This window comes from Triturus cristatus, chromosome 5_1 (genome assembly GCF_964204655.1).
Source record: "Triturus cristatus chromosome 5_1, aTriCri1.1, whole genome shotgun sequence".
Classification (NCBI taxonomy): domain Eukaryota; kingdom Metazoa; phylum Chordata; class Amphibia; order Caudata; family Salamandridae; genus Triturus; species Triturus cristatus.
In genome coordinates, this window is record NC_140587.1 from 708264266 (window position 1) to 708408444 (window position 144179).

The following is a 144179-nucleotide window of genomic DNA, read 5'->3' on the forward strand; positions in this document are numbered from 1 at the left end:
ATATTTCTGTTGCATATTGCCCCCGTTTTGACTGGACTTGGGAGCACTCTCTGTCTTTGGTCTTCTGTGGTGGTACATTCTGCACATACACTCCTGCTTGAACCTTATTATAATAAGCTGAGGGAAGCACAAGTACGCTCTATTAAAGTCTCATGGTAAAATGAAAGGAGCTCATATGGTCTTGGGATTCTCTTACGACCCACATTTTTATCTCAGGATCCATTTTGAGCATGGATGATTAGTCATTCTAGGAAACAACATTCAAAGGTATGTCCGACATCCCACAAATGTCCACTACATAACTTCACACCACACCATTCCACAACAAATAATTCCAATCCAACACATCTCTCCCTTGCATTTCCAACAACCCTGGCAACTCTCCTTACACATCCACTACCCCTCTCATCTCTGCCTCACACTGCCACTACACCTCTCATCTCACAATCCCACTGCCCCTTCTCATCCCTCCCACACACTCGCTATCTCCTCTCTATACGTCCTTCTCACACATAATAAGCACAGTGCCTTTTCAAGGTTTCCATCCCTCAAACCCATGCCATGCTCCTCTTCTTAAGGTGTCTCCTGTGTACAGGAGGTCCTCCCTCTTTTTGTGTCTGTAGTCTGCTCTCCCCTTCTTTCTCTCTTTCTCACACACTCTTTCTGCTCCTTTGTCTCTAGTTCATTTACCACTTCCTAAACAAGCTAACTAGCCATCTCTATCTTCCTTTCTATTAATTATGGGCAGCTCCCACCCGTATCTATTCTCTATGCCATATAATTCCACTACACAAATACACTCCACACCAAACAATTTCACCCCACACAATTCCACAACTAACAATTCCAATACAACCCACATAATGCCACTCAACACCACTTACATCCACTACACTCCAAACCAAAACACAGAGGTAAAAGATGTTGTCATTTACAACACCAATAGATCTAACTCTCGCAAATGCAAGACCTATTGCATTGCAAATGCTTGTTGTTATTCTATCTGAGCCTCAATTGTGACACAGTTGGCTGCAAACGTGCATCCGGTTCAGCCCCACCAGATCATCTGAATTCATCAGAGGTGGCTGAAATTACTTTAGGAAGTGGCAGGCTTCGAGTCGTCCATGTTGTCCACAACAGAACCAGAGTCCTAGCGCTCAGCAGTTGTTCCGGTAATACTGCAAAGCTTCGCTGTGGCAAACACTGCCTGCGTGTGTGCTGAGTCATCTTTCAGGGGCCCCATGTTTGACGTGTTCTCAAGCATCTTCATCTAAGCATCTCCTCTGCTTGGTCTCTAATTACGTGTACACATCCTGCATTATAATTGTCCAGCCATTCTGATGCTTGAAGGAGAGCGGCAAAGAAGTGGTCCCTGTTATCCAGCTTAGCATAGTAGATGAATGAGTACTGGAGCCCCAAATGATGCAATGTTTTCTTTACAGACATGTAAGAAACTCTCTTGTTTTGCATCTGAGCAGTGAAATCAGTATTTTGGCATTTTCAACTACAAAGTGTCCCTTGGAGTAAGCTTTGCGGTGGATAAAGTCCCTATCCTGTAGTGTAATAAATGGGCCAACAAAGGAGAAGGCCCCCCAGGTTTTAAAGAGCACTCTGTGTGCTCCCTTCCTCCAGCGCACAAATTTAGAGAGTCTCAGAGGAAACAACTTCTTGTATCCAGTCCTCCAGATCAGTGACATAGAGGAGTCTCAATGTTCTCCTCTGGTCCAATCACCACAATATTGTTCCTCCTAGCACACCCTTCTTAGTCCTCTGCCCTCTTTTCCAACATGTTTATGCTTTCATTGGTTGCCTAACTTGTATTTGTATTATGACTGTGGTGGGGGTGAAGTCAGTCACCATCTTCTCGACCTGCGTTAAATGTTTCGACATCTGTTTATGATAATAGCATAGTAAGCCCAATTCTACAGATGGGTGTCAATTTTATTTTCCAGCAGATCTCTTGTTGCACTAATGGCTGCCAGGATTGCATCTAGCCTGTCCTCAGGCACAGTGCTCCTCATCACGCCATACTGGCCAGTCCCATGGGTGGTTTTACCACTCACAGTTGTGGTCTTCCGAGTTCTCCTCCCTGCTTCTTTACCTTCTGCCCATCTTTACTAGTGTGGGGAGGTGGAAGATAAACAGTGCAAATGGCGTTCTGTGCTCATGGCAGGGGCAACCATACTTCAGAATAATGTGAATGGGGTGCAGTACCCCCTCTCTGTTCACCCTGCATACTAGTACTGGTCAGCAATCCCCTTAGTAAATGTGAAATGGGCAATTCAGCACAGGTTGTTCTAGTAGCACCAAAATCTCCAGTTGCTGTCCCTAAAACCATTGTAGTGCCAGGCATCATTGCTCTTTATTCAACCCCGGCTAAACATCTGGGTTCCAAATAGAATGCACTTTCAAGGATAGCCAGTAACAAATTCCTGTGGACTATCATTCAAAAGCGGGCAAGGTTTCACCATGTCCATGTGTCATGGGACACTGCATTTAGCAGGCACTGTTGCACCCATGCAAAGCTCAACATATTCTCCAGGGAGGGGTGTAGGAAGGCCCCACCTCAGGCCTCTGATTTATTTGAGCCCACGGGCTCTCCCTCAGACCCTCAGGGGCGGATCGCGACACCACAATTAAGCACTCTCTCTACTCATTAGCACTTCAGTCACACACCCCACAAGCCCTCTGCAGAAGCCTGTGTCAGCTCATACAATTTCCAAAACACAAGAGATCACTACACAGGGCAATTCTGCTGCTCACCAACTCACTATACAAGGGTTCACATGCCAGAGCCACGAGTGGGTGCGCAGGTACATCTGCCATGCCCCAGGAGCTTACCATCTCCAACATCCACCCTTGCCCTCTGCTGCAGGGTGACAACCTCATCCCGATTTCGTCACCCAAGCATGGCTGCCATCTTAGACTCTGCTCTGAGATCTGTCAGCAATCTAACCCTAGACCAGTAAGCCCCATAGAGCAGGGCACTCCAATGGCAGCTGTGACATCGTCGCTGCCAGCCACTGTGATCCACCCCAGTAATGACTCTCAGTTGTCATCAATATTGAATGTGCATGGAGCAACCAGAGAGCGTTGCTCAAGTGCACCCTACTTCATTGCTGCCTGGCTCCATCCCCCTCAACTCCCTTGCTCGTAATGGGACATACTCATGGTTGTTTTCCCCCTCGAGCAGCAAAAATGCCAATGTTGGGCCTAGATCTGTGCATAGCAGGGACTCCAAATGTGTAGATTTACAACCATTTATGAATCAGGCCCCAAGAGTGCTGGACTTGGGGCATAGCCTTACGCCAATGGAGTGAGCAGCGTTGCTTGGAGCACTACTTGGGTGACCCGCATCCAGTGTCATCCTGATAAGATGAGACCGGCTTGAGAGTCCTAATTACCCCCTTTGTACTGGTCTGCCACTGGGGGTGTCATAGCCCATGCAGCTGAACCTATTTCTGGGGTGGGATTGCTGTGAAGGAGCGGACGAATTATGCTGGCGAGGCCTCGAGCACAAGATGCTGGCGCCTGCTCAGAACAGCGACATATATATATAGAAATGCTAACAATGGGGAGCTCTGGCTGAAAACGGCGATGCTGCAGTGGAATCAAGCCACCCCGGTACAGTAATCGAATTACCCTGTACCTGACAGAGCTGCTACGACCTGGCCTGCCACCGGAGCAGAGCTCATATGACTGCGGATGTCACACTGCTACAAGAAGGTACATGCAGCCTGCGAGCCTGGTGTAATGTGCCGCGTTGCCCAGCAGAAGTGAGTGGTGTGATGTTGCTCGATAAGGGCGACAGGGCCTTAAAATGCAGCTGCAAATAATGGACACAATCACTCAGCTGCCTGGTCTGGGCCTGTAGTCTCGGGTGACCTCCACCCGTTTATTTATACTCTCTGGCCACATCTGGCCAGAGATTGATACAAAGTGTGCAAGCCCTTCCAGGCTGGGGTCTCAGTTCAATGTAAGAGTGGCAACTAGACCGCTACATCCCATCGCAAGTCAGTGTTCAAACCAAACTAAACGTTAACACATGAAGTCTGTGAGCCTTTGGCTCAGCCTTGGGTTGGGTCTTAGTTAATATCTTGGGTGGCGGCCTCCTCAGCTCACCTGAGGACTGTTAGATATTACGGCGGTGTTGTTGGTCGCGGTGGTTCCGGTCTCGGTGGCCATAGGTGAAGGCGGGTTCATTGCAGCTTGATCTTCCTCTGGGCCAGGTGAGCGGCTCCCCACTGCAGCTCCTCCGCCCTTTACCTGGCTAGGAGATATCCAGTCGGTGCTCATTTCGTGGATTCGCTTGAAACAGGATATGTTCCGGGTGATGGTCTTGTCTCCCCTCTGGACAGTGACGGCGGTCCCATTGGTCTTCAGCACGGTCCACACCCTGGGCTCATAAGCAGTGCAGGACTTCCCTCCGCGGCAAAGGTTCCTTACTAGGACTGTGCACCCTGGCACTATGGTACGGTTCTTGGCCTTTCTCTTCTTGCTGTCCCGCTCATTGGTTGTGGTTCTCCGTGCTTGGGCATCAGCAGGGTCATACGGTTCTGTGGCCCACCCGTCGGCGGCGGGGATTGTATCCCGCCAGGGCCCTGCCAGCATCAGAGACCAGGGTGACCTCTGTGTCGTGCAGTGCGGAGTACTGTGATACTCGCGTAGGAATCGGTGCAGCGCCACTTCTGGGTCAGCCTGCTCAGAGACTGCACTCCGCAGGATTTTGTTAAGGGTCCGCCTGAAGCGCTCTGCTTCTCCGTTGGCTTGCGGCCATTGGGGGATGATCCGGTGGTGGGGGATCCCCAGCGATGCTACCATATTTTTGAACTCGGCTCTCTGAAAGGGGGGTCCCTTGTCAGACTTAATTTATTGGGGTAGTATGAACAGTGAGAATGTCTTCCACAATACTGGTTGAAGGTGAGCAAATGATGTGGACGGAATGACCTCGACTATGGAGTATTTTGTGTAACTGTCGATCAGTACTGCAGTTATCTGGCTATCCGGGAAGCTCCCAAAGTCTACACTTATCCTCGCCCACGGGGCTGTTGCAGGGTCTTCGGTTATCATTGGGGCGGGGTGTTCTTGGCTGCTTGTGAGTTGGCATCGTCAGCAGTTCCTTACCAGGGTGTCTACAGCAGCTTCAAGTCCAGGGAGCCACACCTTCTCTCTCATGCGAGAATTAATTTGCATCGTCCCTTGGTGCCCTTTGTGGGTGAGGGCGGTGGCTTGTTCTTGTAGACTCGCCGGGATGACTATCCGCGAGCCTCTCAGTACCACCCCGTCTGCTGCGGCGCTCAGTTCATCCCACACTCTCCAGAGCTTGTTTACCCGGTCCATTTCAGCCTCATTCCATCCGTTCACTTCATGCAGAAAATCTTCCCAGGACCCTCTTTGGAGTGATTGAAGCACTTTCATCAGTACTGCACCTTTGCAGGTTTCAGCTTTGATTTTGTCCAGGGTGAGGGCTTGCAGGCAGGCCCACTGGGAGACCATGTCTACGTACTCCTCCGTCTTCTGTTCCTGATCGCCTCCGTCTCCAGCTGTTTCCGGCAGGTGTCGCGACATGAAGTCTGCTGGATTTTTCACCCCGGGTTGGTACACTAACTCCATTTGGTATGGTCCAGCTCTCGATTCTCGTGGCAGATGTGCTGCAGTGCCTCTGAACAGCGGGATTAGCGGCTGGTGGTCAGTCACCACCCAAAACGGATGTCCACTGACATATAGGTGGAAGTGATTGCAGGCTCATTTGATGGCCAGTGCTTTCCTCTCGATCTGGGAGTACCGGGATTCTGTTGGCATGAAGGCTTTACTTGCGAAGGCAAGGGGAGCCCATTTCCCGGGTTCCATCTCCTGGGCCAGGAGAGCACCGGGCCCAACGGGGCTGGCGTCTACTAAAAGTTCTGTCATCCGTGTGGTGTCAAAGTACGCCATGGTCGTTTTCCCCAATAGCGCTTCTTTAATTCTCTGGAATGCATCTTCCTCCTCCTGGCCCCACTTCCAGGTTACATCTTTGCCAGAGTGCGCAGTGGTTCCGCTAGCGTGGCCTCCGCAATAGGTGGCCATTCCGAGGAAACTCCTTACTTCTGATGCCGTTGTTGGTGCAGGAGCTTGCTGTATGGCCAGCGATTTCCTTGGGTCTACTCTGAACCCATCTTGGCTGAATATGTAGCCAAAGAACTCGATGGACCTCCGGAAGAATGAACACTTGTCTCTGTGAAGGGTGACTCTGTGCTCGTTGAGCCGTTGGAGCGTGGCCCGGAGATGGCAATGGTCGCGGAGTGTATCAGGATATCATCGCTGACATTTAGCACTCCTTGGAGCCCTGACAGTGTTTCCCAGACAGCGTTCTGGAAAATTTCTGCCGATAGCCTCAATTGGTGGTATCCTGCGTTGAGGTCAAGCTTGGAGCCCATTGAGCCCATTGAGATCTGCCAGAATAACATCTACGGTGGGCGCCAGGTATCTCTCGCACTTGATTGCTTGGTTGGGCAGGCACATGTCGATACTGAGCCGGATCTTACCGGGCTGCTTCGGCTTCTCCGCGATCACCATGGGAAATACCCAGGGTGTTGGCCCGGTGATCTTCTCGATGACGCCCTGCTGTTCCAGTTCTTGTAGTTCCTTCTCCACAAGTGGTGGAATGGAATTCGTCTGTGTCTCAGGGCCACTGGCTTTGCTGCTTTGTCGATGTGCAATTTGATCGGGGCTTTCTTCATGCACCCGAGGCCTTTGAATAGTTGCGGGAATAGGTTTAGGATATCTTCGGTCTGCAGAGTCTTGATAGCATTGGCAACCGTAACTAGGCCAAGGTCTTCGGCCGTGTGGCTTCCCACCAAGATATCTGCTTCCCTGTCGACCACATGGAAAGTGGTTGTAATTTCATGTCCTTCTGCCTTCACTTGGACGGTCATCTTTCCTTTCAGCGGTAGAGGCGTCTGGCTGCCATACATGAGGATCCTGACGTGCGACGGGTCGTGGGTTAAGCCTCTTGTAATGTTGGCACCCCATCACATTCACGGATGCCCCCGTATTGATCAGCGCAGTGACTTTGGACCTGGCAATTTCCATGGCACACGTGGCTTGTGGCCGCCTTTTACGTTTGAGGTCACTTGCGAATGAGATTAGGTAGCACTCGCCCTCTTCGTCATTTGAGGACTGTTCGAGGTAGTGTCTCTGTCAAGTGGGTGTCCGACCTGATCTGGGGTTTTTGGGCTCTTCGAGTGACAAGTGCTTGACTGCTTACGATGGCGGCCGTCGTCCTCGGGCTCCTCGATTCCGTGGGCCTCCTCTACACGCTACTGCAAAGTGGTTGGGTGTGCCACACTTCGAGCATGTTCGCCCTTGTGCCGGGCATTCTTCCTGCGGGTGCTTTTCCCTTCTGCAGTATCCACAGCGCTAGCCTTGTGCGCTTTTTCCAGGCCACTGTCCCCGGGTACCTCTGGTCTGGGAACGAATTGCGTCTGCCCTTTCTGTCTTGATTGCTACAGGTTTCTCCACTTGTTGGGTAATTGCGATGCCCATTGCTGTTGCCCTGGCGTCGGATAGGTCATGTGATCTGGCTATGATGAGGATGTCCTTCAGGGAGATGCCTGGTTGGTGCAGGATGAGGGTCCGGAGGTTCTTGTTCCGGCAGCCTTTGATCTCTTGTGCCCTCACCTCCTTGTTCTGGTCGTCGTCTGGCCAAAGAGTGATACATAGTGTGCAAGCCCTTCCGGGCTGGGGTCTCAGTTCAATGTACGAGTGGCAACTAGACCGCTGCAAGTGGCAGGCGGAGTGATGCTGACTCGGTGGCTGGTATGCCCTTGCTAGAGTGAGTGCGACAGTGCGGTGGCCGCTGCGGCTAGATGCCTCTGGCCCAATTGGGATCTTGTCGGCTGGAGACTGCAGCGGGCATAAGAGGCCTCAGAGACCCCTGCAGTGAGGAAATGAGTCGAGGCCCACATCACGCATCTCAGGCTAGGCGGAAGAGCTACGTCAGGAAAACATGCCTGGCGGAAAATGCAACATGGGAGGTGTCGAAAGTGCCTGCACTAGAGGCCATTAGGGTCCCACGTAGGCGGGGGCACTGTTTTCTCCTATAGGGGCTGTCGGCCCTCGACTGTTAATATTGCGGAGACATCTTGATGCAGCGTAAAAGGAGGCCTTGGAGATTGCCAAGTGCTGCGACCTACCTTTAGGCATGACAGCAACCTATAATGGCGGCTGAGAGGGTAACTTAGACCCTGGCCTGAAGGAGCAGCCGATCTCTGCCCAGCACATCACCGTGCCGGTGACTACCAGAGGAGGCTGTATAGAAGAGGCCCTGCACCAGAGCTGGAAGACGTGAGTGAGAAGAAAGAGACAGGCTCATAATTTAAAAAAACTTCTCTGACAACATCCCTTTGGAAAAGGGGGGACGACAAAGCTTTCCAGAGATCACATTACAGTCAATACTATTAAAGAGACTGCTGAAGGACCTGCTCGGGCAATGGTTAGGAAGTTCTTGCTCTGAATAGGCGATGAGGCCTGTGTCTGAGGGGTCTTTAATCGACACAGTATGTGTTTGGGCACCTGCTGTCCCTGGATAGGACATCATCGCAGTGGGTGCTTTATTGATCCCTGCTTAAAGCTCTTTATGACTCTCCATCTGCACTACTAGCGGAAGGGTGTGAAGAGAGCCTGAAGGATTAAAGGGGCTGTAATTGACCAAGAGCTGAAGCACAGAGAGGATGAGTCAGTTGGCATTGGCTTGATATTGAGAGACATGTGCAAGACTACCTGCAGGTGTGATCAAGATCTTGATAGCACAGCTGACCTGAGGGGACAGAGCTGAGTACACCTCCCAGCCTGTAGAGCCTCCTAGTGATCTCATATTACAGAACATACTTCAAACTATAACAGCTTACACTGGGATACTGGAATTCAAACTAGATACTATTAGCACAGACTTGGGCCTTCTACAAGATGATCATAAACACATTGCAGAGAGAGTAGCCATGAATGAAAGGACTCTGGGGAAACTCCTGTCTGCCATTACTGTGATGAAGGAGCAATTGACGGCAGTGAAAGCTAAAGTTCAGACACTTGAAATATGGGTGGAAGATGCGGGAAATTGCTCCCGTCGTGATAATATCTGGGTGGTGGGCCTACCTGAGAAGGTGGAGGGCACCAGCATAATGGACTATCTTGAGAATTGGTTACGCACAGAGGTTGCGTCTGAGGGCCTCGCTGCCTTCTTTGCACTTGAGCGGGCACACCGAGTCCCTTTCTAGACCTCCTCAGCACGGGGCTCCTCTGAGACCGGTGGTGGCTTGACTATTATACTCCAAAGGCCGAGAAAAGGAGAAGCTCCGAAATGATAATGATGTTGTACGAATTTTCCCTGACTTCTCCAGAGATGTTCAGAGACAAGGTGCATCATTCCAGGATGCTAAGAAAAAAATATGACAGCTGGACTTCAAGTATTCGATGCTGTTTCCTGCGAGGCTGTGGGTGGTGACCTCAGAGAGGGTGCAATTCTTCCATTCCCCACAGGAAGTCTGCGATTGGCTTGACTGCCGAGGACCGAGTTCTGACAGGAGTCATCAACAGCAGCGGGTTTGTCATACCGGTCTTCGACACAAACAATTGCAGCGCAGCTCTGCTGCCCCTTCACAGGCTGGAGGACTAGTATAGCAAAATAACTTGGTTGTCCCTCACATGGGGCACCTGAGATACGTGTTGGGCATTGAACAATGGGCTGAACTTGCAATGCTATTGAAATAAGCTGGATGGGGATTTGATAGCGGGGGTAACTCATTGGCCACCCCCTTCACTCATACATAGCATGGAACGAACTTCCACAACTGGTTTAGATTTCACTGTTTGGATGGGTGGTGTTGCTCTGTTTGTCCTGGGGAGGGGGAGTTGGCACCCTAGTTATTGTTTTAAAAGTTTAGAATTGATGAGTCGTACAACAATGTTTATTGTGCTAATACTGTGCATGCTAGGGCTGTGGGTCGGGAGACTGAAAGAGAAACTCTGTAATTACTTTTTCCCAAATGCCACCCATGGCAGGGTAAATGTAATATAAATTCTTATCGTGGAACATCCGGGGAATGTATACCATGTCAAAACGTTATAAAGTGATATGTTACTTGAACAGGAGAGGTTTCCAAATAGCACTCCTACAGGAGACACATTTGACAGACAAAGAGGGAACTGCTCTACAGCGCCGCTGGAGAGGCCAGGCATACACCACCACATTTTCGGCCTATGCCTGGGGGCTTCCTAATTTGGATTGGAGCCAGAGTGCCCTTAAAACTAGTAGACAAATTGTTAGACCTAGAGGGTAGATTTGTGGTTATAAGTGGGAGACTCGTGGTCCGCGATATGACTATAGTGAATGTGCCCACCCCGAACATAGAGCAGAGCACATTCTTAGAAAACCTCTTGAGACGATTTGCACCATATCTGACTACTTCATCCATAATAGGGGGGGACTTTAATTGTGTGTCCAATACCCAACTGGACCGGTCACACCCTCCACTCCGTGACTCCCAAACCGTTTGCACAGCCAGTGCGTTTAAAGAATGGCAACAGCATTGGGAGCTCTTGACTCATGGAGACGGCTCTACCCAATGGGGCAGGATTACTCTTTCTTTTCTGGGCTCAACGAGGCTCATGTCTGCCTAGATTTGTTTCTCTGTACACAGAGTGTTCATAGTTTGGTACACACTGTGGAGTATATCTCCCGCATCATATCGGATCATAATTCAGTCCTATAACATTTACAATGGGCGCAACCTCGACCTTCAATCCCTACTTGGAGACTTAAACCAGAGTCGCTGGAAGACCAGGTCTTCTGTGAGATGATCAGAACCAAGATAATCCAGTATTTTACTGAAAACACTGCTGTGGCTTCCTCCCCCCAGTAGATTGGGACATTTTCAAGGCGGTTCTCAGGGGATATTTATTGGCCGATCGAAAGTTATCAAACGCACATTATTGGGAGAGGCGTCCAAACTACTGAGAGATTTTTAAGAGAAGTAGAGGCCCGATGACCAAGACATCAAGAGCTATAATCCGAACTCCTGGAAGCTAAAAATGAGGTGGTGGTGCAGGTAGAATGACTTAGATGCTTTCACTACAAATAGTATATGGATAGAATGCATGCTGTGCAACAAAAAACCAGTTCCCTGTTAGGTTGGCTGGCCAACCCAGATAAGCGTAGTTCGACAATAGTGGAACTGGAAGAGAAAGGGGTAACAAAATATACTCGCAGGATGGTATTAATGAAATATTTGCCCGCTATTTCTCAATGCTCTACACTAGCTCCACTTTGCAAGATACAGAGGCGATGCAGGTGTACTTGCCACGACTTGGGGTGGAGGAAGCGAGAGATCTTGGTGGGGACAGTACTCTACAGGAAATAACTTATGCCATTAAGCATATGGCGCGTAATAAGACCCCGGGCACCGATGGTTTTCCGGTGGAATTTTACGCCACATACTCTGCTAAGCTAACACCTAGATTGGTTTATTTATACATGGTGACCAAGGCTGCCGGATCCCTACCAGACACTACTACAGAAGTAGTGATAGTCCCCATCCTAAAACCGGGTAAACCTACCTACGATTAATCAGCCTATGGACCACTATCGATGCTCAACATCAATTACAAAATTCTGAGTAAAATTCTGGCAGCTAGACTCTTACCTTTAATGCCTAAATTGACCCACCCAGATCAAGCAGGATTTATCCCAAGCTGCAATACAGCAGGTAAAATCCAACGACTATTGACCATTCTAGAAGCTGGGGAGGAAAATAAAAGAGGGTGCCATAGTCTTTGCTGTCGATATTGAAAAAGCATTCAATAGCCTCGAATGGCACTATCTGTACAAAATGATGTCCCACATGGGACTGGGCGAGAGCTTCATAACATGGACTTGATTGCTCTATACTAGACCAACTGCTAGAGTGCGCAAGGGGAGAGTCATCTCTGCAGGTTATTTAGTGGGACGGGGAACATGGTAGGGATGCCCCCTGTCTCCCCTGCTGTTCGCTCTTGCTATGGAGCCCCTAGCGGCTTTGGCTAGATCTGAAAGTATGTATAGGGGATTGTGTATAGGAAAGCATCATCACTGAATTGCACTCTATGCAGATTATTTACTCATCTTTTTGAGCAACAGGGGGGAAGAACTGAGAGGAGCGCGATCCACACTAGAGGAGTTTGGTCTATTGTCTGCTTTGAGAGTCAACTGGCAGAAGTCCAGGCTCTTTCCTATAGTGCAGAGCGATGATCCCCCAGGAGGACTGACCCAGCTGCACTGGGAACCCCGATGTTTGGCTTACCTTGGGGTTAAGATTTATCATGACCAGACTGACCTGTTGGAAGGGAACGTGGGGTGATCTATTAGATCCCTGAGGGCTACCATTGATTTCTGGAGGCCGCTACAGCTATCGGTGGCAGGCAGAAGAGCACTCCGGAAAATGGTGGCTCTACTCCACCTCCTCTATTTTTTTAACACACTTTTCTTATGGGTCCTGAAAGCATCCTTTAAGGAGCTGGACTCACTGATCACTACATTTATTTGGGGAACGGGGTACAGGCGAGTGGCGCTAGCAACGATGCAACACTTAACAACGGCGGGGGGGTTGGGGGTCTCTGATTTTGAGATGTATTATATTGCAGCCCAACTACAATGGCTGATCCAGGGATTGGCACAGAGGCGATATCTGTATCAGACCCCAGGCCTCTTTGTGACACCACTGCTTGATCTATTTAAAGTGTTTCTCTGGGTGAAAAGGTCATCATCTATAAATGACTCGCAAGAGCTTAGAGCGTTGGCTAAATGCTGGGATAGAGGTTTACTAAAACTCCTTCTTCCCCAGAACTGCCTCTAGAAATATTAAGGGCACTTCCACATGGCGGCAGCTGGAGGGGCCTTGACCTGCACTGTGCACCCTTGGACACTTGCTAGGAATGGATGTCTAATTGTTAATATCTCATGTCTCCCTACTAGATGTGTTGGTGCACTTCATTGACCATGCTGTTTCCTCTCACTTCTGCAATGCTGAACTGACTCATGGGGGATGGGGGGAGGGAGTAGAATAAGTGTCTATTACTTAGAATTAGAATGATTTTTCTCATTTACTGTAAGTATACAGACCCAAGCAGACAGGTGATAACTGTAACAACTACATTGTTGGATAAATGAAAACCAATCAAATCTGCTTACAAAAATAAAGAGTGATGGACTTATCCATTTTTTAATGAATACAGAAGAACCTATTTCATGCCAATATTCCTATGCCATCTTCAGCTTGCCTCCCTTATTTCTGCCCTCCGATTGAAAGAGCCTATGCATTAACTGCCTCATTTACTTAATCTTTGTCACCCTGGTCTGTTTACTCAATTCACACTTGTGTTTACTGCTATGACTGTGCATCAAAAATAGCAGACATTTGCAGATGTATGTGCTTGTATGTGAAGACTATTATATTGCTCCTAAATGTTTGGGCTTCTTTACTTGTCCCCTGATGTTTCGTGCATTGATCCAATTGGTCTGTCTTTCAGTTCTCAGTATGTTCCTCGAAGATTAAACTTTTGTATGTTGCCTCCACATTTCTCTACTATTGATATTATTATTAGTAGTAGTAGTATTAGTACTATTATTATTATTATTATTATTATTAATATTATTATTATTATTATTATCATTATTATTTCTCTTCCCTCGCTGGACTGGTGCAGTAAAGAAAATCTTTCAAGTACTGATTTCTTTTCAGGTTATTGTTTCCTACCAGCCTCACAGCCATTTAGAACTCTGTGACAAGCCATGTTTGCAACACACACTGGCCAGAGCAAGGAGTAGTGCCTGAACTCAATGATAGCATTACGCTAGTTAAAGCCAGTATGTATATTTAGAGTTGCTGGCATTAGTTGTAGTGAGCATGCAGAATGGTAGCCAGCCATAGTACTGACATAATTCCAAGCAGTAGGTGTTAGCATGGCCATAACTGATACAATATATAGGTTACGAGGAGAAATAAGGTTAGCTAAAATATGAGGTGATGCATGCAGTCTTGTAAATTGATCTATCTTCAATGGGAAGTCAGCGAAGAGAAAACAGTATGGGTGTAATATGATGATTTCTTTTTGCCCCATAAACGAAACGTGCCGCTGAATGGAGGATTGATTTTAGAGGAGAAAGGTGGGTTTTGGGGAGTCCAGCAAGGAGAGAGTTGCAGTAGCTCACTCTGGAGAGAACCAGTGATTGGACAAAAGTTTTTAGGTCTTGCTCAGGAATGAAACACTGAACCCCCCAGAGAAAGCGCAATTGGTAGCATGCATTCTTGGTGATGGTGGTGATATGGGAATGTAGGTTGAGTCTTTTCTCTAGGATGATGCCTAAGGATTTGGCACTGTCCACAATGGTAGGATTGTTGTTAAGTATGCTCAGATTGTCCATGCATGATTGAACAGGAGGAGGAAAGATTGAGGTAGATAGAAGAAGGAATTACATTTTGAAGGGATTCAGGATGCCACACGTCTCACAGGTGGTCGGCGGAGCGCACAGCAAGAGTGTGCATGTTCTGTTTTGGGCTGAAACATTTTGCGACCAGCCCTGAACATGCGCACACTAGGCTGCTCATTAGAAGAGCGAGGGTTGTTCCATGCCGCTCTTCTAATCAGCAGCCTAGTGCGCATGTGCGGGCTGGTCGCAAAAAATTTTAAGCCCTAAACAGAACATGCGCACTACTGCTCAAGCCAATCCTGGCGCTGCTGCTGGAGCAGCATCTGGATTGGCTAAGAGCAGGCAGTACTTGCCAAGGCGCCAACGCGGGAGTTGGACCCCGGCCCTGGAGGACCCGCAGAGGCGGCGCTGATCCGGTAAGTTTAGTTTTCTTTTCTTAATAATGGTGCTTTATTTTAATGATCTCCCCCGTGCCGCGCACGACCCCTAACACTCCCCCCCACGAGAATTGGAGCGCGAGCAGCGACTGTACAGAATATTAATGTGCTGCAGACTGAGATCCTCATCAGCGTTGGTGCTACTACCTGTCGGGGACTGAGATTACGATGTCCCAAGGAGAGGGTGCATCAGGCCCTTCCCTGCTTATGGGGGGAAACAGAGACCCCAGCGCCTTGCTGTAACCACTGTCATCTGCCTATACAGAACCTGTATGCGCCGACTGGCAGCGCGTGGCAGTGCAAATAGTGGCTATGAGTGGGACGACGATGACAGACATGCCTTGGCCCCCAGGGTGAGGCAAGGCCCAGAAATAAGCTCATCATTATGTGGCTGCCACTTGCCATCTACTGCCCTTGTGGGTCAGTGCTCTCCTTTCCATCTACCTGCTCCGTGCCGTGCAGGTCACGGAGTGGGTACAGTGGCTTGGCGAGTGGCGTTACACCATGCATGCCAACTGCTAGTAGTCAACTATAGCAACCTGCCAGGAGGTGAGGAGAGTGCGGTCCGGGCCCAAGTTCGCACCTACGTCTGCTGCATTTGTGTGGGCAGAGATGCCCGTAGCATCAGGGAGTTATCTTATCGATCACTGCACCCTGGAGATAGTGCACGTTAACTTAGCTTTACAGTTTAATTTCTTATTCGGCAAGTAAATGATTGTTTTTGGGGGCAGGGTCTGCTCATTTAGTTGCTGTATAATCTCCTTTTGAAGTGAAGCTAGAAGTGGAGGCAAGGGTAGGCTGCCAGTAAGACGTGTCGCTGAGGGTGCCCCTTCTGTGGCAGTGTTTGGAGTGACTGGCATGTTGCTGGCAGTTGAGTGGAGATATGTTGAGAATACTTCTACATTACCACTCTGATTTTATATTTGATCAGTTGGCCGCAGTTGTAAGGTGTTTATAGAGATATTGGGATGCCTTGGCTGCTGGCCTTGCTTGCGCTGCTAGCTTTATTTTTGAATTGTGCTGCCCAGGTGCGTCACAAAGGTTACCACTGGTTAATTCAGTAATTGCAGGTCAAGTTGGCACTAGTGTTGATCTGGCCCTTGAGGCACTCTTGCACTGTTATAGGGGCAGGTCTGAAAGTGCCAGTGTACGAGATATTTCTTTAATCTCATTATTACGTCAAAAAACGAAAAAAACATTGTCTTTTTCAAGCTGGTCCTTCTAGCAGTGCCAGAGTGCCTGATAGGCCATTCCAATACTACAGGTTAGGCAGATTGTCCTGGTCGCCATAGTAAAGTATAGTATAGTGGGATCGGTATTGTATTGTAATTGCATGGAATATGAACTCTGCAGCCAATTGTAATTGTCCTTTTGCGGGCAGAGTAATGAGTGCTTGGTCTTTTGCTAATCCACTGTAATGCGTTTACTTTTCTTCTTTGTGCTCTATTTAAGGGGCTTCTTGAATGTGGCCCCCGTTCAAGAATGCCCTTCGCATTGATACTTTCATCATTGCTTCGGTACTTGAAATTAAGGGAGGGCTGTTGGGCGCTTCAAAGAATCCCTTTTATTGTGAAAGGAAATGAGTATAAGTGCTGCTTGGAGAATTGTCTGGCCTTTGTGCATGGTTGAAAGGGATGACAGTGCGTGCACCTGCCCTTTTTGTGCCATAAATCACTGGGGAATGTGTGCATGATAATATTCTTGTTTCAGGCACAAACCTTACACCCAATAGTATATTGGTTTCTTTTTGCGCGCCTAGGATGTCAGTGGAACAAGCGATAGACAGTTTTGCCAGTCATTGTCTTTGTTAGAACAGATTCACAATTGCGTTATTAACCTTCCTGCTTTCTCAAATTTGCTTGAAAATGCACTGTTTGCCCACTCTTTTCTCAAAATTTTCTTTGTGGAGAACCCCCAAACCCCCCCCCCGTAGGTGCTTCAGGGTCTCTCGCTACACTCGCCCGCTCCAGTGCTGTACGACAATTGGTTTACGCCACACCACTTTCAAATGTCACCAGCCGCCACTGGCTCTATGAGATTAACCAGAGTTTCAAATTGCAACATTCTCAGTGATTTGAATGAGCATTACAGCAGTCAGCACATCATATACATTTTACGGAGAATAAGCCACTGGAAACAGTATATTGCAGTTCTGACATGTTTCGGCCATGCTACCTGAAACCTTTCTGGCACAAGTGCTTCTGTGCCAACCTCTGTCCAATAACCCAGTAATGTTGGAGGAGGGATCATTTCTGTTGGGCTCTGATGTAAAGAAAGAAATAAACAGGCGGCCAAGACAAATGGCATGTGAACTTTCTCCTAGTATTATATTTCCGCATGACACTGTAGAAGATCTGTCGCACCAAGGCAGGAGGATATTAATTACTACGTCATGTCTCCTCACTTTGTGATAACTCACAAGTCTACAGTTACTTACTGCAAGTTATCTCCTGACTGAAGTCATAGAAAGTTCAATGGATAACAGGGCACATTGTCTGATGTACTTTATCATCTAGGTAGCAAGGGCTCATTCTCTAGAGAGTATCTGACCACTGGGCCCCAAATGAATGAAGGTGACACTGGATGATTTCCATATGTGTTCCAAACATTAACAATAATTTAAAAGTCAGCTGCACAAACCTGTTAAAGTAGATTGGAATAGAAATGTTAATCATTCTCTTTTGCTACTCTCTTATTTTTGATCTCTTGATCCATCTTCCTCTCACCTATTTCACCGACTCTAAAGGATATCTTTCACACACCCTCAGTCTCTCCACCTAATATTTATTTCGTTCCGGTCTCAAAACATGTTTCTCACTACTTCAATTTTATAGTTTCATTCCCTCCCTTTTTCATTCTTACCACGTGCTGCCACCAAACTGTTTCAGTGTATATATTTTATTGATGTTTTAGCCACTGACAACAAAATCCTAAATATCCATTTACCCACATCAGGCCCATCTGCAAAAAAATTTGCTCTTTAATGTACATGTGACAATGTGAATGCATGAGTATAAATACTGATACCTGTTTATTTACAAATATAAACACAAATGTCTCCTGATATAGTCATTATTGCTTTAAGTAACAGATCTGCCAACTTTCAATAATTTCCTTTGAAGCCTTGACAGCCATTGTTAATACAGTGAAAGTATGTAATGTTCTTTCCAGAGAGAACCAGCTCAATGTGTGTACCTTTTCTTATCACTGTTGAAATAGTTTCAGTAGAGCTGTTCTAAGAGATGTATTTCCTACCGCAATATGTCACAATCAGGCATATTCAAAATACTCTTTTAAGCCATCAACAAATGGATGCTTGCTTCTGTGGTAGCTCGCCCTTCTCCAGCCCAAGCTCACATACTCTGAGAGTTAATCTGCCTCACACTGGCTCCTATTGTACTTTTATAAAAACCATGGAATGGGATTTTATAAAGTGCCACAAGGCCATTAAATGACATACTGCTTTAAAGAAAAACAATAATAAAGCTCCATTGTTTACTGCCTAACCCCATCTAATGAACTGGTGCATGGATAATGATTTCAGTATTTAAGGGGTGTTTTGAGGGTCTTTCCGGGTGTGTCAGGTAGGGTATGGCGAATGCTCCTGCAAAAAGGCCCTTTTTCTAAGGCATATGATCTGGAGTATCCATATTGCGCCCCTCAACATCATAGCCTGCCATGCACGGGAATATTAGAACGGATGTACATGCAGGGACCATGTCAGGCGGCTCCCCTTTCGAAATGCAATCATCATTTTTGAAGAGGCGCCAATAAAATAAACTACAGCATGCCTTGACACGTATAATATTGTAACAACTCATTTTTATATTTTCTAGAAGCGGTTATAATCGTACATGTACCACTTATACCAGGCACATGCAATCATTTTTATTACATTATGTGGGCACTCATGGAAATTAATAGATGGTGCTGGGATTTTCGCATTGTTTAAATCAACAAAAAAAAAAGACTATGGAGCTGTATCTTTTTAAATACGAACAAATGCGTTCATTTTGAGTAGGCTGGGAACATTGCAATACTATCGCAATACAGAATTTGAGTTTGCAGTTTTTGAGGTATTGTGTCTGCTTCTTGTATGTTTAACACAGAATTAGTACTTATCGACCCCCTGTATTGATAGCCTAAGAGCCTTCTCACATTGTATAAACCCAGAAAACTTACTCTGGGTTGATAAAGGATCTCTTGATCTGACGACCTCCCCAAAGGTGAAGCCAGATGAAGGAAAAAAGAATGGGACTCATTTATGAGGCCCTTTGCGCCACCAGAACGTACCTTTTTGTGATGTACTGTGGCGCAGGAGCCTGCTCCATATTTACAAGACAGTACTACGCCATTTGTTTGGGCTTAATGCTGCCTCATAAATATGGTTCCCTTTAACACAGTTTTCTGCATGAAAGGGGCGTTCCATGGGTGTTCCTGGGGGCGTTCCCAGCAACATCCATGGCTTTTTGACACAGCCCAGATGTACGAGAAATAGTAAATCTGATGCAGCGCCAAAAACGTATGCCTACCCAGGGTAGTCGTAAGGAAGGCACAACGAGGAGAAATATCTTTATTTCTCCTCGTTTTTCCTTTTTATAGAAAAGGTAAAAAGCTACTTCTGATGGTTTTTGTGCAGGAAGGTTTCCCTTCCTGCACAAAAACAATCATCCCCTCAACGAAGGCACCCTTGCGCCATGGTGCAAAGGTGCCTGTGTTGGCACACGGCAGCCCATTGAGCGCCGGTGCAGGGGAAAAGGACAGGAGTGCACCGTATTTCATAGATATGGCGCATTCCTGCCCTTTTCTTTCACTGTAGGGCAGCGCATCAGAGAGGCCTGCGGCGCTGCCCTGCGGTAAAACCTCATAAATGTGGCCCAATATACTTAGATACAGATATATACGGAACATTTGGTATGCGTTACAACTGGGCAAAGAATAAAACATTGTCTATTGTAGCTCATTTCTAGAACATGACTGGTGCACAGCACATTCATTACCTAGCAGAAATGTTTGTTTACTGGGAGAATATTAATTTAGTGTTTTGTTGGAGCCGTTCGATGAAGGGTCTATGTGTTAAGGAACTACCACTTTAGAAACAGTAGTCCTAACTTTAGGCAACTATTCAGGAAGTAAAATGCTAATGTCCCAAATCGCAAACATTTTGCACTACTCACTGGTACATAAGTGAGAAAAAAAGAACCTGGGAAATTTAAATTCCTTATCTTAATTCACAGAATCAGGATTAATTTAATTTCCCATACATAAGGGCACTTAGTGGCCTTGCTGCATGGGTGGCTGAAGTACCTTCTCAACAGCTGCTGTCATGGTATCCCTTTGACAGTACATGTGCGGCTTTAGCAAGACAAGCTACTATGGGACCATACGCCTACTCCAACTGCAGCACAAAATGCTGAAGAAGAACTCTGGCATTGTTGACACCCCGGCCCCTCATAGTGACAGGACATACCTCCCTCAAATAAGGAGCTTCACTTTCAGAGAGCGGAACAGTGGAGGGAGTGGGCTGGAGATGTTGGTCCTTGGTCTGGAGGTCTGGTCTGGTGAGTACAAGTGAGCGTTTTGTATCCCATCATTGCACCCACTCAGTTTCTTCCAAGCCATTGACTCTGGTGACCTGTTTTGGTAAACTGAACTGAATGTTTCCATTGCCTTAACTGGTGGTCATCTTGTAAGGAAAACATCATAATGGTAATGGGCATCAGACCTCCATTTCCACCCTTCTGAATGGCACCAGGCCACGGGAGAGACTAAGAGGCTCATTAGGATGGCGTAACGATCGCCACCGCTGGGCCGGCAGTGGCAATCGTTACGCCGTCCTCATGTGAAATACCCCCGCCATATTATGATGTTGGTGGGTATCACGGTTGACGCAAAGTCCGTCCGCCGCTTTTCCGCCGGTCGGCAATCGTTACGATTGCCGGCCAGGCGGAGCTGGGCCACTAATATGGTGGAGGTGCCTAGCAGGCACCGCAAGCCATATTAGGATGTGGGTGGTTTAAAGGCCCTTCTATGGCGGCGATGCTGCCATGGAAAGGCTGGCGGGGATTGGCTTTGGTGGCCCGTTGCGGGCCCCCGGGGATGGGGGGTGCACTTGGGCGGTACCCATGGTACCCAACTGCAGTTCCCTGCACCAAGTGGCAGGCACCGCGTGGTGCCTGCCACATGGTGCAAGGACATGCTGTGCATGCCCTTTTACCATTGCAGACGGTGCTGCAGCCAGCAGCACCATCCGCAATGGTAAAAGGCCAGGATGCGCCCACCAGTATGGCGGGCGCATCCTCATTGGGCTAGTGGACCGCCGCACGTCTGGCGGTTGGTCCCATCACTGTTATGATGGCGTGCAGACCGATGTCTGCCCGCCATCATAATGAGCCCCTTAGTGATTAATCTACCAGGGGACCTGTGTGTGCTCCATTACATTGATTGACCTGTCTGCCATGGATATATTGTCTGCTCTGAACAAAGATAGGGGCCAAAACTCTGAACTTGGAGCAGCCATGGACTCAGAGGATGGGCATGACTCACTGTCAGACACTACTCTCATGGACAGATTAAACCCAAATCGGGCATATAGGATGGAGAATAAAGAGTGTCTACCCACCTAGAGAGAAATGCAGGTCATGATTGAAGAGTACCCTTACCACCTCTTAAATTATAAAAATGTTGCTACAAATCTCTGGTCCCTAAACAAGCCCATTATGTTGGATAGCATAGCTGTATCAGGTCACAATCACAAACTCAGATACTAGTATTCACCCTAAATTGGTGCTCCAATGGTTGTATGTGATTTCAAAAAGAACTATTCATAGAATCCATTACTGAGAAGCCATTTCACCTAAACTGTTTAATAGAAACGTGGAGGATGAATGGTATTTACTATATGTCACAGGAACAAATTCATAGAATGTATTTTTATTTGAGATTGTCTTCTGTGTGCTAAGGTGTAAAAGCAACTTTGACTTTTAGAAACATTTTTGTTGAAGATATTTATTTCAGTGCTTCGCCTCAGGAAATATTATTTCGGATTTATGTTTTGTCAACAGTTACTTTGGATGCTTTTAATTAGTTTTAACTGCTCGCCACTCCTAAACATCATCCATCCCTGAACTCTAAAAATCCCTCATCACACCTAAAATACATCCATCCCTGACCCCTAAACTCCACCCAGCCCTGAATCCTATAACTCTTTCCGTCCATACACTCCACCCATCCCTAAAACACTTCACCACCCCTAAAATCCACCAATTTCTGAAATTCAAAAACCGTCACCATCCTTAAACTCCACCCATCTCCGAACCCTAAAATCTGTTTTGACAACCACACTCAACCCATACCTGAATCCTTGAAACCTCTCACCACCCTAAACTTCAACCGTTCTTGAACCCTAAACATTTTCCTGCCCATAACCTCCACCCACCCCTGACCTCTAAAATCCCTCAACACCCCTACTCCACCCACTCTTGAACCCAAAAATCCCTTCACCACCCATAAGCTCTACCCGTCCCGGAACCTTAAAAACCCTCAACAGCCTTAAACTCCACCAATCCATGAACTCTAAAACCCCCTCAACATCCCTGCACTTCACCATCCATAAACCCCCAAACCCCTTTCTATGCCTAAACTCCATCCATACCTACCTATAAAAACCCCCTCATTACCTATTTCTCAACTCAAAAACTATTAAAGTGAACCCCCAACCAAGGTGTTCCATTTTCAATTCTGAGTTTTGTGCTTCTCCAGACCAAGTACTCAAACTATACTGTTGACTACAACACCTTGTATTCCTTTGTCCTATGTAACATTTCCTATAAACTGATTTACACATGTATGATTGATTGTCTCTGGGTAATGTGTGTGATGTAAAGTGCTCTGATAATCTACACTGGTATGTGTGGCGCTATAAGACTAATAAATGCATCTGAGAGAGAGTAGTTTTGGAGATTTGAGGGGCACTGTTAAAGGGTGGTGTTGAGGGAATCTGTGGCAGAGGTGGTCATGGGGGGGTGTCAACAAACATTGTCGCACCTGGTGCCACCAGCACTAAAGCCGGCCCTGAAAGGAAATGAGTGAAGTAACCACATTGATAAACTGTCAGAAAATTCATTATGCAATGCCAAGTTCATTAGTTTCCAACAATGTACAGTCATGCTAGGTAATGGCAAATCATGTAGTTACACAGGATCCTACACCTACAACAACTCAACAGTGGCCCACTAAGTACGAAACAAAAAGAGAAATGGGAATTTTTGCAATTTAATTAATTCCTTTTTCATGCACCCTTGACTTGTGAAACAGTCTAACAATGGGTGTTTCCCGCTGCATATGGAGCACTTTAAAGGCACTGGCATGGAGATCTATAGCAAGCCCCTTCGATAGAGTTCCAACATGCACCCTCTGGAACTGGTACTAAATTATACCTGGCTGATGGGTCCCAGCCAGAGTGAAACTGGTCCTGGGTTGCTGATGTTCTGGTTCAGGGAGGATGATGTTCTGGTTCAGGGAGGACCTGGCCTAGCAGTTCCGGCTGGACCATTCCTATTAGAGCAGGGTCAGGACTGATTTGCATATGACTGGGTCCTGAGGTGGTAGAGTGTGCAAAATAGTGATCGACTGAGATGCAGCCCTGAGTAATTACCATTGGCTGAGATTAATTCAAGCATTCCATCCATCACTTTTCATATACTTTTGTGTGTTGAACTATGTGGAATAGGTATGCCCAGATGTAGGTGCTCTGCACACAGTGTCACTGCAACTAAGCTATACCTGGTTGATGGGCCTTAGATAGGCCAAAAACATCCTGGGTTGCTTGAGTTCTGGCTCAGGGGGGGCTGACCTGGCTGTTTGGGCAGCACTGTTTCCATTGGAACAGGGTCAAGACTGATTTGCATATGGCTGGGTACAATCTGAGGTGGCAGTGTGATGAGATTAATTCAATCATTCCATCCATCACTTTTCACATACTTTTGTGTTTTGCCCTAAGTGGGATGAGTATGCCCAGATGTGGGTCCTGTGCACACTATGCCAATGGAACCAAGCTATATCTGGCTGATGAGCCCTCACTAGGGTGAAAATGGTCTTGGGTTGCTTGTGTTCCAGTTCAAGGAGGACCTGGCCTGACAGTTCGGGCTGGACTGTTACCATTGGAGCAAGGTCAAGACTGATTAGCATATGGCTTGGCTCAAACTGCGGTGGCATGGTGTGCAAAATAACAATGGACTGGGATGTGGCCCCCAACTAATTACCATTGGCTGATATCAATTCAAGCATTACAGTCATCAGTGTTTGTATACTTTAAAGGCTGATCAGCAGCATAAACGAGGATTGCATTTAGACAGGCATAGATCGAATTTAAGCAGAGTAGAGTAATTAGGAGGAAGAATGATAGGGAGGGGGTGGAACCAAGGAAGGAAGATCTATGCTACCAATCTAGAGCAAAAGCAGCTTGTGTTCCCATCGTCTTGAGATCTAGTTCTCCAAGTGCCCAAGATGGTGTTCTGCTTGGGTTTTCGGAACCCGCTCAACAGAGCCTCTCTAACCCAAACCAGAACGTTACCCCCTCCCTAGGGCCTATTTACACCTAAATAACCACATATATATACCACCTAAGGACAGGGAATTCCTATTACATACATGTATACCAAGACCTCACAGCCTCACGGTCCCAAACGGACCCAGGACTTCCTGCCCAGACGGCAGCCACAGCCTCGCGGTCCCAAACGGACCCAGGACTTCCTGCCCAGACGGCAGCCACAGCCTCGCGGTCCCAAACGGGCCCAGGACTTCCTGCCCAGACGGCAGCCACAGCCTCGCGGTCCCAAACGGACCCAGGACTTCCTGCCCAGACGGCAGCCACAGCCTCGCGGTCCCAAACGGACCCAGGACTTCCTGCCCAGACGGCAGCCACAGCCTCGCGGCCCCAAACGGACCCAGGACTTCCTGCCCAGACGGCAGCCACAGCCTCGCGGTCCCAAACGGACCCAGGACTTCCTGCCCAGACGGCAGCCTTTACGAGTTCATCCTATAATTACCACGACATACAACAAGGGAGTTAACAACAAGGGAATCAGTGTTACTATGTATCAGATCACACAAAGACGGCTAGTTGAGCACAACCTGTTCCCCAGTTCGAGGGGCTCCTTTCTCCCTTATTCAGTTACCACCTACCTGATCAGGATTAACATCTGTTCATGTCAAGTCACAGCTGACTGGAAGAATAGGTTACCCTCTTATACAAGAACACGTAGCACATATTGCTTTACTACAAACTGAATACTTTATTTAGTTATTACATGCACGCTCACGGAACATAATACATATCACATAACCTGCAAAGAAAAGTGAAAGATTAAGTTGTACACTCTAATAGTAAGGGGTTGACATCACCTTGGTCGTATGTAGCCTGCACTCAATGGTCATCTAGGTTCCCTTCTCGTCTGCGCCTCGGCTTCGCCTGGAAGTCACACCTCCGCAATCACGGATTTACTCCCGTCTCCCTCTCCGAGTCACTGGGACCTCTTCCTCATCGGCTACTCTCTTCTCTTTGGAATATCTATTTCTCGGTTTGTCTCCACCTTCAAGTTTGTCATCTGTCTTCCCTGGAATAAGTAGTAGCTTTACTGCTAACGGCCAGGTGCCGCCTATGGACTAAAAGCAAGTGCCAGTATCTGCCTCAAACTTTTACTAATATAGATGTGCATTTCCTCATGGAAAATTCCAGCCCGTAACCTGCCGCCCACCAAATTCTTGTACCTCCCCGTGCCAAGGACACGTTCCCAGCCGGCCGGCCTGATGTAGTGTCTTCGGCATGAAGAAAAATACAATCCTTCGATAAGGGCCGGCCTGAACCGGTTCTCTCCAAGCGAATAACACCTCATAACTAAAACATCACCCTCGACCTAAAAACATCCCAAGCTGCCGGAGCAGAAAGAAAGATGGAGTCTCTCCTGATGGAGGCCTACCAGGCCTGAATTCAGCACGGCTCCATGAAATACCCTCACTACAGGACAGGTTACCCCTAATACTAACGAATCTATCCCCTAGGCTATGTGTGCAAGCCCTGATCTATGGGGAAGAACACAGGATCATGTTGAAGTGCCTAGTAAATAGGCTCTATACACTACTCTAACCCTTAAACTTGAATGGAAAGAGACTGAAGTCATATTGGTCCCTCTTTAACACAAGAAAGGCCGGGAAAATCGAGCAGTACATTTCACCCTTGACTTCAGTCTATTATACATTCATTAAATGGAGCTAACATCTGTGGAAGAATAATATGAAACAAAGCTAACTGATCTATGTCTAGTACCAAGTGTGCAGAATTGAAGCAGTGAAGGAATACACTGAATAAAGCAACAGATAGAAATCAAAACAGCAACAGCAATCAAAATACCACCTAATGTTTGGCGTAGCATGTGTATATCAGGTAACCAATTAAAGAGCCAGTCAAACCAGCCCTGGTCAATGTGTTTTCTAACTTCTTCTGTTAAGTCACGCAACTTGTCGATGTGAGCACGAATGGATTGTGTATGGTCAGACAAGTTAAAACAACAGAGACCTTCGAAGTCCGAGCAATCATGTCCATGTTTAAGCAAAAGATAATCAATGGCTGCTCTATTTTGCAAAATGGCCCTACGTTCACCCTAGGCGTCTAATAGCATGTCAGACAAAATTGTAGAAGTATGATTAATAGATTTCACCATCCAGCAGGCCATTTTCCCAATAGATTTGGCATTATAAACCGCCAAAGCAGGAACACCAATAATTGAACCAGCTAAGCTAAGGTATTCAGACTTGGAATATAAATGCAAAGATGGGTCACAATCCTCCTGTAACATTACAGTATCTCGAAGCACACGAGAGTTGGCATTCGGATGTGATGCAAACATCAGCAAACTGAGTCTTGTAATGGCACAAGGGCCTCCGGAAATGTTTGCAGGGACATATGGCCAGGAAGTATTACCACATGAGAAAAGCCATCCGGCAGGTAGTAACATCGTGCGATAGTGACTGGGGGTAACTACCAAACTATTACAAGTCATATTGTTCTGAACTGAAACACATGTGGTCGGTGTCCTTTGAAAGCACAAAGTCCGTTCATGAGTTGTAAATGAAGTGGCGCCTTTTAGTTTTAGGCGCAGACATTCAGAGATCGCACTAGGATTACACGTAAGAAAGAAGCACAAATCACCTTGTGTGATATTATAAGTAAGTATTTGGGACTGGATGGGGGTTTGTTCGTTCGGCAATTCAATACATAGGGGGCAATATACATTGGTAGCAAAATCACCCAGGAGAATATTGGGACGGGCCTTCGAAACATTAAAAATATGAATTAAAGTTTCCAATGAGGCGGGGACAGCAACCAGACAGGTCGCCAGAATGTCATGTACAGATCTCATCGGTGTCAAACAGAAGTGAGGGGCGTCAGTCACCCTCTTTGCTAGTGCTGTCCAAAAGTTCGATGATGAATCCCACGCAGCGAAGGAACGCAACACTCGGGTTCCCAGTTCATCCCGGGTTGATAGGATCCCTCCTTTCTCGTCGTACCAGTCCGAAAACAGTCCGGCTCCGACACATCCTGCAGCAACAATCCAAAGAATGATCTGAAAGAGAACCAAATACAGGCATTAATCATTCTCGTAAATAACATTTATCAGCCGGGACCGCTTCCCAGCTATCTTTCCCTGGTCTCATAACCAAAATGGTATTGTCCTGACCGGTGGCAATGACCTCTGCTTGTTCAGGGGGATTCTTAGGCAACTGCACCCAAACTCTGGCCCCAGGATTGTCCGTGGAGCCAAAACCTTTCTGGCCTCGTACAGTTAGCAACGTTGGAGCAGTGCCTTTCATTAATGTACCACTGAAAACAGGCATTATGAGTAATTGAGCCACTCGGTCAGTGCGATGTATCAGTAAGTCAACCTCACTGCTATTCAGCAGGAGCACCTTAATCTCTCCCTGATAATCACTGTCGATAATTCCTCCAAGCACCTGAATGCCTTTTACAGCCAGCCCCGATCTAGGGGCGATCAATCCGAAATTTCCAGGTGGTATCTGAACACCAACACCTGTCTCTATGATGACTCGATCTCTACTTTTTATAACAATGTCATCCATAGCATGCAAGTCTAAACCTGCCGACCCTGGGGTCGCTCTACATGGAGCCAAAGCTCCGGGAGTAATTTCCCAATACATCACAGTTTCTCTGATTTCATTAGGCATAGCCTCAACATTCGGGGGAAACAAACGCATAAGTGGAGATTCAGCATTTAAAAAAGGACGATTATTCAAAATCAATAGTGCTTGGGGCAAAAAGTCTCGCCAATTTTTATACTTGTCATCCATTAACTTACGCAGCTGGTCCTTTAGCAGGCCATTCAATCTCTCCACCAGGCCCGAGGCCTGTGGGTAGTAGGGTATATGGAATATCCATTCAATATTGTTTTCCGCACAGAATTCCTGTACCAATCTTCCACGAAAATGGGATGCATTATCAGATTGAATTTGGAATGGCACACCATAGTACATCATAATCAATTCTAATGTTTTAATGGTATTCAATTGGGTAGCTTGCTTACAGGGAAGGGCTACCAGCAGGCCACTGTATGTATCAACAATAGTGCAAACATATTGACAATTCCTACTCATGGGAAGTGGACCAATGTAATCAATCTGCCAAATTTGAGCGGGCAGTTTGCCGCGATGTAAATGACCTTTAACAATTTGGGGCACCTTACGCCGTCTGATATGCTGACAAACGGGGCAGTGTAAAATAACATTTTTAATTAAATCTAGGGGAATATAAATTCCTCGATCAGCTGCCCACCTGCTAGTGGCCTTCTCTCCAAAATGTCCTGCCTTCTGGTGTGCCCATTTCGCCAATCCCGCAATATCAGAATCTTGCCTGTCCACCACTGCCTCAGCAATTTTAGACTTCTCATCTGCAATGTTATGAAAAAATTTGTCAAGAGAATCTATCGGGGTGTGAGCATCCACATGGAAGATGGTAACAGTACTCTGTGGGAGCATCTCCCAAATTTCTTGCCATAACTCTTTTCCCCATAATTCTTTGGAATGTAACTTCCAATTATGGGAATGCCAAGTTGGCAACCAAACAGCCAGTCCATTGGCAGTAGACCAAGAATCGGTGAAAATATGACATGTACCAGGTAACTCTTGTTTCAAAACTTGGTAAACAGCGTAAAGTTCGGCAAATTGGCTGCTTTTACCTTCACCAGTTGTGCTCAACAATTTCTGTGTAATCGGATTATAGGACACCGCCTTCCAGTGCCGTGTCATCCCTATAAACCTCGCTGAACCATCAGTGAACCAAACATGGTTTCTTTCCGCTGCGGACAAATCTTCAAAAGGCTTACCCCACTTGACAGGAGACTCCTGTGCTAAAGGTACGGAACATTCACTCTCAGTCTCAGTCGATGGCGCTCGCGCCACCTGCTCATGTAAAGAAGCAACTCCTTTCGGGCCCACACGTGCCCTGTCTTGTATGTACCATTTCCATTTAATCACACTCGCCTCTTGAGCGTGTCCAATTCGGTGAGTTTTCGGCGAACTCAGAACCCACTGCATGATAGGAATTTCCGGACGCAGAACTATATCATGTTCCAAAGTCAATTGCTCGGTATCCACCAGAGCCCAATAACAAGCAAGTAACTGTTTCTCAAAGGGTGTGTAACGCTCACCAGCATCAGGTAACTTTTTGGTCCAAAAACCTAACGGTACTTTACTCCTGCCTTGTTTCTGCCACAAACTCCAATTTGCATAAAGGCCCTGTACAGACACATTCAAATCCACGTCACCATCACGTACAGGCCATAAATCCAGAGCATGTTGAATTGCCTCTTTTGCCAGACTAAACGCATCTTGCTGTGGTTTATCCCATTCAAATGCATTCTTTTTACGCGTGACCCGGTACAAGGGGGCCAATATTTGACTCAAATGAGGAATATGCTGGCGCCAAAAGCCAAACAGACCAATGAAGCTCTGGGCTTCTTTCCTATTTCTAGGAACTGCAAAATCAAGAATCTTCTGTTTAACCTGAGGGATCACTTCACGGTGCCCTTCATGCCAATTAATACCCAAAAATTTTACAGCCTGGGACGGACCTTGCAATTTATCTGGGTTGATTTCCCAACCTTTCTCACGCAGGCACTCAATGACTCTGTCTAATTGGGTCTGAACTTCCTCTTGTGTTTCGCCTTGGATCAAAACATCATCAATATAATGACATATCTGAATTTGGGGATGAACCGGTACCTCAGCCAAATGCTCTGCCACCAGCCGGTGACATATCGTAGGACTATGCACATAGCCCTGGGGAAGACTTCTAAACGTCATCTGACGCCCGTTCCACGTAAAACTGAATTGTTCCTGACACTCTGGGGCAATCGGAATCGAAAAGAAAGCATTAGCAATATCAATGGACGCATACCATGTACCTGGATGCTTTTGGATTCTCTCAATTAGTGTAATAACATCCGGTACTGCAACAGTCAAAGACGGTGTGTGTCTGTTCAATTCTCGATAATCAACGGTCATGCGCCAAGAGTTATCACTCTTACGCACCGGCCAAACAGGATTATTCCAAGCAGAAGTAACTGGGGTTATGACTCCTGCATCCACCAACTCCTGAATAGTGGTACTAATCTCCTCATGACCACCTGGAATACGATACTGCTTCTGACAAACCACTTTTGTCGCCTGGGGAACTTGTATGGGGGGCATTCTTAAACGACCAACCCGTATAGGTCTGGACGATATATAATGCGTTGTTCCAAATTGGTAACATCCGTCATCTAGATGCAAAGTCATTCCTTTCAAAATATCAATCCCAATTATGAATTCTAGGAGTGGCACTACTAGTACAGAATACTCTTTTCTAGGAATTCTACCTATTCTCATTTCAAGCAAAGTTTGAACTGCAGGGGTTTCTTTTCCACCTAATCCGGTAATAGTAAAAGGCTGACCTGTAAACTTCTTCGATTTTCCATGAATAAGAGTGGCCTCCGCTCCTGTATCTACCAATGCTCGGGCCCTTTGGATATTACGATGTCTCCAATAAATGTCAATATCTACATAGGGTCTATTATCTCTGTGAGCCCATCTGTGTACCGGAGCTTGACCTATTTCCTAATCATTCTTACTGCATTCTGTGTACCAGGATAAATCAGGATAAAGACTCTCACGCTTCTTAGGTATCGGCACCTCCTGTTCATATCCATTCCCAGTACGGAACGGATTCGTATCTTCTGCATTGTACTGCGGGTTACGATCGACCAAACTGTGACGATCCTCTCTCCTCCTCAACTCAGGGGATTGATCCCTATCATCTCTACGTCTGCTGTAAACATAGTCAGTTCTCCCCCTTTCTCTTTCCCCCTCTCTCTCCCTGTCTCTCTCTCGACGGGGGGACACATCACGTACAGAACGTCGATCATCACGACGAACAGAGAGCCCACGGCGGTCGTCATCACCGCTACCGTCAGAACCACCACGATCACACTCAGTGGTTCGAACACGCCGGGCACCCTCCTTTCGATCCAAGCCACGTTTGCGAAACAACTCCCACAAACGAGCGGTAGTCTCACCATCAATGTCCTCCCTCCGCACACCATCAGCCAGAAGACCAGAAAAAATATCACGTCTAGTAAGTTTATTTTCACCAGGAGTACGAGTGTCAGGCCGGGACTGACGTTCAGGTTTAAACCACTCACCCAACTCACCGAGTTGGCGCACCGATTCCAAAACCGTAGATAACACGTTACCAGTCTGATTAATCAATAAGGTCATCATGACCTGCTTATAGGCAACAGGGGAAGATCGAATGATACGGTTCCGCACAGAAGATGTCAACAAACCATCAAGCAATCTGTCAGCAGTACCCAGAAAAATCGCCGTTTTCATCACCTCCTCTTTGAGACGTTGAGCAGCATCACGCAAAGTATACCACGGCTTGTCATTCACAGGCCAGTCAGATTCAGTAGGATATTTTTGATTACAACCCTCAGTCGCCAATTGGAGTAAAGAAATCTGACCACCACCATTATAGTTACGAAAATGATCCTGCACAGTAGAATCCAAACTCAAGGAACAGAACTTCAAACAATCGCCAGTATCCAACATAATACCAGCAGCGCCCAGTTCATAAAGGCGCACCATCCATGTGAGCAAGGACTCACCAGCTCGCTGCCGAAATCGCTGCAAAATATCACTAATTTCCTGTTGAGTAAAGTCTTCTAAACAGTCCAAAGAAATACCCTGCGGAGCATTGGGAGACTGCTGCAACTTCCGACGGAAAACTGGATGCGCAGAAACCGCGGGACGAGCATCACAAGGAGCCCGATCAGTACTCGTAGAGGGACAATCAGTGTAAGAGGCATTGATCCCACTCGAAGATGGAGCGTAATCACGGGGTGCACCATCAGAGGTGCGAGAAGCAGACTTACAATCATGGCGGGAGCGAGAAGACTCGCGCTTGGCAGACTCCTCACCCGAGGAACAAGAATCACTCGAATTCCAGATATTACCATCCCATTCATCAGGATTCCAATCCAGTCCGGCTTTCGCCACGACCAGACGCACCTTTCGCGTCGAAACCCGACCGCGCCTGTTCTTGTATTTATAACGAGCAATTCGCACAGCCGCCCGTTCGGCAATAGTTTGGTAAGTCTCAAGTTTATCAGCAAGCAACTTATTTTGACACCGCAACAAAGTATGAGAATTCTGAATCTCAACAAAGTGCGCTTCCACATCTTTAAGAGATATCTGTAACTTCAACAATCTCTCATGTAGAATCCTGTACGCAGACAAAACAATCCAACCTCTGCGCCCCAAAATGGGAATCTCCTCACCCTTCGATACGGGTGCCTTCTGCAAACAAGCAATCACATTAGCCGGCTCTGCCAGCTCCAAAGAAGAATTCCAATTCTCACTCAAACCAGTAGAATCAGCCCACTCACGGGCCAAGGCTTCATAAGGCGTTGAATCCCATCCGGGAATATCAACGGGCAACTTAAAAGTAGATTTAGACCTTCTAGAAAACATCGTGAGAAAGGAAAAAGAAGAAAAGAAGAAGAGAAAAAAAAAGAAAGAAGAAGAAAAAAAAAAAAGAAGAGAAAAAAAACTACACACACAAGTATACAAAAATAAAATGCAAACAAAACCACGCACGCGCCGAAAGCAAACACAGTACAACACAACGCACACAGGTTTCGTAAACGGTTCGTGACGCCAAATGTTCTGCTTGGGTTTTCGGAACCCGCTCAACAGAGCCTCTCTAACCCAAACCAGAACGTTACCCCCTCCCTAGGGCCTATTTACACCTAAATAACCACATATATATACCACCTAAGGACAGGGAATTCCTATTACATACATGTATACCAAGACCTCACAGCCTCACGGTCCCAAACGGACCCAGGACTTCCTGCCCAGACGGCAGCCACAGCCTCGCGGTCCCAAACGGACCCAGGACTTCCTGCCCAGACGGCAGCCACAGCCTCGCGGTCCCAAACGGGCCCAGGACTTCCTGCCCAGACGGCAGCCACAGCCTCGCGGTCCCAAACGGACCCAGGACTTCCTGCCCAGACGGCAGCCACAGCCTCGCGGTCCCAAACGGACCCAGGACTTCCTGCCCAGACGGCAGCCACAGCCTCGCGGCCCCAAACGGACCCAGGACTTCCTGCCCAGACGGCAGCCACAGCCTCGCGGTCCCAAACGGACCCAGGACTTCCTGCCCAGACGGCAGCCTTTACGAGTTCATCCTATAATTACCACGACATACAACAAGGGAGTTAACAACAAGGGAATCAGTGTTACTATGTATCAGATCACACAAAGACGGCTAGTTGAGCACAACCTGTTCCCCAGTTCGAGGGGCTCCTTTCTCCCTTATTCAGTTACCACCTACCTGATCAGGATTAACATCTGTTCATGTCAAGTCACAGCTGACTAGAAGAATAGGTTACCCTCTTATACAAGAACACGTAGCACATATTGCTTTACTCCAAACTGAATACTTTATTTAGTTATTACATGCATGCTCACGGAACATAATACATATCACATAACCTGCAAAGAAAAGTGAAAGATTAAGTTGTACACTCTAATAGTAAGGGGTTGACATCACCTTGGTCGTATGTAGCCTGCACTCAATGGTCATCTAGGTTCCCTTCTCGTCTGCGCCTCGGCTTCGCCTGGAAGTCACACCTCCGCAATCACGGATTTACTCCCGTCTCCCTCTCCGAGTCACTGGGACCTCTTCCTCATCGGCTACTCTCTTCTCTTTGGAATATCTATTTCTCGGTTTGTCTCCACCTTCAAGTTTGTCATCTGTCTTCCCTGGAATAAGTAGTAGCTTTACTGCTAACGGCCAGGTGCTGCCTATGGACTAAAAGCAAGTGCCAGTATCTGCCTCAAACTTTTACTAATATAGATGTGCATTTCCTCATGGAAAATTCCAGCCCGTAACCTGCCGCCCACCAAATTCTTGTACCTCCCCGTGCCAAGGACACGTTCCCAGCCGGCCGGCCTGATGTAGTGTCTTCGGCATGAAGAAAAATACAATCCTTCGATAAGGGCCGGCCTGAACCGGTTCTCTCCAAGCGAATAACACCTCATAACTAAAACATCACCCTCGACCTAAAAACATCCCAAGCTGCCGGAGCAGAAAGAAAGATGGAGTCTCTCCTGATGGAGGCCTACCAGGCCTGAATTCAGCACGGCTCCATGAAATACCCTCACTACAGGACAGGTTACCCCTAATACTAACGAATCTATCCCCTAGGCTATGTGTGCAAGCCCTGATCTATGGGGAAGAACACAGGATCATGTTGAAGTGCCTAGTAAATAGGCTCTATACACTACTCTAACCCTTAAACTTGAATGGAAAGAGACTGAAGTCATATTGGTCCCTCTTTAACACAAGAAAGGCCGGGAAAATCGAGCAGTACAGATGGGTTGCAGCTTTGGCCATGATTTCTCTTCTTCTACCTTCTATTGATTCTACAAATTCCCTTTCTACATTATACAAAAGGCATGTTAGATTGTGTCGGTGTGCATAAGCTGTATCCAAATTTTGTGTAGGCATAAAGAATTATCCCATCATTTCTGCTGTCTTAGTATCAGGCACATGATGTAAATGTTTCCTCACAGGCACTTCAGAAAGTATTAGATCATAGTTAGAATAGTAGTTTTGAAATTGTCCCTTGTCATAAAATTGTTAGCACACTGCAATAAATACCATATGTTGAAAGTAGGTGATGGTAGGTCACTCCCTCAGAAACTGATATAGGCAATTGTAAATACACATAACAATCTCTTTCCTCCATGGTGTCTACATATTCATAGAGTAATTTTGTAAAAACATTTGTTGAAAAATCACCAATAGACTGATCTCCATGCAATAACCTAGCATCTGAAATGCTTAGTCCCCTACCATTTGCTAAATTATTTTCAGGCATAGAACTAGGCTCAAGTATGCCTTTGTAAATATGATGGGGCAAATTCAAAATTATAATCACATTAGGCTACATCACCTCCTAGGAATCAGACTCGGTGACTTTTATAAATCTAGATTAGATGTTAACAGCACAAGTGAGTTTCAGACAGATTGTTCTTCACAAAATGTCAACTACTTTATTTCAAAGGATAGTTTATGCTTTCATTATAGGTTGTGAATGCAGGTTTGTAGTAATTGCAACATTCTCAATTTTTGCAAATTTCTTGGCACAAATGAACTCAGTTCTTTAATTGGAAAATCAATTTCTGGAATTTCAGCGGGAACATAAAGTTTCCTCACGGCGGCTCATGCAAGCTCAGATTGTTGAGGATAAAGGTATGAAATGCTTTTTCCCAGTCATTCACTGCCAAATAAGTCCATTTAGGTGCAGCGTGTCTTTGACTCAGTACTATAGTTCTTTTGGATCTCCTTACTGATGGGCCTTCCTCATTACTGTTACTTTGCTCTGACTGACTAGAGGCTTCTGCGATGGTTCATGGCACTCTACTATTGGTGAGTACGCATCTCAATCAATCTTGTCTTCTGGGCCAACAGTCTCTGGGTGCTACTCACATTTCAGGTGCACTGTTCCCTTCGCTGAGATCAAAATTAGGCCTAGTCAGCTCTTCCTCTTATGACCCTTTGGTACCTGCAAGAGCTGACTCTCTCAGACCTCCTTCAGAACCAGTGCACAGAGTCCCAGTAGCTGGAGCCCTCTCTACAGTTTGGCTAACCTGAGACTATTGTCTCTCTGTAACCACCAGCACATCTGAAACAGGCACTGTATCATCAAGAGGACATGGGACTCTGCAAGTATGGGTGGCAGGCACCCAATCTGGAAGACCACCAAACTTACCAGCAGTTGTGCTTACCCGGATCACCTGAAACGTCCCACGCCAACAAGGCTCCAAACATGACTTGCATAGGTGTTTTTTCATAAGGACACAGTCACCTGGACTTAGGTCGCGGCATTGCTCCTATTGAGGTGAAGTAGCAGCTTCTCCAACCTGCTGAGACACAGAACGTACCAAGTCAGCCTGTCCTTTACAATACTCAAGCACCAAATCATCTGTTATACTAACCAATGCATTCGCTGGAACTTGAGGATGTCTCAGAGCCCTTCCCATAATAATTTCATGAGGAGATAATCATGTTCTTCTATCTGGGGTACTTCTCAAACTCATCAGTACAAGAGGCAATGAATCAGGCCATTTCAAAGAAGTGCAAGTACACACTATTGCCAATCTGGATTTCAGTCTTCCATTTATTTGCTCCACAATTCCAGATGCTTCTGGACGATAAATACAATGAAGCTTCTGGTCAATCTGTAATACTGCACATAACATCTTTAAGAACTCATTGTGAAAGTGTGTCCCTCGGTCTGACTCTAAAGAAGTCAGAAATCCAAAACGTGGTATCAACTTCCTCAGCAAGAGTTTAGCTACAGTTAGACTGTCATTGCATCTTGTTGGGTAAGCCTCTGCCCATCTTGAGAACACACAGACAATCACAAGAATGTATTTCTAGCCATTGCAACAGGCATCTTGACGAAGCCGAGCTGCATCCAATTAAAATGACCTCCCGACCGCCCCACGTGACTCATAGTGACTGGTGTTCTTTTTACCCAAATTTTGTTGTTGACACACTATGCAACGGTGACACTAAGCTTCTGCACCGGATCTGAATTTTGGGTGGAAACATGTCTGACAAAAGAGATACATCATAGCATCCCTTCCAACATGTGCAGGTCCATCATAGTATCGTGCCATAGGAGGCAGCAAACGATCTGGTAATACAGGTTTCCCATCTGTGTATACCCACACTTCATCTTCTTGTCTTATGGTGCATCCTGCTCTGACCCATCCTTGTCTTTCAGTTTCTCGTACCTCATTCTGTACTGCCTTCTCTTCCTCCCAAGTCTCTACAGTGGATAACCACAGTTTGCAATTTGTGACATCAGTGTTCTCTCTCAGAGGATCTTCAAAGAAGGTATAGGAATGTTGGGCGCAATACTGTGCAGTCCCATCTGCAAAGCGGTTTCCGACTGTGACATAATCATTGCCCTACTGATGGTCTGCACACTTCACTCCAGCAATTTGTGCAGGCAATTGTAATGACAACAAGAGGTTTCTCACACTCTCTCCATTCCAGATAGGAGATCCGGACGAAGTGTATAACCTGCGCTGTGACCACAATTGTCCAAAGTCATGTACAATGCCAAATCTGTACTGACTTTCAGTGAAGATGGTAACTCGCAATTTGTCAGAGAAATTACAGGCTTGTGACAGCAAAACCAACTCAGCCACTTTAGCAGAATACACATCTTGAAACCAGGAAGCTTCAATCACACCTGCAACTTTACCTACAGCATAAGCAGGTCTCAAATTTCCTTCATCACACAAACAGGATCCGTCAACAAACAGCACAAGATCTGATTCAGGCAAAGGGGTATCAAGAACATCGGGATGGGGATGTGTACACAACTCACTCACATCCAGGCAATCATGATCAGCCTCATCAATCACAACCTCCTTTCCAGGAAGGGGTATCAATGTTGAAGAATTTAAACTTATGCATCGGATCAAAGTTATGTTTTCAGCTCCCAGGATGATTTGCTCATACCTGGTGAGGTGGCTGTTTGTGAGGTGTTGCATTCGAGTACGGGTAAGCAAGACTTCAATTGAATGAAGCACATACACCTTAAGTGCATGTCCCATCACAATGCTCTCACTTTGTTCCAAACTCACACATGTTGCTACAATTGATTTCAAACGTCCAGGCGATGTGGCGGCAACAGGGTCAAGAGTTGCCGAAAAGTATTCTACAGTACTGCATGCAGTACCATGTATCTGTGCTAATACTGATAAGGCACATCTCTCGCACTCACTACAAAACAGAGTAACGTTTTTGAGGTAGTTGGCCATTCCCAAATTTGGAGCTCAACAAAGACTCTCTCGCAGTTCAGTAAAACAATGCATGCAGTCATCATCCCAAAGAACAGGGATTGGCACATCCTTGTGTGTCAGTCTCTGAAAAGGTTTGGCTGTCAAAGAAAAATTGGGAATCGATTGTCGACAATAACTAACCACTCCTAGAAACATTCAAACTTCTTTCAGAATACTTGGCAGACTGATATTCAGAATCGCAGTGATACTGTGTTGAGACACTTTCCTTGCTCCTTTCTCAATATGGTGTTGGTGTCCAAGGTATATAACGTTCCTTTTGCAAAATTGTAATTTACCTTATGCCCATTTACATCCAAGTGCTTCAGTAAACAACGGTATCACGTGTGCAAGCCTCCTTGTATTTGATGCTATCAGTAAGTTATCTATGTACTAGACAAGGGCAGAATAATTTGGCATCTCCAGGGATTCAAGATTTTTCTTCAAAATCTGATTGAATATGAAGGAGCTTTCCATATACCGTTGTAGGACTTGGCACCATGCCAAAACACGACTGCCGTACCGGAAAGCAAACAAATATCAAATGTCCTCATGTAATGAAATAGAAAAGAAGGTTTGACGCAAATCAATGACTGAAAACCATTCAGCTTCGTATGGAATTTGAAACCAAATCACTGCTGGATTCTGGAACACTGGACAACATGGGACTACAATCTAATTAATCTTGCCCAAATCCTGAACAATACGGTATTTACCGTGGGGTTTCAGCAAACCCATGATAGGAGAGTTACAGGGACTCCCCATAATTTCCTTCAGGTTTCCTTGCTCAATCATTGAATCAATTAAAGGAGTTGTGGAAATGTGGATTTTCCTGGTCAGTTATGTCCCCTATCTTGGACCCCAACGGTTCTATGTGCATGTCACAAGTACATGTATGTTCCCTCCAGTTCCAGTTTTGATGACGCAAACACATGTGCGTCCACCGTCAACATGTCCTCTGTCAGATCCGCCATGAATGGGCTGGATATTCGCTTCCTAAGTATGAAAAGCCACCGACTTTATATGGCTCAGTTACTCCATTTTTACAGTTCAGGCGAGTAGGCCCGATTCTGTCCTCAAAGCCTTTCCCTGCTCTCTATCTCTGACAAGCTTCAGCTTGAGCTCGCATCTGTATCCATGAACTTTGTCCTATTTCCTGTGCAGCTAACGGTGCCTGCCTCGGCCAGTTTCGCCTGCCTGCCAAGAAGCTGTATTTCACCTTCGAATTATCTACTTTGCTCTTCAGCCGATGCATTCCTGTCTAGTAGTTTAGGTAAACATTTCCTTTAGCTCCCAAGCAAAGGGTTTGGCTTCTCTGTTCTCATGCAAGTAATTCATAGCCCTGTTGCCATGGAAAGTTTTCTGCCCCTCGCATCTCATATAGACACTTAGACGCTTGTGCACGCACACACAGTCAGTATAGAATAGATTCTGTCCGAGAGTCCTTCCTTGTGGATAACACAGTTCTTTAAACATAGGATATTAGATATGATTTGGGATTAGGTTGACATAACCCCAGACTTTTGTCTCCACATGTAGAGCTAAATGTCAAGTCCCTTTCTCCCTCTAGTTGCACGTCTATCACACGTCATGCTGCTGCGCGCGCATCTCTGCCAAGTATTTCTGCTGACATTGCGAAATCATTTCCAGGTATCCACCCACACATGACAATTTACCCATTATCATCAAGTGGACGCCCACATGGACGCCCACCTTCACGCCTACTTACACGCCCACATGCTCTTATCTCATTCTCTCTTGCTCTCTTGCTTACGTACAATTGAGAAATGTATATATACTGTACTCTGTGAATAATGTTTTGAGAATATTGAGAATACTTTTCAGCCCCGTCCAGATCCTTTTTGGTGATGGAAATATTCTCCCTTTGACTCGAGTTATTGGAATAAAGCCCTTTATGAATCTGATACCACAGACTCAGCCTCTTGCTTTATGCATGATCTTATTGATAATATAAAAGTCTGAGAGCGTAATATTTTATTTACCACAGAATGGCGCCCGAATAGTTTAATCTCTTTCCCCACACGCCGGAGATGAAGGTCCAGTTTTGCCCCCTTCCATGGCCGTGATGGACTTCAAGCGCGCACGTCGCGGGTTTTCCCGCCAACTCCCTCAGGCCAATGAAGGGGACAGACTGCGACCAGGCATCCATACGAGGCGGTGAGGAACGCAGATTGTCTACCCAGAGCCCACCTGCGAGAGAGCTGTGTCCGAGGTATACAGAGGCCCACCAGGTTTTCGAAGTCCCGATGTCCAGAGGGTCCGATGTCCGCAGTCGTCGAGTCCAGTCCATTCTCCGAGGCCTTCCGTTTCAAGGAGCTACCCGGTGAGTACCATCGCCGGGGAGGCGTGTTGACGCGCACATAGGTTGTGCCGGTCAAGACGGATTTGGGTACACAAATCCGGTCTGCACTGTTTAGCAGTGTATATGTACTGTTTAGCAGTATATCAAGTATTCCGAAGTATCTAGTTATTGTCAAGAATTCTGCTTGGTGATTAGTTATGCAGACTGTCATCATTGTTGGTCATTTTTAAAGGTTAAAATGTTTTATGTTCAATGTTTAATGTGTTAAAATGTCCTGCATATTGTGGTATGAATGATTGTTCATTATTGTGCTTTTTGTATTAAGTGTGTTCAAGACCAGGTGTCAGATCAGTTGTCAATATGCCGCTCTTTTCGAAGTTAAGACAGATTACTACTAGAAAAGGGGTGCTTGAAGAAGCAGTTCCTATTCCTCCTAGGGACACTCCAGGGCACTTTATGTATCACAAGCATGGCTTAGACGCCATATTATTCCTTGATCTATGGGTGGACTACACCAAAGAGTTACCAGAAAGTCAGAGATGGCCCGTAGCTGGGACCTGGGATGCCGAATGTATCATGAAAGTCGAAGAAGAGTTGTGGAAGAGGAAAGCTAGACAGTCACAGAAAGACGCTGTTGAATTATGGCGTAAAGAATAGCATAGACGCACAGAGTAAGCGCTCAGAAAAATAGAGAAAAAGTAGGGAGGATTCAGACAAAGCCCGAGAAAGCGTATTAGTTGAGGAAGGTATCTGAGTAAAAGCAGAACAAGTAGACAGACAACGAAACACTCTTATGAAAGAGAAAATGTAGACCAGCTTGGAAGGATGCCATTGAGTTTTTGGCGCAAGGCGTCACATAGAAGGTCAGAGTAAGTGTTTCACGAAGCAGAGAGAAGTGGACTGGTGTCTGGAAAAGCCAAGGATGAGATGTTACAGGAGGAATTAGAGCTGGTAAAATGAGCGTAGGCTGACAGAAAAAGAAATACTGACGTTGCTGGTATTTATCCCGTCCTTTCAGAGGACCTAGCAAGAGTGGCCCCAGCAGAAAGACCAGTTATAATACATATATTAATTACATAGTAGCACAAAGGTTCTTGAGCCACCCACCAGATGAACAGCGCATAGCTGGTGTTTACATGGTCCAACATTTGACTACGTTGTCAAAAGGAAATTGAGAGGGGTGCAGCTAGAGAAGGAGCAACTCCTGTGATTTGATGACACCCCTAATGTACAAAGTGTTAACGGAAAAATAATTAGTGAAAAGTTTAGCTTGAAAAAAGAATTGTGGGTATTTCGAATTTGCAAATTGTTCATGAATACAGGTTTGTGTTCTTGGTGGTCCAGTGAGCCAATGTGCTGGGTCAAGTCGGTAAGATTATGACCCCCTGAGTGCAAATTGTATGTAAAAATAATTTTTCAATTGAGCGAATTATTGCAGTTTTTATGGAATTGAGTAGTCTTTTTGTCTTTGACAGCTTCAGAGTGAGGAGAAGGTGGGGGCTGTGTAGAGCAGAATGTGATACAGAAATCGGAGACAGATTCTGACCTTGTAGCCAGTGTAGGTGGGGGCCGATGAGAGGAGCAGAACAGGGCACTGCTTAGAAGGCTTCTCTGACATCGCATCTGTGTAATGCCTGCAGCTGGAGAGCCTTGGGGCCAGGAGTAGAAAAAACAAAAAAAAGATGGCTGGCAGCCCAGGCTCAGGCCGCGCTGAGGGGCTATTTTTAACTTCTCTGATAAGACAGGGCAGCTGAGAAATGTAAGTCGAGAAAGATTCCCTTGTTCTATTCTGTGCAAAACAAGTGCCCCGAGGAAATGTCTATGGAGAAGATTTGTTTTATTTTTTAGCAATTGTTATATTGCTTCTGGTCAGAAAGTAAAATGTTGCTCTTGTTTGGAATTTTAAGGGCTATGTGCCTATATAAAAACGATTTTCAAATTCAGACATTTTTGAATTGTGGCCACAAGCTGCCACCAGTTGCATTGGATAAATGATCCAGTGGTTACGGGTCTGTGAGGAAAGATGTGAGATGCATCTTCGACTAGGACATAAGGGTACATTGTGTACAAAGATGCATAGCTCATTTTTATAAAAAAAAAAAAAAAAGAGACAGGTTCGTGTGTTCGTCATTTTTTGATTATTATTGCTGATCCTGTGTGTCAGACTTGACGCGGTCATCATTGGGATGACCCACTGTCAGATGGAGGTGTATAGGGCAGGTAAATCAGTTATTGATTATAAACCTGACAAATTAAGCAGGCCAGAATGTTCGCATCTGAGCTGTAGGTACTGTAATTGCGCATCGCTGCTCATTTATATATGTTAGTGTAATTGTCTATGCTTTCTGTGCCCGGTATACTGATGGCTTGGCATATGTATTTTATATATGTTTTGTTTTTGTGTTGTATTGACCAGTCTGTTTAGCGTTTAATACAAAGTTCTCCTGTGATAGTCGTGACGACGGCGATCTTTGCACAGCGCTTGGCTGGAACTTGTTCACAATTACTAAATTTCGCAGACGTGATATTACCTTTATCATGCTGTCAAAATAGCAGACAACACGTTATCAGTGTATGTCTAATTGGTATTGGAGATGAATAAAAGAAGGAAAAGTTATGCAAGACTAAAATATGTATCACATGACTGCCTTTCTCTTATAGACAGGCAGCCTCGGTCATATGTTTCCAGATTGGACATTAAGGAACAATTATGATCTGTGCACTAGCATCTTAACTCTTGAAAGGCCTGTTTTAAATAAGGACTGCCACCACAGAGTGACAAATGAGGCCCGGTATTTAGGGTAATGAGAAAATATCTGACAGAATTTCCTTTTTAAAGTTTGCTTTAGTAAGCTCATTCTTGTGAGTGGTGGCCCCAAAAGTTGACTTGTTTTTGAATTAGGCTATTTATTGTATAGGTGGAAATTATTGCACAATGACTGATTTCTTTAGCAGATAAATTATTAATTATCAACATTAACAACTGTTCTTAAACTTGGTTTTCCGAATATTTAGGTAATTTAGCATTCCTATTAGGGCCTCCTAGCATTAATATTGACTTCAGGTTGGTGTAGGTTCATGTAATAGGGACATTTGCATATGAGATGTCATGTGGCCAGCTTATGAGCTAACACAATGAGGTTTGTACATTAATTTGAAGGATTTCTCGCCGTTTCACATACGCTGTGTATCTCCTATAATTTTGCTTACGCCCAGTAGCTACACACAGGGATTAATAGTGTTGACAAGACACAGGGTTTGATAGTGTTTGACAGCAGTGAAATCTGTTTCAGATTTCCTCCTGTCAAAAAGGGGGGGGAAGGAGGAGAATATTGGTTTTCTGCTGGCCCCTGAGGAGGTTCGCTTCCCGCTAGCCCCTTAAGAAATTAAGCCCCTTAGAAATTAGCCCCCTTAGAAATTAAGCCAAGGAAATAGGTATGGTGTTTTCCCCTTTTTCTCATGTTTTATTGTGATCTTTCAGGGGAATTAGTTGTGGGCACCGGAACGTATTCAATTGATTTCTGGTTTTTCACAGCCCAAGACACAAAAAGACTAAAGTCCTCAAGAACACACTGTGGCATTTGAAGAAATAAAGAGAGTTTTATGCCAAGCACCAGTTTTAGCAAACCCTGATTACAACAAATCGTTTATGTTTTTGTGACAGAGCGGGATGGAACAGCACTATCTGTCCTAACACAAGATCATGCAGGAAAACACGAGCCCTGTGCTTATCTTTCTAGTACATTAGACCCAGTAGCACAGGCTTTGCCTGCGTGCCTAAATCAGTTGCAGTAACGGCCTTAGCCATAAGACAAAGTGACTCGATAGTGCTGGGCCACCCTCTGACAGTACAAGTACCACACGCAGTAGAGGTTCTCTTGAACCGGACACAAACACAACACCTGACTGTAGCTAGACTGACGGATTATGAGCCAACGTTATTTCAACCACACATAGAGATCAGACGATGCAACATACTGAATCCTGCTACCCTTTTGCCCTCCAGTACAGAAAGCGTTTCACCACACAACTGTGTTGAAGTAATACATACCGTGACTAAACCAAGACAAGACTTGACAGATGTTGCACTCCCAGACCCCGACCTAACACTATATGTTGACGGCTCATGCATGAGGACAGGGGCGGGAGAATTAGTGGCAGCATATGCAGTGACTGCTGATACTGTAATAATAGAGACTAAAAGAATAGACATATTGTCAGCACAAGCAGCAGAGCTCATCGCCCTGACACAAGCGTGCATAAGAGCTAAGCACCTGAGAGTAAACATTTACACCGATTCTCTGGCGAGAAAGAGGTTTCTTGACCTCTCATGGGGCCAAGATACAGCATGGCCCCCATATTCAAGCCCTACTGGAAGCAATACATTTACCAACAGCCATAGCTATCCTAAAATGTAAAGCACATACTAGAGCCACAGATACCATTTCCCAAGGCAATGATCTGGCAGACCGAACTGCTAAACAGACAGCTCAGACCCCACTAGACATGACAAAATCACAGATACTATCACTGTCCAAAGCCATGACAGTTAGGGATCCTTCCAGGGATGTACAAGACATTCAGACACATGCTACTCTAGACGAATTAAAGAAATGGTCGGAACAAGGAGGGGTGCTGACTGATCAGGGTTGGATGAATAAGGGCAAATCCACATAGTTTCTTTCTGATTCAAGGGTACAAGTGATTATAAATACCACACATAGTCCTGCACACTTAGGAGAGAAAGCAATGATAGATAGCTTACAGAATATATGGTTCAACAAGCACCTGCGTGCAGCAGCGAAACAAAAGGTCAGAACATGTATGATCTGTTGCCAATTCAATACAGGTAAAGGCATTCCGATGGAACAAGGTGGATTCCATCCACCTGACCACCCTTTTGAAGTGCTCCAAATGGATTATATCCAAATAAACAGATGTAGAGGTTACAAATATGTCCTGGTACTAATGAAGCAGGTGTCCCTTCTGTTAGGGTATACCTGGAAATTCCATTGTGTGCGACATCCTGAAGCAGCAGGCCTTGTAGAAAGACATAATCAGACATTAAAATTTTGCGCAGACAAAGGTATAGACTGGATGGTAGCCCTGCCGGTTGCCCTCTTTTACATGCGAATGGTAGCTCATTCTAGAACAGGCTTATCTCCCTATGAAGTGGTCTTTGGTAGACCACCAAAATATGTGGGCACTACAATGCCTAAAAGATTACTTATGTTGACAGTAACATGCTGACAGATTACCTGGCTTCCTTGATGTCTGCACTACTCTCTTGTTGTTCGCAGGTTGCTGCCGCCTTGCCTGACAACACCCAGGTCAAAGAATACTCCATCGCTCCTGGATGGAAGGCGCCAAAGTCAGTGCTCTGGACCACGGGGACGGCCGTTAAAGTCAAAAGGCGGAAAGGATGATTGCACCTTCACCACTCTTTTACAAAGGAAAAAAAAACTTTGAACTTGGATTTTGGATTTTGAACAACATTTTCTAGAGGAGAATGCCCAGAAGTTTCCACAAAGCTAAATTGTGATCCAAGAAGTCAGAACCCGTTTGATCAATTAAGTCCACTAGGTGGTGAAGCGGTTGAACATGTATTCTGGCTCGCATAAGATCTTGGACAATAACATAAAGCAAAAATAAGAGAGCTAGATAAGAAGCAAATAGATGTATAGTGACTGTAATTTTTCAATCTCTTATGTGCATCATGATAATATGTATCAGCTTAATACTACATGCTATTTTTCCTCCTATTGCCTCACTCTTATACTCCTCCACTAATGATACCATAAAGCACACATTTAGTGATCTGCCATCCTATGAGCTATCATATCGACTTGCCTTACGCAACAATACCTTTATTCAGATGTTGCACCATTCACATCAGACTAGCAATGCTACAGACTGCTGGGTCTGTGGCCGACTCCCCCCCCCTATCAGAACTATAAGGGAGTTTTGCCCCTCTTTCTCTATCCGTTCACACACAATGGCTCCTGTGGAGCATGGTTTAGTTTGATTAATTCCCTAGATTCGAATTCCGCAGTTTATCAAGACAACTGGGTATGGGGAAACCTGAACTTAGTTTTGCTTAAAGTCTGCTACCCTAACAAGGAGGGACTTTCCAAAAAGAACAGGAACTGATCTAAGAAATGAAGTATATGGATTAGGTAATTTTACACTTAACCTCATGATCCTGAACGTTGAATGTGAAGCTACACCAATCTTGCCCGCCATGTCCGTATTCCCAGTAAAAGGGGAATTATGTATAAGAAAGAATGGCTCCATACACATGGGCCATAGTAAATGCACCACTGTAATAAAATTCAGTGATCAAGGCAAGTCTACATTTAGAGCTTCTCGTCATTCCTACTTTATATGTGGCCAGACCGCATATATACGTTTACCTCTAGATTGGGATGGTACCTGTTACATAGCATTCCTCCTACCACCTGTTTTCCTAGCTCCTCCTGATTATCATAGAAATACTCATTTAGTACACAATAGACAGCAGAGAGATCTCCCAATTGTCGATTACACTGAAGCAGCATGGGAAAAATACACAGATTTCAATAAAGGTTTCTTTCCCTATATAGGTACAGTTACCAATAGTAAGTTGATACGTAGATTAACCAGAACCCTTGAAGCAGTAGTGAACGAAACTATTTCCGCCTTAGGCAATTTAACAGAAGAGCAGTCTGCTATGCGGATTGTTGTGCTTCAAAATAGTCTTGTCCTTGACGTTATCCTGGCCGATAGGGGCGGAGCTTGTAGGGTCATCAAATCAAGCTGTTGCATTTTTCATACCAGAAAATTCGCCATCTGTATATAAAGCCATAACTCGCCTTCATAAGATTGTAAACCAGATACACCAGAACCCAGGCACTTGGACTTGGTCCAGTTGGTTTTGGAGTGTGATATCAGCCTGGGGATGGAGAGTTTTATCCTTCCTAGGTATTGGCCTTCTCATACTATTCAGTTGCTGTCTATGTCTACAATGTGGACCAGCGATCTGTGGTCTGTGTGCCACATCGTGTATTCCACCACCAAGATTTCATTCAAGATCACGGAAGAAGAAAGAAGAACAAATGATGCTATATGAACAGATCAATGGATTGATGAAGATTGATATCTCTTGAAGGGCAAGTAGGGGACAAGGAGGGAATGTGGAAATGTGGATTTTCCTGGTCAGTTATGTCCCCTATCTTGGACCCCAACGGTTCTATGTGCATGTCACAAGTACATGTATGTTCCCTCCAGTTCCAGTTTTGATGACGCAAACACATGTGCGTCCACCGTCAACATGTCCTCTGTCAGATCCGCCATGAATGGGCTGGATATTCGCTTCCTAAGTATGAAAAGCCACCGACTTTATATGGCTCAGTTACTCCATTTTTACAGTTCAGGCGAGTAGGCCCGATTCTGTCCTCAAAGCCTTTCCCTGCTCTCTATCTCTGACAAGCTTCAGCTTGAGCTCGCATCTGTATCCATGAACTTTGTCCTATTTCCTGTGCAGCTAACGGTGCCTGCCTCGGCCAGTTTCGCCTGCCTGCCAAGAAGCTGTATTTCACCTTCGAATTATCTACTTTGCTCTTCAGCCGATGCATTCCTGTCTAGTAGTTTAGGTAAACATTTCCTTTAGCTCCCAAGCAAAGGGTTTGGCTTCTCTGTTCTCATGCAAGTAATTCATAGCCCTGTTGCCATGGAAAGTTTTCTGCCCCTCGCATCTCATATAGACACTTAGACGCTTGTGCACGCACACACAGTCAGTATAGAATAGATTCTGTCCGAGAGTCCTTCCTTGTGGATAACACAGTTCTTTAAACATAGGATATTAGATATGATTTGGGATTAGGTTGACATAACCCCAGACTTTTGTCTCCACATGTAGAGCTATGTCAAGTCCCTTTCTCCCTCTAGTTGCACGTCTATCACACGTCATGCTGCTGCGCGCGCATCTCTGCCAAGTATTTCTGCTGACATTGCGAAATCATTTCCAGGTATCCACCCACACATGACAATTTACCCATTATCATCAAGTGGACGCCCACATGGACGCCCACCTTCACGCCTACTTACACGCCCACATGCTCTTATCTCATTCTCTCTTGCTCTCTTGCTTACGTACAATTGAGAAATGTATATATACTGTACTCTGTGAATAATGTTTTGAGAATATTGAGAATACTTTTCAGCCCCGTCCAGATCCTTTTTGGTGATGGAAATATTCTCCCTTTGACTCGAGTTATTGGAATAAAGCCCTTTATGAATCTGATACCACAGACTCAGCCTCTTGCTTTATGCATGATCTTATTGATAATATAAAAGTCTGAGAGCGTAATATTTTATTTACCACAGAGTGATTCCCGCAATGGTTTCTGGACTCAAATTTTGTTGGTTGTGGGATTCGTGGAAATTCAGCATTGGGCTTTACAGTAATTTTTACTTGAGCCACACCCTAAATCAGACCAATGTCTTTTACTGTAAAATTCTAGTCCTGTGAAATACTGTGTCTCTTACTTCTAGCGGCAAGTAATCTCTTGTTAACAAAGGAAATAACTCTGCACTTTCTGTTTTCTGTTTAGCCAATATAAAGACAACATCCTCATCATTTGTGTGGAACTCTATTCCCTTTGGTGTGCAATAGATTGAGCAATTTAATTAACACAACAAGACTTATCCCAATAAGCTCATTGGACTTCAATCGCATACAACAAATTTGTGTATATCCTCAAAGGAACCAATTTTCACAGGAATAGGTTTTGTAACTGGATTTGACATCAACCGGTTTGCAATTCCTAAAACTTGGATTCTTTCTACATTGAGGGGTAGGTTTGGAACTCCCCTGTTCTCACAGTGGAACGGATAGCACCAGTGTCAACAAGAAATGAGATAGTAGTCACATTCAACATGTCATCCACATAGGGACCACTCTGGTCTACCTCTGAGGATGCGCCAAGCATGCATTTCTCCTCCCCTCTCGGGCACCGTCATTGTGACAGGTCTGGGTCTGGGTCATCTAGTTGGATAAAAGAATATTGCTGGGACACATTCTGATCTGCTTTAGACCCTGCATCTGTGTGACATCCTTTATTTGAACTGTCTTTCTGAACCTAACCATTCATTTGAGGTGTCATGGCTTGAGGTACATTTTGAATTTGATATCTTTGTCTTGATTGTGCATTACCAACATTCTGAATCTGTCCCTCATTTCCTTAATTAATCAGATTGAATCGACATTCACGCATCCACTGCTCCAACGTGCCACAAATGTGACACGGATTGGTTGTTTTCAATGCATCAATTGAAACATCTCGACCTCTACCTTGTGGCTGCATACTCTGCTATTGTCCTCCGCTTACTCCTCGCCACTGCGGGGGTTGCTGGTAACCTCCTTGCACAATAAACATGGAATCAACACTTGTTCCACCTTGACCTTTCTGAAGCGCTTTAATTTGAGCAATCATCAATTTCTCTTTGAGGTTCTTGTGTTTTCGAGTTAATCTCATCTTCACAATATTTTGCATAACAAAGTATTTCTTCTATGGGTTGATTCTGCCAACAGATTAAATGCTGCTGAATCATGCTGCTAATCTCAGGTCTCAATCTGTACAAAAAGCGGATAAACAAACTATCTCATATCTTTTTCAGATGCATTTTTCATCCCACTGTACTGTTTGAATGCCTGCAAAGCATTTCATAATAAGCATGGACTGTATCTTTCAGCACCTGTGTCATCCTGTCAATCTTCACCCAATCAATCTCTTTAGGAGAATTTTTTACTTTCAAATAAACAATGGCTTGGTTATATTTTTTCATCACGTCAGGAGATGGTGCACCTGTACGAGCATCCCTTGCTAGTTCCGATCATGTCCAATCAAAAGCAATTTTTCATTCGCCCTCACATCACTCGGGATCACAATGTCAAATAAGGTATCTAAATCCTTCAAAAACCTTTGAAACCTTCACAACCTGCTCAACTTGTTTGTATCATTCAAGAGGATTGTGTCTCAATTTTGGAAATCATTGGTAAGGGACAGTATGTCCAGTCTGGTCCAAGGGACATGCACATATCCTCCCCCTGGTACCTCTCTCATAGGAAGCATCCTCACTCCCTTGCTTCCATTATCCTCGATAGCCAGAAACATTTGCATAGTGACCCTCTTTGTTTCCTTCTTTTTGGCCCATCGACCTCCCCATTTCTGTAACTCTCCTCATTTCCTGAGGATAGCCAGTAAATCTTTCATCTGTAATCTCATTCCTGAAGGTCTCATGTATTCGATATCCTTGTCACTGAAATCTATTCTATGTGATTTTTGCAATGTTTTCTTTACCTTTGTATATCTGCTCTATATTTTTGTGTCAATTCAGATAATTTTTCATGAGTGTTTCGAGCACGTCTGGTAATGTCTTTGCAGACAAACAATAATTCATCATCCTCATATGTGACTCTCCTCAGAGGGCTTATGGTTCCTATAATCATTTTCTCCAATTCCACAATAAGTCTTGCAACATCAATGGACCTATCTTTTCTTATCTCCGAAGTGGCTGTTCCTTTAACTCCTGTCACTTGCAGGAGTAGCTATGCATTTAAGCCAATCATCAATTTCTTGAGAAGTAGGACCAGTTTGTCCCTCTGTAGCATTCCCTAACAGACCTTCCGTCCCTGCAATGGGTGTGGAATGGCGAAGGGAAACATCGGAATCTGGTGTTCCCAACAGAAGATTACTTCCTGAAGTACTCTGTGTGACCCTTGGTGGAGTTACCGTACCAGTCTCAGGTACATAAAATGTTTGGATCTGTCCCGCCCTTCCTTTGGAAGAATTTAAGCGAATAGAATGCACATTTGAACCCGTGTTGGCTCCACGTGGAACATCAGCTGGAGTTGAGAATAAAGGCATCTGAGAAGGCTTTCTCGATCTCATGTTTGCAGAAGTGAAGAATGAACCATGTATCCCAGTAGGGACAGCCAATGTGTGTACATTTTTCTCTGTATTCCCATATTGATATAAAGGACCAATAGTCACAGTGACAGTCAAAGCATCTGGTGCATTTATACATTCTGATTATTCACATCAAATATTCCTATAGTCTCTCCCACTGGTGTAAAAGGAGTACGTGAAAATGGATCTATGGGCACAGCAGGTGCATCTGGAACTATTCCCAAGTAAGAGTTTGTTCAATTCAGGGACTGGTTTTCGTTATAAGGTGGTGGATGATTCAGTAAGAACTCATCCAAAAATCTGTAATTAAATACATGATCACTAGCGCTAGCAGGATCTAGAGTCTTTGACTCTTCAAGATGTTTTTTCTTTTCCTTAGCTTCCCTCCATCTACCTTTTCTGCCGCTATCACAGTGTACATTCCAGTTCCTTCTGCTATGTCTATTCTCCAAGCCCTCTGCTGAGCATCCCACCTAGCCTCAACAGATCGGTTTAGAGTATTCTTGTACCTTCCCTAACATTTCTGTTTCTCCTTTTGATGGGCTACATGCTCCCATTCACTAAGCGCCTCAAACTGCATTTGTCTAGGAGAAGGTTTCATTTTGTATATATTCAAGGATTCTGATATTAAACTACCAATATTGTGGAAAAGCTAAGGGTCCATCATTTTCATTGTACTTCATCCAATTTTCAATCCATATACATGAGTGACATCCTCTCTCTTGGATCATACATAATAATAGTGTACCCCTCGGGTGGGATGGGTACTCTTCCACCGGGTGGGAATAGGTGCATCCCCCTGCATCAAACTCTTTAGAATTTTATTTTAGAATTAACATTTTTCCAAATTATAAAAGGTTTTCCTTTACAAATAGCCCCTCTTCGAGTAAATTTTCCTACTCTTTCTTATTTAGTTCTCGTACAACCAATTCCAGCTCCTACTCATCCCTTACAATCTTTCAGTGCATTGTCTGTAAGCAAAAATTCACACAATTGCAAGCTTAATTAAACAAATCTGTCTGTTCCTCTAAAGAAATAATAGATCCTTTCACACAAGAAATCTAACCACCTACTCTAATACACTCTACTGTTACACTCACTTCAAATGGGACCTCAACCAGAGCAATCTCATTCAGGCTGATGCAATATGTTCCCTGTGCACTAAAAACAGTTGTAACAACCGTAACCCTCACTCACAGAAAAAAAAAATCCTTTCCTTGGTGGTACTGCCGACGACATCTTACGAACAGCATCTTTGAAACACATAAGACAACTTACTCAGCATATCCACTCATAACAGAGAGGGTCCTCTTAATCGGATATAGGTAGAGAACAGCATGGGAAATCAGAAGCACAATCAAAGAAAATGATCTCTACCTGTACAAATCAATTCATGCAAATAGTCATTGATAGTGAGAACACAAACAATTTGGGCCAAAATAGTGATCAAAAACACACATTAATAGAAATTATCAAAAACGTTATTATTGTAAATAATCACTATATCCAATAAGATTTACTAGGACACATATATAGATAAAATATTCACATAGCACATCCCACAAAACATTCATTCATTGACATCATACATTCTGATTCATAAACACACATCACACAATATCAGACATTCAACAATAAGATGTTTGTATACAGATGAGCGTGTCCCCCAAAATTTCAAGAATTGTACAGAAGGTATATTCACTTTACCAGAAAAATAATCAGACACATTAGGCAATACGGATTTAGAAACATGAAAAAACAGTTAAACAATCAAATAATAAATACAGTTTATCTAAGTGAGAAGATGGACATTTCTCATAATTTGGGGGATTTTTCAATCAAAAGCTCCAACTTGTTCATCCAGCGCCGACTCGCGTTTCAGTGTTAGACCCCCTATATAGGTCTCACCTTCTTTAAGGCTCATGAACCTACTGAATTAGTGGTGGGACGTACCTCAAAGGACAAGCTGATACAATAATCGGATCCAGAAGGGCTAGTACAAACACGAACGTTGCTAGGTCACAAAAATAGATGCAGCGGCCTGAATCGGTAGATAATACAGTCTAAGGGGAGTCTGCCACTAATATAAATCACTTGCTCGTGGAGATAGATCCCACTGGGTATCAATTAGAGAATCAGGAATCCCCAATTTAAGCAGACGGTAGTGGAACGGGTGAGACGTTCCGGCGTGGCGGGTAAGGGGGTCCCTTGGCGAGGCGATGAGTATCAGCGACAGTAAAGTTGCACTCTCGAACGTGGATTCAGACGAATCCAATATGAGAATAACAGCGGGCCTACATCCAAAAACAGCGCTCCCAAGTCTTTAAAAGAGAAATAACAGCGCTCAGCAAACGGCTGACACATAGTCTATTTATGTGTGTTTTTGATCACTATTTTGGCCCGAGTTGTTTGTGTTCTTATTTTCAGTGACTATTTGCATGACTAGATTTGTACAGGTAGAGATCTTTTTCTTTGATTGAACGTACTCAGCATATGCCATACTGAAACCACCTGTAGGTATGTATCCAGAGATCTTAGGTCACAGAAGACCCAATAACATCTTCAACTCTTCTGCACAAAGCACATCACTCAAACATGGACTCTGACCACTTCGCCTAACCTCATATAGCCTTTACACAATACGACAATCTAAGCTTTAAACATTTGCAATGCGCAACCCTATTAATACTCACACCACTGCTTCAAACCTTCTTCGTCGTACTGCTCCATTGGCACCAGCACTTGGTCTCCTCCAACCAGACATGAGCTTTGAGCTTGAGCTGCAATGGGCAATCTTTAGACAGGGAATTTCGATAGGGAGCTCAGTAGAGACCCCCTTATATCTTAACTTCACCAGACGGATAAGCCATCCTCTGCTACCAGATATAACTGCTTTAGTGCCACTGGGCCCATTTATTCTGTTTCACTTTTAGCTTTTTATATTACATATCAGCGTCATTTACTCTGTCCCCCAATGGATCTTTGAACCGTGCTGAGAGGGGTTAAATAAAGGGGACCAAATCCAATTATCCACTGAGGACCAGGAATTCGATAATTCACCCACCGACTAGTAATCCGAATAACTGACCTACAGACTAGTAATCAGATTCATGTATATGACCCTCAACACTCTGCTATACAAATACAAAATTATCACAATTAGACCAAATCGCCTCAAGATTTTAGTCGGGTAGAATCATACAAACCAATAATGCAGTTAAAGCTATGCAGATAAGTAGCATTAGGACCAGTTCACCAGAGATCTCTCTACTTAAATTTCCATCTCTCAATAATACTCAAGTTGGAATGCACAACCAATAATGGAAAATGACAAATACAGAGCCAGTAACAAGATTTTAGGATGATTTAGTTTATCAGTAAAATTAAAGAGTAAATACATCAATATAAGGCATTTGAATCTAAGGGTAAACGATTAACAAATTAATTTTCTTTGAGCCATCAATTAGCAAGATTTGAAAGAAAAAGTTCAGGATGGGACATGAACCTTATTAGCTCATAGTACTCTCCAATGCAGGAAAAAAGTCCAGAAATAGCGCACACAGCGTATGCGTCAGCCAGAAGAGTCCGCAAGATGGTGTGTCTCAATCCCCAAAAGAGCAAGATCTCTGAAGGAGAAGGAGAGGAGTCTCGGATCAAGTCACACATGTCTATTAATCCAAAAGTTCCGGGGTGGCATCTCCTGTGTCCACTCATCTGGTCAGACCACTCAGTCCATTGGTCAGTTCATATAAGGTGATTGTCATGCATCATAAGGAAGATACATTTCGTAAAATTTTAGGTGGTACAAATTACGTAACTGTCAGGCCATCTGGTAGGAATTACTCTTAAACAAAAATCCTTTAGAAAAAGGCACATGAGCGAAGTCGAAAGGACAGTTTCTCAAGCAGATGTTCTCACAGTAACAAAAAATTGTGTCAAACAGTCCTCATGTATGAATGAGGATGCTCGGAAGACAACATAGTTTCAATTCATTTTGAAAAGCAAAGTATAAAATTATTGAAGTATACATTTTCAATAAGGAGTATGATATTCAAACTATTGCTTTGGCTTGATTTCTCTCTGAAAGAAGGTTAATGTCATTGTAAATTGCAAGTGTAAACATTATTACATTTTCAAAGTATCAACATGTGAAATTACTTTACACCATGAATAATAAATGTTATTTCTAGAAATTCTCATTAGTACATACAGTTAGATTATTCTCTTAAAATTTCTAGACATTTAGAACGTTTAAACGTGTAGCACCTGTTTCTCTTTTCTCACTTGGTGCACATTTTTCATGTATGCAAAACATCGGGTTTTAAACCACAACTCCTGAAATACATGTGATGTCACCAAAATTGCATTTGTCTCATTAAATCTATCACACATATTATTGTTTAATGGAGAAACGGTTAATAAACCTTAATAACACGTGAGTCATCACTTTCACATTTCTGTTCCATGTTAAATTAATATCCCATTGCAATTCAGGGGGAGTGGATGTGGCCTAATGGCTAGGGCAGTTGATCTCAAATCTGGGGAAGTCTCGGCAATGACGCTCAACATCCTGTGATTCTGGGCAAATCACGTAATCTCCCCGTGCCTAATTAAAATGAATGTGTCCTTGTGTAACGCAACTGGTGCTCATGTAAGGCGCTCTGATACCTTCGAGTCAAGTTTGCGCTATATAAAACTCCCAAAAGAAATTTAGTATAACGCAAATCTATATTATTAAAATGAGCATTTTCGTCTAACCTACACTCTTCTGCATTCTTTTACGATGCAGTAACTAAAAAATGTATGATCTATCTCTCAAGATTCTCCAAAGTATAGTAAACAAAAATTGTCTACGCTTGTCATGTTTCTCTCAAAAGTGCCAAAATCCTTTTTATGTGTCAACCAAGGGAATCAGCAGTTTTCTGCTTCATCAATGGCATAAGCATCAAGGTGGTCAAGAGCAAGATGGGCCAGAGCGTCAAAGGGACATGGGTGAGGATTACATGATCAGGCAACAAAGAAATGTGTCAGGGGAGAGCTTGATAGTTGATGAGCCCAGGATACTGCATCAGCACGTGGGAAGGGGGAGAGCCTCATATAGCCAGGTGCTGGGGATGCTGAAGAAGTGTCCTAGGGACCAATTTACAGTTTGTCTTATGAGGAACTCAATCACAAATGCAACAGAGTGCCCTGCCTATCAAACTCGCGATCCTCCGGCCTCATATAGAGATGGGTGGACCATAAGCTTTCTGTTGACAGAAACCCCGTTGGCTCTGTTGACGGAAAGCTTCCACCCTCAGAGTAGGGGCCGTCACAGCTAGGGCATAACAACTCCCAACCTATTTATGGTGGATGATAAAATGACCTTTTTTCCTGTCCATCAGCACCAGGTTTTACCTGGAAAAAAAACAATAATTACTCCCCACCCCGGTAGAGAACTCATTACTTTTTAGTTTTTCAGATACCAACTCACGCTTTGGGAGTTGGTTCCTAAAAAAGAAAAAAAGTTAGCATTTGTGGAACAGCCATCAAAACAGACAGCAGCTCCTTTCAAGGTATAGAGATGACCACAGGGCTGGCATCCATGCACCCAAAGGCAGCTAGAAACATAAATTCAGCACCCATTAACACCAACCAAGAAACACAAAACATAAATTCACATGCAATACACTTGCAGATTTCCGAGCCTAAAGGCAACACACTAAGTGCATTTACACACAGAGGCATATATTAAGTAACAGACAACACTCACACAGACATACATGTATTCATAGGTGGCTAAATGAATGCAAGATAGTGTGGCTAAATGAATGCAAGATAGTTAGTTAGTTAATACTTTATTCGAATTCAAAATTCATGAAATCATAAAAGTAACATATTCATACATGGACAAAAAGTAAACCGCAGTAAAAATTTTGTTAATCAGGACATACATAAATTACCTAAAAATTGATTAAACTTTTCCTTTTCCTTAAAATACTTTTTAAAAAGCCCAGCATTATTGACACACAATATTCATCCTGTAAAGATACTAAAAACAATAAAGCGGGGCGACAATGTCTCCATGAACCATGTTTTTTTTTAAATGGCTTGATCCATCTTGATCTTTCCATCGAGTAAAATTTACAGAAACAAATTACATGCAAGGTTGATTGGGTAGACAGATTATCACACGGGCAATTACAAAGTTTTCTCGCCCAATCATTAACTGCGGGGAAGGATACTAATCGGAAGAAAACGTCGAACCTTAGCCTAGTTAGTAAAAAACGGTCAAAGCCCACCTGACACCAGGTTAAATAAGGCTGAATGTTATAGGAGACCAGTATACGTTGATGTTGCAAAACAAGGTTCTTGTTAAATTCAACGCCTAGTCTAAGTGATTCAACGTGAGACCAACATAGCTCCTTCAGAGCCTTTCTTGTTATCCCGCACAGAGACTCTGGTTGAAGATAAAACTCGGGTCTACCAAGATCCCTTGTGAATTGACAAATATACTTCAACCAGGGTATCCTGAGTGCCCTATCCAATCCCATGCAATCCTTGAGGATATCTCTATTTAACGTTAGGTCTGGCAAGGTCCATACCCTAAACCATAGCAGAACTGGTTGTATGCTAATCAGGTCACTCACATAACGCATACCTAACTCTGCATGGCAGTTAAAAACAGGGGAACTAACAGGGGTTGCCAGGATGAATCTCAAGAATGCATTCTCTACCTTTTGTATAGAGGAAGAATTGTTATTGATCCCCCAAAAACCTGCCCCATATATGGCTATACTGATGCACTTGGCTTGATAAATTTTTAACAGTAACGCAGGTGGTCTCTTCCCCAACTTTTTCGAGAAAGTCATAAGTGCAGCAGTGGCTTTCTTGAAAGACAATGTCCTATTTCTGATGGCTGGCCCCCAGGACCCCTTTTCCTCGAGGACTATGCCCAGGTAAGAGAATATTTTAGTTGGGGCAAGTTCCTCCTTCCCAGCAAACAAGCGGCACACTCTTTTCTTGCTACTACCACAGGACATTACAAATGATTTGGAAACATTGAGTTTTAACCCCCTGTTGTCCATAAAGTTTAAGTAAGTGTCCAGAGCAGTTTGGAGACCTCTTTGCGTCCGGGACATAATCACTGCATCATCAGCGTATAGGAGGGACGCGATTTGGTGCTGATTGGCCTGAGGGGAGTCGCGTACTGCGGCAACTAAAACATTTTCTAGATCGTTAATATACAGGTTAAACAGGAGTGGGGCGAGTACACACCCTTGTCTCACGCCCCTTTTTACATGAAAAGGCTTAGTGCATTCACCATTTAAACCGTATCTAACCTTCGCCCTGGCACCGGCATACAACTGTCTTAGGAAGGAAATAAGTACTTCGTCAACCTTCATGTCGCTCAAGATCTGCCACAGTCGATTGTGAATGACACAATCGAAAGCAGCACTTAGGTCAACGAACACTACAAAGAGTTTACCTTCTTTGGCCTGGGTATATTTACCAAATAATGACGTAAAATTAAGAACCTGTTCCACGGTACCGCAGCCCTTACGAAAGCCGTATTGAACCGGCGATAAAATGTTGGACTCAGCGGCCCATAGTTGTAAACGATTCAGAATAACTCGCCCGGTGACTTTCAAAAAAGAATCCAGAAGGGATATGGGACGATAACAAGAGGGTTTATCCCGGTCCCCTTTTTTAAATATTGGTATGATTATAGAGTCTGCCCAGGTATCAATAAAGCCCCGCGCACAGCTAGCCTCTAGTACACGCGTAAGTAGAGGCGACCAGAGCCCCGGCTGGATTTTGAATAGATCAATTGGAACGCCATCTGCGCCTGGCGCTTTGTTACCTTTGCTCTGGGTGATTGCGTCAAAGATTTCATTAACGGTAGCGTCTAACTTAATCGGAACGAAATCTCCCGCCATTTGGCCCTGGGTAATAAACTTCATATCTACCAATTTGTCTTTCCCTCCTGGATTATAAACCTCGGCGAAAAAGTCTACCCAGGAATCTTCTGTGATGGCCACTTCCATTCTATCAGTTTCCCCTGTAGTAAAGAAAGGTGCCTTGACCGCCAGCCAAAAGGCAGAGCAATCCTTTTCCAAAGACGCATTATATAAACATTCCCACGCATCGTTCTTAATCGCGCATTTACGAGCCTTCCTAGCCTGGTTGTACACACGTCTAAGATAAATGATTTCAGTTTGATTCCTCGGAGTTTTCCCTAAGGCAATCTTTAAAGCAGTATGGGCCTTAGTACAGGCTGAATCAAACCACCCTTTTCTAGCTACTTTCCCCTCTTTAAAAGGACGTTGTAGGTCATCTTTAATAGTCTTTGTAATTATAGCAAAATAATCCAGAATGTCTAAATGAGATACTTCGTCCTGAAGGCAAACATTGATGGAAGTTAATGCTTGTTTAATTATGTTCCTGTTCATCACTTCTTGATTACACTTTGACCATCTAAGGGCATACCCATTCGTTCTATTTAGGGTGCAGTTGGTAGTCCAGGCCAGTTTCTCCACCGGAGTACGGACTGATTTACAGGGGAGCTGTATGCTAAAACTCAGTGGGAGATGATCACTCACCCCAAGTGTATGTGTGGCAAAATCGGTTAACCAGCTGGAGTGGGAGTTGGTAACGGTAACGAAGTCAATCAGCGTACTAAACCCTCTCCCCACATACGTCGAGCTGAACTCCACCGGGGGTCTACAGAGCAAATTAACAAAACCAAGATCGAATGATGCCATCATTTCATTGAATGAATCACCCCCGCTATTATGATCAAAATGTGGTTGATATTCTGATTTATATTTTTCCTGATCACCACAGCCACTCAAAAAATATTTACAGAGGTGGTGGTTGAAATCACCTCCCCAAATGATAATGGAATCCCTTGGGGATGAAACTAGCAAAGCCCCTAAATCCTTAATAAGAGTATTTATCATACCGTTAACTAGACCTTTCTCAATACTATTATACATGTTAACGATGAGCATCTCCACCATGGGAGTCACCCGGATTAGAATTATCTGATAGTAGTTACATTGGCCCACCATTTTTACTGACAAAGTCTCCATCAGGTTGGATAAATAGATAATCAGGCCACCTTTATTTCTCCCTGAAATGGAGGGACTAGCAGGTTGATGAAAAGTTCTGTAGCCGGTGATATGGATGGCTTCCAGGGACCAGGTCTCTTGCAGACATAATATGTCTATGTCCTTAATATAGTCAATCCATATGGGATTATCAGTCTTGGAACGGAGACCAGCTACGTTCCAGAAGGCAATCCTGGTTCCTTTATTTTTAACAGCCTCTGGTTGATCAGATAGTAAGGTTACCTTCTGTTCGTCACTTACACAGGCTATCACAATTGGTTCAAACAAATCAGTTGTGGCAGAATTAACAGCAGCCTCCGTAGTTGGGCGTCAGTCAACTCCTTCAAGTCCGCTCAAAACTGAGAAGCGATTGACCCCTTCAAAACTATGGTGGTGGCCGTCGTACCCACTCCACATCTGATAGTGTGAGGGAAAGGACCAATGGCTACAAAGGTAAATTAAAACACAGGTGGGGTAGATGGCTTGATGAATAAACATTTTCCAAAACATACATATTGATACTTTGACATGTTTTTGTGTTTTTTATTTCAATAAATGTAGTGTACCTGTGTTGATACTGTGCTATAGGTTATGTTGCAACATGTACGAAATTGGAATATTGTTTGGGGTTGGTGACTACCCACTTCAAGGAACAATCACAACCCTTTTAATGGAGAAACCTTAAACCTTAAAACCTGAGCCCAACTCCTGGTAACTATGGCACAGAGCAGAGATGCTTAACATTGGATAATGTGTAAAGTATTTATGCAGTACCAAAGTCGAAAGCAAACAAATAGAAATACATTCTTAATTTTCTGCCTGTAGCCCAACAGTATTATTTCTTGTATGTCTGGTAGTGTGTCACAGCTGTGACAGAGTGACAGGGGGAGTGACACCTCGGAGAAGTGAACACGGAGTTGCCTTGGAGGGTGCATCGACTATCGACCAAGAGCCAGAGAGCCAGGAGGTGGGATCCGGGCTGCCGAGGGCACTGGAGTCAAGGTGTGAGCAGGCAGCAGGCAGTGGCGGATCCAGGCAGCCCTTGAAGGGCAAACAAGATGTGTGGCCACGTCATCGAGAGGAGGCTGTAACAGTTGGAAGACTCCCCGCATCATGCCCTCCTTTGCTTTGCTGTCCTGCTTTGCCCCATAATGCCACACCTTGCTAAAAGGGTCCCCTCCATCCAGCTCCTGTGGCACTGGCCTGTATTGACCTCAGTTGCAGCACTGGCCCGAACCTCAGTCTGTCCACCCTGGAGCATGCAGGCGCGGCGTGGGGGGATGGGGTAGTGGTGTAGAAGGGGCCGGCTTAGGGACCGGTGTGGCTTGTGCCCCAACCCACCTGACCTGTGGCCCTTTCCCCAATCATTCCAGGGAGCCTGGAATGCCCAGAAAAGCCCAGAAAGCCATGAAGGGAAGGGGTGCAAATGTGCACCAGCATCAGAGACAGCACAAGAGACCAGAGGCCTCTGCCCAGTCTGCCATCAGAAAGCTTGGGAAAAGAAGACGAACATCTGAAATTGGAGGAGTGAGTAAGGGTGCAACACATTTGTTTTAAATAAGCAAACAAGTAGAGTGAGCAAGCCATCTCACTGCACCTTGATCACATTGCCTTAAAATTGCCCTTTCCCAAGGGCAAAAGGAAATATGTTTCTGAAAAATTGAAGCTATATTTCCTATGTCAATCCTGCTCAGTAAACTCTTAGCAATGAAGACACACTAAAGATCTTCTTGAATCTAGTATCCTGACTTAATTTTGGCCTCAAAACATACAAAATCCTGCATGTGCATGGAAGGCCTAAGCCTGAAATTGACATTGAGACACAGAGACTGGTTCTAATATCACAAAGAAGCGTTCCCTTAGCTGGGCATGAACCTATTGTCTGTGTCACTGACCCTATACAGGACAGTGTACAGTTTTTTGAATGATCAGTAGTTGAATAGTCTTTTTTTACCTGTTCAGGGATCTAAGTGCAATAACTACAGGCCATCTCAGGGACCTTTCATTCATGTGTCACAATTAGATTGTGCACTGACATTCCTCTGCAAATGTCGAGTGCATGTGCATGTAGGGTGTATGGTAACAGGGGTCATGTTGTTTTTGTCCGTCTATATATGTTGTAACGAGTGGGATCCATTCTGTATTGCTCCAGGTTGGACATGTCATAAGATGGATGGGTTGTAAAACAACCCGCAGACACTGAGATGATTGCCAGCATTCCTAAGGAAGAGGGTGTAACTCTTGACACAGAGGGATGGAGGCAGGACCTGCCTTTAGAATCTCTATGTGATCATTTCACCAATGGATATTTGCTTAGTCTGTCCTAAGCACAAACTGACATTTTATAAATGGTGGGGGGACGGGGTGAATCAGTAGAGACGGTTGCTAGAGAAGAGGTTTGTTCTGGGGTAATTTAAGGGTGCCCGGTTTTCCTTTCAATTACCTATCCTGGAAGGTTGATTAGATTCAGGTGCAGAGCTTCACAAATAGTGTGTTCATGTTGTGGGTACTCCTGCCAGCATCAGCACTACTGCTGTGAAGAGCCATCACCTTGCACAAAGAACCTTTCTTCACTGCTCAGGAAAAAGAAGCTATGAAAAACCATGACAAACCAGTTTCTAAACCTGATAGTAGATCCACATCCCCGTCTGAAAACATCATATAAAAGAGGGTCCCAAACTTCCCCACTGTGGTCCAGTTGGAGCTGCATTACTGCACACTCTCTTTTCCACAATGGGCATTGCCAATAGATAGTCTTACAAAGGTGAGGGGACATCGCCTAGTTTCTGCAAGTTTTGCTGTGAGAACTCTGAGTCTGCCAAGAACATTTGGTGTCTGGGTGCCCGTTGAAGAGAATTCAGCTGCAGAGCTAGGTGTGAGGAGAGAACCAGAGAGAGTAGAGGAAAGAGAGAAGAATGCCGATAATACCCGTGAAGTACCCATGGTCTCCTGGTTTCCCTCTCTGGCTGCTGAGTCAAATCCGGCTCAGGAGAGGTCATGTCTGATCTGCAGTGTCAACCGCTGATTAAAGACTGCCCGATTCAGAGATAACTGTGGAGAAAGATACAGATTTACTTGGCAGACTCTACCTTTATTGCACTTCACTGATCACACCAGCTCTTTGAACCAAAGGAAAAAGATATTTCCAACGCAACTACTAGAGTACACTGACTGAGATAACTTCATGGAGCCATGCCTGGTGGTCAACAACAAAGAACAGGAGGCTAGATTACCTACACTAGCCTTTTTCGTAGCAGAACTGCTTACCCCTGCCCCACAGCAGATACACACATGGTACATCCACGTGCACACCACATCATGTAATTCTACACTTCTGGCTAACAGAGTTTGGTGGAATGACTTATCGAACACTGCTTGCTCCATGTGTACCGTAGTAAGTCGTGTCGTGAGGATGCAGAGCTATAGCAGGACTGGCTCCAGGACACACGTGTCAAACAATCTCAACCAACACTGTATTGTGGCCGAGTAATACTGCCTGCCATGTGCCCCCCCAAACAGGGTCTGACACTTGCCAGCTGCAAAATGTTTCTTTTATTTATTTATTTATTTGCAATTTTATATAGGGCTGACATGACCCAAAGGCATCAGAGCGATTTACAACAGTAGCATGACAAAAGGATACAGCAAGTTACAGTTACAGTAATTAGGTTCAAACATTGCATTGGTAGCTGCGACCAGGACAAAAGCAGCCGTTGGACAGGGACGTACAAGGTTCAAGCATTGATTAAGATGGTGGGGACAACATGCAATGAAGGTAGTTCGTCTCCTGGATAGAGTACTTAGGTATGGTTGAGGGTGACTATCTCAAAATGTGACATGAGGGAATTCATTACTGGCGGTGCAACATCGAAACCCTGCTTCCTCCTTGCGACGTCATCAGTCTTGACAAGAGTCCGGTATACAAATGACACATTTTGAAGGAGCTAAAGAGCAATTTGAACTAAAACTAAAGTCTGCAAATATAAACTAAATCTAAAAGCGACAAATCCATACAATTTTTCAGATGGAACAATAACCGAGCGAATACAAGCACTGATGAGCAGCATCTGTAAATACTCCTCTCTGAACTGAGGCCCAGGCGACACATGATAAACAATAGAACCGAAAGCACCAGTCTGCTCATTCTGTGGGGCTGCACCTTATTTCAGAGGAATGAAGGGTACAGCCCACAGTCGTTCTCGGTGCAATAACAGAGTGCAGGGCATCACGCTGGAGGGAGCCTGCCAGGAGTCATTTGTAGCAAGCGTGGATCCATGCTGTGCCTGGCCAAGGAGCGGGAGGAACGTCTGCTGCGCTCAGAATGGTTTTTGCAATAAGTGCTTAATGAACAAACACAAAATAAATGCAATGCCTTTTATCCCCAGTCAGCCACAACAGTTGTTAAACTGTTTTCTGCATCAATGGATATTGTAGAGCCCATGAAAAGCCAGGATTTTTCATCAGAGAAGTAAAATGTCAAGGGTGGAGTATGTTATCTAAAACTTGGGACGGTTGCGAGGATGCGCCGACGCTACCTCCCTACGTCCCGGTAGCAAAGAAAGTGAAGACGGTCTGTGACGTTGACGTTGAAGCAGCGCCGGCATAAAGCACAGTGTCCGCTCTCAGAGTGGCCGTGGCGCGCGCAGCGGCAGCAGGCACGTTCTAGCACCACGTAGGCCCCTGCAGGCGCACAGGCGCCCCGCCCTTCAGGGGCGCCCAATTCAGTCTATGGATATTAGTGAGATATGGGAGATTCAGGGCAGTTTGTTAGAGACACTCATCATATGGCGTTACACTGCTGAGTAAAACGGAAAGGACATCAGAAGGCAGCTGTTGAGATGAAAATTATATAGATGATGACAATATAATACTAAAGAATTATATTATACAGATATATATGCCTAAAATGTTGTGTTCTGTCAAAGATTTCCCATATAAACCCTTCTTGTGTAAAATATTCCCACAATATTAGATTTTCTTCGGCAGTGCGACCCCACCTTTTTACTCATCCATGGTTACCCAGATACACAGGCAGGTTGGAGATTCAACCAGTAAACAGTGCCCAAGAAGACATAGGGGCAAATGTAAAAGGGGATTGTGTCACAGGAGCGTCGCTTTTACCGACGTTCCTGTGGCGCAGTGCCCTGCTCCATATTTACAAGAAAGCGTTAAGCCACTTTTTTTGACTTAACACCACTTTACAGATATGTTACCTTTTCACACAGCGTGAAAGCGGCGTGCAATGGGTGTTGCTGTTGGTGTTCCACCGCAACACCCCCTGCTTTTTGATGCAGTCCCAGATTTACAAAGATGTGTAAATCTGAGGCCGCTCCAAAAAAAACACACCATGTTATAGCAGACGTTAGAATAGCACAACTAGGAGAAATCTTTTATTCCTCCTCCTTTTTGCTTTTTCTGTGTGTGCTGCATTGTGCAGCACACAAAGAAAGAGCAAAACTCCATTAAAGATTGTTGATGTGCAGGAAGGTGTCCCTTCCCGCACATAAACAGTCATTAAATAATGGCGAGTTGTAACTTCTATGTGTACTGCTGCATGCATCACACATAGAAGTAATACATCACCATTATTGATTGTTTATGTGCAGGAAGGGACACCTTTCTGCACATAAACAATCACTCCCTGCAACGCAGTCAAGGGTGTCTGTGTTGGCACTAGGCAGCTATTTTTAGCACTAGGGAAAACACAGGGGTGCGCCGTATTGTAAATATGGCGCATCCTGCGTTTTGGAAATGGCAGAGGGCTGTGCTGCAAATTTTGCCGCAGCTCAGTGCGCTGCCATTTCCTTGTAAATATTCCCATTAGATCTGACGCACTGCGCTATAATGCTAGTCTAGCCAAACCTTTGTTGGTACCTTTGGCCAGAGGATGTCAAAGTTCTGGTGTGAAGACTTTTGGTTTGGTTGTATGGTGTTAAGGAGTCAAGGAAGCAATGGGTCGAATAGGTGTAACTAAAATGCAATGTCTGTCAAGGCGAGGTTGAACTTTGCAGGTACTTCATCTTGTATATGTTGAATCTCGGGCAAAATAGCGCCCATTGACGTGCTGCTGCCAAAGCAGTAAGCTTCAACTGTTCATGAGCTTCTTGCGGCCATGAATCTCTCTGCATTCAGTAGTTCTCATTTGAATGAGACTCCTTTGCGATGTGGAAGTTATGGAACGCTAAAAGATACGAAAAGGTAAAGGCAGTTTTACCCCAAATCAGTTCAGATGCATTCTTCGTGACAGGTTCTACTGAGCTCAATCGTTTCAGTGGAGTTTATCTGTGGTCAGCAGTTTCCTCTTGGCTTTTAGGATCTCAGTTCCTCAACATCCTAGGTTTCAGAAACAAGGCCCTCATAGAGGGCAGTTTTTTTGTTTTTTTTACAGAGTTTTATATAGCACGAACTTGACCCAGTATCTGGTATCAGAGCGCTTTACATAGCACCAGTTGCGTTACATGAGGACACATTCATTTTTGTTAGGCACGGGGAGATTAAGTGATTTGTCCAGAATCACAGGATGTTGCTGCATCCTTGTCGAGACTGAAACCCAGTTCCCCAGATTCGAGGTCGACCGCCCTAGCCGTTAGGCCAACTCCTCCCCTCAAGTTTACAATCAGGGGTATGTCTAATATCCCTATGAGTTTTTTATTTATTTATTTATTTCATGCGTTTTTATATAGCGCGGACTTTACCCGAAGGTGTCAGAGCGCTTCACAATAGCAGCAGTAATGATACATACGGAGCAAAAATACAAGTGAGCATGTTACAAAATCAAATGGTACGTTACATGAGGCAATAGTAACAATTGTGCAAGTATCAAGGGCAAACAAAATACAAGAGGTAGCAAACGATACGTTACAAACGGAAAAAGTGCTGTGTGCAGGTTACAAGAGCATACAAAGTACACGTAGAGGTAAAAAGAAAAAAAAATTGCAATAAATGGCCGACACTCAGAACACTAAAACAAAAGTTACGTTACATGAGGCAGTGGTGGCCGTGGTGCATGTATCAAAAGCAAACAAAATACAAGAGCTAGCATACGATACGTTACAAAAGGAGAAAGTGACATGTGTGCAAGTTACAAAAGCGAAAGTAAAAGTATAATACTGCAATATATGGCGGACACTCCTAACACAAAACACACTGAGAAGGCACTTCTATAGGCATGGAGAACAGAATTTCCTATAATGGAAGGACTTCCTTCAGAAAATATAGGGCGTGAATTAAATTTGGAAGTGTCTTTGAAGGAGGAGAGATTTGAGGTCAGTTTTGAAGGCCTGGGAAGAGGTGGTGGTCCGGAGCTGAGGCGGAAGTGAGTTCCAAATTCTCACCGCGTTTCCTGAAAAGGATTGGGCCATCGATCTTTCCTTCTTGAAAGTGGGAGGTTCAAGCAATACATTTTCTGCATTCCGTGATGGTCTCGAGCCACCAGAGAGTTTCAGTTTATCCACCAGGTAGTGAGGGGAGGATGAGTGCAAGGCTTTGTGGGTGATACAGGCAGTCTTGTAGATAGATCTTGCCTCTATGGGAAGCCAACGGAGGGTGGATAAAATGGGTGTGATGTGGTCGCTTCTTTTGGCCCCATATATGAAGCGAGCTGCTGAATGGAGAACAGGCTTCAGGGGGGACAGGTGGGATTTGGGGAGGCCAGTAAGAAGAGAATTGCAGTAGTCAAATCTGGAGAGAACCAGCGATTGGACCAGGGTTTTAAGGTCGTGCTCCGGGAAGAAGCGACAAATCCCCCAAAGAAGGCGCAGTTGGTATCGAGCAGACTTTGCAATGGAATCGATGTGGGAGAGTAGATTGAGTTTTTTGTCGAGTATGACGCCAAGGGATTTTGCGCTCTCGACAATGATGGGTTTATTGTTCAGTAGATTAATCTGATCCATCCATGATTGCACTGGGGAGGAGAGAGTGAGGAGGAGAGGAGGAGGAATTCAGTTTTGGAGGTATTCAGGACCAGTTGATGAGTTAACATCCAGTTTTGAATGGAGTCGAGAGTAGAGCTAAGGAGGGAGAGATCGTGAGTGGAGGCCACCTTGAGGTAGATTTGAGTATCGTCCTCATATAGATGATAGTGGATCCCGGATTTACTCAGGAGATTTCCCAACGGTTCTAAATAGAGATTGAACAGTGTGGGTGCAAGTATAGAGCCTTGAGGGACACCTTGACCGACCGCTAAAGGAGATGAAAGACTGTTCGCTATTTTGATCATTTGGGATCTATCAGAGAGGAAGGAGGCAAACCATTTGAGCACAGTGCCCTCCATGCCCATTCTCTGTTGCAGAGTGTTAAGTTAAGGAGAGTATTGTGATTGACAGTGTCAAAGGCTGCAGAAAGGTCAAGAAGAATTAGAAGACAAGACTCCCCTGAATCGGGGGGAGGAGCCTAGCGCGCAACCAAGATGGCCGCGTAGGTGCGAGGCTCCCGAGGACCTCCGCAACCTCCTACGATTATCCTGAAATTATCCTGTCCTGGATGAGGGGACTATGTTGGTGAACCCGAGCTGAGGTGGCACCCGTTTTCCGCTTCCGAATCGGACCTCGGACACCGGAGTGAGCACCGATTGAGGTTTGCGGCCTTCCCCTCGCCAGACCCCGGATTTGCGCTGTGGGGTGATCCAGTGACAAAGTGAACAACAGCGGCAGGCAGGGCCTGGCGACTCGCGTACCCCGCACTTTCGCTTTCGCTTTCGCACCACCTTGTCGTTTCTGCGAGGTTGGGTCGCGGAGCCCTTGGTGTTGGTGTGGTGTGGCCTTGCTGGGAGATTCTGCCTGCCTGCCGGCTGTGATCCACCCCACTGCTCTGAGGGGGCCCCCCCGGAGCTCGTGGCCCTGCTTTCCTGCCCTACACGACGTGGCTGGTGCGACTGGGAGACTGGTGGCCATGGCCACGAAACAAGATGGAGACCGGGCAAAGACCAAATCGACCCGGCGTGGCGCCGTCCATCAGGCCAACAGTATGGACCGCTATACCCTCCAGAAGGGATCTCCAGATGGACCGCGCAAGTCCCCTGAGAGCCCTCCTGATGCCCCAGACCTGCCCGCAGATCTGACTCTGCGAGATGTCATGGGCGCCATTGCCGAGATGAAGGCCTCGGTGGGCCAGCGGTTTGATACACTGGCGCAGAAGATTGACTCGGTCCTTGTGGATGTTGGCCTGGTGAGGGCCGATCTTTCCAAAACCAACGACCGAGTAGATTCTTTGGCCCACACCGCATCGGGCCTAACGACAGATGTGGCGGCCTTGCAAACAGAGGTGCGACGGCTTAGTCAGGCGAGTGCGCTGATGGATCGACGCCTGGAGGACTCCGAGAGTCGGGCACGGAGGAACAACGTCCGCATTATTGGGGTGCCCGAGGGACGCGAGGAGGCGGCGGTGGATCTCTTTGTGGAGGACCTGATTGCTACCCATCTCCAGCCACGGGGGCTGAGCAAATTCTTCGCTGTGGAAAGGGCCCACAGGGTTCCCGGGGGAAGGCCGAAGGTCGGAGCCCCTCCGAGACCTCTCATCGCCCGGATTTTCAATTTTCGGGATAGAGACGCTATCCTGCAAGCCTCCAGACTGCATGGACCGGTCAAGCTCGACAATATGGAGGTTAATTTTTATCCTGATTTCACCCCAGCGGTCCAGAAGCAAAGACTGAGCTTTCTAGGCGTCAAACGCCGTCTTCGGGACCTAAACCTCAAATACGCTATGCTTTTCCCGGCCAAGCTGCGGGTGGAGGTGGATGGTCGCACTCACTTCTTTGATCGTCCTGAAGCGGCCGGGGACTGGCTGGATACTCTGCCCGGGGATCGTGATCGGGGGGGCGGGGGGGGGGCGGCGGGGGGAGACGGCACGCTGGATCGGGACTGAGGATCTAATATTGGGCCTCACTCTGGACGAAAATGTTGCCACTTTTGATTCTGCGTCAGTTCTTGTAAGTTCCCCTCCTATGGAGGTTGTGTTGGGTCTATTGGGGGTTCTCCCTCCTCCTCTAGGGGGTTTAGTTAGTCTAACTATATATGGGGCGACAGGCACACTGCACATTGGGGGGGCTGTTTGGGCTCATGCAGGGGTGCAGGGAGGGGGGAGTTCTGTTGGGGTGGGTGGGTGGGGATGGGGTGTTGTTCGTTTTTATCACAAGGCAAACGTATTTTTGTGTTAGTTCTAAAGTGCTCTCCGGGGGACGAATGATGGCTTCTGTACATGATGGGGGGTAGGGAACTAACTTTGTTGTCTTGGAAATAAACATCCATACATTTAATAAAACACTGACCCAGAGTGAAAAGATTTCAAAGATAGAAGATTTAGCATTTCTTCCATTGAAGGGGAAAGTAAATTTGAAGACTGCTGACCACATCTTCTTTCTTCTTGAAGACTATGGCCTTGACCCCAATAATATTCCAGACCAGCCACTGGATGTCTTCTTTGGCCGATGGATCGCTGACGGACAGCGAGAGCTTATAAATTCTTACAGTGTTAAAAAGAGGCACTTTATTGGAAACACAAGCATGGACGCATGCCTTGCTTTCATTATGGCAAATCATGCAAAGGTGAAAGAGAATCATCTGGTGTATGATCCATTTGTCGGAACAGGTGGCCTTCTCCTGTCCTCAGCACACTTTGGAGCCTACGTATGCGGCACAGATATTGATTACAACACTGTCCATGGAATAGGAAAAGCAAGTCGGAAAAACCAGAAATGGAGAGGACCAGATGAAAATATCCGAGCCAATCTTCGCCAGTATGGATTAGAAAAGTACTACCTTGATGTATTTGTTTCGGATGCTTCTAAATCCATATGGAGGAGAAACATGTGGTTCGATGCAATCATCACAGATCCCCCATACGGAATAAGGGAGGCAACAAGAAAAACAGGTTCACAAAAAGAAATTATAAAAACAGAAACATGTCAGGACAGCCACATCCCTGTCTCGTCAAATTACCACCTGAGCGACATTTTTTCTGACCTTTTACATTTTTCTGCGGAGTATCTTACCAGAGGTGGAAGATTAGTCTACTGGCTACCCGTCTACAGACCAGAATACACAGAAGAGATTATACCGCGGCACCCTTGCTTGAAGCTTATTAGCAACTGTGAACAGACACTTTCCAGTCACACATCCAGGCGTTTGATAACAATGGAGAAAGTAAAGGAATTCGAGGATGAAGACCAGCATGCCCACCTCACGGATTACCAATACCAGCAATATAAAGGTCACAACTCATTCCGGGAGAAGTATTTCAGTGGTGTAACTAAGAGGATCGCGAAAGAAGAGCGAGAAAACCACACCTAAGCAAATGAATAACTGGAGTTTCATAAATTCTCTAAAGAGACTGTTTCGCCTTTGAACTGAATGCTGCAGACAGAAATCGTTTACGTCCAGAGGGAGAATCGCCAAAGCCACCACTAAACCTATGGAAACTGTTACTAATCAAGAGCATACATCCCAAACAGACATTATACATCAGGGAAGGAGAGGAACTGTGATTCCATCCCATTTGAAATAGCACATCATCTCATTTAGCTGTATTCCTTTTTCTTGGTCTCGCAGGCCGCTGTGATAACATGTACTGTATTGAGATAGCATTTGGTCAACGACTTGCCCCACTTTTCAAATCTTAAAAATAGCTGGACCAAAAATGAAACTCGCTTCGCAGGACAGCTTGTTTTTTACTCTTTTGTTCATAAACTATTTTATTGTAAATAAATCTTTTGAGTTTTACTTAGGTGTTTAAAAAAAAAAAAAAAAAAAAAAAAAAAAAAAGACTCCCCTGAATCGAGTATCCGCAGTGCGTCATCAAACACTAGCAGCAGGGCTGTTTCAGTGCTGCAGTTTTGAATGAAGCCGGACTGGAAGTTGTTCAGAAGATCATTGTCCTTGATATGGCGAGAGAGTTGTTTCGCTACACATTTTTCTGTGATTTTCGCAAGAAAGGGTAGGTTAGTGATGGGACGGTAGTTGTTAGGGTCGTTCGCATCAGCGGTGGGTTTTTTAAGCAGAGGGGTGACCTGCCCAGTTTTGAAGGAAACAGGAAGGGAGCCTTGACTGAGGGAGAGGTTGACCAGAGTGGTCCAATAGGAGAGAGAATGGGTATAGAAGTCAATGGCAATGGCACTAGGGATGGGGTCAAGAGAATGGTTAGAGGGCTTTGTATCGAGGATGCATTTAAGGAGGGCATCATCAGAGATGGGGTCAATGTTTTGCCAAATGGTTAAGGATTTGCGCTCCTCTGTAGGGGTAGGATGAATGACCTCATCTACAAGTGATTTCACCTTTTCATCAAAGAATATAGCGAATTCCGCTGCTTTCTTTGTGGAATCCTTCAATTTGGAGGTTGGGGGAGAGCTGTTTGGGTTCTTGATGAGGTCGAATAGTTTTTTGGGTCTATTTTTGGCTGAGTCAAGGAGGGATTTGAAGTGCGACGCTTTTCCAAAGAAGATGTGCTTGTGGTACTTGGATCTTGCTGAACGAAGCGTGGCCAGATTTTCGGTGGAGGGCGCTTGTCTCCATTGTTTCTCAAGGACTCTTAGGTACTTCCTTTCTTCATAGAGGGATTTGTTGAACCAAGGTGCTGAGGGAGTGGGCCTTTTCTTTTTGCTTTGGAGAGGAGCGACATTATTGATTTCGACTGCAAGGACTGTGAGGCATTGGGAGGTGAGTTCGTTAACATCTAGGTCCGGGTCTAGCCTTGGAAGTGATAGCAAAGCAGAATCACAGAGGGTACTGAGGTCAATGTTTTTAGTGTCACGGAACCAGGAAGTAGCCCTCTTAGGCTGGCCGAGAGTTATAGAGTGTGATAGCTGAAGAGAGAATGGGATGAGGAGGTGGTCAGACCAGTCTACATGAATAGGGGTAGCGATGGTCAGCAAGCCTGCTTTAGAAATGACAAGGTCCAGGGTTGAGCCCTTAGAGTGTGTTGTTTCAGTGCAGTGTTGGATAAGATCGTTTGCAGAGAGGAAGGTGGCCAGTAAGCTCGCATAGGTGTCTTGAGGCGAGCACCAGTGGACATTGTGACAAACGTAGCTTCCGAGGACTGGAACCAAGCCCGGGAAGCATAATATCACCTATGAGGAAGAAACAGTCTTTCCAGTGTTCTGACAGGCAAAAGACAGTTCACTTGCTGCAGACAGGGAATCTTTGCTTTTGTTCTTGATTCAAGTAGACTACAATGGGTCTTTAAATATGAAACTGTAATGATATTGGGAGCTGTCCATACTCCAGTACTTACAAATCCTAGTACTCCTAACTCTCCCATTTACTACTGCCTGCTAATGTTGCTAATCTGCGAATAAAGACAGTGACAACAACACTTTGCAAACAAAGAGGTAAAATAATGGCACATCACTGTAGCAGAGTCCACCAGACTGTGGCCTGTTTAGAATGCCTCAGTCCAGAGAAAAAATCTAAATTCAAGATTTGCAAATAGGAAAAATAAGGGCCATGTGCTCTTGCAAGCAGGGCTGAGGTGGTACTTTTCCATACGGGGTATTTTCCCTGGGAGTTGGTGCATTGGAAGCCAGTTTCTGAAGGCCCATTTCTTCCTCTGCCACTCTCTCCAAGAGGCCCAGGAGGTGGTATAAGGAGACAGAGAGCAAGAAAGTGAGAGGGAGAAAGAGAAACGAGAGAGTGTTTGCCTATGTCTGTGAGGGAGAGAGATAGACAGAGATATTACTGTGTCTGTAAAACTACTCATATTGCTTTAAAATTGAAGAAACTCACCAGAAAATCCTCAAGAATCGCCGCTTCCCTACACTAAAGGCGTCCTGTTCATTTCATTTGCTCGCCTACCCCTGACACTCCCCTCCCTTGGCCCCATCCAATTGGCTGTAAGGTGGAGGAGGAGAAAGAGGGCGGGGCTTTGACTTAAATGTGCGTGGCAGCACGGGAGCGGGGAATTTGTCTACTTGCTCGCGCGCGGATTGCTACCTGCATTTTAATTGTTTTAAGCACTGTGCTTTTAAAACTGTGTCTGTAAAACTACTCATATTGCTTTAAAATTGAAGAAACACACCAGAAAATCCTCAAGAATCGCCACTTCCCTACGCTAAAGGCGTCCTGTTAATTTCATTTGCTCGCCTACCCCTGACACTCCCCTCCCTTGGCCCCATCCAATTGGCTGTAAGGTGGAGGAGGAGAAAGAGGGCGGGGTTTTGACTTAAAATGTGCGTGGCAGCGCGGGAGCGCAACGGACGCGCGCAGCGGGCACGCCGGCGGCGCGCCAAAGGCGCGCCTAAGGCAAGCCCGTCTGCGCCCGTCCGCGCCCTGACGGGCCCCGGGGCCACAGACGCTGGCAATTTCATCAGGTACTCCCCGCATTACCTGCGCTCGCTAGCCAATCAATGCTCACCTCTTAATCAATCCACTTTACACCGTCTCAGGGAATACAACATCTATGCTCATTCCCTGGACCATGGCACCCCCCCTGCTTGCAGTTCCCAATCCCTTACCACTGATTCCTTCATACCCACTACATCTACCTCGCTACGCATACTTTACCTCAATACTCGTTCTTTGGTCAAACACCAAACGGACATTTTTTTCTGTTAATAAGCTCCGAAATGCCGGATATCCTCCTGCTCACAGAGACCTGGCTCACCCAGGACTCCGCGCCTGATATTTTAGCAGCCCTCCCCTCGGAATACTACATTCTCACCGATAATCGACCTCAGGGCAAACACGGCGGTGGAGTGGCCACTATTATCCATAAGAAACACGCTTTCACTACCCTCAGTTCTCTGATTCTCCATGAGGTGGAGAATTTAGTGATAAAGTTAGAGTCCACTACCGGCTCCATCGCCCTGGTGCTACTATATCGACCTCCTCTTGCCATGCCCAACTTTCCCGTAGCTCTCAGTGAACAAATGGCAAATTTATCCACCAACTACGCTAGTACTATGCTAATAGGCGATCTGAATTATTGGTTCAATGAGGCTCGAGGTGGGCCTCATGCTTCAGAATTAACAGAACTGCTTGTCAGTTTAAACTTTATTCAAAACGGTTCTTCTCCTACCCATGCTAAAGGACACATCTTGGACCAAATATGGTCCTCAAATCTTACTCTTTCAATGCCTATTGTCTCCCCCTGCATCTGGTCCGATCACCACCTTATTGATTTCACGCTCACTGTGATCATTAATCCTAAGACTGCCTCCAAAGGCGGTGGCATTGCAAGGAAATGGAGCTCTATGGATAAACCCGCCTTTCTCGATGCTCTAGCCAGGTCCAGCCCTCCCTTCAACACAGATGTTGATGTCTTGAACACTACTATTTCCAACTGGCTACTTAAAGCCTGCAATTCTCATGCCCCTTTCACAAAATGTACTCGTTCCCGCCACTCTGACGCTCATAAGTGGTTTTCCACTGAGCTCAAAAAACAGAAGCTGGAGCTAAGACAGAAAGAAAGAAAATGGAGATCTCACTACACTTCGGAGGAGAAACTTCTGTTTTCCTCTGCTCGCAATGACTATAAAAAGAATATTCGCAAAGCTAAGGCCGCATACTTCTCAGCCAGAATCCTTACCGCCCAAAACAAATCGAAAGAGATTTTCGCCATTGTCAATGACTTATGTAACTCTGACAGGATACACCCTGACCAGCCACCCACTCAGGCGCTTTGCACCTCCTTGAATTTATTCTTTTTAGACTAGATCTCCACGATTAAGGCCAGCATCCCCGCTACGTGCGGCACAGACCACACTGATCTGATCATGATTAACCCTGTCACCCTGGATCACTTCCCAGTCTTATGCCCCCAGCTCTTTTCTGAGCTATTGGTCCGAGTTAAATCTGGATCACCTAACGACTGTTGTCCCCCTCATATCCTGAAAGAGGTCTTATCTGTTCTCTCTCATGTTGTACTTCCACTTTTAAATGAATCTCTAACCCAGGGTAAGGTTCCCTCTGCCTTTAAGAATGCAATAGTGGTCCCACTATTAAAAAAACCTGGAGCCGATCCTCTGACTCACTCCAACTATCGCCCCATTTCTTTGCTTCCCTTTTTGGCAAAGATCCTCGAGGCCCACGTTACCAAGTCCCTTTCAAATTTTATCGAACAAACCGACTACCTGGAACCCAACCAAGCCGGGTTCCGTCCTGCACATTCCACTGAGACGGTTATTCTCAGTGTACTAGACACGCTGCGAGCTAATGCGGATAAGGGCAATCATCAGGCCCTCATCCTCTTGGATCTGTCAGCCGCATTCGACACGGTGAATCATCACATCTTACTATCCTGTGTCGAACAAGCAGGTATACAAGGTTCCGCCTACAACTGGATTAAATCTTTTCTTCAAGACAGAACGCAGGCAGTCCGTCTAGGAACTTTCACCGCCCCCAGGATGGTCCTCCCCTGCGGAGTCCCCCAGGGTTCTTCACTCTCTCCCCTACTATTTAATCTTTATCTTAGACCCCTTATCAGCTCTTTAAAAAACATGAAGGTCACAACGTTTAATTACGCAGATGACCTTCAACTTATTTTCACATTAGATGGGCCTAACTCAGCCTTTGAATTCCAAGCCACCATGCTACACATTCAGTGCTGGATGAATCTCAACCATCTAAAACTCAATCCTGGCAAGACTGAGCTAATCTTGCCAGGTACCAGCGCTGCCATGTGGGGCCCTCATTTTTGGCCTGCTGACCTTGGCCCACCTCCCTCCCCTTCTCCCTCTGTAAAAAGCCTAGGAGTGGTTTTGAACGCCGACCTTTCACTTAGGGGACAAGTGGGGTCGGTAGTCTCCTCCTGTGTTTTTCAGCTTAGGAAACTCAATAAAATTGCCCACCTACTTACCACTTCAGCTCTTACTCAGGCAGTGATCGCCCTTGTACTATCGCGTCTCGACTTTAGTAATTCCATCTACCTCGGCTTGCCTGTGTCCCTGCTCAAACGTCTCCAAATGGTACAGAACCAGGCAGCCAGACTAATACTTAAGCAACCCAAATGGCATTCTGCCAGCCCCCTATTGGCGAAACTACATTGGCTCCCTATTGCTCAACGCACAGCTTTTAAGATTGGCTGCCTCCTTTTTAAAGCCTTGCATTGCAAGCGCCCTAAGTTTCTTAGCAACCTAATCGCGAAATACATACCTCGCCGCCCCCTTCGGTCTGGTCACCTCATGCTATTAGCTACCCCGGCCATCAAAAGGAAACGCCAGGGAGGGCGTAGCTTCTCGTTTCTCGCACCTGGCCTCTGGAACTCGCTGCCCCTGGACATCCGAGTGCAGGACAATTTATTGAGCTTCAGAAAGGCTCTAAAAACACAGTTGTTTGCACTTTCATACAATTAGTTTGCCCGCCGCGTCCACCTGAGACATTCAGCGCCAGGAAACCTCCGGGTGTGCGTGCGCTTTACAAATTTCTCCTAACATAACATAACATAACATATCAGGGCTAACTTACTCCTTAAACAAGTCGAAGTCTAACCTAATGGTGTAGACTGTAGCTTCTGCAATCAACACCTCTGTCCTCCATACAAACAGAATGCACTGCATCCAACTTTTCCCATGCAGATATCCTTGCAAACAATTCCTTTTAAATGATGCAGTCGGAGGACACTCTGGATCCCAATGAGAAGAAAAGGGGTTCCGTAACCTTCCGGGGTATGAAGTTCTAAATGTTAATGATAACAGAGAAGCTAGTTATTCATCAATCCAGGGACCCATAAGAGAAATGAAAAGTGCTTTAAAAATAATCATACAATCCAATGGAAAATACTCCTTTTACATTTTGCTCTTGAACTTAGAAGTTCCCTTCGGTGCACAGGCATAAAGTTTTAATTGATGTCAATGCACCATGTTGAAGAAAATGTAAAAGCCTACTGTAAATTACAACATACCAACCTCTGCATGCCTTACTCCCCTTATTTGACAGACATTCCAAATTGCATGTCTTATTTGACTCCTACACAAAACTGCATGCCCTCTGGCTTAATTTCCTTTATGTTAATTGCCAGTGTCTTGATCCATAGGTCACAACCGTTCCTTCTCATAAGTTGGTAATCAGCTGCCTGCAATCTATCAATCTTTTAAGTTTCCTCTATGCTATCTATTTATCCCACCAATAATTTGTACATACTAACATACCCCACCAAATCTCCACTAGCCTTGACAGCTAACTCCCTAGTAGGAGCCTCCTGTACCCTCTCTACTCACCCCACCCATCATTCGCATTAACTAACATATCTCCCTCCTCCGCTAGCGATGACGTCTAACTCCCACTGATTCTATCACAAACTGGGGTAATGCCTGTAAGGGTTTCTTCTGAGAATACAAGACTAGTCTCACTAACTAAAAAACTCTAAATTAGCCACTAACATTGGGTTCCGGGGCAGCATGTTACTCACCATCAAGTGCTTCAAGGCCTAGTCAGGGGTAGTAAGCACTATAGAAATACAATTACAGTACAATGCACACAATAAAGAAATAAACAGGAAGGTTGTAATGGTTAAATTGTCATTCTAATGTTAAAAGCTGAAAGCAGTGAAAAATGTTATTAAATGACATAAAAGTAGGGGGCGTGGCCCACTGCTGAACATGGCGGTCGCCTCTTAAGAGTGCTCCGGCCCCGGGCAGCATTATCCTGACTAAAAGGTGGTTCTTTGCCATAATGACCGTTCCCTAGTGGTGGATGCCGCAGTGGGGCACCGGTGCCGACAATCGGAGCTGTATCCTATCTCCAAGAGACGCCTGGTGAGACACTGTGTGATCCGTCGCTGGCAGGCCTGCAGGTCAGTGGGGAGGCGCGGTGAGCCAGGTCAGCGCTGGAGTGCGATCCGCCGCAATACAAAGCATAGGTGCACGCCGGGGCTCTGTGGCGGCGCAGGGTGTGATTGGGGCTGGAACGGCCCGGAGAGGACGCGTGGAGACGGCAGAGCGGCGCCTGGGCCCTGACATCAGAAACGGAGGTGAGCGGCTGCGGGACTGGAACGTGAGGCCTGGGGTCTCACCTGGCGACTGCTGGGGATGCAGCGTGGCCTACGAGGGCCTACTCCACCAGGAGGCAGATGGCAGATTCTTCTAGTGCGCGGGGAGGAACAGAACGCCTGAAGGGGGGGGTGCCTGGAATCAGGAGTGGAGAGGAGAAGGCCTTGAGGCAGTGAGGAGCGAGGAGGCTGACAGGGATCCTACTGCAGCGCAGCGACCTGAGCTCCATACACGGTCGGAAAGGTGCAATATTGTCTGGGGCTGACAGTGAGTGCACCGAGAGCAGCAGAAATGAGGGGACCAGTACACGGTGTATGGAAGTGGCGTGCAAGGAGTGGAGCCGACGGCAGTTAAGACTCTGGGGGGCTGTCCCTGAAGGCGGGTGTAATAAGGCCTATACTAAGTGATCCTACCCCCCTTGCCACAAGGATTACGCTGCGTAGGAATTGGGCCCGCACGGCCAGGCAGCACTACGACGCTGAGGAAAGGGTGGGCTGTGTACTGCGCAGTGCTGAGGTGACGAAGCAGGAGATTTGCAGGCGGGGGATTGCAGACGATGGTTGCATATTGGAAACGGGGCGGGCAGTGTGAGCCGACGAGGCAATTGCACTGTGGGACTTTGTGCAATTGTTCGGACATAGGTGTGCCTAGCCCTTAGGAGACACTGTGCGCATTACCGTTACTCTCATAGTGGGCAGAGCTCATTGCAACTTCGAGATGGGGCGCTTAAAAGATAAACAGCATGATGCAGATACTGGCCTGGATCATGTTCCAGATACTGCAGAATCCATGGATGCCTCCCAACTGCCCAGCTGCAAACCGCCCACTAACGCGAATGAGACAACAGATAAGCTAGACTTAATATTGCAAGAAGTGAGAGACTCTAGAAAGGCCATAGAACATCAAATTGGCGCCCTCACGACTGGTCTATCCCTGCTCCGGGCAGATCATGCCAAGCTCGCTGACAGGGTGAAAGGCCACAAGATAGTGATAGACGACCTGTCTCCCCAACAGACTCAAAACACTGCCCATATTAAACAACTACAGACCCAAGTGACCACCCTGATGGATCGAGTGGAAGACGCGGAAGGGCGAGCATGGAGGAACAATATCCGCGTGATTGGTATGCCGGAGAAAAGTGAAGGGAATGATGCTGCCCGCTACTTGGAAAGGTGGTTCAGGGAGCACGTCACCTCTGAGGGTCTATCTGACCAATACTGCATAGAGCGAGCACACAGAATTCCTACGGGCCGCCAGAAACCAGGGGCCCCACCTCGGCCACTCATACTCAAACTGCTGAATTATAGGGATCAGGACGTTTTGCTGCAGAAATCAAGAGATTTGCCCCAAATTGACTTTAAGAATGCCAGGGTCTCGTTGTATCCCGATTACACACTCATGGTGCAGAAACAACGTTCTTCCTTCTTGTCAGTTAAAAAGAAATTACGAGGACTGAATTTGAAATATGCCCTCCTCTTCCCGGCAAGATTAAAGGTCTTCCATACTTTTTCGAGAGCCCTGGGGACGTGGAGGAATGGCTGGAAGTGACTGAATCCGAGAAGTTAATGAGGGCTGCCTCCCAGGCCTCGACTTCCAACGCCCGTAATGTTCGGACACCCGGACAGCGCAGCTCGCGGCGTCTGCGCAAGAGAAACACGCAGCCCCACCCAACACTCCAGCAAATGCAAAAAAGCAAGGAGCAGGCGATCCTCAAAGTTTCTTCCTTTCGGACTACCACGCAGACTGGCGACATGACCTCCTCCGAAGTGGACACACACAGATCGGACTCTGATGGGAGTTTAGCTCTGTTTCCCACTGTGACTCCGCAGACGGAGGATGGATTGTTTCCCTAACTAGATGGGTTGCGTTGTGGACCCAGAACTGAATAGTAATGTGAACGGTCACAGTATCCTTTGTATTTCACTGTTGCAACAGCATCAAACTGCTTGAACATATGGCCCGGGGGCCGTGAGAACACCATTATACACCTGAATAGGAGAGTGCACTGGATGGGTAGTTTTGGCCGCGTACCCCAAAATGCAAAAGCTCTGCAAGGATGTAATTTAGATTTATATGTGTTGTGTTTAGTTGTATGGTCCGGTATAGTTTTTCGACCGGACCGAGTATTGGGTACTTTAGGGGAGGGAAATGGTCCTGTATTGCGTCTTCTCCTGGGTTGGCACTGCCTCAAACATGCAATGATGACCAGTCTGCGGTCAGATTTCGGAACACAATGCATATACAGAATAAGTATACAATAATAACGTGGAATGTTCGGGGCCTGGGCTCTGTTCAGAAGCGCCATAGGATACATGCACAGTTGTTGAGGCGCAAGGTGCAGATAGTGTACCTGCAGGAGTCCCATATAGTTGAAAAGGAAGTGGGGAAACTTCGCTGGAAGTTGAAAGGTCAGGTTTTCTCTACCACATGTTCGGGGTTTGCACGAGGCGCTACAATATGGGTCAGATGTGGGGTACCCTTTACGTCAGTGGAACAGTGGGTGGACCAGCAGGGGCGATACACTTTAGTATGGGAAACCCTAGATGGCCAACCTGTAGTTCTGGGTTCTATATACACGCCAAACTCGGAGCAGGAGAAGTTCCTGAGCACGCTGTCCTAGCAGGATGGGAGATGTACCCATGGGTTATTGGCGGGGACTGCAATGCTGTCATGGATGTTGTATTGGATAGGTCGCATCCTCCCCTCAATGGAACAGGGGTAGGTAAACAGGCGAGTGCACTATGCAGGTGGGGTGAGGGATGGGGGCTGTGTGACTTGTGGAGGATGAGACACCCAACAAATAGGGAGTACTCCTTCTATTCACCAGTTCACATGTTGCACACAAGAATAGATAGAATGTACTGTTCAAATAGGATTGCAATGCAGGTAATATCTACCACTTACTTGGCGAAGTCCTTCTCCGATCACAACCCACTGGAAATAGCGATTAATTGGGGCAGGGTGCCCACCCCAGTGCCCAACTGGAGGTTATGGCCCCAAATGCTGGAGGACTCCGTATTCCCCACAACTATATCTGATACTATCCAACACTATTTTGCTGAAAATAGTAATACGGCATCTAATAGGTTAATCGAATGGGACGCCTTTAAGGCGGTTATCCGTGGGAAGGCAATTGGTGCGACGGTGGGTGCACGCCAGGAAGTGCATAAGTCCCTTATGGACATTGAAAAGAAACTGAACCAACTGGAACAGGAAGCCGCGACAGACACTAGCAAGCGGACGCCCCTGCAGGAGGCCAGAATTCGACATGCAGAACTATTAGAGTCTCTCCATGTCATAGACCATCAAAACTACACGCAACGGATTCATGCAGAGGCAGACAAGGCTGGGACGCTATTGGCCAAATTGCTACGGGATGACCCCCCAATGTCATCATCAATGAGGTCTCTACCCTCACAGGGAATACAGCGACTACCCAGGGAGATATTAACAAGGCATTTAGACGGTATTACGCAGCGCTATATAGCGAACCTGCAGAAGGGGTAGACACGCAACTAGATGACTTTCTATCAGCAGTACCATGTCCTCAGCTATCAGCAGACGCACAGAAAGGGTTACTGGGTCCTATCACAAAGTTAGAAATTTGTACTGCCATCAAGGGACTCCCCCAAAATAAAACCCCTGGGCTGGATGGCCTGCCAGCTGAATTTTATGTCACATATGCGGATTTACTTGTGCCCCAGTTGGAAAAATTATACAATGAGGCGCTGGGTAAGGGCTATCTGCCCCTCACTACAGCGCAGGCGCGCGTGGTATCACTTCCAAAGCCAGGCAGGGACCCCACTGACATGGCTAGCTACTGTCCATTATCATTGCTAACGACGGAATATAAAATACTTTGTAAAGTGCTAGCTAACAGACTTCTACCGACACTACATAAGTTGATATGATATGCCCGTAGTACGTCCTTAAACACTAGGAAACTACATCACCTGCTTACAGAGGCCCCACATCGCTATGAAAATGCGGGGTGTGTCTCCTTGGACATGTGCCAGGCGTTTGACACCATTAAGTGGGAATACATATTCCGGGCCCTAGCGAGATTTGGACTGCCGGGGAGTATGTCAAATGGGTCCGCCTCTTGTATAACGCCCCTACGGCTAGAGCGCGGACGGGTGGGCACATTTCGGTGGAATACCAGATACGCAGGGGGACAAGGCAGGGATGCCCGCTATCACCACTTATATTTATAATGGCACTTGAACCTTTGGCATTGAAGATCCTGGCAGAACTGACTGATATGGGGATAAAGGTGGGAAACGCCACACACTTGCTGTCTACTTATGCGGGTGATATTATCCTGTATTTGCACGATCTCCACCCACCTATGGATGCTATAGCTGCGGTGTTTGAGCGCTTTGAGCGAATATCAGGTCTCGCTATCAACCCAATGAAATTGACTGTGTTCTTCTTTACAGAGCAAGTGCCCACAATGGACTTTCAGTTTGGCACAATGCAGTTCAAGGTTGCACCTCACATGTTTAAATATCTGGGCATTCAAGTATATCGCACATGTGCAGACATGTTGGAGGGTAATCTCAATAGAGCCCTTAGGGCCCTACGATCCAGTATTGCTTTTTGGACCACCCTGCCGATATCGGTAGCGGGCAGGGTGGCAATCGCAAAAATGGTGGTCCTCCCGCGACTACTCTATAATTTTACAAATTTACCGCTTATGCTCCAGAGCACCACATTTAAATTAATGAATACATTACTAATTGAACTCATTTGAGGGTCGGGTAGGCGGAGAATAAGTCTCAAGAGGCTCCAGCGCAGCATGTCCGGAGGTGGCTTGGGTGTACCTGACATCAGAGCGTATTTTTATGCTTGCCAAATACAGTGGTTGTCCTTCTGGACTGCGGGGCGTAATTTACAGGAGATAGGAATGACAGAACGGGACATAGGACAAGGGGCTTTGCACACCCTCTTACTGCCCAACAGCAAAATCCAGCGGAATCGCCCCCCTCTATTACACACGGCGCTACAGCGCTGGATGGCGGCATTGCAGTATACTAGCGCTCCCCCTGCATATGCCGGAAAAATACCCCTGCTTGGTATACCTCTGCAGGGTGGAAACCTAACGACGCGAAGACTCACACCTTGGTTAGATGCGGGGATCAATACGGTAACAGACCTGTTTGGCGGTAGGATGTTATTGGACCATGATAATTTTGTGAGAGAGACAGGAGCACCCGCCCACTTATACTTACTACATGCAGCACTAGCGCAATATGTTAGGGTGCATTGGACCCCACAAAGGCAAGAACCCCCCACACACGATTTAGTAAAAACACTGTATTACATGGGAAGGGGCCGGCACCTCATCAAGTGGCTGTACGTAGGGATACGTTCTCATCCACAGGTTGACCTGATGCCGCTGCGTACTGCATGGGAGGGAGATATAGGCAGGGCCCTAGAGGATAAGAAATGGGAAAGGGTTGTGGAACACCCCAAAAAAGTATTGAGGAATGCGAAGTTCAAGTTTATCCAAACCATGTTCCTACACAGGGCTTATCTTACCCCACGCAAATTGGACAAGATGTTCCCACAAACACGGCACCACTGCCCCAGATGCCGAATGGAAGGAGCTGACCTAGTGCACACGCCATGGTCATGCCCACGTATTGGAGTGTTCTGGGACTCGGTTAGGCGCCACACGGCAGAGATCACACAAAGGGATATACATGATACGATAGAGAGCTGCATCCTGGGATTAAGGAAAAGAGCGGCCAAATACAAGGTACAATATAGGTTTGTAAATCTGGCACTTCTATTGGCAGTAAGGGCCATCACCATAAGGTGGAAATCGAAAAACGCCACCTACTATATAAACACGGCACAGTGAATTGATACGGTGGGGAGGAGCAGAGAGTGCTGCATTGAGGCGGGATGAGGCGAGAGGACTGCGCAAAACCCCAAGAGTGCTGGACTGGGACACTATGTTGGAGACATGTAGGTCATTGGACATAGCCTTTGATAATGCTGTTGTCAGCACGCAATAGGGTGCATGGGACTATGATTCAAACCTGAACATCCCAGGCTGCAAACAGGGCGCAATGTGGATGATATAGTACTATGATGTTATAGTATGGCTGGGACCCAGGATCTGTAGTTAGTACACATACCCAACTAGTGGGTGGGGGGAGGGACCATGCAATGTTGCAGGATTGTTTGTTATTTGTTTTTTTGTAAGACAGAGATATGAACATACACAGGAATGTATGATTGATGCAAGTAGTTACAACGGTACTGGCTTGATAATAACTTGAGACGATAACAGACAACTTATGTACGGACCGAAATGTCAATTATGCCATGAAGTATTGAATGTTTTCTTGCATGTACGTGAATCCGGTCTGTTACAGGAACGTATATACATAATAGCATAAGATGTATGACGCCAATACTATATGGTACAACAGTCCTGTGCTCATCCTGAAAAGTAATAAAATCAATAAAACTTTGTTTTAAAAAAAACAAACCAAAAAATGACATAAAAGTAAAGATAAGAAAGAAGTCGACTGAGACGATTTCCCAAGTGTGGAATATAAACATTAATCGATAGGGTGGTGTTCGGAGTCACCACCAACTAATGTTAGCCAACATATAAAAAAATCCATAAGCTAAATAGGGAAACCTGTCACTTAACCATTGATTTGTTTAAGGACCTTTGGCCTTTTGAGCACAGGTATAACAATGATTAATCAGTGAAATGGGCTATGGTAAAGGGTATAAAATGCCATAAATATTATTTTGTTGATAATACTGATTCCGAAGAAGAGATAAAGACAAGAGGAAGAAAGTAAGACAATGCCATCACATAATGGTACTTTTGATCAGCAAAAAATAAGCAATTAAAGTTAACAGTAAACTCTAAGGCTGTTTCTCAAATTTAGAGCATAGTGACTTGGAAGGATCAATCTCCAGCTCTGAATAGATAAGATATCTTGCCAATATTATGTAGCATATTTGAACATCATGCTCAGAATCTTTGGCACTTGTAAATGTTTGGATTCTGCCCAGAAATTGTGAGGAGAAAATCCTCTGAAAACATGTTGAATTGAAATTGTGGGGGCACAGAATCTTGGGTCATCTGGATCAATCACATGCTAAGCTACCAGAAGTAGTTTATGACTCTAGCGTATTACAGTGACCCATATGTTTGGAAAATGACAAACTGTATATTTCTGAAGTGTCCCATTGTGGTACAATAAGTAGGAACTGCATTAGTCATTGAGACTTTCTAATGTTAAATCACTTCAGAAACATGGATTGTATATTTCCCGCAATAACAGCGGAGGGATCAAAGACATGGATACGGGACTAACCTATCCCTCTTTCCCTCTCATTCACAGTGTCCAATCAAAACCAGCTATGACTTTAAATAGTACCATAATACATCTGTTGTTTGATTTCATGCGAGCTGGAAGAAGGCAGAAAGCCGAAACGTGTCCTCACTAATAAATGGACTAAATGAACCCCGTGAGTGCTGTGTGTGTTTTCAGGACACAGGAGCTTTGATATATATATGTATATATATATATATTCACTTAAAAAACCATAGGTTTCACACATGTTATAGTAAGGTGGATATTTCTCTCGTAAAAAACCAATGAAATTCCCCCGTTATAGTTAGTTCAGATAACTATAACTCGCCCGACCGGAATCCACTGCTGATGACGTCACATATTACATCACTCATGACATGGTCAGTGGCATCACTCATGACATCACTGATGACATCATCCTTGTGATAGAGTGGCGGCCGCGCGAGTTATAGTTATCTGAACTAACTATAACGGGGGAATTAATTGGTTTTTTACGAGAGAAATATCCACCTAACTATAACATGTGTGAAACCTATGGTTTTTTAAGTGAATTTGCAAGGTTTTTTAAATGCTAATTCCTAATTATAACGTGTGTGAAACCTATGGTTTTTTCAGTGAATTTGTATGTTTTTTTAAATGCTAAGTTATGTATGTATTATTATTTTTTTATATATATTTATTTTACAATAAACTACGTATTAAAAAAAAAAATTAATATATTTTTTTTTGGTTTGGTTTTTCACCGTGCGCGCACGGTGCGCGCACCCCCGCGATTTAAAAAAAAAAATGTAAATGTTTTTTTCTGCCTTCGGGGTCCTTCAGGGACCCCCTGACAAAGGCTAGGTGGTCAGGAACTCTCTACCCTGCCCCCTTTTCACGTTCGCCACCTTCCTTTTTCACTCTCGCACTGAAAACAAACAAAATGGTGGCCGACACTTGCTGATTTCGACCTATTCGAACGTTGACTAACATGTAACCACCAATCAGAATTACGCTCGCGCAAGTTAGGGTGCTCGCACGGTGCGCAGCTATAGATATGTATGTGCTTTTAACTGCAATTTTCGCAGGAACTACTGAACAGATTGGCTCCATATATGCAAAAGGCACATCCCTGAGCTGAGGACTACCTCTCTGCCAAATTTCAAGTAATTCTGTTCAGCCGTTCGGGCTGTACCTTGGATTAAGGTCCCTATGGAAAATTGCATGGGAAAACGCGTTTTGGGACCCCCCTTTTTTCTCAGTCCCTGCTTGACGAATCGCCCCGAGACTTTCAGGGTAGGAGCGGAGCGGAGCGCCCCATCTATTTTGAAAATTTCGTGAGGATTCGTCAACCGGTGCCAAAGTTATTCCAAATAGAATGTTGCGGATTTCCTATGGAAACACGGTCCTAACTATAACTATCTACTGGCGACCGCCAGTAGATAATCTCTCTATATATATATATATATATATATATATATGTATATATATATATATATATATATATATATATATATATATATATATATATATATATTACCTACTCGCGGTCGCCAGTAGGTAGTTATAGTTAGGACCTATTTTCCATAGAAAATCCGCAACATTCTATTCCCAATAAGTCTGGCGCCGGTTGACGAATCTTCGCGAAATGTTCAAATTTTTTGGCCAGCTCCGATCCGCTCCTATCCTGAAAGTTTCGTGGTGATTCGTCAAGCAGGGGCCGAGAAAAAAGGGGGGATCCAAAAACACGTTTTCCCCATGCAATTTCCCATAGGACCTGTTGACGCAGCTACAGCCCGAACTGCTGAACGGAATTACACCAAATTTGGCAAAGAGGTAGTCCTCAGTTCAGACTCGTGCCTTTTGGTGTAAATCTGTTCAGTAGTTCCTGAGAAAATTAGAGGAAAAAAGATAGATATATCTATGGCCTCGGAGGATCCGCGCACCCTAAGCTCCCCCTCTGCGAACCGAGCGCGCACCCTCCCGATCATGCGCTGAATGTTAATTGGCTGTCAAGTGTCTGTCTACATTCGAAACCAGAAACTGTTGGTAGCCATTTTGTGCCTCGGTAGAAGCGAGGCTGATTAAGTAAGGGAAATAAGTGTGTGAAAGATGTAAAGGGGGCAGGATAGAAATACTCTGACCCTCTAGTGTTGCTTAGGGGGTCCCAGAAGGACCCCCCTTTTTTTTTTTTTTTTAAATGGCGAAATGCGCGCGGGGTGCGCGAATCAGGGCTGGAAAAAAAAAACCCGAAGCGCGGGCTTCCGCGCTTCGTTAATAATTAGCCCCCGGGTGGGCCACCCGGGGGCAAAAAGTTTTTACATTAATAGGGGGAGGGGGGGCTCTGTGACCCCCTCCTGGAGCCCTCAAGGGCACTGGGAACCGCCACCCCCCAGGGCCGGCTCCTACAGTGTCCTGGGGTGCCCACCCCCAGGACACTGTTGTTTGCTATGAGAGGGCGGGAGTCTCCCGCCCTCCCATAGCAAACTTCGTTAGGATTTTGAAAGAGAGAGCAGGAAAACTTGCTCTCTCTTTAAAAAATCTAAACGATATTGCTTTTCCACACGGCGAGCTGCATGTCAGCAGCTCCCCATGTGGAAAAGCAATGCCGGCTCCCGAAGGACGCAGGGAGCCGGCTGGGACCGTGGGGGCGTTGGGGCTCCCCCCACTGTGCCCAACTTTTTTTATAAGCCCCGGGGGATGGGGTCCCTGGGGATAATAAAAATTAGTGATAGAGGCTATTTTTTTTTTACGGTAAAATTAGGAGTCGCGCATCCTAACGCGCATCCTATCGCGTTGGGTGCACGGTTTCTCTCGAGGTTGGGTGTGCAGTTCCAAGGGAAAAAAACTGAAATTTTTGGGAGATAAACATTAAGCTTAAGTGTTTTGTTCTTGAGTGGCTCTAAAAAGAGCCGTTGTGTTCATTGAGAGTTTTTGGTACTTATAAGTAAGTACCTATACAGAGTCTAAAGTTGTTGAGGAAAACTCTGTTTCCTTCATCAGTAAAGTGTACTCCATCTCTCCTATACATCTCTTGCATATGAAAGCGCAGATTGTTATTGTAAATGGACCCCATTCTATAGTCTCGGAGAAAAGCAGAAACAGATGTATTCACATGTTTCCTAGCTTTCTCAATTTGTGGACAAAAATGACTGTACCAGTGCCATTCCTGCCTTTTGGCATATGTTAGAATACACAAAGGCAGTTTTGGGAAAAAGTGAAATCAATTCTGCAAAGGTGTCCTTCATAAGCATTTTCAGACCTACCCCAATCAAAGTGCCTAGGTCATTGCCACCACAGTGCACTATTATGAGGTCAGGGCGTTGGATATGCATAAAGGATTTTACTAATGGCATCAATTGGTGCCACTTTAACCCTCTCTGTCCAATCCCTTTAATATCTACATTTTGCAAACCTAGGTCTTTGTGAATGCCTTTGTTTTCTGCATACCTTTGGCTCCAGAAAATATAGCTGTGTCCCACAATCAACACTCTAAGCATCTTGAAGGGAGGTCTGGATGCACTCCGACGGTCTCTGTAAATGAAATGGCAGTTTGAAAAGTAAGATTTTTCTAAAATGGCTAAGATGAAGTTTTGAAAAAAGACAAGAAATCATTGGTTGTTTGACAACCTTCTATACTGAAAGGTAGGGTGCATGTTTCTGTTTTTTAAACACATGATTCTTATTGGTTAACAAAAACTGATTGTATAGTGCAAGGGATATAGTTGTTTGTCTAAAATCACACAGTGAGTCTGTGTGCGTTTAGGAATCATTTTGAGAGAAACATTTTGGTACTAATCTGTAGTAGTAGATTTTCTGCAATGTGTGCAGTCACCTTAGATCATGTAGACTAGTAAATGTATTTTGTACAAGGGATAGTTGTCTGTCTACAATCACACTGTGAGTCTGTGTGTATTTGGGTAAGCATTGTGAGAGAAGCATTTGGTAAAATTATGTAATTGCTTGCAGATAATTGTTTTAAAACCTGTCATGTTGTCAAGTTTTAGTAGCATTAAAAGCCAGTCTTTGCTTGTGCATTGATAAAATGAGCCAGGCTTTGACACTAAAGTGCAGTACTGAAATATATAGATTGTGTGCAGTCCCCTTACCCCTTCCACAGTAGTGAATAAGTTTTGGTAAACTCCTAGTGATAGTGTTGCTTGTCTAGAATCACACTGTGAGTCTGTGTGCATTTGGTAACCACTGTGAGAGAAGCATTTGGTAACATCATGTATTTGCTGACAGATAACTGTTTTAAACCTGTTATCTTGTCAAGTTTTAGTAGCATTAGAAGCCAGTCTTTGCTTAAGCATTGATAAAATGAGTCAAGCTTTGACACTAAAGTGCAATACTTTAATATGTAGATTGTGTGCAGTACCCTTACCCCTTCCAGACTAGCGAATGAGTTTTGGTAAACTCCTAGGATAGTGTTGCTTGTCTAAAATCACACTGTGAGTCTATGTGCATTTGGGTAAGGATTATGAGAGAAGCATTTGGTAACATCGTGTATTTGCTGACAGATAGCTGTTTTAAAACCTGTCTTGTTGTCAAGTTTTAGTAGCATTAGAAGCTAGTCTTTGCTTATGCTTTGATTAAATGAGTCAGGCTTTGACACTAAAGTGCAGTCCTGAAATATGTAGATTGTGTGCAGTTCCCTTACCCCTTCCACAGTAGTGAATGAGTTTTGGTAAACTCCTAGGGATAGTGTTGCTTGTCTAGAATCACACTGTGAGTCTGTGTGCATTTGGGAACCACTCTGAGAGAAGCATTTGGTAACATCATATATTTACTGACAGATAACTGTTTTAAAACCTGTCTGGTTGTCAAGTTTTAGTAGCATTAGAAGCCAGTCTGTGCTTATGCATTGATAAAATGAGTCAGCCTTTGACACTAAAGTGCAGTACTTAAATATGTAGATTGTGTGCAGTCCCCTTACCCCATCCAGACTGGTGAATGAGTTTTGGTAAACTCCTAGGGATAGTGTTGCTTGTCTAGAATCACACTGTGAGTCTGTGTGCATTTGGGAACCACTGTGAGAGAAGCATTTGGGTACTTCATATCTTTGAATACGCATAACTGCTTAAAAACTTTCCTGTTCTCAAGATTTGGTGGAATTAGAAGGTAGTCATTGCTTATGTATTCACCCAGGAACTGTCCTTGCAATACTGTAAACATTCAGTTAATATTCAAGTACTAATGGAGTGAGGCAGGCCTTAGCACATGCATTGATTCAAATGCTTATCCACTATGCATGCAGTTCTTTAACCATCTACACAGTTCTCTTTCACACCTTTAATTCCACAGTCAGTATCCATACACTTACAGCAAACACCCTGTCACTCCCCATGTACTCCTCTAGTGACCCATTCAGCACCATGTACTAATCCATTCACTGCGCCAAACCCCAAACACTTATAAATTCACCCAGGCACTCTCTTTGCAGTACTCTAATCATTCAGTCAGTATCCAAGTACTCATGCAGTGAGCCAGCCTTACAACATGGACTGCTTCAAACCCCTATCCAGTATGCATACAGGCCTCTAGTCACCTACACACTTGTCTTTCACTTCTTTAATTAACTAGTCAGTATATATATATATACTTCAATAAACATCCTGTCACTCATCCAGTGACTGATCCAGTACCATGTACTAATCTCTTCACTGTGCCAAAACTGAAAAACGTAAAAGTTTTACCCAGGCACTCTCCTAGCAGTAGTCTAATGATTCAGTCAGTTTCCAGGTACTCGTGTAGTGAACCATGCATAACCACATAGACTGCTTCAAATGTCTATGTGGTATGCATGCAGTCTTCTAACCTACTATACACTTGTCTTTAACAGCTTCAATTCCCCTGTCAGTATCCATGTACTTCCAGCAAACATCCTGTCACTCCCCTTGCACTGTTCCAGTGACTTATTCAGCACCATGTAGTAATGCATTCACTGTACCACAACTGAAACACTTATAAATTCACCCAGGTACGCTTCTTGCAATAGTGTAATCATTCAGTCAGTATCTAAGTACTAATGGATTGAGGCAGGCCTTAGCACATGGATTGATTTAAACGTGTTTCCACTATGCATGGAGGCCTCTAACTACCAACACAATTGCCTTTCAGACCTTTAATTTCTCTGTCAGTATCTATAAACTCCAATAAACACTCTGTCACTTTAATTGCACAACTCTACTGACTCATTTGGCAGTAAGTACTAATCTATTCACTGCATTAGAATCCAAAATCTTAAAAAGATTCACCCAGTCACTCTTTTTGTAGTACTCTAATGATTCAGTCAGTACTCAGGTAGTTTTGCAGTGATCCAAGTGTTACTCTATGAACTGCTTCAAATGCCTATGCACTATGCATGCAGTCCTCTAACCACCTACACACTTGTCTTTCACACCTTTAATTCCCCAGTCAGTATACATACACTCCAGCAACCACCCTATCATTCCCCTTGCACTCCTCCAGTGACCCATTCAGCACCATGTAGTAATCCATTCACTGCGCCAAAAGCCAACCACTTATAAATTCACCCAGGCACTCTCCTTGCAGTACTCTAATCATTCAGTCAGTACCCAAGTACTCACGCAGTGAACCAGGCCTTAGCACATGGACTGCTTCAAACGCCTATTCACTATGCATGCAGTCCTCTAACCACCTACATACTTGTCTTTCACACCTTCAATTCCCCAGTCAGTATTCATACACTTCCAGGTAGTTTCGCAGTGATCCAAGTGTTACTCTATGGACTGTTTCAAACGTCTATCCAGTATGCATGTAGGTTTCTAGCCACCTACACACTTGTCTTTCACACCTTCAATATCCCAGACAGTATTCATACAGTTCCCGCAAACACTCTGTCACTCCCCTTATACTTCTCCAGTGACTTATTCAGCACCATGTACTAATGTATTTACTGCACGAAAATACAAATACTTATAAATTCATCCTGGCACTCTCCTTGCAATACTCAAAACATTCAGTCAGTATCCAAGTACTATTGGACTGAGACAGGCCTTAACATATGGATGGATTCAAACACGTGTCCACTATGCATGTATGTCTCAAATCACCTAAACACTTGTCTTTCACACCATCAATATCCATGTCAGTAGTCATACACTTCTAGCAAACACCCTGTCACTCACCCAGTGTGTCTCCTTATAGTACTGTAATTACTCAGTCAGTTAGCATGCAGTCTTTTAGTGAGGTAGGCTTTAGGGCATGAACTGCTTCAAAGTAGTATGCACTATGCATGTAGTGTTTTAGCCATCGTCACACTTGTGCTTCAGGGCTATAGTTTCTTAGTCAGTTTTTATATGAAATGTGTTTCTACAGTGATAGAATAGTATAAATTTAAAAGTTATTAATATACATTTATTTGTGATTCTTTTTTACAGATACTGTTTTTCAACGTTAAAAGAGAGAAATCATGCCAGAAAGAAAAAGAAAAGAACAGAGACAGGAGAAATACTTGAAGAAACATCAACCACAAGTATTGAATGTCCAAGATAATGTGGCTAAAAAGAAAAAATCTTCTGGTAAGATCACAAAGCAATTTATTTAAAATGTTTGTAGGAGCAAACAGAATGTACAGAATGCTGAAAGCACTGAGAATGCTTCAACTAGAAAACAAATTCAAAATAAGAGGAAAAGCAAAAAAGCAAATGGTCAGTCAAAGGAGACAAAGTATGGTAAGAGATGTGAAGAAATATAAAAAGAGAGCTCTATTTTATAAAAAGAAGAAGCATATTGAAAACATTGTTGAACAGGTTTTTGAAGTATAAAGGAAACTATTCATTTTAGTATTAAACAGAATTCGATCACTAGATAAACCAATCCATTTAATGAAGGCCAAAAGTAGGAGGAAAAGAGTAATTAATAGAAAAAAAAACTTGCGATGGTTTTTTGGGAGAATAGAAACACAGATCCAGTTCAGAGCCTTTCTTTAATGAAAAGAGTTATTTACAGAGCAAAACATTATGGTATGCAGTTGACACCAGTGGTAGAGGTTATGAGGTTAGAGATGGTTGTCCAATTGAGAAAGAGAAAATGGTTGAAAGAAATGCAGAAGAAGTGATAGCTGATGAAGTTCTAGGGAGACGTCCTAAACACCCTGTCTACACTTGGGATTGCAGTAGTATTTGTAGTGTACGACAGGAATCTATTGAAAAATGATGTCGTTTTTATGAGCATATAGTAAAAAAAGTGTTAAACCAAAGATTAAGGTGTTGCAAGGACTAGACCCTTGCAGAGTGAGAAAAAATACTGGTTTGCAAGGTCATTCTCTGGCTTGTCTTTCTAGGAAAGTTTGTCAAAGTGTTTTTCACCATTTCAGGATGCTGGCAGTACATCATACTCAAATGCGGAAGTTAGTGAGAAGATTGTATTAGGCAAAAAGTCCTGCACTAAAGTTAAAGGAGTTGAACAGTGCTCTTTTGCGTGGGTCAGTATCAGATGTGAAGAAGGTTTGTGATGATATTGAGTTTTGTTACTTTGGTCCTCAGCAAGAGAGTGCAGAAACTGACACATTAGTAGAACAAAATGTTGAAGACAATGTAGAACCCGTAATTACAAAAAAATTTGAGGATGAAATCACAAAGTTTAAGGTAATTTCAGGTGAAAGACCAAATGTTTCTTGTATTTGTTGTCTGCGAAGTCACTGTAAAAATCAGACTACGGGTGTCAATCTGTATTTAAAAAGTGAAAAAGAAGATAATGATAAGTGGATGGAATTTGCACCTTATTTGTTGGTAGAGGATTGTTTTGATTTGGGAGCTGAGCAGCGTATTTGCAAATATTGTTATAACAAATTAGATGAGAATAAAATGCCTGCTAGAGCTGTTCATAATAATCTAGAATTGGTTGCTATTCCTCCAGAGCTGATAGATTTAAATACGTATGAGTCTATTTTCATTCAATGTGTTCACCCATTTCAGGCTATTGTTCATATGGAGCCTAAAACAGGTAAATTACCTCCATCAGAGTTGCAAAGAGGATTGAAAGGAAGAATTGTGTATTTACCGTTAGATTTACAGAAACATATTGAAACTATTGGTGTAGACCATGCAGAAAATGAGCCACTAGTCATTCTAGTTAATGGTGTTCCTACTAAGAATAAGAAAATCTGGCAAGAGTTAGTGGATGTTAGAAAAGTGCAAAAGGCATCATTGTATCTGTTAAAAAATAATGAGTACTATAGAAATGTGTTTGTAGGAGAAGAAGAAATAGATTTAGCAGAAGATACTGAAACATTAAGTGTGCAAATAGAAAAAGTGGACATGTCCAGATGTGAAGAAATCTATGAACATTACAGTGTACATCCACTTCATTCCAAAGAGGTGATGGGGAATACAATTGAGTTGTTCCAAATGAAAAAAGCAACAGGAAGTCCCATGAGTGTATGGGAAGAGAGCTTGGAAGCTCGTTGTTTCCCGCAGTTGTTTCCAACAGGAAAAGGTGGACGATATGATGAACGTCCTCTGCAGATTCCTGCATCTGAATATCGAACAACAAGATTATATGCAGAAGATCCAAGATTTCGACAATGTATCCCTTATATGTTTCATCTACTGTTTGAAAGTGACTTGTCTGGACTTTCATATGCAGTAAATCACATTTTAAAAACTGGAATGCATCTGCAAAATGTAACTGCAAAGGATTTTATGGATAAAGTGCATCAGAGAGATGATCATTTAGAATCTCAGTTGATTAATCTGATGGCATGTCAGCGTGGGACTAATGAATATTGGTACCGTCATCATGGAGAACTGAAATGTATGCTACGGAACTTGGGAACTCCTACATGGTTTGGTACACTAAGCTGTGCTGAGTATGCTTGGGATAATTTACTCAAATTTCTTCGAGAGGCAAATTACATTATAAAAAATATTGAATACAAGACACCTGGAGAATTGCGCTCTTTGGATCCTGTTAATGTATGCAGATATTTCAATCATAGATTTGAAGCTATGATGTCTTTCATCTGCAATAAAAAGAATCCTGCTCTTGGAGAAGTTGTGGATTTCTTTTGGAGAAAGGAGTATCAAGCAAGAGGTGCTCCTCATATACATATGTTGTTATGGATCAAGGACGCCCCCAAATTTGGAACAGATTCAGATGAAACAGTTTTGTCTTTCATTGAAGATTATGCCACATGTGCTGTACCCAATAGCAGAGACGATAAAAACTTAAAACAACAAGTCTTACGATTCCAAAGCCATAGGTGTGGAAAATACTGTCGACGAAAGTATAAGTCAAAGGATAAGTTCTATACCAAATGTCGTTTTGGATTTCCACGTCCTGTATTATGCAAAGGAAGAGTGAACAGTTTTATGTCAGCTATTCGACATACCATCACAAGAAAGTCTCTGAAAAATACCTACAACTTAAGAAGAAGCGAAGAATCAAAATACATAAATGACTACAATCCAGTTATTTTATCCATGTGGAACGCTAACATGGATATTCAGTATGTTGCGGACAATTCCATTGCTGTTGCTCGATATGTAACGTACTACATTACTAAATCAGAAAAGACTGAATTGAAAGAAATGTGGGAAGAGATTTCTCACGAGAAGACTCTAAGTAAGAAATTATACAGTTTCAGTTTGAAGATGTTATCGCATCGTGAAATTGGAGCATATGAATGTTCAGATCGGTATCATCTGCAAGTCTATATTCCAAAAGCAGAAAAATCATTTGGGTGAGTCTAGGTCTTGCAGGAATGCGAAATCAGGTACTGAAATCTGTTCAAGAAATTGAATATTTAGCAGAAAAACAACCAGAAAGTACAGATATTTTGAAAACAAATATGTTGGACACATATTACCCAAACAGAAGTCATCATCTTGAGAACATGTGTCTCTATGAAGTGCTGCAAAACTACACTTTTAAACGGAATACTACAGAGAACGTCAATGATGGAAAATATGCAGTGATTGGTTCCGAAGGATGTCTGGTGAAACAAAGGAAAGGACATTTAATTAATCATAGGAAACTGAGTTGCGACACTGCTGATAAAAGGGAATTTTACTATTTAGCCCTTTTGCAATTGTTCAAACCATGGCGTTCAGAACTGCAATTACTTGGAGATTTTCAGAGCTATGAAGATTCATTTAATGCTTGTAAAGATAGCATACAATGCAGTGCTTTTGCAAATTATGTGAAAATGTTGAATGATGAAATTGATCAAGAAGCTACAATTGCAGCTGCGATTGCTAGAGACAGTTCTGAAGACAGTCAAAGTTCTGCTGCACTGAGTCAAGATCCACTTGGACAACCAATTGTTGAAAATGAAGCAGCAACTGCCATGAATGAGGTGGAAACAGCAATGTATCAAGCTCAAGAAGATGTAATACAGTTAGGAAACGTGGAAGAACAACTAAATGTTGAACAGAAACAAATATATCAACAAGTGAAAGAGCAGATTGACCATGGATTACTTCATGAAAAGAAAGGGTGCTCATGTACATCATTTCAACCTATCCGAATGTATGTGAGTGGTCAAGCTGGAACAGGAAAAAGTTTCTTAATTAAAGTAATTACATGTTATCTGCAGAAAACAACTGAGTCGCATTTGTCTTGTGTTGTCACTGCTCCAACTGGGTTGGCAGCACATTACATTAAAGGAATTACTTTACATCGTTTACTAATGCTACCAGTAGAGCATGAGAACAAATTGGAAGACCACAAGCTATCTGGAGAAGCTTGTTGTGAAGTTTCAAGAGTCCTGAAGAAAATGAAACTTCTCATTATTGATGAGGTGAGCATGGTCTCAAACTTGATGCTTGCCTTTGTGCATTTAAGAATGCAGCAGATTCTTAAAACAGAGTATGACGTGTTATTTGGAGGAAAAGTTTTTGGAGATCTACTGCAACTGACTCCGGTAAAAGGACAACCGGTATTTAAAACACTTGCACATGAAGATACCAGAAAGTCTCTTGGTAGTGTTGGTAATGTGAACATTTGGACTAATTTTGAATACAAAGAACTGACAACAAATATGCGACAGACAAATGATGTTGAAAATGGAAGTATTCTTCAAGATATAAGAATTGGAATTCTTACAAAACAGGGCAAACAAGCTTTGGAAAGTCGATTACTTTGCAATGTGTTTCCAAATGAAAATGTAGTTCCTGCAAAAGTGTACATGAAAATTGCTGAAAATAAATCAGTGATCTGCTTAATGCCAACACTGCGCGAGTGTTTCATATTCAACGAAGAACTATTGAAACTGGAAAATGAAGAAATTATAAAAATGGAAGCGATCGATAAAATAGAGCATGAAGGAATCACTATTATTTTGATGGGAAAGTTGAAAACAAAACTGAATTCTTTAGAAAAAAATATCTAAAACAGCTGGTTTAGAAAAGACACTATATGCGTGTGTAAACTGTTGGGTAATTTTAAGGCATAATTTGGATGAAGAAAAAAGTTTAGTTAATGGCGCAATGGGTAAAGTGGTGGATTTTGTTAATTATCAGAAAAAAGAAGGAATTGAATTTTTACAAATTTTATTTGATCAGATTGAAGAAGTTAAAGAAATTGGTCGTTGTTCAGTTCGTTTTTTGCTTGTTAAAGATTTATATGTCCTTAGGAAACAATTTCCATTTTCTCTGGCATATGCAGTGACAATTCATAAATCTCAAGGATTAAGTGTAGACAGTGCATTGGTGAACATTGGATCTACTGTATTTAAAGAGGGTATGGCATATGTTGCTTTGTCGCGAGTCAGAACATTATCTGTTTTGTTTTTGATTGATTTTGATGAGACAAAGGTTACTGCAGATGCAAACTGTGTAAAAGAGTATAATAGGTTAAGAAGGGTGTATGCTCCGAATTTAGGTCAATATCCTGTATTTGAAAAGCGTGTGGTTGGTCGAAAAAGAAGGTTTGAGAATATCTGTTCTGAAGGTGTCGAGAAGGGAAAAGAACAAGATAATGTTGTGATTGCAAGTAAAAAGAAATCGGACACTGTTGAAGAGATTGTTGGTTATCAGTTTGAAAATAGTACAGGTGTCAACTGCTATGCTAATGTAGTGGTCAATGTTGTTTTTTATCTTGAAGGTTTGCAAGAACAAATTATGCAGAATCGGCTAAAACGATTTTATTCTCTGTTGCATTCTGTTTATGAAAAATTGACAACAGATACAAGTAAAATACAATCTGTTTCAGATGTTCGTAATCTTTTGGATGTGTGTTCTGGTTCTACACAATTTACACAAAATATCCAACAAGATGCTCAGTAATTTTTAATGTATATGCTTACCATTTTTGGAAATGAAGGTGTAGAAATAGAAAATATTTTTGGCCTTTCTTACAAATGGGAAAATTGCATGTAAACATGTACCACTAATGTAGACACTGAGAGATTTCTGTATTTAACATTAGCAGACTGTAAATCAGTGTCTTTCAATAAATTAGTTAAAGGTGCAAATCAAAACATGGAGTGGAGCCAATGTAAATCAGAAATGTTATCCACATTATGTTTAACAAAATATGGACAATACATAATTTTAATGATGCAACGTTGTACAGCTGATGGAAGAAAATTGGATACTTTGATAAAGCAATTTGTAGCAACACAACTATGAATATCAGGAAGGACTTTTGTAGCAATTGCAATAATTTTCCATGATGGTCTTTCCACCACATCTGGACATTACACTGCCTATCTGAAATGTGACAAAGGCTGGACACTTTGTAATGCTTCCCAGTTGGTTTTCAAACAACGTTTGCCTAGGGAATTACCAAATTCCTACCTAATATTTTTAAAGTCAAAGTTTTAGGAAGATAATTCACTCTCTGAGGAATTTATTGTTATAATTTAATAGGACTAACATTTGACAATTTACATAAAAGGAGTGCAAAAATACCATTTGGCCTCAAGGAAAGGTATATGTTTGAATTATGGCCTTTTTTTGTGCTCATTGACTCGGTGAATATTTTTAAGCGACAACATTTACAGTTTTTATAAGTTAAAGTTATAAAATGTTGTTAGCAATAAACATTTCATATATGTGTGATTTGTATTTTGTGGTATTTTACTGAGAATAGTATATTGTTTTTTTTTTTAAATAATCTTTTTGATTGTTTTTTTTTTGCCCGCTGTTAAGTGATGAGTACGATTGAAATCACTATTTCTAGTGAAATTCAATATATTCTGAGAACAGCAAAAAAGGCAAACAAATTACTTTGTTGAAATTATGCTGTGTTGTAAAAAATGTATTATTACATGTTATAACTATTTTTTATTTTCTTTCACAGATCCTAATTCTAAAATAAGCAATTTACATCAATTTACATTGCAAAAAAATCTGAAAAAAATGTATGCCATTTTTAATTTCTATTACTGTGAAGGTAAGTTTAACTAAGTATTAATATGCAGAATGGGCAGATCTGCAAGAACCTACAAAGATTGAACAAGTTTTTAAAAACACTCTGTTTATACCTATGTAGTTTTGAAATCTCTCTGTTATCGGATATCATGTGACCTCCAAAAAAACTGATTTGAGTGGTTCATAATATTACCCATTGTACCTATTGAAGGACCGCAATCATTTCAATCATTCTTCTTTGAGCATCTTTGCAGACAAAACTCTGTGCTTACCTTCTATCATTCAGAAGCTATTTTAAAACAGAAATATGTCACTTTTTGTAACATAGTTATTGCACAAGACACTCTTTCATATTTACAAAGAGAGGAAAAGGCACTCTGTGTACTTTTTCTACTCCATGTAAATACAACCTCATCATACACACCACTTTGCGTTGAAAGGGTGTTCTATAAGTGTTGTTGTGCATGATTGCACTGAATACTCATAGAACAAGACACATCTCCAGATTTATCAGAAATCATAAATCTCAATATGTGTGTGAATGCTGCACCATTCTCCAATTGATGCACGAAAGCACAACAAGGAGAATTGTTTTCATTTCTCCTCAATTTTAAATCTTCAATGCATGCTAAAATGTTCAGCATACATTGAAGGAGAAAAATGCGTTTACTGATTGTGTTTGTGCAGGAAGGTGTGTCTTTCTGCACAAAAACAAACAGCACATTACACAGATATCCTTGCACTATGATGCAAGGGTGCCTGTGTCACCACATGGCTGCAATTTAAGCAGCCGTGCAGAGGGAAGCATAGATTTGCAACATATTTATGTACATATGTTGCATCCCTGTGCTTCGGAAGTACTACAGCACACTGCAGTTAAAGAGGTTACTGTGTGATGCTGCAGCCCTTCCTCATAGTTCTGCACTTATACATTCACCATATACTACTAATACATTCTTTCAGTAAATTATACACTACGCATACATCCAACCAAACTTTCACACACAATCGAAGAAATATAGCTCTTTTTTTAATCAGAGAAATGAGTTCTGAAAATAACTTTTTTATTTCTTCTTTTTTTTTTTTTTTTTTTTTGTACTTTTTGGAACAATTTTCTTATTTTTTTGTTTTTTTAGAAAGGAAAAAAAGACTAACAGGAGGAAAAAAACAGTCAACTTCTGCAAAAAAAAATTAAACACAAGTTTAGCACTTGTGGTTTTGCTGCGCTTGGCAGATAAGTTCAATTGACTGCTCGCCATAACAGAGCAGTTTGTTGCATTTAATGCAACTAATTTTCAGTTTTTCAAATTCTGGACGTATGTCCAGGTGAGTGGTCGATGGTGATGCTGCAGAATGGCTTGCCACTGCTGGCTGAGGCTGTTGTCGGAGTGTTCTACATTCCTGCTTGGCCAGGTTCACGGGATGCAGAGTCTTCAGGTGTTTTAACATACTCGCAGTCCCACAAGAGTATTTTTTAGATGGATCCCCTCTGGAAAGCACTCTTTGGCATATTTTACATGTCACTTTAGTTGAATTAGTTTTATCTTGTCCTTCTGGAAAGGAAAAAAATTTCCACACCACAGAGGTGTATCTTTCTGGGCATGAGGGTTCCACAACAAATTCCTCATCGGACGAATGGTCTGAATCTGATGGTGGCTGCTGTCCAGAAAATCTTCCCCAAAAAGTTTCTTCTAGTTCTAAGGTGTAAGATGTTCCTCCAAAGAAGCTCAAAGAAGAATGATTGAAATGGGTGGGGTCTTTCAATAGATAGAATAGGAATTGTAATGAACCAATCAAATCTCTTTTTCTCAGGTCACATGGGATCCACGCACCGTGCGCATAGGTGGCACGCACCGAGCGTGAATCCGCGAAATCGCATTTAAAAGGAATACAGGATTAGAAGTAAAAATATATTAATTTTATTAGTTGTTTAGATTATGTCTTCAATTAATATTCACATGAAATACATATATATATGTTTTTTGACATTTAAAATATTTCGCGGGATTCGCGCACCCATCACGTCAAACACGCACATGACGTTTCGCGGAAGCGCGTGAGCGTCACATAACGTGCTTTGTACGTTTCGCGTATGGGCTTGGAGTCGCATACCGGTCGCATAGCAATCACGCACGAAAATACGTACCCATCGCATACCGTACGCGGCTCCTACACTACAATCGTAAAATGGTGACTATGTTCCATGCAGGGATCGAGAAAGGTGCGCATAGGGTGCGCGAATCCCCAAAAAATAGTAAAAAAAAATAACAAAGTATTAAAAATATAGTTAAAAAAATATAAAAAATAGTTACAAAAATTGACACATTTTTTGTTAAAAAAAAATCATTAAAAATATATTTTTTCATTTTTAAAAGAATTAATTGCAAATAAAACTTTACAAAATGGTGAAAAACTATTTAAAAAAAACATAATTAAAGGAATTGACACACTGAAATATAAAGATTTAGAAATCCTATGAAAATCATTAAACATCATAGCTTTAGAGATAAGTTAAAGATAGGAATTAGCATTTAAAAAACCTTTGAAATTCACTTAAAAAACCAGAGGTTTCAAGTATGTTATAGTTAGGTATTAGCATTTAAAAAACCTTTGAAATTCACTGAAAAAAACATAGGTTTCATACACGTTATAGTTAGGAATTAGCATTTAAAAAACCTCATCAGTCATCAGTGATGTCATCAGTGATGTCATTTGAGATGTCATCAGTGATGTCATCAGTGATGTCCCTGACCATGTCATGAGTGATGTAATATGTGACGCCATCAGCAGTGCATTGCGGGGGCGCGAGTTATAGTTAGCTGAACTAACTATAACGGGGGAATTTCTAGGGTTTTGTACGAGGGAAATGTCCAACTAACTATAACACCCCTAAAACCTATTGTTTTTTCAGTGAATTTCTAAGGTTTTTTAAATGCTAATTCCTAACTATATCAGGCCTGAAACCTATGGTTTTTTCAGTGAATTTCAAAGCTTTTTTAAATGCTAATTCCTAACTATATCAGGCCTGAAACCTATGGTTTTTTTCAGTGAATTTCAAAGGATTTGTAAATGACAATTTTTAATGTATTAATTGTTATACTGATTTTTTTTATACTGATTTACTATATTTTTTTAACTATTTATTTTTAGATATATTTTTTTAATTACATTATACATTACAATACAAAATACACTTTCTCAGAATGAATTACTTTAGTTTAAATACTTTGCAAATAGGCAATAGACTTTTAAGTACAGTAGTTACAGTTGTTGCAACGGGCAGCACAATTTCAAACACAATGCAACATTGAGCTCAATGTGAATTTCTAGTCAAATGCAATTAGTTACTTTATGGATTCCTTTTGTAACCACAGGACTGGATCCTTGATTCAGTCGTTGGACATCTCCTGTAAACAGTTGAGTAAAAGCGTTTTAGTTGCAGTAGTTATTTTTAAGGAATATTATTGTATTTTAAAAGTTGACACTTAAAATGTTTTCACATAGAATCACCAATGTTATCCTATGGCAGAAAATTCACTTAGCAGGTAAGTAGGGTTATCGTTACTTTTTCTTACTCAGTGGTGGATCCTGGATCAAGCACTGGCCAATCTCCTGTAAACAGTTGAAAGAATGTGTTTAAGTCATACAGACGATTTTTTAGGAATATTTTTAGTTTGTGAAAATAGACACTTGGAAACTTTTCTGCTGAAAACCACACAATGGATTCCTATGGAAGGAAATACAAGTTATTGGTAAGTACGCTTAGAATTACTTTTCAGGGTCAGTGCTGGGCTAAAAGATGCAGCACTGGGTTCTCTCCTGATAACAGGTGAGTGAATCGGAATTTGTAGTTCGGCTGATTTTAGAGGAATATTTGTACGTTTCAAAAATGGACACTTAGAAACTTTTCTGCTGAAAACCACACAATGGATTCCAATGGAAGGAAATACAAGTTACTGGTAAGTACGCTTAGAATTACTTTTCAGAGTCAGTGCTGGGCTAAAAGATGCAGCCCTGGGATCTCTTCTGATAACAGGTGAGTAAATCGGAATTCGTAGTTCGGCTTATTTTAGAGGAATATTTGTACAATGGTGAAGGAAGGGGGCGGGGCCTGAGGTGACGTGTGCAAACACGCCCTGTGGCGCGTTTTAAGTTGGGGAATTAATTCCTCTTCAATCCTGAGGTCCCCTGGGGGACAACTAGCCCACCAGGTACCTCCAGTATGCGCTAGGGAGCTGCATTACGGAGAGGTGTTCAGAGTCCACGCCTCTTTTTACAACACTTTGCAACGCAGCTCTGTGGCGCTTACTGGTGGTACCTGGTGGGCTAGTTGGCCCCTAGGGGACCTCTGGATTGAAGAGGAATTAATTCCCCAACTTAAAATGCACCACAGTGTGTGTTTGCACACATATAACCTCAGCCCCCGCCCCCTACCTTCACCACTGTGCAAACGCGCCCCGTGGGGTGTTTTAAATTGGGGGATTAAGTCCCCTTGAATCCTGAGGTCCCCTGGTGGCCAACTAGCCCACCAGGTACCTCCAGTATGCGCCAGGGAGCTGCGTTGCAGAGAGGTGTTCAGAGGCCACGCCCCTTTTTACAACACTCTGCAACATACCACCGTGGCGCTTAGTGGAGGTACCTGGTGGGCTAGTTGGCCCCTAGGGAACCTCTGGATTGAAGAGGAATGAATTCTCCAACTTAAAACGCGCCACAGGGCGTGCTTGCACTGTATCACCTCAGGCCCCGCCCCCTACCTTCACCACTGTGCAAACGCGCATCGTGGCGCGTTTTAAGTTGGGAGATTAACTCCCCTTGAATCCTGAGGTCCCCTGGCGGCCAACTAGCCCACCAGGTACCTCCAGTAAGCGCCACAGAGCTGCGTTGCAGAGAGGTGTAAAAAGGGGCATGGCCTCATTACACCTCTCTGCAACGCAGCCCCCTGGTCCATACTGGAGGTTCCTGGTGGGCTAGTTGGCCACCAGGGACCCTCAGTATTCAAAGGGAATTAGATCCCCCTCTGCAAACGCGCCAGGGGGCGCGTTTGCAGAGTGGTGCAAGGAGGGGGCGTGGCCTCCGGCCCGATCCCTTCTTTTTTTTTTTCTTGTTTTAGAAGGGGGGCTGTGTAGACCCCCTTCTTTTTCTAATGTATTGCCCCTGGGGACCCCATCCCCAGGGCCTGCCCCCAATTTTTTTTTTTTTTTTTAAAAACAAGAATCGTAAAGGGGGCTGCGTGGCCCCCCTCTGAGGCCATAATTTGCCCCAGGGACCCCATCCCCCGGGGCATTGCCCTTTTTTAAAAAAATTAGTTTTTTGGAGGGGGGCTGCCTTGCCCCCTTCCTGTGGCCCGTTTTGGCCCCGGGGACCCCATCCCCCGGGCCGTTTTTTAAAATTTTTTAGGAGGGGGGTCGCGTGGCCCCCCTCCCGGGCCACTACTGGGCCCGGGGACCCCATCCCCCGGGGCCAAGCCACCTCGTTGCAGACCATGTGGGGGTCCCCAATCCCCCCACGGTCCCAGTCGGCTCCCCGCCTCCTGTGTCAATGTATGCGGGGGGCCATGAGCATCCCCGCATACATTGACATAAAGCCCCAGGGAGTGGCGGTCCCCGGGGCTTGGGGGGGCCTTTGAGCCCCCCCACCCATGTATAATAAAGCCCCGGGGGTGGCGGTCCCCGGGGTTGGAGGGCCCCTCTGAGTCCCCCATTATAATATACATATTGCCCCCTGGACTTGGCCCCCCCGGGGGCTAAATAAAAACGAAGCGTTTCGTTTTTTTCCGGCAGTGGGATGCGCGGACCCTAAGCGCATCCCGCGATTTAAAAAAAACAAAACATTTTTTTTGGGCCTTGGGGGTCCTTGTGGGACCCCCTGAGCAGGCCTAGGGGGTCAGGTTGTTTCTACCATGCCTCCTTGTCGCATTTGCACCTTTTTTGGGGGGGTTTCTTGTGCCTTGGTTCTACCGAGGCACAAGATGGCTGCCAACACTTCTTGATTCAGAGTGTTGGCAGCCAATTAGCATTCAGCTCATGAGTTCAGTGTGTCCGGGCCAGAGTATAGATTTGTTGGTCGATTGGGATAAAATATCCAATTGATGCAAGTATATCAAATGATAATGGTGACAAATTTGTGCTTTTATTTGTCTTTAAGGAAAGAACAAGGATGGTACAGCCAACACGTGTTTCGCCCTCTAAATGGCCATCCGGCCTAGGGCTTCTTCAGGGCTGAACAAGAGTAGTTAAGCGTAAGAGTATATAACACCGAGTCAAGTATGAGGGTGCGGTAGGTGGGAGTAGAGGAGGAAGGGTGAGGGAGTGAAGAGTATTTAAAGGAAACAGGGGAAAAGAGAGAGAACAGAGTTTAAAGTTCGAAGGATGGGTAAGGGTTGTTTATCGAAAATTAAGGTATAGTTGCAAGCAAAAATATATGTGTGTGGCGATAGATGACAGATATTAGGTGGGGGTCAGACATAGTGATTGGGGTGGACGTGCAAAGAGTGATTAAGTGATATGGAAAGAAAGGGGGATGTGACAAGGGTATTAGGATCATTTAGATGGTGAGGGAGGGAGATAGAAAGTTATAGGCGGGCAGGTCGGCATTTACAAAGAAACATGTCATACAATTAGAATATTTACACGTTTGTTTGAATTCAGTCAAATACAAATATAATGACAGATATGAATGAGGGATATGAATTGTTATAAATGTTGAGAAACCACAGTTGAGGGTAGCGCGCGTATGCAAAAAAACATTTGAAGCATTTTGCAAGTAACGAAGTACATGTTAGTGATGGCATCATATTTGCAAAAATTCGGGACAGCATGTGTGTCCAGGACAGGAGCAGGACAGATACCCGTTCCCAAAATACATATTTGTGACAACATCATGATGAAGAAAATATATTATCAGTTTAAAAGTTCCAGCGATCATTTAAGGAGGAAAGCGAGGAAAGGGCATGTCATGCAGAGAGCGGCGTAGTCGGGAGAACCAACAAGTTTAGATAAAATTCACGTGGTATTCAAAAAATAGTAAAGTGATGACACGGTCATGAGACATTGGAAACAGATTATGTAAACATAGGTGAATAAAAAGCGGTTAATCACAAGGATCCAAGGTACGAATAAGGGTTAAATCAGATGCAAATAAGGTTGAGAAAAGTATATATTTACAGAGTCAGTGGGAGTTCAGCGTCAAGGAGGTCCGGTCAGGTATGAAATGAAGGGAAAGACATTTTCTTTAGTAACATACGATACAGGTGTTTGGGTGAGAGGCGTGGGTATGGGTGCATGGCGTAAAGATCAATGAGGCGGTGATAAAGGTGGGCCGTGGGACAAACGTGTCATCAATCGAGAGCAAGGTGACTGCAATAACATGCTGTTATCAATTATAAATATTCTTGTGATATCAAGGGCAACATTAGGAGGAGTAATCTTGAGGATTACAGCCAGAATGTGGAGTGGAGCTAAATCAAGGCTTCGGAAGTGCTCATACGCGCTTGATCAAGGTTAGCGTGGAATGTGAATGCCAACCGTTGCGTGAATACGGTCTATTTTTAGTTGTGTTTCGGAGTTATAAGAAATACAAGTGCGTTCGGCGGATTCATTATGTAAAGACCATGTGAGGTGCACAAGCAGATCGATAGTCCCTTACCGGGTAGTCAAATACTAGGATGTCATAATGAGCGGGAGGGTTTGTCGACCCGAGGATTCTAGATGGGGAGTCAAAAACAATGAAGCCAAAATGAGATACGAGTCAAAAAGCTTGAGGTCGAATGGGACATGAAGGGTGTGGTGAAGTGGCTCTTACCTACTGTCTCGGCTAATGCCAGGTTGCGATGGGTTTCTGCGGTCGCGGCGTGATGTGATGCCTTTAACGGAGTGCACAGATAAAGTAGTCGTGTCTAACAACTTCCGGGTGAACCGGAAGTGGAAATGTGCTTACTACAAGCGCCATTTTGGAGCGGGTTGTTTGGAGAGTAACGGTTGACAGATAGATAAGTAAAAAGAGAAGGGCGGTTGCCATCTTGGAATGGGGGAAGAAATTAAGGGAGAGACAGGCATAACAAATGAACATTTAGATCTAAGTAGCGCTTTTTTAAAGGAAACAACAGTATTACATTAAATACATTTTCTAGATAATCTGTATTGTTAGGACATCTATCAGTTCATAATAGAGGTGAAAGGAAGTGGCAAATATATATTCTCGGTACAGCATGGCAACGTATAGTTTGTATATCTTAGTGTTCAAACATAGTTTTTGTCAATAGAGGAATGCTGCGTATTTTCTGGTAGTATAGAGGGTACACTGCTTTTGGAGGATTTTTCGGGAGAGGCACAGAATTGAGGTCATGGGGCTCGGAGGTATGGTTTGACCAAAATAGGGGAAGCAGTTAGTCATCTCCTAACCATACATGCATTTCCGCATCTTTATTAAGTCCCAAAGTTGTGGTTTTGTAGTTCATGATAAATTCACTTTCGCGTCTTCGTAGTTTCAGTTCACGATTTCCCCCTCTCTTAGTTTGGTGTATAATTTCCAAACCAAAGAATTGAAAGTCCTTTTTGTGGGGGTGAATGTTTTCAAAATGTTCAGTGAGTGGATGGCCGGCAGAGTGTTTATGGATGTTGCGATAGTGTTCCTGAATCCTGATCCGTAATGGTCTAATTGTGCTGCCAATGTATGGGAGGTTGCAGGGGCAGATTATCACGTAAATACAGAATTTGCTATTACAATCAATCCATTCTTTTATGACGAATTCCCTCCCTTGTGTTATTGGTACTCTTTTGGTTTTACTGCAGCTTAGTTTGCAGATGCTGCAATTTTTGCAAGTATGAAATCCTGGAGGTCTATCCAGGAAGGTAGTGACTGTATTGCGTTTGTCTTCAAATTCTGATTTGCAAAGCATATCCTTTAGGTTTGGTGCACGTCTGAATGTGATTTCAGGGTATGTTTTGAGGTCTTGACTAATGTTAGGTGTTTGTTTTAATAGATGCCAATGTTTTTTGAGGCTTTGTCTGATTTGGTGATGGCCGATATTATAGTCAGTAACAAAGCATATTGCCAAATCCTTCTTTTTTTCTTTTTCTTCGGTGTTTTTTCTGAACATCTGTTTCCTCTCTACTACAGGGAGCTGCGTTGCAGAGAGGTGTTCAGAGGCCACGCCCCTTTTTACAACACTCTGCAACATACCACCGTGGCGCTTAGTGGAGGTACCTAGTGGGCTAGTTGGCCCCTAGGGAACCTCTGGATTGAAGAGGAATGAATTCCCCAACTTAAAACGCGCCACAGGGCGTGCTTGCACTGTATCCCCTCAGGCCCCGCCCCCTACCTTCACCACTGTGCAAACGCGCATCGTGGCGCGTTTTAAGTTGGGAGATTAACTCCCCTTGAATCCTGAGGTCCCCTGGCGGCCAACTAGCCCACCAGGTACCTCCAGTAAGCGCCACAGAGCTGCGTTGCAGAGAGGTGTAAAAAGGGGCATGGCCTCATTACACCTCTCTGCAACGCAGCCCCCTGGTGCATACTGGAGGTTCCTGGTGGGCTAGTTGGCCACCAGGGACCCTCAGTATTCAAGGGGAATTAGATCCCCCTCTGCAAACGCGCCAGGGGGCGCGTTTGCAGAGTGGTGCAAGGAGGGGGCGTGGCCTCCGGCCCAATCCCTTCTTTTTTTTTCTTCTTTTTTTAGAAGGGGGGCTGTGTAGCCCCCCTTCTTTTTCTAATGTATTGCCCCTGGGGACCCCATCCCCAGGGCCTGCCCCCAATTTTTTTTTTTTATAAAAAAAAACAAGAATCGTAAAGGGGGCTGCGTGGCCCCCCTCCGAGGCCATAATTTGCCCCAGGGACCACATCCCCCGGGGCATTGCCCTTTTTAAAAAAAATTAGTTTTTTGGAAGGGGCTGCCTTGCCCCCTTCCTGTGGCCCCTTTTGGCCCTGGGGACCCCATCCCCCGGGCCATTTTTTAAAAAATTTTAGGAGGGGGATCGCGTGGCCCCCCTCCCGGGCCACTACTGGGCCCGGGGACCCCATCCCCCGGGGCCAAGCCACCTCGTTGCGGACCATGTGGGGGTCCCCAATCCCCCCACGGTCCCAGTCGGCTCCCCGCCTCCTGTGTCAATGTATGCGGGGGGCCATGAGCATCCCCGCATACATTGACATAAAGCCCCAGGGAGTGGCGGTCCCCGGGGCGTGGGGGGGCCTTTGAGCCCCCCCACCCATGTATAATAAAGCCCCGGGGGTGGCGGTCCCCGGGGTTGGAGGGCCCCTCTGAGTCCCCCATTATAATATACATATTGCCCCCTGGACTTGGCCCCCCCGGGGGCTAAATAAAAACGAAGCGTTTCGTTTTTTTCCGGCCGTGGGATGCGCGGACCCTAAGCGCATCCCGCGATTTAAAAAAAAAAAAACATTTTTTTTTGGGCCTTGGGGGTCCTTGTGGGACCCCCTGAGCAGGCCTAGGGGGTCAGGGTGTTTCTACCATGCCTCCTTGTCGCATTTGCACCTTTTTTGGGGGGGTTTCTTGTGCCTTGGTTCTACCGAGGCACAAGATGGCTGCCAACACTTCCTGATTCAGAGTGTTGGCAGCCAATTAGCATTCAGCTCATGCTCGGGAGGGTGCAGGGAGGGTACGGGGAGGGTGCGCGGGTCCTCCGAGGCCATAGATATATCTATCTTTTTAACTCTAATTTTCTCAGGAACTACTGAACGGATTTACACCATTTAAGCAAAAGGCATGAGTCTGAACTGAGGACTACCTCTTTGCCAAATTTGGTTTAATTCCGTTCAGCAGTTCGGGCTGTAGCTGCGTCAACAGTTCCTATGGGAAAATGCATGGGGAAAACGTGTTTTGGGACCCCCCTTTTTTCTCGCCCCCTCTTGACGAATCACCGTGAAATTTTCAGGATAGGAGCAGACCGGATATGGCCAAAAGTTTGGAAAATTTGGCGAAGATTCGTCAATCGGCGCCAACGTTATTCCAAATAGAATGTTGCGGATTTCCTATGGAAAATAGGTCCGAACTATATCTACCTACTGGCGACCGCCAGTAGGTAATATATATTCACTGAAAAAAACATAGGTTTTACAGACGTTATAGTTAGGAATCAGCATTTAGAAAACCTTTGAAATTCACTAAAAAACCATATGTTTCAGGGACGTTATAGTTAGTTGGACATTTGACTCATATAAAACCATTTCCCCGTTATAGTTAGTTCAGCTAACTATAACTCACGCGCCCGCAATGCACTGCTGATGACGTCACATATTACATCACTCATGACATGGTCAGTGACATCACTCATGACATCACTGATGACATCTCAGATGACATCACTGATGACATCATCCAGTGAATGTGTGTTTCTGTAAAGTTTAAATATTTTTCATATATATCTATGCCACGGTGTATTGAAGAATGAGTGGATTTACAAGTGCCTGAAGGGATTATTTAGTAGCTGTGTGACTGACTGTACAAGTGAGTGATTGAACGTGTCTTACTGAATGCATGGTTAGTGACTAAACTGTGTGAAAGTCTGTATTAGTCTCTCAGTTGGTGTGTAAGCAACTGCATGGGTTGGTGAGTAGCTACATGAGTGTCTATATGGGTCATTGATTTGTTGTCTGAGTGTCTGTGTGACTCTGAGCATTGATGTCTGAGTGGGTGATTCACTGGTTGTATGGATTCAAAAGTGCATCTGGGAAGGGCTGTATGAGTGAGTTAGTGGTGTATGGGTGTGTTGCTGAGTGAATGAATGTGGTATATGTGTGACTAACTACATATGTTTTAAGGCAGTAAATGTGAGTGTTGGAGTATATAAATGACTATACGTGAGAGTAAGTTATTTGAAGAGTGGATGTATAAATGAGTGTCTGCTTGTATCAGTGATTGTATAAGACAGTAAGTATGTGTTAGTATCTGCATAAATAAGTGATGTGGTGTGTGTATAAATAACAGAGTTGGTGTGTAAAACTGTATACATGAGTAAATGGGTATGTGATTGATTCTTTGCATGACTGACTAGGTGTGTGAGTAACTATGGATGAGTGGCGGAGTGTGACTGTATGTATAGGTGTATGAGTGCATATTATAGTACTGTATTGATGAGTAACTGCATGTATAAGTGACTGGATGTGTGTGTGTAGACCTAGGAAATAGTCAATGGTATGTAGTATCTGGCATTGTTGTGTGTATGGTTTCAAAAATAGTAGTCTGTATTTTAGAGTGGGTGTATCAAAGTTTATATTAGGGCATCAGTATGTGCATCAGATTATCACGTGGATGATGTCATCAGTGATGTCATCAGGGATGTCATTTGAGATGTCATCAGTGTTCTCATCAGTGATGTCACTGCCCATGTCATGAGTGCATGAGTGATGTAATATGTGACAACATCAGCAGTGCATTGCGGGCGTGCGAGTTATAGTTAGCTCAACTAACTATAACAGGGGAATTTCTATGGTTTTATATGAGTCAAATGTCCAACTAACTATAACGTCCCTGAAACCTATGGTTTTTTAGTGAATTTCAAAGGTTTTTTAAATGCTAATTCCTAACTATAACGTCTGTAAAACCTATGGTTTTTTCAGTGAATTTCAAATGTATTTTAAATGTTGATTTCATATTTTAACATTTACAAAACCTTTATTTTTTCACTTTTTCAAAAAATATTTTGGAACTCTATTATCCTTGTTTTTTAACTTTAAAAATTATGTAATGTTTTATATCTTCAAAAAAAAATTTATATATTTTTATTTGTCGAGAAAACTGGAGTCCCGTACCGGTAGTGTACCAAGCTCCAACAGCCCCCGAATCCAATCCGTCATATTGCTAAACTCGTAAATGATGCGCATTTCGTATCCGACGGGTTCGTGGCACCGCGTCCCGTGTAACATCATATATGTATGAGGTTGCGCCAGCTGCTACTTTGGTATGCGATGGGTACGCAGTACCAAGCCGCGCATTACGTCATGTACGTATGAGGTCGCGCCCGCTGCGCATTGCGTATGCGACGAGTGCACGCTGCCAGGCCCTGTGTTACCTCATAGACGTATGGTGTCGCGCCGGGTACGCCATTCCCTAAACTTTTTTTCATGTATCAAAACGATATCGATATAAGTTTATAGTGTATATGAGAGCAAGCGATAATCTAAAATATTTTAAACATTTATATATTTCTAACTGTAATAAACTTATATTGTGGTAAATATATTTTCTCAAAATCGCGTCGGGTGCGGGCTCCTTGCACGCTCGGTGCGCGATTGCCATGTGACCTTAAAAAAAAGCATTTGATTGGTTCATAACATTTCCCATTGTAACAGTTGGAGGACCCCACCCATTTTAGTCATTCTCTCTACAGCGTTTGATGAGAGACACCTCTTCTGCGTAGAGAGCTTTTTTGAAAAGTTTTTTGCTGTGTACACATATCTTATACTACACACAACATGCAACGAACATCTTGATCAATATTCATGGTCTGTACAGTAGCCTTCCACGTGTGATGGCCATGCATCTGAAACGTTACATCAGAAAACAAATGTGTGTTACACGATGCACCTGGTGTGTGTGTGTGTGCGCATTATTGTGCTGTCTTTCGGCCTGGGTATTGGTGGCTCGAAGGGGTATCATCAGCCATGGGCAGAGTGCACATCCTAGATCACATGTGACAAACAGTAAAGAATAATGTATATATTTGGTTTGCAATATGCTCTGTTGTCAGGCTTTACCAGAATAGTAGTGTGTCACATGTGAGACTTTCAGATTCACGTTTGACATGCATTGCTTGACGGTAATGAGCGTTATCACTGTGTATGACGTAGCCTCACTGCTGATCCTCCCTCCATCCGAGCACATTCACATGTGTGCGCTTCGCGATAGCAACACTTTCAATAATACCACACACCATTGAAATGCGTGTCTGCGCATATCCATAAGCTTGACAACGACATGTGATGTTGGCCATTCAATGTTTTCGGACAGCATCTCATTACCGATAGTTGCCACCCTCCCGGTACATGCTACATTATTGTAAATTGCTGATCGTGCGACATCAAAACTGCAACAGAGATACACACATAAGTACACTTCCTGACCAGGCAGGAATTGAACAATGCCCAGGTCCCCGGAATAATTATTCACACCCCTACACTGGCCTGGCGTACGCAAGCCCAGCCCACTTTGCGTACATATAAATAGGATAACGATGACGCCACATGTCCCAGTTTTTCCACACTGCCTCAGGTGATATGGCCGCATCCACCTCACATATCACAATGCACAATAAGAAAAAAGGATCCATGAGGTGTACACTATCCTCGCAATCAAAACTCGATTTGCATTGTGAACCCAGCTGGCCGTTGTGTTTGGACACACAACAATGACAGCAGGTGAGCAGGGGGCCTGAGTGCACAGGGGCTGAAATTGAGCGCGGTGCTGCAGGAGGGGTGGGGTGCATCAGCCTGGGTGTGCAGGTGCGAACAAGCGATGTTGCTGTGCGTAATGATGTGATCTCTGACCTCATTCAGTCACATCTCTGTCTCATTTTAAGGACCTGCTGGACCGTACTGTAGGCCTGAGCCAGCGGGCAGCGCTGCCCTACAGACACATGTCATTGGCTTTTGGGGCACTGTAGTGAGCTGATTACTAAGTGTACATGCACACAGGCTTGCGCCACTGCATTACACGCGAACATTATGCTTCTAGCATGCGCTCTGTTCCTTTTTTATGGGAACGTTGGAATAACATATTATTATTTAACCTAGTGTATTCTCGTACACTCCAACTCCTCTTTGAACCACGATTACCACTAACAGTTGGTAGATTGTACTTCAAGAAGGAAAGATGCACTCAACTGGTGTTCTCTATTAAGCTTGAAATAAACCTTCATTTACCTCAAGACATTTCAAGCATTATATTATTTCTCCCTTTCCAGACACTGAGTTAGTTGCACCAAAATGCGCGCAGCAGGTGCTCAGCCTGTGATGATGCCCTGGGCATTCTGACGCCTTCCATCGTAGTATCAAGACACCGTCCCAGACGGGAGACCTGCTGTGCCACCCTGAGAGAGGCACCCCGGAGTCGGAGCTCGTACCGGCACATCGTTGGACACACCGGTGGTGGCAGGTGAGCATTGAAGCCTCGGTGTGCAGGAGTTGCAATTGAGCACAATATGGGAAAAGGGGCTGGGGTGCAGCAGCCTGGGTGCACAGGTGCAGGCAAGCGATGTTGCCGTAGATAATAATGTAATCTCTGGCCTCATTCATATCTCTGTTTCATTTTAAGGACTTGCTGGACCGCACTCTTTCTCGCAGACCCCAGCGTCCCAGACACACGGGTGACGGGAGGTGAACAGTGAGGGCTGGGTGCAGTAGGCCGACGCTCTGTCTCCTCCTCCCTCTGTTCTTTTGACTCTCCCTACCCTTCTCCCTTTCACCCACTCGCTCTCTGTCCAATTCTCACTTTCTTCCTTTCATTCTGACTACCTTTCTTTTTCTCTTGGACATGGCACACATACTTATGTTTCTTTTTTGTCTTGCAGGTTTTGTCCGCTGCTTCCGGAGGAGTTCCACCCACTTATTTCATGTCATACTGTTGTTTCTATGAATAAAGTTGCGTTTCCATTTATTTGTGTTGTTTTAATAAAGGTTATTTTCTTTACCAATAAATAAGTGAGTGCATGGGTCTTCTTTTTCTAACAACACTTGTCTGTAGTTTATTGTGAAAATCAGCGGTTGATAGGAGGTTATGAGGGGAAACATTTGTAATTTTGCGGTGCACCTACCAAATATAAACCAACAGACTATTACATAAATGAAGCCTGGGTAATTCTACAACTGCAAGGGTTCTATGAGTGTATCACTTTTTAACACCATGAGTACTGCCCTTGTGATTTCAGAACCAATAAGGCATTGCCTAGGGCCACCGAGGCGTCAAGGACTGGCGTGGCCCACCCTGCATATTTAAGTAAAGCCCCGGAGGTTGCCGATCCCCAGTCTTGAGGTGGCCTCGAAGCCCCCCGAACAATTAGTAAACAATACCCGGGGCTGCGAAACGTCTCTGTGCCCTCCCGTGCCTAATTTGCATGTGAGATTAAGGTCCCCAGTGCTGCAGAGACCCCGCAATATAATAATAGGATTGGCCCTGGAACATTACCCACCAGGGGGCTCATTTAAATGAATGGGTGAGACCCCGCTTCATTTTTTTTCTCTCAATTTTTACCATCCGGATCCGCTTTATTGAAGGGATCCGAGGTTTTCCTCCTCTCGCTTCAACGAGACAAACAATGATTGGCTATCACAGGGTGGAAGCCATGCTCCCACCCTGTAATAGCAAACATAAATGTCCTGTGGATGCACACTCCGGGACATTTTATGAGCTGCGCCTAGGAGGTGGCGCTCCATAGGGCCATGATGCATTGGTTACTGCATAACTACAGAATTAGTATAAACGCATACTAACACTACTTGCACACGTGTAGTACAGCGACCAGAGTGTAGTGAAGAGGCAGAGGAAGCCCAAAATCAAAAAATATAAATCCTACCAGAGGTCGGATCACATAGTGCGATGAGCCGACGACCCTGGGATGAGTAGAAACCGCTTCACGAAGAAAACGGATTGTGGTGATGTGTGCTTGGAATGCTGCTCTGTCGTGGAGTCTCGTGAGACGCCGAGATTCCACGACAGGCAGTTATCTCTGGGCCCCTGTTAAGATGAACTTGTCTCGTCATCCTCGAATACAATAAATCCCACTTATTTACAAAAGGTCTGCTTCGACCCTTCTTCAATTTGGCGACGACCGGAATCGACACATGAGCACACGGATCTTCCTGGAAGAAGAGCTTCTCCACATCGAGGAAGACAACTGTAGAACTGTTGTTCGAACAGGGGCCGGAGAACGAGGTTATTGGTAAGGTAATCGGAGTCGCTCCTCACGAGACGAGGGCCGAAATATTTTTTTTTTATACGTCGATGTGAATTTTTATTTAAAAATATCGAAACCATCAGCGCGTTTGAGAGCGCGAGTCGGAACGAGCCCTGCGCGCGCATGAACAAGCTTGTTTCCATGGCCACCACGCGCTCTGTTTGTACGAAGAAAATAGAAACAAGCGCTGCATCCAATTAAACAGGCAGGCACAGCGCACACTGAAAATAAGGATAAATACTTTTAAAGGCTCACCTGTAAAACGAGTGACAAGTAAACTCCGATACTGCAGAGACTTCCTTTTCCCAAGATTACCGCACTGCATTGTGGGACCTTCAATTCAGTAGAATAGAAATAGGACTACTGTCCAATTGCATGGAATAGAAAGAAGACTTCTCGAATGGAGATTCTTATGTCTTCTACATGGAAAAAAAAGGAAAACACGATGAAAGCATATAATTAACACTGCAGCAATTTACACGTCTATTTAAGAAAGTAATTGGTGGAAGTTTCATACATTTTGTTTTCTTCTTTTCATTATTTTTTTCGTAAAAAAAAAAATGTTTTTCATTCTCTTTTCTACAACAGCGACTTGCACGCTCATTCAAGGAAACCTTCAGTGCAAGTTACATTTTTATCTTCATCTGACATTATGCAAAGTGTTCAAGCACCAGCACCATTTCTACAAGACCCGGGGGACCCACCCTTAGAATGGAATTTATGGCTCAGATCTTTTAAAGCATACCTAGGCGCCATCGATGCGCAAAAGTTCAGACCTGAAAGACGGAAAAACCTCATGTATTATCATTTGGGAGTGGAAGGCCAGAATGTATATGATCACCTTCCTGAACATGTCCCTAATGAAAACGAAGACTTAGATGAATTTGAGTCGGCGGTTGCTCAATTGGATAAATATTTTACAAAGACAAAAAACATGGTAGTACACAGGTACACATTTTTTACTAGGACACAGCAACCCAACGAAAGTATAGACACTTATGTCACTGCACTGAAAATGTTAGCTTCTAAGTGTGAATTTGATAAGTTTACTGCGGAATTGATACGTGACCAGTTAGTAGCTAGATGCTACTCTAAGAATATACAACAAAGATTACTTGCATGCAAAAATCCAACATTGGATAAAGCTATAGACATAGCTAAAAGTATTGAAGGATCCACCATTGACGCAAAGATACTGGAGGAGTCTTTAGCCAAATCTTCCATTTCTGGTGCTGTCATCAACAAAACTAATCCTACTACTAAGAACCCTTTAAGCAATTTCAAACCCAGATCATTTAATAAGCAAAATATACCTGTTCAACAATTTCAGAAGATATTTTGTTATAGATGTGGTTCGCCTACTCATGTTTCTTCCTTTAGATTTTGTCCGGCATTAGGCCAACAGTGCAAGAAACATAGTAAAATTGGTCACTTTCAAAAAATGTGCAGAACAGGCAAACCTACTAATATACGTTGTGTTTTAAATGATTTTGGTAACAACTTTGATGAAGAAAACCCAGAAACTAACCAAGAATTACTCTTAGGTGTTAGATGTGTTAACTCACATGATGAAAATTTAGTAGTTGATCCAAATCTTAATGTTTCTATTGAAGGTCATGCCATACAGCTGTTAGTTGACACAGGTGCACGTATAACCATCATATCCAATGATATTGTTGAAAAATATTGGTTCAACAGAACTTTGCTTCCTCCAGATATCCTTACTGTAGCATTTGAAGGAAGCAAAGTAGACCTTATTGGGTTTTTTTGGACTGACATTAAGATTGCAAATGAATCAATCCATGGTAAAGTATATGTTGCGAAGAAAGGGATCAATGTTTTGGGTTTAGTTCACCAAGCTGAATTTGGTATTACAATTAGACCAGGTTTAGAACAACCTATTTCCTTCGAGAAAAAAAGGCTAAGTTCAATATGTGATCTTGACAACTTATGGGTAAAAAAATTTAGCAAAGTTTTTCAAGACAAGTTAGGCAAAATTTCAGATTTTACCTATTGCATTAAGGTTAAACATGACGTTGTCCCCGTAAAGCATAAACTACGCAATATACCTCTCAGTGTAAGAAATGATCTTTCTACCATGCTCAATGACATGTGTTCACAAGGTATTATTGAGAAAACTGATGGAACCTTGTGGTTATCTCCCATTGTTTTAGCGAAGAAAAAGAATGGGGAGTTACGCATGTGTGTGGATATGAGGAGTGTGAATGAAGCTATTTGGATAGATAACTACCCCCTACCTAGAATTGAAGATTTAATAACTAAAATTGGTCAGGCTAAGTGGTTTAGCAAATTAGACTTAAGAGCGGCATACCACCAAGTTGAATTAGATAAAAATTCCCGCCATTTGACCGCATTTGTAACTCCTGATGGAGTCTTCCAATTCTGTCGCATGCCGTTTGGCATTGCTTCTGCAGCTGCAGTCTTCCAAAGACTCATGTCAGACATGTTCACAGGTAATGAACATGTTGCAATCTTTCAAGATGACATTTTGAGTTTTGCTGTCAATGAGAAAGAACATGATTTATCCCTAAACAATGTTTTGGAGACTTTAGAGAAAAGAGGTGTCACATTACGAAAAGATAAGTGCGCTTTCAAAACAAAAGAATTTGAATACCTTGGACATGTGTTTTCGGAGCAAGGTATAAAACCTAAACCCAGTTTGGTAAAAAGTATTGTAGATGCACCCGCTCCTCAGAATAGAGAGCAGTTGTTGTCTTTTCTAGGTCTTTGCGAATTTTATGCAAAATTCATGCGCAATTTTGCTACAATCACTGAATGCTTTAAAGTTTTACTTAAACAAGGTGAGAAGTTTGTATGATCAGAATTATGCCAACATACTTTCGAGAAAATTAAGACAGACATTATTTCGGCACCGGCACTTCAACCATTCGTAGAAGGCAGGAATACTTTTGTTACCGTAGATGCGTCAGAGTATGGTCTAGGGGCAGTTTTAACACAACTCAACACTAATCATGAGACAACTGTTGGTTTTGCCTCCAGAACTTTGCGTTCACCTGAACGTAAATATTCTGTTATAGAGAAAGAACTCCTAGCATGTGTATGGAGTGTAGAGAAGTTTAGAGCATACTTGTGGGGAAGGCCTTTTACCTTACGGACTGATCATCGTCCCCTGGTAGATATATTATCAGGAAGGAAGTTAAAACACACCACTGCCCGCATAGCTAGACTTTCAACGAGGCTTTTAGAATTTTCCTTTTCTGTAGAATATATTCCAGGTGGGAAAAATTCTAGAGCAGACTGTCTTTCTAGACTTCCAATCAAGGACTGTGATGAATTTGAATGGGAGTCAGAGATTGAAGAATGTTTTATTGCTTACATTGGCGATTCGAGCATTTGTAAAGATGAGCATGATTGGGTAAAAGAACTAAACAATGATATTGTTTTAAAGGATGTTATACAAATGGTCACTTCCGGTTGGCCGAAAGAAAAGAGTTTACCCGACAAACTGCAACCATTTCGGAAAATTTCTGATGAACTATCTTTAGAATGTAACAAGTTAATGCGTGGTGATAAACTCGTTCCTCCAACTTGTTTCCATAGACACATTATTGAACTCGCCCACTCTCGTCATTTGGGATCCACTTTCACAAAAAGAAGAATAAGAGAACATTTTTGGTGGCCCAGTATGGATCATGAAATAGATTTGTATGTGCGTGACTGTACTAAATGCAGAGTTAGCGATAAAGCTTTAAAAACTGAAGGGTCTGTTGAATTCCCATCCAATTGTCCTGAAAGAGTTTGGCAACGTATTGGGGTAGATTTTTTAGGACCCCACCATGCTTTACCTAACTACATGAGATATTTTATTGTTTTAATTGACCATTTATCTAGGTGGGTAGAAGTTAGAGGAGTAACGGAGCCTACCACAAGAAATGTCATCAATTTCTTTCAAGATGTATTTGCAAGAGAAGGTATTCCAGGTGAAATCTTAACTGATAATGGGGTTCAATTTGTTTCCATTGAAATGAAATCTTTTTTAGACAAATGTAATATTAAACATCTCAAAACACCTTTGTACAACCCACAAAGCAATGGTAAAGTAGAACGATTTAATAGAATCTTAGTTGAATGTGTACAGTCTACTGTAAAGTGTAACATGAACGTTGAGACTGCTTTGAAAGAGTTGATTTGGAGTTACAGAATGACACCTCACAGTGTCACGACTAAAACCCCCTTTGAACTTATGCGAGGAAGAAAAGCTGCAACTGATCTTTGCCCTTTTTGGATAACCTCGAGTATGAGAAAAAATATAGACATCAATGATTCTTGGAATACAGCAAAGTACAATTCTGATATTTCAAGTGCAAAAAGAATTCATGACAACTCGAATTGCAGCAAACTGAAATTAGGTGACTGGGTTAGAGTGCAAAACCCGTGTCTTGTTGCTAAAGGTTTCTCTAAATTCAAGTCACCATTGCCAAATTTTAGATCTCAGGAAAAATGCAGCAAAACTTTCAGATGGAAATTGGTGGAACATCTCTCGTCTCGCTCTTGATCCCAATCTTGGTCTGACCCCCAACGAACAAGATGTCAATCATTATCATCAAGCTACACAATCGGATAATGGTTCTGTGAGAAGAAGTGTCCGTCCTAAGTTCATCCCCAGCAAATACCAAGACTTCATTTGTGACTAGCGTTTTTCTCCGTTAGAGGGGAGGAGAGTGTGGTGTTGTTCTTCTGTATTCCATAGGTTGTTATGATATTCTTTATGGTATCATTTTTAGTGTATTTCATAGTTTGTTATGATATTCTTTATGGTATCATTTTTAGGCTAATTTATTTATTTCGTATCTCTTGTTTGATTAGTCTTTAATGTGGAAAAAGGGAGCTGTGTGGTGATGTGTGCTTGGAATGCTGCTCTGTCGTGGAGTCTCGTGAGACGCCGAGATTCCACGACAGGCAGTTATCTCTGGGCCCCTGTTAAGATGAACTTGTCTCGTCATCCTCGAATACAATAAATCCCACTTATTTACAAAAGGTCTGCTTCGACCCTTCTTCACGGATCTTCAGCAGAACGCAAGGAAGCTCGAAATATTGGTGAGTCCTGCCTTCTTTTTACCTTCTCCCGCTCCTCGCTAAATTTATGTAGTGAAGATTCAGACAGCAGTGGATTTGATAAGTAGATTTATTACAGGAAAAGAAGACAGCAAGGCAACCGTCTTCTCCAGCACTGTGTACAAACTCCCCAAGATTCCCCTCATGACAGCCCTACATTCTAACATTACATACTTACATTCTAGTAGCATTACATACTAACATTCTACTATTACTTACATAGGAATACTACACAGAGCACATGACTTTACAGCAATGAGCTCATGGTTTCAACCATGAGTCTTGAGACTGGTAGGGTGAGTAGTTCGCTTCCCACTCCCTGTATTGTATAAAGGCAAAATAACACTACTTCCACAGGTATGCTGCAGCACCCAGAGCACATCACGTTACAGCAATGAGCTCACGGTTTAGGCTCAGGGTTTAATCCCCGAGTCTTCAATACCAGTAGGGGTCAGTAGTTCACTTCCCACTCCCTGTATTTTATAAACGCATACTAACACTACTTACACAGTTATACTACAGCAGCCAGAATGCTACAGCGCCCAGAGCCCATCACTTTACAGCAATCAGCTCGGCTTGATCCCCGAGTCTTCACACCGGTAGGCGTGAGTACTTCGCTTCCCACTTCCGGTATAGTATAAACGCACGGTAGGGGTCAGTAGTTTGCTTCTCACTCACTATATGGTATAAACGCCTACTAACACTACTTGCACAGGTATGCTCACGGTTTAGGCTCTCGGTTTCATACCCGAGTGTAGCAGCATCTCATCTCAGCACCATGTCACTCTGAGTAACACCGCACTTTCAGACCGGTAGGAGTGAGTACTTCGCTTTGCACTCCCCCACAGAGGTTACAGTGCTCCTATCCTCCTGTTTCCTACTCTTTTCGCCCTTTTTTCCTCTTACTCGTTTCAACGGAATCACAAAATGGCTGCCAACACTTCCTAGTTGCAACAGCTCACAGCCAATAAGCAGCAAGCTCGTGCTTGTAACGCCTCAGCCAATCAGATGGCAGAATTTCCAAATATCTATATCTGTAAATTTCGATATTTCTCCAAAACTACTGAACGGATTTACACCAAATAAAGAAAAGCATGCTTTCTAGACCACGACCCTTCACCCCGCCAAGTTTTAGGACCCCCTTTTTTCTCAGTCCCCCTTGACGAATCACCTCCAAACTTTCAACATAGGAGCTGAGATGAACTAAAATTTCATGAACATTCATCAAACGATCCCAAAGTTATAAGCAAAACAAAAAATGCTCTTCCTATGGAAACTTGGTCCTAACTATAACTACCTACTGGTATATATAGATATATATAGATATATTATCTACTGGCGGTCGCCAGTAGATAGTTATAGTTAGGACCGAGTTCCCATAGGAAATCTGAAAATTCTGTTTTGAATAACTTTGGCGCCGGTTGACTTTTCAAAACTAATGGGGCGCTCCGCTCATCTCCTACCCTGAAAGTCTCGGGGTGATTCGTCAAGCGGGGGCTGAGAAAAAAGGGGGGTCCCAAAACGCGTTTTCCCCATGCATTTTCCCATAGGACCTTTAGTCGAAGGTATAGCCCGAACGGCTGAACAGAATTACTTGAAATTTAGCAAAGAGGTAGTCCTCAATTCAGACTCATGCCTTTTGCTTAAATGGTGTAAATCCGTTCAGTAGTTCCTGAGAAAATCAAAAGTAAAATGACATATATATCTGGGCGGAGCCTAACCACACATCTCATCGTGAGATCTGATTGGCTGTCAGCACTTCATCCAAGAAGTGTTGGCAGCCATCTTGGGACCAATATACATGATAGCACCTCATTAAAAAGCATTGCAGTAAATAGAAGGTTTTAAGACTTTAGTTACATTATAAATCATTTGTTGATGGTACCATACTCATTTTAGGAATTGTGGTGTGTTCTAAGGGGATTTTACCATGTGAAAAAGCCTTCTGCTGTGATATCATGAATCATGCTTGAGAGAAAACTATTTTCTCATGCTTTTCCCACAGAGGTTTGGAAGGTAATCTATAAGCTAAACTGAGAGCATATTTTCTGTAAATTCACATTATCTTTCTCAGTCATGTGAGAATGAAGTCTGACATTCTCAGTAAAACATGTACATCCAACAAGGGCAGAGACTGTCAGTTGATTCCTTTGTGTTCTACTGCAGCTTCCCAGAGTGTTCTAAAGAACAACTAGAGCGCTAACAGTCCTACTTATGACAAACGTATGGCACACCTGAAGCCATCTTGGTTGGAATAAAGTGGTAACTCTTAAAACATTTAATTTAAAAAGGAACAACATGAGGGGGTTCATTTTGCCATAGAAAGTATGATTAGTGCTGCAGAAAGAAAAATTAGGGCACATTTTGAGTGACTTCTCAAATCCTCTATTTCAGAAAAAAATTCTGACATGCAGACTGAAACATGCACTTTCAATACCAGCAGCAGACTTCCCTGGTGAGCAGCAGCTTTACTACAGTGATCTAATAAGCAACTAGAGTGCTAACATTCTGAATTTATGGCAAATGTGTGACACATCTGAATGCCTTCTTGATGGAATCAAAGTAAAAAACTGAAAGTATTTCCTACTGAGGAGACTGCAGTAAATGAGGAAATTAGGAAACTTCATAACAAATAAATCTCCCAAGATGGCCACCAGAGACAAAAGAGCCCAAATGTAGCCCAACTATCACCCAGATGTAGCCCAAGTATAGCCCAATAACCGAATTTCCCAGAGTGTTCTAACGAACAAATAGAGCGCTAACAGCCTTACTTATGACAAAAGTATGGCACACCTGAAGCCATCTTGATTGGAATAAAGTGGTAACACTTAAAACATTTAATTTACAAAGGAACAAAATGGGGGGGTTCATTTTGCCATAGAAATATTGATTAGTTCTGCAGAAAGAAAAATTAGGGGACATTTTGAGTGACTTCTCAAATCCTCTTCTAGTTCATAAAAAAATTCTGACATGCAGACTGAAACATGCAATTTCAATACCAGCAGCAGACTTCCCTGGTGAGCAGTAGTTTTACTACAGTGATCTAATGAGCAACTAGAGTGCTAACATTCAGAATTAATGGCAAATGTGTGACACATCTGAATGCCTTCTTGATGGAACCAAAATAAAAAACTGAAAGTATTCCCACTGAGGAGACTGCAGTAAATGAGGAAATTAGGAAACTTCATAACAAATAAATCTCCCAAGATGGCCACCAGAGACAAAAGAGCCCAAATGTAGCCCAACTATCACCCAGATGTAGCCCAAGTATAGCCCAATGACAGAATGTCCCAGAGTGTTCTTAAGAACAACTAGAGCGCTTACTGTCTTACTTATGACAAAAGTATGGCACACCTGAAGCCATCTTGATTGGAATAAACTGGTAACACTTAAAACATTTAATTTAAAAAGGAACACAATGAGGGGGTTCATTTTGCCATAGAAATTATGATTAGTGCTGAAGAAAGAAAAATTAGGGCACATTTTGAGTGACTTCTCAAATCCTCTTCTATTTCATTAAAAAATTCTGATATGCAGACTGAAACATGCACTTTTAATACCAGCAGCAGACTTCTGTGGTGAGCAGTAGCTTTACTACAGTGATCGAATGAGCAACTAGAGTGCTGACATTCAGAATTTATGGCAAATGTGTGACATATCTGAATACCTTCTTGATGGAATCAAAGTAAAAAACTGAAAGCATTTCCTACTGAGGAGACTGCAGTAAATGTGGAAATTAGGAAACTTCATAACAAATAAATCTCCCAAGATGGCCACCAGAGACAAAAGAGCCCAAATGCAGCACAAATATCACCCACATGTAGCCCACATGTAGCCCAATGACAGAAGTGTGCAAAACACTTATTTTTTGTGTATTTGCAGTTTTATATAGTGCAGACTTGTCAGGTATTGGAGTGCTTTACATGAGCATTGGTTACATCACACAAGATCAAATTCATTTTGGTTGTAGACATGGGGAGATTAAGTGATTTGGCCAGAATCACAGAATGTTGAGCTGAAGCAGAAACTCCAACCTGGTTCCCCAGTTGCAAAGTCTGCAGCTCTGAAAGTAACACCACATCCTCTCCCCTAGGTGCAACATTTAATCAAGTGGTCAACTGGATAAAAAAACATAAAGATTACAAATAATTTAAAAGTTCTTTGGCGCTATTTGAAAACTCAGAAAATATGTCCTCATTTCAGTTTTTTAGAGCACTAACCATAATTTTGATGCAAATAAGACCCTCTCATATATGTAATTTCTAAAGGAAATACTCTAGGTATTACAGTTTTGATTACATCAAGATGACGTCAGGCGTTCCACACTTTTGTAATAAATATAGAATGTTAGCAATCTAGTTGTTCATTGGGATACTGTTGAGAGGCAGAGGCCAGGGGCACGGACTCTGAAAATTGAAGGCAGGTAGGAGAGTGCGGATGCAACAATTTGACCACACTGGGCAGGAAGGAAGGGCAGTGGCAGCACAACAGACTATGGAGGGCAGTGGAAAGGGGGGCAGGGGCAACAAACCAACAATACAGGACTGGCAAGAGAGGCTGTGGCAATATAATAGACCATTGTGGGCAGAAGGAAGAGGCAGTGGTAGTACAACCATACATGCCAACAGAACCGTTTCAGCCAGGAAACGTCCAATGTTTTTAAGCTCAAATAGGCTTTATTCGATCTGTCTCCTATCTACAATCTCCTCTTTTTCAATGTAATTCAAAGGGGAAAATCAATACCCCAGTTTTTTTCCAAAATCTCCCTCTTACCAAGTTCAAAATGTTCGCAAGTATGGTACATTGGATCATGGTAGGCAGGAGGAATTGGGGTAGGGACATGGACTCGGATAACAGAGGACAGGAGGGACATGGAGAGGTGCACCAAACTGACCCTACAGGGCAGGCATCAGGGTTTGCAGCAGCACAATACACCACACAGCGCATGCGGGACGGGAGTGCAGCACAACAATCCATAGAAAGCAATAGGGAGGGGACAGGACCAGGCACATGAACAGAGGGGAAAGAGGCAATGGTAGCTAGCTGACCATAATGGACAGACAGGAGAGAAAGCTGCAGCATAACAGACCATAAAGGGCAGGAGGGACGGATCAGGGGCATTACAATGGAACAGACAAGCCAGGAGGGAGGGAATAGGGGTCTGCACATGGAAACAGAGGGCTGGGGGCAAGGGGGCAGGGCAGGAGCAGCAAGATGACCATGGAGGTCAGACTGGATGGGAACTAGAAACAAGACACACCATGGAGAGCAACAATGAGACTATAATGGCATACACACAGACCATGGAGGGAAGGTGGGAGGGGGTCAGGGGCAGCTAGCTGACCACACAGGGAAGGTGGGAGGGGCCATGGCAGCACAGAAGACCATGCATGGCAAGCGGGAGGGTTAGTGGCAGCACAATGGCTATGATGGGCAAGAAGGAGGGTGCAGGGGCATGCACAAAGGACCATGGAGGATAGAAGGGAGGGTCAGGACCTGGGCACAGACAAGAGAGTTCAGGGGAAGGGGCCTCACAACAGACCGTGCGGGACAGGCAGGAGGAGCAATTGCAGCACAACAGACTAGGGAGGGCAGAAGGGTGTGGCAGTAAAATGGACCATGGAGGACAGGAGGAAGGGGATAGGGGCATGGCATGTGGACAGGCAGGGTGGAGGTGGCAGGGACAGGTTACAGTCATCTGACAATGCTAGGCAGGTGGGAGGGGAGTGGCAGCTCAACCGAACACTCAGAGTAGATAGGAGTGGCAGGTCCATGGAACATATTGGGCAAAAATGATGGAGCAGGGGCATGCACAAAGACATCGGAGAGCAGGGGGAAGGAGAATAGGGGCAGCAAGCTAAGCACAGAGGCTAAGCAGGAGGTCAATGATGGGCCATAGAATTGGGCAATGGAGGGCAGGAGGAGTGGACTGGTACATCATGCTAAATGGAGGGCAGTGGCAGCACATCAGACCATGCATGGCAGGAGGGAGGAGGCTAGTCCATGGATTCAGACAACAGAGGATAGGGAGATGGTGGATGGGGCAGCAAGCTAACTGTTCAGAGAAGGTGGGTATTAGGAACTTTATTGTTTTTAAAATGTGTGTCTGTGCGAACTACTTAAAATATGAACAAGTATGCAGCATAATCTCACTTTTATTCAGGAAGAAGAGGACATTTGTGACTGTAACTCCGGGCTCACTTGGCAGAAACACCCCCTGAACCTCCACCCCCCATCGCAAAATGTAATGCCCTTGAAAAGGGTAGGTGGACGCAATGTTATATAGAACATAGTCCTGAGAGCACGATTGAAAATGAAAACTAGATATAGTATATGGTATAAACTATGCACCAAAAAGTGTGATATAAGATGAACCGGGGCGTGAAATATAATATGCAATACATTGTGCGCAATGACAGATTCATTGGAGAGCGCGAGATAGCACAGGCACTAGCGCGTGCTATGCGATATGCGCCTTGGAGTGTAATATGCACAGGGCAGTGTTGTGTAACCTAACTAGTCTCTAAAGATGTAATATAAAATATGTGCTGGGGAGTGTAACATTGCATATGCACTGTGACAAAGATATGGATTCCAGATTGTAATATGTATGGCATAGCGCTGTGCGTTATAACATAGTCATCGAGGAAGGCACGTTAGATGGGGCAATACAACCCGTGCGAAGGCAAGTGTGGCATGACATATTCACGGGGTGGTGTTACAGTGCACATGGGCTAGAGAGTGTCATAGCATACGCACTAGCTGGTGGACTACAACACAGAGGTGTGAGGCACTCGGCGGGCACTGGTGGGTATAAGACAGCATTGGGCTCAGCCAGGAGCACGCTGTGACTCTCAAGTGAGGTTTGTCTCCTTTCCAGAGAGTAAAATAAAAAGTATTACACATCCGGCGGTGGATGTGTGTTTTATTAACCGTGAGGGGGGTTTCTTGCATAGTTTGGTCGAACTTTTGTCGAATCCCCTTTGAATGGCTTGGTGTGCGTGTATAATAAATGTGCCCATCAATAGCTACGCATGTTTGTATAAATAAACGACAAGGGTGTCTACTTGGAGAGTACCCACCGGCGGGGGTGCCGGGATTAGGCACGGTAGGGCGTCAGACACGTCAGAGCTTCACTAGCGGTGTAAATACATTCCATATGGATTCATTCTATGCATAGTCGCCTTTTAATGAATATCACGCAAATCGTCATGGTGATAGGTACATACGGTTTGTCCAGCATGTCCTAGGTTTTTCTATAAATATATATTTTTTTTAAATAATAAAAAACAAAGGCCGGCCCCGGGGAATGGGGTCCCCGGGGCCATAAGTGGCCTGAGGAGGGGGGCAACGCAGCCCCCTCCTAAAGAATAAAAAAAAAAAAGGCCATGACCCGGGTGTTGGGGTCCCTGGGGCCGATTAAGGCCTTGGGAGGGCCAAATTTATTTCAACAAAAAAAATTAGGGTGCAGGCCCTGGGGGATGGGGTCCCCAGGGCCAGTAAATTAGAAAAAGGGGGGGCACACAGCCCTCCTTCTTAAAAAAATAAAATAAATGAAAGACCGGCATCGTGCCGGTGGCCACGCCCCCTCCTTGCAGCACTCTGCAAACGCGCCCCCTGGCCAGTTGTAAGTTGGGGAATTAATTCCCCTTCAATACTGAGGGTCCCTGAGGGCCAACTAGCCCAACATGTATCTCCAGTATGCGCCAGGGAGCTGCGTTGCAGACAGGTGTTCTGAGGCCACGCCCCTTTTTACACCTCTATGCAACGCAGCTCTGTGGCGCTTACTGGAGGTACCTAGTGGGCTAGTTTGAACTTAGGGACCCTTAGGATTCAACGGGACTTAATCTCTCAACTCAGAACGGCCACAGGGCGCGTTTACACAGTGGTGAAGGGAGGGGACGGCGCCTGAGGTGACGTGTGCAAACACGACCTGTGGCGCGTTTTAAGTGGGGGGAAATAATTCCCTTTCAATCCTGAGGGACCCTGGGGGCCAACTAGCCCACCAGGTGCTTCCAGAAAGCGCCACTGCTGTGCGTTGCAGAGAGGTGGTGCAGCCCGTGCCCCTTTTTACATCTCTCTGCAATGGCGCTTACTGGACGTACCTAGTGGGCTATTTTGCCCCTAGGGACCCTCAGGATTCAAATGAACTTAATCTCCCAACTAAAAACGGCCACAGGGCGTGTTTACACAGTGGTGAAGGGAGGAGACGGGGCCTGAGTTAACGTGTGCAAACAAGCCCTGTGGCGCGTTTTAAGTTGGGGAAATAAATCCCCTTCAATCCTGAGGGACCCTGGGGGCCAACTAGCCCACCAGGTGCTTCCAGTAAGCGCCACTGCGCTGCGTTGCAGAGAGGTGGTCTAGGCCATGCCCCTTTTTACATCTCTCTGCAACGCATCTCTGTGGCGCTTACTGGAGGTACCTAGTGGTCTAGTTGGACCCTAGGGACCCTCAGGATTCAAGGGGACTTAATCTCCCAACTTAAAACGGCCACAGGGCGTGTTTACACAGTGGGGAAGTGAGGGGCGGGGCCTGGGGTGACGTGTGCAAACACGCCCTGTGGCGCGTTTTAAGAGGTAGTTTTAATCCCCTGCCCTATTATATACTAGGGGCTTACAGAGGAGGTCATGCTGATCACAGGGGGACCCGAACGCATAGTGTTCCTAGTGTATGTAGGTGTTTTCACTGTATTCTGAGTGTCTTTTAACATAGCACTGGCTCTAGGACTGGTTAGTCAGATTCAGTTACCACCAGTATCCCTCTGAAAATGTTGAGGGTACAGGATGATTTTGCAACAAGGCTTCTTTCTGCTCTTCTGTTTGTTCTTTCTGCATGTTATCCTTCTTCCTGCACTTTTCTTCGTCTTTGAGGACTTCTGTTGCTTCTTTCTGCATTTCTTTTTTTTCTTTCTGTGCGTTTTTTCTTCTTTCTTCACATGTCCTATCTCTGTAGGCATAGTTAGAAATTAGCATTTAAAAAACCTTTGAAATTCACTGCAAAAACCATAGGTTTCAGGCACGTTATAGTTAGGAATTAGCATTTAAAAAACCTTTAAAAATTAACTGAAAAAAACATAGGTTTCAGGGGCATTATAGTTAGCTGGACTTTTCACTCGTACAAAACCATTGAAATTCTCCGGTTATAGTTAGTTCAGCTAACTATAACTCGCGCACCCGAAATGCACTGCTAATGACGTCACATATTACATTACTCATGACCATGACATGGTCAGTGACATCACTCATGACATCACTGATGACATCTCAAATGACATCACTGATGACATCACTGATGACATCATCCTTGTGATAGAGTGTCAGACTTCCTCTCCCCCTAATATAACCTTTGATACACACATTCAAAAATAGAAACTACAATTTTCAAAACAATGGACATACCAATATCAGTTATAACAACCTATTCAGTAATTCTAAGATCCACATACACATCCACTCATTCACCAACAGTCCTATACAGTCACTCATACGTGTACTCACTCATCATATGTACTCATACACCTATACACCCTGTTACACAACGCCACTCATCCATAGTTATTCACACACATAGTCACTCATGCTAATAAAGAATCAAACATTAATTTACTTGCATATACAGTTATACACACACCACCACACTTACTTCTACAGAAACTTACACATGCTTAGTATTTTAAACAATCACTTATAGAAACACATACTTATTCATACAGGAACTCTTTCAATCTCTCACTCTCACATATACTCACTTATATACACCAATAGTCACATATACTAGTTTAAAACATATGTAGTTACTCATAAAGACACTATTGAGACAGTCATTCACTCACTAACACACCCATGCACACACTCATCCACCCATACAGTCCTGCACACATGCTGTCTTCAATACATACAAACAGTGAGTCACTCATTCATGCACCTATGCACTACGTAATACCCCCCACCGAACCATACAGACACTCAGACACTCATACTGATACTCAAAAAACCAACTAATAACCTATATAGACACTCATGTAGCTACTCACCAACCCATGCAGCCACTTATACACAAAGTGATAGACTGATACAGATATTTACATATTTAAACATTACTCACTAAGCCATGTATTCACTAAGATACACTTAATCAGTCAGTTAAATCAATTTTTCAAAAACAAATCATCCATTTAGACACTTATAAACCCATTTATTCTTCCATCGACCTTGAGATATACATATATAAAACATATGTAATTTTCAGAAAAACACACATTCACTGGATGATGTCATCAGTGATGTCATCAGTGATGTCATTTGAGATGTCATCAGTGATGTCATGAGTGATGTCACTGACCATGTCATGAGTGATGTAATATGTGACGTCATCAGCAGTGCATTGCGGGCGCGCGAGTTATAGTTAGTTCAGCTAACTATAACCAGGGAATTTCAATGGTTTTGTACGAGTGAAATGTCCAGCTAACTATAACGCCCCTGAAACCTATGGTTTTTTCAGTGAATTTCTAAGGTTTTTTAAATACTAATTCCTAACTATAACGTACCTGAAACCTATGTTTTTTTCAGTGAATATATAGATATATCAAAACAATATCCTTTCAGGTATAGAGTGAACTGTGGGTAGTTCTCAAATTTAGGTGAAAAGAAACTCCTGTATGGAGCACCCTCAACACAAGCAACACGCTAGATCTTCTCACCTCAAATGTCGGCTTTTCTATCAAAGTCTATATAGAAATGAGTAAAAGCAATCCCTTGCTTTTACTTATTTCAGGTTGGCTTGGTTGGTATTTTACCAATTCAAAGATGTAATGCTGTCCCTGGAGTGGTAAATGGCTTTTGTAATTTTGCAGCTCGGCATGGACAGCACTGTGCCAGTCCTATGCTTAAAGACTTTGCTGTAGACATGGCAAAATAATTTGTCCCTTTCTATCTAGTAGTGGATGGCACTGTGCTAATCGTATGCTGGTGTTATGGGTGCTCCATACAGGAGCTGCTTTCCACCTAAACTAGAGAACTACCCAGAGTTCTCTCCTTCTTTTATGCATATGTATTTTTATATATATATATATATATATATATATATATATATATATATATATATATATTCACTGAAAAAACCATAGGTTTCAGACATGTTATAGTTAGCGGAAATTTTACTGATAAAAAACCAATGAAATTCCCCCGTTATAGTTAGTGCAGGCAACTATAACTCACGCGACCGCAATCCTCTGCTGATGCTAATACTGTATTTAGACACTTATTTGCCCATGTCTTCTTCCATAAATTTTTAGCTATACATATATTAGAAATATTTTTTTTTCATAAAGACACATATGTCATCAGCAGAAGATTGCGGTCGCGTGAGTTATAGTTGCCTGCACTAACTATAACGGGGGAATTTCATTGGTTTTTTATCAGTAAAATTTCCGCTAACTATAACATGTCTGAAACCTATGGTTTTTTCAGTGAATTTGAAAGGTTTTTTAAATGCTAATTCCTAACTATAACGTGTGTGAAACCTATGGTTTTTTCAGTGAATTTGTACGTTTTTTTAAATGCTAAGTTACTTTACGCCATTCGTGGCGTGCATGCCCACTTAACGCAGTTCGTTCCGTGCGCGCACGGTGCGCTTCGCGCACCGCGCGCCCACTTTACGCAGTTAGTGCCATACACGCAAGGTGGGCACGCAGTGCACTACGCGCACCGCGTGCCCACGTTACGCACCGTGCGCACATGGAGGACATATTATGCGCTTCCTTGTGATAGGTAATCTGTTAAATTTAATTTGTAAGTGATGACAATAATATGCCATGCACAGAGAGTGTTTTTTTTTTTATTAAAATTTTTAGCGTAAGCGCACCGTACGCGTACGGTAAGCGTAATCGGCGAAATTTTCAAAAAATAAAAATTTACCGTTTTTGGCCTTTGAGGACTCAACTAACATGGCTATGTGCATGGGCGCTGTCTAAACAGCCCCTTTATATGTTTTTTGCCTTTATTTACAGCCCCCCCCTCAGAGTGCGAGAGAGAAAATGGCGGCCGCCGCTTCCTGGTTTCGACCGATTCGAATGTTTACTTAGATGTAACAGCCAATCAGAATCGCGCTCGCGCACGCCACCGTACGCGTACGGTAAGCTTACGGTAAGCGTACCGTAAGCTGGCTCAGATATATATATTGATTTAAAGGCTATTTTCTCAGAATCTACTGAACAGATTTACACCAAACCTACAAAAGGCACTTCCTTGACCTGAGGACTACCTCTCTGCCAAATTTCTAGTAATTCTGTTCAGCCGTTTGGGCTGTAGCCTTGTCTAAAGGTCCTATGGAAAAATGCATGGGAAAAACGCGTTTTGGGACCCCCCTTTTATCTCAGCCCCCGCTTGACGAATCCCCCCGAGACTTTCAGGGTAGGAGCGGAGCGGAGCGTAGCGCCCCACCTATTTTGAGAAATTCGCGAGGATTCGTCGACTGGCGCCAAAGTTATTCAAAATAGAATGTTGCGGATTTCCTATGGAAAAGGGGTCCTAACTATAACTACCTACTGGCGACCGCCAGTAGGTAATATATATATATATATATATATATATATATATTCACTTAAAAAACCATAGGTTTCACACATGTCATAGTTAGCTGTACATTTCACTCGTAAAAAACCAATGAAATCCACGTTATAGTTAGATCAGGTAACTATAACTTGCGCGCCCACAATAAACTGCTGATGACGTCACATATTACATCACTCATGACATGGTCAGTGACATCACTCATGACATCAATGATGACATCTGAAATTACACATTGTGGATTGCGGTCGCGCAAGTTATAGTTACCTGATCTAACTATAACGTGGAATTTCATTGGTTTTTTACGAGTGAAATGTACAGCTAACTATAACATGTGTGAAACCTATGGTTTTTTAAGTGAATTTGCAAGGTTTTGTAAATGATAATTCCTAACTATAACGTGTGTGAAACCTATGGTTTTTTCAGTGAATTTGTACGGTTTTTTAAATGCTAAGTTATGTATTTATTTTATTTTTTTTTTCTGGTTTTTCACTGTGCGCACACCCTGCGCGCATGGATTGCGGTCGCGTGAGTTATAGTTGCCTGCACTAACTATAACGGGGGAATTTCATTGGTTTTTTTATGAGTAAAATGTCCAGCTAACTATAACATGTGTGAAACCTATGGTTTTTTCAGTGAATTTGCAAGGTTTTTTAAATGCTAATTCCTAACTATAACGTGTGTGAAACCTATGGTTTTTTCAGTGAATTTGTACGGTTTTTTAAATGCTAAGTTACTTTACGCCGTTCGTGGCGTGCGCGCGTCTAAAAACCCTACTCTTCCCTTGAGCTCATCCTCCTGACCTTTCTTTCCCTCAGTACCGTGGTCTTTTCTTGTTAGCGCCGGGATGCCCTAGGGTAGCTGTGCGCTCTATAAAACCTAAAATCAAATCAAATCAAATCAAATCAATCAACGCAGTTCGTTCCGTGCGCGCACGGTGCGCTTCGCGCACCGTGCGCGCACAGTGAGCACGCGGTGCGCTTCGCGCACCGCGCGCCCACTTTACGCAGTTAGTGCCGTGCACGCACGGTGGGCACTGCGTGCCCACGTTACGCTGGATGGGCCATGTACGCACGATGCCCACGTTATGCTGGATGGGCCATGTACGCACGATGCGCTTCGCGTACCGTCCGCACACGGAGGACATATTATGCGCTTCGTTGTGAACGGTAAACTATTAAATGTTCCATTATAATATAATGCCATGCACAAAAGGTGCCCTGCGGACACCTTTTGCACATGGGGGAGGGAAAATGTGGATAATTTTTTGTTTATAATTAATTTTTACCGTACGCGTACGGTAAGCGTAATCGCCGTTTATTCGAAAAAATATAGAATTGAATTTTTTGCCTTGGGGGTTCTTTTGGGACCCCTTATTCAAGGATAGGGGGTTAGGAGCTGTCTAACCTGCCCCTTTACATGTTTTCAACCTTTGTTTTTCCTCGCCCCCTCAGAGTGCGAGAGAGAAAATGGCGGCCGCCGCTTCCTGGTTTCGACCGATTCGAATGTTTACTAAGATCTAACAGCCAATCAGAATCGCGCTCGCGCACGGCACCGTACGCGTACGGTAAGCTTACCGTAAGCGCACGGTAAGCGCACCGTAAGCTGCCACAGATATATATATTGATTTAAATGCTATTTTCTCAGGAACTACTGAACAGATTTACACCAGACCTACAAAAGGCACTTCCTTGACCTGTAGACTACCTATCTGCCAAATTTCAAGTAACTCTGTTCAGCCGTTCGGGCTGTAGCTGTGTCTAAAGGTCCTATGGAAAAATGCATGTGAAAAACATGTTTTTGGACCCCCCTTTTTTCTCAGCCCCCGCTTGACGAATCCCCCCGAGACTTTCAGGGTAGGAGCGGAGCGTAGCGCCCCATTAGTTTTGAAAATTTCGCGAGGATTCGTCGACCGGCGCCAAAGTTATTCCAAATAGAATGTTGCGGTTTTCCTATGGAAACAGGGTCCTAACTATAACTACCTACTGGCGACCGCCAGTAGGTAATATATATATATATATATATATATATATATATATATATATATATATAGATAGATAGATAGATAGATAGATAGATAGATAGATAGATAGATAGATAGATAGATAGATAGATAGATAGATAGATAGATAGATAGATAGATAGATAGATAGATAGATAGATAGATAGATAGATAGATATCAAAGCTTTGACCCCTATATGAACATTTGTCTCAGGGTCTTTATCAAGCTCATACTGGTGGACACCTCACAAAGAAGGTCAAGTATATAGGTTTCTTGATATTTAAATATAGTTGCACAGATCCGCCGACCAATATAACCAATAAAAGGTTTCTTGAGAGTTGGAATTTGCAGGCAGCTGCCATCTTGCGTTGTATCTCAAGACGCGCACTGTTGATGCAAGAGTAGTTTGAAGGGCTCCAGGGGTAGGTTTAGGTAAGGGAGGTTCATACTGGGACAAGTGGGAGTGGAGTGAACAGAAGGGGGTAGAATTAGGTATAAGGATACAAAACAGAATTAGAGTATAGTCTGACCAGGCTAATGGAGGAGAGGGACTACATTCAAATAACTTTATAGTAGCAAAGATGAGATCCAAGAGATGACCCGTAACATATGCAGCGCCAGTAACTCATTGCCGAAAATTTAAAGCCAAATGTACAACCGTTTTCAGTGGTTGCAAACGGAGATTCAGGCCGTTTGCGACTGCTAAAAAGGGTTGCAGCATGTATCAACCCTACTTTGTGAGAAAGTAACTTATTACCAACTTGTAAAGTAGGGTTTGCAAGGGTCTATTAGTAAGGGGAGTACCAAGGGCGTCCCTTCCTAATAGGGCATGTATGATTGTTTTGCGACTAGAATGCAGTCACAAAACAATCGCAGTTTACCGCCTACTTTAAGTAGGTGGTAAGCCACTCACAAGTGGAAAGGGACCCCATCCCCTTTGTGCTTGGCAGCGAAAATATTTTTTAGGAGCAGGCAGTGGTCCACTGACACTGCCTACTCTTAAAAAATGAAACTGAAACGTTACATTTTTCTTTTTGAAAAACATCCCGTTTTTACTTTAAGAAAGAAAAGTTGCTTTATTTAAAAATCAAACACAGATATGGGGTCTGCTGTCCCCAGCAGACAACCATCCCTGTGTTATTGCCCATTGCCAATGGGTCGCAAACTGCGACCTGCCTCATGAATATTGATGAGGCAGGTCATTTGCGACACCTTTGGGAATCGCAAATTGTGCCTGAGAAACATTAGTACATTTCCTCTTGCGACTCACAAATTGCAAGTCGCTAAAATGTGCAAATTTGGAGTCGCAAAAGGAAATGGTCGTACATGTGATCCTAAGCCCAGACATATTCTAAAAGAGTAGAGGAAGAGGAAATGTCTTGGATATCAACCCAGTTGGTGAAATCCTCTAGAACAATGAGCAAAGATAGGCTCTAGGTTAATGGTGCTAATAAATCAATAAAGCGTTTGACAAAATTGGGCCAAGCAGAAGGCTGGCTGTGACTTAGTATGACCGAGATGGTGCATGAGGCTGCATACATTCCTGGGACGCCAAACTGCACCTCTGGGAAAGAGAGTAGAAGGATGGGCAAGATTATTAGGTGATTTTTTCAATAAGTCTGCAACTTCTCTGTCTTTCCTGTCGCTGCAATGAAGAAGGATAGTTTGTAGCATAGAGGGTTGTAGCATAGAGGGTGTCAAAGCTTAAATAGTCCAGGGCTCTTACTTACAGAATATCCAAATTAAGCCCCAGTTGCAGGAAATGATCAAAACGTGGTAGTGAAAACTACTCTGGGTATTCAGCAGGTTCATATTGAGGCTTTTAAATTGAAAAGGGAAAAGACTCTGTAATATCACCTGTTAGATCAGCCCTAAAGATTCTTCTGTGTCTTTTACAAAGAGTTTCTTTCAGTGCTGTACCATGCAGAGGCATTACGCCCTAGAGCTGAACGTTTGCAAGTCTGAAGCAGTGGCATAATGCAATATGAAGCCCCCCCGCAGAATGTGCGGAGGTGTCCCCGAGTCTACCATATCTCCCAGATATTTATGGCCTTGGGATGAATGGTGTCCACTTGGAGTTTTGCCCCCCCACCCCTGCAGAATGTGTGGAGGTGTCCCCGAGTCTTCCATATCTCCCAGATATTCATGGCCTTGGGATGAATGGTGTCCACTTGGAGTTTTGCCCCCCCCCACCCCAGCCTTGGTTTGAAGAACATTTGACTGACAGAGAACAGAGCATTAAATTGGTGCTGTGTGCTTCTATTTTGTTTTAGGAAACATAGATAAATTATGACTTTTCTTTGTGGATATCAGAGACAAGGCAGGAGGTTTATGTAACTTCACTAATAGTAACCTTAGTGGATATAAGCAAGAAAAACAACGTTTCCTGGGGCAGCCCACCTGTAAATTGGTGATGTTACTGCAGGTCTCTGTCCCCTCTGGAGGCACACTGGACGAGTCGTCTGATTTCAGTGTGCAGGCAGTGTGTCTCTGCTCAGGGTTTTCTTACAGACAGCAGCCAGGTAGGCAACCCAAGGGCCATACACTGAACATCAGACCCGACCCGACCCCGGCCTTTAGGACACAGGCAGCAGAGCTTTCCAGTCAGAAGAGCACCTACGGTGCACACAGGGATGCTGCATCTTTGTGAGGTGTAATTCCAGGCTCACACGTGAAACATCCCCAGAAAGGGTATTCTGTTGCTTGGCAGACGATCTCCTCTGTTTCTAGGGCGCGGGGGATACCCCAGGTATTGTTGCCAGGAGTACCACCAAGCATTCTTTTTCAGAGTGGATGCATGGACAAGAAGATGTGTGGATTTTCCCCAAACAGGTTGGAGGAACAAGGAAGAGTGTACAAGACCTCACCAAGCTGCTGTCCTGTCAGGCACACTTCTGCCACCTTAACACACACACTCCTTCTCCAAAGTGCACACTCAAAACCATACTCACAGAATCCTCGTGCACTCAGAGTGAAGGAGAAAAGGGTCCCCTTAACTGGGGCCCCCCTTACTTTACACGGGGATAGGTAGACATTGTCCCTTGGGTACGGTCATGCGACGCCTTAAAAAATGAATAATCGCACCCACCAGTGAGTATCCCCACAGCATGCCAGACAAGAAGAGCTTTGGGTTTTATCTTGTCCTAGAATCAACCAAGGACTTTGCTGGGCAGAAATTGAAAACATTTGCAGATGGTACAATTGGCGCAAAAAGCTGCGGAATTTACCCCTAAGAGTATAAATGTTGACATGTTGGGAATAGGAATTTACAAATCTTATTCATAGATTTTTCTAGTACCTGTGATAAGGTACCTCATTAGTTTTTTTGGAGTAATCCGCAGAACTTGCCCATTCCATCGGGTGACTTGCAGGCTATTCTCATTGTACGTGAACTGCTGGCTTTCCTGGTTTATTATCGAGTTGAATAATGATACAGCATCTCAGTGAGGGGAGAGCATGGCTTCCTTCAGGGGTGCCTCTTAGCACCTCTATTACTTGGCATACTTATTGGTGGTTTCCCCAGCAGCATTAATACTAAGGGGTCATTGTACCCTTTTAAATACTGAAAATGGCATCTCTTACATTTCAAAAGCACAGTTGTTATACACTGTCCATCTGTTTGGTTAAAAGCAGGCTCGCAGCTGAAACTCTGCAATTTAATTGGGAAAACAGCCAAGGCAGTCACTCAGTGCGGGAGAATTATGCAGGGAAATGTATCAGTCACTTTGAGAGAGGCACACAGAATGAGTTATATCATCATTGGTAATATTAGTTGAAATATAAATAAAGGTCTAGAGCATTTTAATTGCTTCCATACATTTGTCAGTCTATGCTGCACGTTCGCCTTGTTTTCTTGTCTTCTTACTGTGTCAAACAGGGAGAATGACAGAGGAGGAGAGTCCAACATTGGGGTCCATTAGGATGGCGGTCGGACTTCAGTCCGCCCGACACCCTAGCGGTGCTGGGATCGGCCGCCAGTGGTGCGGCGTTCCCGCCATGACAATTAGGATGGCACCGCCACAGTGGCGGTTGCATCGCGCATATATTATATTGTGGCGGGCTGTGCTGTAAGCAGCACCAGCCACAATGCAATATATGCATGTTGTGCATTGGCATGCACAACATGACAGGCACCACGCGGTGCCTGCCACTTTGTGCATGCCAATGTTGGGGGTACCATTGGTACCCCCCAAATGCAGCCCCCACCTCCCTGAGGCCCCGCAACGGACCCCCAAAGAGAACTCTGCACGCCTTTCCATGCCTCATACTAATATGAATGCTCCACCATATTATGGGCGTTTTCCGCCTGGTAGGCCATTGTGACGATTGCCTACCGGTGGAAAAGCTGCGGACGGTCTTTCTGTCCGCTGCGGTACCCCCACCATGCTAATGTGGTGGGGGTAACAGGCTGTCCAGCAGGGTGTTTTGGCGGGTGGATCGCCACCGTCGGTCGGGCAGTGGCAATCCACCCGCCATGCTAATGACCCTCTGTGTGTCCACTTGCTAAGCTCAGCTCAGCTTGCTGACAGGAATTGCTTTAAGTCCTGCAGTTAGGGGAGGTGGATGGACCAGGTCCTCGGGTTAGGGGAGGTGGAAGGCTCAGGCGGTATTATGCTTCCGGCTCTGTTCTGTAAGAAATTGCGAATTACACAAACAGTGGTACAAACTTTGCAAATCGATAAAGTTCCACTATTGAATATTCTGATTCGGTGATCCTCGCTATAAAATAATACTTTATAGCCCGTAAACGGGAATGCTTTTATCCATGGGAGTATACTCTACATGCTATGGAAACTTGATTCAGCATTACTTAAAGTCCCCATCTACAAGATTTCATGAACAGCCCGAAATCTTCTAATCTCTATCCAGTGAACTGGTGTGCCAACTTCTCTAAATGTTTCAGGGGGCAAAGAGGATGGTAGTCTCGCATATGGCCTGAGAATGGCAAGTACAGATTGACAAAGAAGGGAAACCCAGGACTGACTGTGAATCGTGCATCTCCATCTGCCTATTCAACGTTGAAGTCAAAGACCCTGCCATGGTGCTAGTTATCCACCTATGTTGGAGACACAAGATCACTAATCCACCCACATCAACCTGGACCTATGCTAGGCAGGAGTACCAAATACAATGTCAACCGCCTCTGCAGAGACATGGGCTAAACAACTGAGGTTTTGGAACCAATGGCAGTGATATCATTGGCTCAGTCGAACAACCTTATATATTGGCGTTTCCTGAAAAGATGGACTTCTGCAGCAATTACTTTCCCACAACTAAAGGTGAACAGAGTCTTGTCAAAGCTGTTTATTTAGGGGAGGGTATGAGAACAAGAGAGCCTCCCCCTCCCCTATGCAATTTATTCACCTTGGCTCTGGAGCAGTAGGCCCTTATCTGGGATTCCCAGTGGGATGAAAGAATATGCAGATGGCATTCTTCTATATATTGCATACACAGATACATTTCATCAACAGGATTCTGTATATATTTAAAATCTTTGGAAGATACCCTGAGTTTAGTATTCATTGACACAGGTCAGTGTACTATCTGCTATCGCTCTGGAGTCTAATGTCAGGATACTCCTCAACCTTCAGTATAGGGTCTGAGGCTTTGGATATCTCAGCATTTATGTCAAAAAGAATGAGAAAGTATTCCAGTAACATAATCTGTAGTTTAAGTTTAAAAATGATGTAGGCATTGGAGAACACTGACTGTCTTGCTCATGGGTAGAGCAGCACTTTAAGTAATGATTGTCCTACACGATATACCATATTGGGTGCTACAAGTCATTTTCCGAAAAGTGCTTGAGACTGTATGCTCCTGTTGGATAGGGCCCCCCGAGAATTGTGCTGGAGACACTAGCCACTGAAGTTTATGATGCACCCTGTACAACTTTTTTAGGTGTCACATATTGTGGTGATAAATAAGTGGGCCTTTGTTAGAAATTGGGTTGTTGGTTGACTGGGGTGTAAACCCTAGTCAAGCAATAGATACAATCCCTGGCAGTGTGAACTACAAATGTAACTAAATTAACCTATTCTTAACCCTGGATAGTTTGAGAGGCAATGTGTAAAGTATTTATGCAGCGCACAAACTGTAATAAAGTGAAATCACAACATGAGAAATATCCCAGACCAATTTAGAAAATGAAGTGAGTTTTAATAAATTATTTGACACCAAAATGACGAAAATCTAATCAGTATAAACAGAGGTATGAATTTTTAAAGTTTTTTTCAAAACTAGCACCTAAAAGATCAGAGCTTCAACGGCAGACATCTAGTCACATAAGACTAGGTCAAATGTGAAA

General features: G+C 44.1%; 1 pseudogene; it reads left to right on the forward strand.

The window, feature by feature from the left end:
• Positions 1–9337: 9337 nt before the first annotated feature.
• LOC146831391 (tRNA (guanine(10)-N(2))-methyltransferase TRMT11 pseudogene) lies at positions 9338–72431 on the forward strand (annotated as a pseudogene).
• The last annotated feature ends 71748 nt before the right edge of the window (positions 72432–144179 follow it).